The sequence below is a fragment of the Sporothrix brasiliensis genome (assembly GCF_000820605.1).
Source record: "Sporothrix brasiliensis 5110 chromosome Unknown Cont17, whole genome shotgun sequence".
In the NCBI taxonomy this organism is placed as follows: domain Eukaryota; kingdom Fungi; phylum Ascomycota; class Sordariomycetes; order Ophiostomatales; family Ophiostomataceae; genus Sporothrix; species Sporothrix brasiliensis.
Window position 1 is genome coordinate 3224367 of NW_024467136.1, and position 119911 is coordinate 3344277.

The 119911-nt window shown below is 53.6% G+C and overlaps 28 protein-coding genes and 1 non-coding gene across 29 annotated transcripts; 16 read left to right on the top strand and 13 right to left on the bottom strand.

Annotated features, from left to right (window-relative positions):
* Positions 1-5068: 5068 nt before the first annotated feature.
* On the top strand, positions 5069-6647 carry SPBR_02723 (aspartyl aminopeptidase; the record flags this gene model as incomplete). The annotated part of the gene is made up of 2 exons (XM_040761026.1): positions 5069-5126; positions 5236-6647. The coding sequence occupies 2 exons, from the start codon at positions 5069-5071 to the stop codon at positions 6645-6647; spliced, it is 1470 nt and encodes a 489-aa protein (XP_040620944.1).
* A 136-nt stretch (positions 6648-6783) lies between these two features.
* Positions 6784-10583, bottom strand: SPBR_02211 (uncharacterized protein; the record flags this gene model as incomplete). Its single annotated transcript, XM_040760514.1, has 2 exons — positions 6784-10164; positions 10212-10583. 2 exons carry the CDS (start codon positions 10581-10583, stop codon positions 6784-6786), a joined length of 3753 nt encoding a protein of 1250 aa, XP_040620945.1.
* Positions 10584-12127: 1544 nt separating this feature from the next.
* On the top strand, positions 12128-15109 carry SPBR_02295 (uncharacterized protein; the record flags this gene model as incomplete). The annotated part of the gene is made up of 5 exons (XM_040760598.1): positions 12128-12721; positions 12791-14005; positions 14069-14785; positions 14864-14974; positions 15044-15109. 5 exons carry the CDS (start codon positions 12128-12130, stop codon positions 15107-15109), a joined length of 2703 nt encoding a protein of 900 aa, XP_040620946.1.
* Positions 15110-16531: 1422 nt separating this feature from the next.
* On the top strand, positions 16532-20272 carry SPBR_02212 (uncharacterized protein; the record flags this gene model as incomplete). Its single annotated transcript, XM_040760515.1, has 2 exons — positions 16532-16681; positions 16913-20272. 2 exons carry the CDS (start codon positions 16532-16534, stop codon positions 20270-20272), a joined length of 3510 nt encoding a protein of 1169 aa, XP_040620947.1.
* A 950-nt stretch (positions 20273-21222) lies between these two features.
* SPBR_02289 (meiosis protein) lies at positions 21223-24248 on the bottom strand (the record flags this gene model as incomplete). The annotated part of the gene is made up of 8 exons (XM_040760592.1): positions 21223-21377; positions 21451-21565; positions 22013-22030; positions 22085-22115; positions 22182-22303; positions 22370-23056; positions 23147-23404; positions 23736-24248. 8 exons carry the CDS (start codon positions 24246-24248, stop codon positions 21223-21225), a joined length of 1899 nt encoding a protein of 632 aa, XP_040620948.1.
* Positions 24249-25744: 1496 nt separating this feature from the next.
* Positions 25745-25827, top strand: SPBR_09499. Its single transcript has one exon. It is a non-coding gene; the product is annotated as a tRNA-Trp (tRNA).
* A 468-nt stretch (positions 25828-26295) lies between these two features.
* SPBR_02386 (uncharacterized protein) lies at positions 26296-28769 on the top strand (the record flags this gene model as incomplete). The annotated part of the gene is made up of 3 exons (XM_040760689.1): positions 26296-26346; positions 26418-27914; positions 27987-28769. The coding sequence occupies 3 exons, from the start codon at positions 26296-26298 to the stop codon at positions 28767-28769; spliced, it is 2331 nt and encodes a 776-aa protein (XP_040620949.1).
* A 552-nt stretch (positions 28770-29321) lies between these two features.
* On the bottom strand, positions 29322-30618 carry SPBR_02861 (uncharacterized protein; the record flags this gene model as incomplete). The annotated part of the gene is made up of 4 exons (XM_040761164.1): positions 29322-29333; positions 29413-30117; positions 30189-30229; positions 30510-30618. 4 exons carry the CDS (start codon positions 30616-30618, stop codon positions 29322-29324), a joined length of 867 nt encoding a protein of 288 aa, XP_040620950.1.
* A 2338-nt stretch (positions 30619-32956) lies between these two features.
* SPBR_03128 (nucleolus protein required for cell) lies at positions 32957-33837 on the top strand (the record flags this gene model as incomplete). Its single annotated transcript, XM_040761431.1, has 2 exons — positions 32957-33205; positions 33466-33837. The coding sequence occupies 2 exons, from the start codon at positions 32957-32959 to the stop codon at positions 33835-33837; spliced, it is 621 nt and encodes a 206-aa protein (XP_040620951.1).
* A 670-nt stretch (positions 33838-34507) lies between these two features.
* Positions 34508-35641, top strand: SPBR_02952 (uncharacterized protein; the record flags this gene model as incomplete). Its single annotated transcript, XM_040761255.1, has 5 exons — positions 34508-34561; positions 34631-34695; positions 34779-34814; positions 34905-35341; positions 35430-35641. 5 exons carry the CDS (start codon positions 34508-34510, stop codon positions 35639-35641), a joined length of 804 nt encoding a protein of 267 aa, XP_040620952.1.
* Positions 35642-36069: 428 nt separating this feature from the next.
* Positions 36070-37386, top strand: SPBR_02849 (tryptophanyl-tRNA synthetase; the record flags this gene model as incomplete). Its single annotated transcript, XM_040761152.1, has 2 exons — positions 36070-36105; positions 36211-37386. 2 exons carry the CDS (start codon positions 36070-36072, stop codon positions 37384-37386), a joined length of 1212 nt encoding a protein of 403 aa, XP_040620953.1.
* Positions 37387-37854: 468 nt separating this feature from the next.
* Positions 37855-41341, bottom strand: SPBR_02231 (importin; the record flags this gene model as incomplete). Its single annotated transcript, XM_040760534.1, has 5 exons — positions 37855-38139; positions 38211-40238; positions 40303-40426; positions 40505-40806; positions 41294-41341. The coding sequence occupies 5 exons, from the start codon at positions 41339-41341 to the stop codon at positions 37855-37857; spliced, it is 2787 nt and encodes a 928-aa protein (XP_040620954.1).
* Positions 41342-43209: 1868 nt separating this feature from the next.
* Positions 43210-45257, top strand: SPBR_02492 (Xaa-Pro aminopeptidase; the record flags this gene model as incomplete). The annotated part of the gene is made up of 4 exons (XM_040760795.1): positions 43210-43285; positions 43366-44446; positions 44508-44769; positions 44832-45257. The coding sequence occupies 4 exons, from the start codon at positions 43210-43212 to the stop codon at positions 45255-45257; spliced, it is 1845 nt and encodes a 614-aa protein (XP_040620955.1).
* Positions 45258-45424: 167 nt separating this feature from the next.
* SPBR_03217 (uncharacterized protein) lies at positions 45425-46141 on the bottom strand (the record flags this gene model as incomplete). The annotated part of the gene is made up of 2 exons (XM_040761520.1): positions 45425-45657; positions 45739-46141. 2 exons carry the CDS (start codon positions 46139-46141, stop codon positions 45425-45427), a joined length of 636 nt encoding a protein of 211 aa, XP_040620956.1.
* Positions 46142-47260: 1119 nt separating this feature from the next.
* SPBR_02486 (uncharacterized protein) lies at positions 47261-49327 on the top strand (the record flags this gene model as incomplete). Its single annotated transcript, XM_040760789.1, has 1 exon — positions 47261-49327. The coding sequence occupies one exon, from the start codon at positions 47261-47263 to the stop codon at positions 49325-49327; it is 2067 nt and encodes a 688-aa protein (XP_040620957.1).
* A 6308-nt stretch (positions 49328-55635) lies between these two features.
* SPBR_02235 (insulysin) lies at positions 55636-59045 on the top strand (the record flags this gene model as incomplete). The annotated part of the gene is made up of 3 exons (XM_040760538.1): positions 55636-55869; positions 55927-58402; positions 58504-59045. 3 exons carry the CDS (start codon positions 55636-55638, stop codon positions 59043-59045), a joined length of 3252 nt encoding a protein of 1083 aa, XP_040620958.1.
* A 1511-nt stretch (positions 59046-60556) lies between these two features.
* On the top strand, positions 60557-66836 carry SPBR_02167 (ubiquitin carboxyl-terminal hydrolase 4/11/15; the record flags this gene model as incomplete). The annotated part of the gene is made up of 3 exons (XM_040760470.1): positions 60557-60574; positions 60918-65691; positions 65755-66836. The coding sequence occupies 3 exons, from the start codon at positions 60557-60559 to the stop codon at positions 66834-66836; spliced, it is 5874 nt and encodes a 1957-aa protein (XP_040620959.1).
* Positions 66837-75189: 8353 nt separating this feature from the next.
* On the top strand, positions 75190-76455 carry SPBR_02877 (uncharacterized protein; the record flags this gene model as incomplete). The annotated part of the gene is made up of 1 exon (XM_040761180.1): positions 75190-76455. One exon carries the CDS (start codon positions 75190-75192, stop codon positions 76453-76455), a length of 1266 nt encoding a protein of 421 aa, XP_040620960.1.
* A 993-nt stretch (positions 76456-77448) lies between these two features.
* SPBR_02627 (cathepsin A (carboxypeptidase C)) lies at positions 77449-79206 on the bottom strand (the record flags this gene model as incomplete). Its single annotated transcript, XM_040760930.1, has 2 exons — positions 77449-78638; positions 78720-79206. The coding sequence occupies 2 exons, from the start codon at positions 79204-79206 to the stop codon at positions 77449-77451; spliced, it is 1677 nt and encodes a 558-aa protein (XP_040620961.1).
* A 1059-nt stretch (positions 79207-80265) lies between these two features.
* On the top strand, positions 80266-81285 carry SPBR_03037 (ribosome maturation protein SDO1; the record flags this gene model as incomplete). The annotated part of the gene is made up of 1 exon (XM_040761340.1): positions 80266-81285. One exon carries the CDS (start codon positions 80266-80268, stop codon positions 81283-81285), a length of 1020 nt encoding a protein of 339 aa, XP_040620962.1.
* Positions 81286-81819: 534 nt separating this feature from the next.
* SPBR_02982 (small subunit ribosomal protein S18e) lies at positions 81820-82909 on the bottom strand (the record flags this gene model as incomplete). The annotated part of the gene is made up of 3 exons (XM_040761285.1): positions 81820-82120; positions 82292-82373; positions 82885-82909. 3 exons carry the CDS (start codon positions 82907-82909, stop codon positions 81820-81822), a joined length of 408 nt encoding a protein of 135 aa, XP_040620963.1.
* A 1284-nt stretch (positions 82910-84193) lies between these two features.
* SPBR_02791 (uncharacterized protein) lies at positions 84194-85625 on the bottom strand (the record flags this gene model as incomplete). Its single annotated transcript, XM_040761094.1, has 2 exons — positions 84194-85506; positions 85568-85625. The coding sequence occupies 2 exons, from the start codon at positions 85623-85625 to the stop codon at positions 84194-84196; spliced, it is 1371 nt and encodes a 456-aa protein (XP_040620964.1).
* A 2742-nt stretch (positions 85626-88367) lies between these two features.
* On the bottom strand, positions 88368-91484 carry SPBR_09107 (uncharacterized protein; the record flags this gene model as incomplete). Its single annotated transcript, XM_040767233.1, has 3 exons — positions 88368-89256; positions 90409-91249; positions 91325-91484. The coding sequence occupies 3 exons, from the start codon at positions 91482-91484 to the stop codon at positions 88368-88370; spliced, it is 1890 nt and encodes a 629-aa protein (XP_040620965.1).
* Positions 91485-92916: 1432 nt separating this feature from the next.
* Positions 92917-93972, bottom strand: SPBR_03008 (uncharacterized protein; the record flags this gene model as incomplete). Its single annotated transcript, XM_040761311.1, has 1 exon — positions 92917-93972. One exon carries the CDS (start codon positions 93970-93972, stop codon positions 92917-92919), a length of 1056 nt encoding a protein of 351 aa, XP_040620966.1.
* Positions 93973-95070: 1098 nt separating this feature from the next.
* On the bottom strand, positions 95071-98883 carry SPBR_02210 (structural maintenance of chromosome 3 (chondroitin sulfate proteoglycan 6); the record flags this gene model as incomplete). Its single annotated transcript, XM_040760513.1, has 3 exons — positions 95071-95835; positions 95923-98752; positions 98846-98883. The coding sequence occupies 3 exons, from the start codon at positions 98881-98883 to the stop codon at positions 95071-95073; spliced, it is 3633 nt and encodes a 1210-aa protein (XP_040620967.1).
* Positions 98884-101783: 2900 nt separating this feature from the next.
* On the top strand, positions 101784-107779 carry SPBR_02168 (TATA-binding protein-associated factor; the record flags this gene model as incomplete). The annotated part of the gene is made up of 3 exons (XM_040760471.1): positions 101784-101794; positions 101856-101873; positions 101989-107779. 3 exons carry the CDS (start codon positions 101784-101786, stop codon positions 107777-107779), a joined length of 5820 nt encoding a protein of 1939 aa, XP_040620968.1.
* Positions 107780-108374: 595 nt separating this feature from the next.
* SPBR_02664 (cell division cycle protein 37) lies at positions 108375-110069 on the top strand (the record flags this gene model as incomplete). The annotated part of the gene is made up of 3 exons (XM_040760967.1): positions 108375-108398; positions 108490-109845; positions 109902-110069. 3 exons carry the CDS (start codon positions 108375-108377, stop codon positions 110067-110069), a joined length of 1548 nt encoding a protein of 515 aa, XP_040620969.1.
* A 240-nt stretch (positions 110070-110309) lies between these two features.
* On the bottom strand, positions 110310-111262 carry SPBR_03082 (uncharacterized protein; the record flags this gene model as incomplete). The annotated part of the gene is made up of 2 exons (XM_040761385.1): positions 110310-111096; positions 111207-111262. 2 exons carry the CDS (start codon positions 111260-111262, stop codon positions 110310-110312), a joined length of 843 nt encoding a protein of 280 aa, XP_040620970.1.
* Positions 111263-111705: 443 nt separating this feature from the next.
* Positions 111706-115206, bottom strand: SPBR_02230 (uncharacterized protein; the record flags this gene model as incomplete). The annotated part of the gene is made up of 4 exons (XM_040760533.1): positions 111706-111809; positions 111879-112748; positions 112837-114903; positions 114972-115206. 4 exons carry the CDS (start codon positions 115204-115206, stop codon positions 111706-111708), a joined length of 3276 nt encoding a protein of 1091 aa, XP_040620971.1.
* Between the last annotated feature and the right edge of the window lie 4705 nt (positions 115207-119911).

Sequence of the window (119911 nt, forward strand, 5' to 3'; positions counted from 1 at the left end):
GGGTATGTCCACCCTTCTCCCACTCTATTTATTGAACCTACTTTCGCTTTTCTTCATCTCGCGTCTGTGGCCTGTTGTTCTCCTTCTCTGTCCCTCTAACCGTCATCAGTTACCTATGTCTACCATGCACTCCCCTTGCATAGCTTCGAGCATGCTAGAAAAAGGGCTCGCCTATCATTCAATATGTGTTTAACACAGTTACCATACGTTGCTTTTGAATACAAGGCCAAAGGTCTACGGTCTTGGCTGTCCCGCGAGTGATTTTCTTTGACTACAAAGCAAACAATGAGGGCACAATTAGCTACGACAGGAAAAGAAAATGGAAAGAGAAATGAAAAGAAAAAAGAAAAGAGACAAGAAAAGAAAGAAGAGAAAACTCACGAGGACGCTGAAAGAAAGAAATGAGGGCCAGGTGCAAAAGCGATCATGCCCAATTGGCCCAAACTTTGGCCTTGCCACGCAGCTCGGCCGGTCACACTCTGTTCTTCACCCACACCCGCCCTTGCCCCCATCCCATGGACGACAAGGTGTGGTGGACTTGGCCAGGTAAGGCAGGCCAGGGGGGCCAACCCTGCAGCGCAGCCCCTGGTCAATACAAATCATTTTCGTGGCGGTACAGCAAGTTGTCCCTAGCGTTCACTGGCAGGACAAGTACTTGATACAATGAAAATTCCAACAGAAAATCGGGATGATCGTCTGCCCCAGTAACAATGTCGGCCCTGCTTCACGCTCGACAGCGTATGATTCCGACAGCCAAAAAAGTATCGTTGTCTAACCCCGACTAAGCATTGCTGTGTGTTGTATTTCGTAGATGCTGTCGTTTTCTCAGTCGTACAGAATAGATTTGCCGAGGGATGCAGTGATTTCCTCGTCATCGTGCTGGGGACGCAAAACGCCCAAGCGATAGAGGAGACACTTGAGCCGGGCGTGATTTTGGAACATAGATGCGTGGATTCTGCGTAAGCAGGACAACGTGTGTGCAGCCGTGGCGATAACTCAAACAATGACAGTATCTTCCAACTCTTTTCTTCACATATTTTGACCACTTCGTGGCAGTTGCGACCAACATGCCGCAAAAACAAACGTTCTGCTTATCTTTTCCCCTTGTTGGATAGTCACATAAGCTCTGACACGTCTCTTGTATCTGGCTCGGCCCCTGTTCTACCTTTCTCTGGATCGTACTCCCTCGCCACCTGTCTTTTCTTTCGTCTCTCCTGCCCAATTTAGCCTGTCAGCAAACGACGAGAGACACGAAACGGGTCGTGTCTAATATATCAATATGGCAGAGCAATATAGGACCTCAGCGGGATAATCCAGCTTCACGCCGAAGGAGGGGAGGAAGAAGTGAAAGCAAAGCATCTCTAAGCAAAATACTGTAGTCGAAAGGGGGGGGATGCATTTGATGACGATCTTTTTATTCTCTGCATGTTTTTCTTTCTCTCCTTTGGCCTCACCCCTCTTGCAACAAATTAGTGTGGACCGATTCTCCGTTCACGCATACCTTTGTCCTCTTGTGCTCTGAATATGTTGCAGGTATCTTGCAGAGTATCTAGCTAGGTACTCCGAGTCTTGGATTTTCCCGGGCCGGCTACAGACCGGTTCCCAGAGTGTGTTTTCCCACGGCGCGTCCATTTTAGGCGGGCATTGCATCCTTTTTGGGGTGGGATGTGCAATCTACCTCCATACTGGGTCGAGGAAAGCATGTTCGTGTAAAAGCTCCGAAGACTCGTAAAAGCGACTGGTTCAGTCGGACGGTAGAGAGTTCAGATGGAAGAAACCATTTATCTGCGAGGAGCGAAAGCAATGGTCCACGGAAATGGGGAAGGCATACGCAAACGAAAGAATGGGTTAGTTCATCCAACGAACCCAGGAAACGGGCAGCTGTTATGTAGGCTTCTTGCAACAATTACAAAAATAATAGATTGCAATAACTGTCCTTTCGTGTCGTAAAAAAAAAACACCAAAAAACAAAACTAACCTACAATGCGGTTTCAATTTTAGCATTGTCTTTCTATGATTTAGAAATCATCAATTGAGTCTTCAACCCTCGACCTCGTAATGCCAGGTTTTGTCCCTATCGTTGCCTCGTCCAACCATTTTGGGGACCATCGAATGTCCCCAACTGCCACGTAAAATGTCTCATTGGCTCACGCACTGGGGGTACTTCCACTCAGTTGGCGCGACTTGCTCCATAATTTACATCAGGGAAGGCCTCCCGTTATTTTGTTGTCAACATCAATTCTTGGCCTGGATATTGCTTTTTGCTATGTTCTCCAAATTTGAACGCTCACACCTTTGTACGGAGTACATTGTACGTCGTAATCTTTTAGTTTCGAAATACTTAATCATAAATCGGCGAGGCCAATACGATAAGGTGGCGATCAGACACGGAGCGTTGTATCAAGAACACGCAAAGACAGGAAAGACGAGACGAATCGTTTCTTGGCAGAGATTTCGAGTGATAGATCACACTCAAGTCCCATAGAGTTCAAAAGACGACAGGCGTTGTAACGCAACTCCGGGCGATCTTGTGCGCAATTCAAGGGCAAGGATGAGGCGAGCCACGAAAGAGAATTTCTGGATGCAGGAAGATGGAAGGCGAAAAGAATGTTGGAGAAGCTGTAGGCGTTGGTGTTTATTTTATTGGACACATTTCTTTTGGTTTGTCTTTTGGTTTCTCATTTTTCCTCAAATTAAAAAAGGCATTTATGTTCACAATTCAAATCAATTCACATTTTTTGCTTATTCGGCAGAGGCAAAATGGAACGATGCGGAGAACAGCGTGTAGCTGACGCTTTCCTCCTTCTTCCCTGCCTGGTCCATAAAACGACCGGTAATGATTTTCTAGAATATTTATTTCTCGCAAAAGATCAACGGTCAAAGATCATCAGTCAATGAGCAACGAGCGCGTCCATACCTGAACTCATCTTGTTGTAATCTCGATTCAAGAACCGCCCGGGTTTGGTACCATGAGAAATTGCGGCTGGGGAGAGAAGAGACAATCCGTCTAGTGATTCGTTTCGCGTTTCATGCTTCACCTCACTTGATGTGGGAGAAAAGTTGGCAGACACGTAAAGCAACCAAACTTGAGGACTCGTAAAGCTTTAATGAAAGGGAAATGACCCAAATTGGCCACCTGCTCGTACGAAAATGCGTACGCCAACCCGTTTTGTAGTGCCTTTCCTCTGTTCCTAACTTGGTTATTATTGTAGTTTTTACATTATCGGCGAGGCGTTTTATTATGTGCATCGTTGCCATGATCGTTCACTACAGCGACCCGTCTGCGTCATTCTTTCCCTGATTTTCGGGGAACCGCGTACGCCGTATTCTATACCTTGCAGAATTTTAACGGAAGATTGAAGAAATCAAGCCGTTTTATGAACTCAGGGACGATCAGGCCTCCTTTTCCTTCCAGCTCTCACTACCAATGTCAGAAGAAAATCTGGCCTGGCCAACTGATCCATCCACGGGGGCGCACCAATGCCAGGCCATCCCCAATGAACGGCTCATTTTGTCTTTTGGCCTTCTCAAACGGTAACTAGCACTATCAGCGGCTCCACCTTAACTCGGCAGCCCTAAAGTTAGTTCCCACCCTCTTGTCTCTGCCTTTTTTTTTTTTTTTTGGATGGCGCCTCGGCGCCTGATGGGTGTTCGCTGTTGCAAAAAGGCGCAGCGAAGTTATTTCAAGTCATTTACGACAGAAAACGGAGATGTGAGCACCACATCAATAAACAAATCCACGAAAATGATACGAACCTCTTCGGCAAAAAGTCACGGTGTCTTCCAAAGAGGTCTCTATAATGGCGAGCCATCCGTGTGACCGTACTCTTTTTTTGGTCCCAACAACACATGGTGCATGAAGCCGTCAACAGCGCGAAGACGATATTCAGGTTGGAGGACAGGCGGATCCGGCCCCTCAAGTTATGTGCGTCGGTCAGTAGCTATGGCGCCTTATGAATATGCAATAACTCGATAAACTGGCGGTATACGAGGCGCCGGGAAATGCTTTGGCAGTTTATGACTATTTCTGCATGTTGCACGTATTTCTTGCCGCATGTCAGAAAACGAGGCTGGAGTCATCCTGTCACTCGGACTGCGCCTCACGCCTCACACCTGAAAAAGAATCAGTCAAGGGCAAGACCGGCCAAGGAATAGGACGAGGAGTACGAAATACTCCGTACCTCTGTAAGATCCAACGTCAGGAGGACTCGGCCTCAATACGTTTTCTGAAAGAAGGACACGAAGTACAGATTAGACAGTGGCAAAACGAGACAAAATGAACAAAATTGGCAGTCGATTTTAGATAATGCTGTGACATCTGCTCTGCCGTATTTCATATGTTGATTCTTTTTTGCTTGCTCGTCTGACGGCCAATATGTTTTATTCTCTTTCGGCTGCTTGAGAGGCATACCACCGCCTCCTCGCCGGTACGTTCGCTCGTGCAGCTCCGACAAGGCGGTCGGTTTGGGCCAATGCCATCCAATGTGTACTGCGTGTACTGCACTTCGTGTCTACACTACTCCACAATCCAACTTTGTATTGAAACCGTTATTTTGATCCAACCAGTATTCTGCAGAATTAACCTGCCTTCCATTGACAACTTCCTGAAAGGTCGTGGTATTTAGCTGGTGTCGTCCTACGCGCGTTGGGAACTGCACGTGACCAATTATAGCTGGCGGGGCCAATGACCAATGGAAATGGCAATGCGGAATTGCAGCTGCCAGAGACGGCAGGTGCTCGCTTGTTTGTGGGGGGCGGCAGTTCACAATCGCCGCTTTCGCAAACCGAAACTGCGTTTGGCGACCAACTTTGACTTCTACGTTTTCCTGCCTTTTCGTGGCTTCCTATTTTGTATACAAAGCGGCCTGGACCTCCTCCATTCCTCTGTCCATCCCTCTTTCCATAGATGCTGCAAAAGTCTGGCCGGGTGCTTTCCTCAGCAGCGGCCCTTGTTTCTTCGTATTCCCCGCTCATCGCAATCACAGCATCTCCGCCACTTGCAACATCATCTCGAGTGACCCCAAACCAGCACCTCCAGCACCGTCCGCTATCCTCCTCTTCTACCACCATGGCTCCTCCCAAGTCCGCTTACGAGTTTATTGACTTTGTCAATGAATCGCCCACCCGTACGTATTAGCAGCCTTCACCTGCGCGCCACCCCTCCTGACATCTTTGTAGCTTAGTGGATATGGATATCACGACGTTATAAATGTAAGCTGACTGCCTCCTTTTTAGCGTACCACGCCGTTGCCTCGGCTGTCGCCCGCCTCGAAAAGGCCGGCTTCCGCGCCGTGAAGGAGCGTCATGACTGGTCGTCCACGCTGAAGCCCGGCGGCAAGTACTATGTCACCCGCAACGGCTCGTCCATTGCCGCCTTTGCCATTGGCGGCAAGTGGCGGCCAGGTAACCCTGTGGCCATGATTGGCGCCCACACCGACTCGCCCTGCCTGCGTCTTAAGCCGATCAGCCGCAAGTCCAACGTCGGTTTCCTGCAGGTCGGCGTCGAGGCCTACGGTGGTGGTATCTGGCACAGCTGGTTCGACCGTGACCTGAGCGTCGCCGGCCGCATCCTTGTCCGTTCCTCCGACGGCAACATTGTCCAGAAGCTCATCAAGGTCGAACGTCCCATTCTGCGCATCCCGACGCTGGCCATCCACCTCGACCGCTCGCCCGAGTTCAACCCCAACAAGGAGACGGAGCTCTTCCCCATTGCGGGCCTTGTCTCGGCCGAACTCAACAAGCCGGCTGCGGACGCCGCCAGCTTCGTGACCGACTCGGATGACAGTGCCTCAACCACGGCGGCGGCAACGGCGCCCCTGCAGCCCATGACCGAGCGCCATCACCCGGTGCTTATCGACATTATTGCCAAGGAGGCCGGCGTCACAGCCGACGACGTCGCCGACTTCGAGCTCGTGCTGTACGACACGCAGAAATCGTGCCTCGGCGGCCTGCACGAGGAGTTTATCTTCTCGCCTCGCCTCGACAACCTTGGCATGACATACTGCAGTGTCATGGGCTTGATCGACTCCGTGGCGCCTGCTGGCAGCCTCGACGACGAGTCGGCCATCCGTCTCATCAGCTGCTTCGACCACGAGGAGGTTGGCTCTCAGTCCGCGCAGGGCGCCAACTCGGACATGTTGCCCGCCATTCTTCGCCGCTTGTCGGTCGTCCCGGCCGCGTCCTCTGCGTCGTCTCAGCCCGCGTCAGCGACCGCCTTTGAGCAGACCTGCTCCACCTCGTTCCTCGTGTCCGCCGACATGGCCCACTCCGTGCACCCCAACTATGCCGGCAAGTACGAGAGCAACCACCACCCGCTCATCAACAAGGGCACCGTCATCAAGATCAACGCAAACCAGCGCTACGTCACCAACTCGCCAGGCATTGTCCTACTGCAGGAGACCGCCCGTGCTGCGGGTGTGCCCCTCCAGCTGTTTGTCGTGCGCAACGACTCATCCTGCGGCAGCACCATTGGCCCCATGCTGTCCGCCAAGATGGGCGTCCGCACGCTGGACCTGGGTAACCCGCAGCTGAGCATGCACAGCATCCGGGAGACGGGCGGTGCCTACGACGTGGAGCATGGCATCAAGCTGTTCTCTACCTTCTTCGACCGCTACTCGGCCCTCGAGGGCAAGATTCTTGTTGATTAGCCTTTCGATATTGTATTGGAATTTTGCAACTTTTCTTCTGCCTATAACAGCTGTCCATTGTTACGATTTGACACAATCATTCCGTCAACATCCCCGTATGACTATTCGAATGGCTGGCTTGTCTGGTTGGCCATTCTCATTTCGAAAGGTTGTTTAATGCTTGGCTCACTCGATCCTGCGCCTCGACTAGATCGATATGCACACGTAACCCCTTGCCCACCACCGTTTGAAACACTGCCCGTAGGTCGCTCGGCAACATGCCGGCTTCAGACGACGTTGCCACCAACCCCGTGTTCGGCCCAAAGGCTTCCAGAAGCACATCCTTGGCACCCGGACAGGCCCGTACGGAGCGATAGTACACGTCCTTGGCCAGCGCCACCATCTTCTTGTCCACGCCACGCACCCGGACACCCCTGCCATCGCGGCGGGCCGCCACAGTCGCTGATGCCATGGCCTCCACAGCCGTCAGGTGGACAAATGCTTGCCAGAGCCGTGCGTTGCCATAGCATGTGAGGTTGTAATCGCTGCTGCCGTGTCTGCCGCCCAGCGCCCGCTCAAACGCTGCGCGAGCTGCGTGACCTTGGCCGTGGCCCGACTGCAGGGCATGTCGGATAACAAAGGCACGGCTGCTCGGACAATCGTTATCCTGCGTAAGTACGACCGTGTCCAAAATCATCTGGAGGGGGTTGTCTGGCCGCAGCTGCGACAAACCCGATGTCGATGCCGGATCGATCCAAGCAAATAGACGCAGGAAGATGCCGTTTTGAGGAAACAGAGTGACCATCTTCTGCAGGGGCGCCTGTAAATCGGTCGGGCGGTATGCCCCATGCGTGGCATGGAAGTAAATAATGCGGGCTACGCACTGGAGGAACTGTTCGTGAACGACGGTCGCTGCATAACCACGGGACTGCATTTCCTCCGAAAATGTGGTCGCAATAGCCATGGCAGCTAATATATTTCCTTGTTTCGACTGGTGTTTCTGTGGCAGTTCCTTCTCATGGTCCGTGGAAGACAGGTACTCAAAGAGCACAAAAGACTGAGCGAACAGAGCGGCCCGCCGAGCATATCCTGCTGAAATTCCAAACTCCATACCTGTACGAAGCGTGTGGCGAAGCCGTAGTGACTCTGCCGGTGATATGGGCTGGTTTACTTCCCTGGCCGTTACTGGCGTATGTAGGGTGTCTTCACGAGTGGCAGACTGCAAGGCAAGACGACGGACCGCATCGTTCTTTTGTCCACTCTCCAATTCGATCCAGGCCCAGGTTTGGCGCAAGGTCAATTCAGCCTCGACATTTGCTATACCCGTACCGGTAGTGGCAGATGCTAATACAGTGCGGGCAACATCAACGTTCCCGCGTGAAGCCTCGGCCTGTGCGTATGCCTCGTATAAAGCAGTGTTTGATATATCTTGCTTGATGAGTGTTCGGGCCGCCTTTTTGACGGCAGTCGGGTTGACCATAGCATCAACAGCAAGACTGTATAACGCCAGTTCGTTGAACCCGAACAGCCGAACAAGTTGGCGTAGTGTATTGGCCACCCATGAAGGTGGCACCGGTGCCTCTACAGCAGCTGGGTTTTGCTGGCGGAGCCAGTCGGGCAAATATCGGAACCAGCGAGGATGTGAGAAGAGCACGTCGGAGGTCCTGACAATGTGGCTGCCGTCGTAAAACAGTTCCGGCGGGCTCCGACCCGCGGTGTCGAGATCATCCACCGGGCCCTCCTGTGGGGCTTCAAGTTTTATACCGTTCACACCACCTTCTCCTGAGAGGACAACAATAGCAAGGAAAGGATCGTTGCGGGCGGTCTCAATCCAACTGCTCGTGGAAAATGCCGGCGCGAGTTGGCAGAAGAGCAGGAATGCGTCGACCAGGACCGGCTTTAATATGGGCAGTAGGGAGTCTGGGATGTGAAATAAAAGCGCACGGAGGTCCGAGAAGACGGCGACACGAAAGACGTCTTCGAACCCACCGTCGTCAATGTCGTCAATGACTCTCGCCGGAAGCTTGGCAAAATTTGCCCGTTGTCGTTCAGCAACCACCCATGCTTCAAAGAGAGGTTTGTACTCGTCCATGTCGCTGGCCTCCTCCCGGTACGCAGATTTTGCAAGCTTTGCAAAGTCCAGAGTTGGGAGGCTTTGGGTTTCTACATTGTAGTCCAACAGGGCCTCCTCGGCGTCTTCGCCAGCTTGTATTTTGGCCGCATAGCTTCGCCACCCTTGTGCCCCCTCTTCGCCAATGCGTTGGATTTCGCTGTCCCAGAACTGGCCAAGGCTGGCACCCTCAACTTCCGTAGACGGCCGTGCAAAGGATGACTCCAGAGTTGCTTGCCATGCCGCAGCTGCAAGATCTCTAAAGCCAGCATCGTACATGAATCGAGTTACACGCAGGAAGACGTAAATGATTTGGGAGTAGATTTCGGCCCCTTTTGCAGCGTCGTTCGTGAGAGCAGTCGCTTCGACTTCCAGTGCCCGCAAGCGCTCTACGCAAAAGAGCTTGATACCATCAACCGTCAACGTAGACAAGTTGGTCATCTCGAAGTCAAGGCGAGCTTTCCACAGCAGAAAGCTCAGGCCGCTCCCAGAAGCATTGTTTCGGGCCAGATCGGCCCATTGCTGTGCCAGACGCTTCGGTGTCCATACTTTGGCCCCCTCTCGCATCATCGCAAGCTCTAGTCGTTCGCGTGCAGATGGGGAGTGGACCTGCCGAAGGGCTGACTCGATAATTGACATCTTCACCGACGAAATACCAGAGATCTCTTCTTTAGTTTTAGCAGGTCCACCGCTGGTTCCTAAGATTTGATCGCCATGGTCGTTTCCAAGGAGAAGGCTTTGCTGATCTTGAAGGTCGACAAGATCTAGCCATGCGTCGACGTCTTGAGGGTCGTCCTTCACCCGCTGGTTTAGTTCGGCAAGCTTTCTTCTGGTTGTGCTGTGTGCGTCATCCCTCGCGGTGAAAAAGCCATCTTCTTCTGCATCCAAGCCGTCGTCTGACGAGGCGGAGGAGGATTCAGAATCATCTTCCTCATCGCTGTTGGTACTCTGACTAGAGTCGGCCTCGTCGTCATCGCTTTCAGATTCTGGTCCACGTCTCCGCTTCTTGGTAGTACGCAGAGAGACGAACTCGCTTTCCTTTGCCGCCTCATTGTCGTTTTTGAACATGACGGCTGGTTTTCGACGCCTTAGGGACACACCATGTTCGCGACTTGGTTCTGATTTGGTCGAGCTCTGTAGGACGCGGCGCAGCAGAGAGTTGTTCTTATCACTGAAGACAGATCCTTCAGCAGATTTCGATTCAGCACCGAATATCACCTTGGAGCCGTCTTGAACAAAGGTAAACCGTTCCCGCGCGCCTAAGATACTGCGGCCATGTCTGTAGCGATGGTAAGATGGCACGCGGCGTGCGTCGTTCGTCCCAAATTGCCAAATGAGACGATCACCGCGCGTATCGAGCGCAAACAGCGCGTCGTCACTGTCACCCACAGCCTCGCGGTATATGTCATTGTGGCTGTCCCGCCGACCCTGTTTGGCCGTTTGAGAGACAACCATTTGCGTGTCATGGTGGCCACGCTGTGTATCACGTTGCGATCTGTCATCACTCCGATGACAGTGGTCGCTGGCTTTCGAGACACATCTCTCTCTGCTGCGATGCCGAGACCGCTTTTCGTCATGAGATGCGCGTCCACCTCCGTGCCCCGGACGCTCTCGATGCTGCAGGTCTTCACGGTGGTTGTGACGGCTGTGGCGACTCGAGTACCTATCCCTATCTCTGTCGTCCGGCCCCCCTTTTGGCTGATCATGGCGAGACTTCTTGTCATGATGTCTGTCGCGGTCCCGGCCGTGATCTCCCCTTTCTCGCTCACGATGTTCGTGCCGGTGACGATCGTCGTCTTCTCGGTGGGAGCGGTGACTGTGATGGCTGCCACGACTGCGGTGCTCATAGTGACGGCTCCGGAAATCCTTGCCATCAACGCCATCTGCATTGGCTATGGACAGCCCTGTTCGGCCCTCCCGGCCATCGTGCCCTCGCGAAGCCATTTGCTTATCAGGACTGTCAGAGATGCATCAAAGCGGCGCCGCAGAATGCCTTTGTGAGAGATGGGCACTTGCGGTCAGCCACGCCGACAAAAATCAATGAAGATGGTGATGGCACCGCAAACACAGACGAAGTCCGTGCTGAGATACAGTGTGTTGGCGACTTTTCGCACGGCATCAAGGCGCTTGCTTTTGGGGCAGCACACCACCAAATTTCGAATGCGACAGCCTTGATCCAACGGAGGCGCGTGTGTGGCGGGTTTGGCGCAGCCTTGCGTGCGTGCCTTTGTTATGAACGAGCCTTTTAGCTCGTGGTGGCGTCCAGCCATTCCAAGCAACGCGAACGACACTGGGATCAAATGACGCGGCAGCCTGCTGTAGAGTCAGCTGGAACAAGCAGGCGCTTCTTTCCCCACAAATTATTGTGCATGATTAGCGCATTCCCCAGTGAAACACAGTGGAGTGGGCTGCCAAGTTGGTTCAGGATGACTGGCGCAGTGTGCTCCTTCGGCCGGTCGTTCTTTCTTGCCCTGAACCGTCAAGACCCTGGTTTTTCTCTGCCCCGTCGCACTTGCCCATGATGTCCCAAGTGATGTTTTTTAAAAATACAAAGAGCCCTTCACATCGTCCGCACCTTCCTGTCTCAACGTTCGTATCGCACGGGGAAACTCGAAGACAGATGTGATTAGCTGCCTGACGCCACCACGACGCCGTTTCCGGGCTCCACTACGACTGCTCTGGAACCTGGTTGTCCCCGTTGGCTCCTGCCCAACGCCCAAACGATCTCCAACTTTTCTGACTCCCCCTCTGCTCTTGTGTATTTGCACTTTGCATCTCCCTTCAAAACCCCAGCCACGTCTGCTGCAGCTGCGTCGTGCAAAATCCCGACCAACGAATTTTGACCAACGCATCTGAACTTGGGCTACCTGTATTCCTATCTGGCGTCGTGCTTGCCACTGCCTTGGCTCAAGGCGGGGGGATACGAGGTAATTTAACCCTCGGAATCTACGACCTTGTGATCGGCACTGTCGCTATATTCGTGGGTTTGCGTTTGTCCGGACTGAGACTCGCATATGTTGGTTTTTCACGTGGTCGAACTGTATTTCTTATTAAACGCGATTCACCCGGTACGGATCCAGCTACGACGCAAGCAAGCTCACCCCTCCCCTTTCGCTGACGAGTCGTCAATCCTTGTGACGTCTGCAGCTTCACATCGTCTACCTCAGCTAAGTGCCACTACATTCGCTTGAACTACCACACTCCATACGTGCATCTGCAGTGCACGAACCGTCCTCTGACGCCATCGGCAACGACGCCTTATGCCGACGTGCGATATTAGCCGCTTCCCACCACTTCCTTGTCTACCTTGTGGCTTTTCTCAACAGCGACGCTACCATCATAACTCCTCCCTGGTTACGCTTGCTCTTTTTCTTCTCAGTGCTTTGCTACCATGGCCGAAGCTTCTTCGGGCGTCCTGCCCGCCTACGGGAGTTCCAGCCATCTGTCGTCTGGGCCTCCGTCTCCCTCCCTATCTCGACACCACCGCTTGAGCCGACGAGGCTCCATCACAGCCGACGATCCACCAGACGAACGAACGGGTCTCTTGCAGAGCCAACGGTCGCGGACAGCACGACACCCGCATCTCAACCGGTCGCACAGCTATGCCGGAACCGCCACGCGGCACCACAGCCGGGCGGGGTCATGGGGCCAACGCCTGATCGGCGTCCTGTCTGACCGACAGGAATCCATGGCCGAGTCCAAGGCGTCCATCGCGCCCGACGAGCGGGTATGGTATGACCAGTTTACGTCGACTGACTGGGTACACGATAGCATACTAGACGCATATCGCGTCAAAGCGCTACGCAGCCGCAAAGACTTTTGGGGCCGAGTGTATGTCCTCTTTGACGGTGCGCAAGGCTGGGTGCTTTCGGCGCTAGTCGGATTTGTAGTTGCAGTTCTGGCCTATGCTATCGATGTGTCCGAGGCTGTGGCTTTTGACTACAAATATGGATATTGCACATTGGGGTGGTTTATGACCGAAAAGGTGAGCGTCTCAGATATGCGGAGGATCATACCACAGCCATGTACGAGACTGGTCAGCTAACATGTCTAGCAATGTTGTCCCAACGGGCTTTGTACCGACTGGCGTGAGTGGGCTGAAGTGCTTGGCGTTCAGGGCCTCGGTGAGATCTGGGTAGAATACGCGTTGTACATACTTGGTGTCATCGTGTTCGCTGCACTCGCCTGCCTTCTTACATTGACGACAGAGACAGTGGTGCCCTCGGCATTTCGGCTGTCCACGCTCGACGAAAACTTGGCTGCAGAGCCCGTCTCTTCTAGGCTCGAGGACGACGCTGCCGAGGATGGGGACAACGGCGTTGGCGGCAGCTCGGGTCGCATGCACTACGGTGGTGTTCACAATGCCGATGGTGGTGTCAGTTCCAGCAGCAGCCCTGCCCCTCCAGAGGACAAGCCGGCCCAGTCCCTACCCCCCATGGTGTACTTCTCTGCGGCCGGCAGTGGTGTTGCAGAAGTGCGGGTGATCCTGAGCGGTTTCGTGTTGCACGGATTCCTTGGTTTCAAGACACTTGTGATCAAGTCACTTGGTTTGGTGCTCAGTGTGGCGTCCGGTCTGAGTCTTGGCAAAGAAGGCCCCTATGTTCATATTGCAACCTGTGTCGGCAACATTGCGTGCCGCCTGTTCGCAAAGTATGACCGGAACGATGCGAAGCGACGAGAGGTGCTATCTGCGGCCGCAGCGGCCGGTGTGGCCGTCGCCTTCGGCGCTCCTCTCGGCGGTGTGTTGTTCTGTCTTGAAGAAGTGGCCTATTTCTTCCCTGCCAAAACGCTCTTCCGCACCTTCTTCTGCTGCATCACGGCGGCCTTGACCCTCAAATTTCTGAACCCGTACGGCACGAACAAGATTGTCATGTTCCAGGTGCAGTATCCCGTGGACTGGGAATACTTTGAGCTGGGAAGTTTCGTGGCTGTCGGTGTTCTGGGTGGCGTGGCTGGTGCCATGTTCATCAAGGCATCACGCCTGTGGGCCAAGTCTTTCCGAGGGGTTCCCCTGATCAAGAAGCACCCTCTCCTGGAGGTGGTGCTTGTTGCCCTTGTGACTGGCCTCATCGGCTACTGGAGCGATCTGACCAAGCTGCCTGTCGCTGAGCTTCTCTACAACCTGGCCGCGCCCTGCGACGTCACAGACAACAACCTCCAGGATCTTGGCATCTGCCCAACTGAGGTGACTGATATCCCGCCGATTTTGCTCAAACTTTTTGGCGCGTTCTTGATCAAGGGCGTCTTGACGATTGTGACCTTTGGCATCGTAAGTTTCTCCCAATTGTCCACTATTTCGGCATAGAATGACAGCTGCTGACCAGCCAACTAGAAATTGCCGGCTGGTATCTACGTGCCGTCCATGGTTGTCGGCGGTCTCATGGGTCGCATTGTAGGCCATGTCGTACAGTGGGTAGTTCTCAGCTTCCCGACATGGCCTGTTTGGGGTACGTGCCCTGCTATTGGCGAGGCATCATGCATTCAACCTGGCGTCTACGGACTGATTGCTGCCGGGGCTACGATGTGCGGTGTCACTCGGCTTTCCGTGACACTGGCCGTTATTCTGTTTGAGATTACAGGCAGCCTCGACTACGTTTTGCCGTTTTCGCTGGCCATTCTGGTCGCCAAGTGGACTGCCGATGCCATTGAGCCTCTGTCTATCTATGATCTTCTCACTGAGATGAACTCGTATCCCTTTCTGCACAACAAGCACAAGCCCGTCTTCACGTCGGATCTGGCTGATATCGTGCCACGTGTCCGCCGCAGCCGCATCATTGACATTTCATCGTCGCCGCTGGTCAAGGCCACCGTCCTGCGCCAGAAGTTGGAGATCCTTCACCGTGCAGGTGAGCTCGATGGTGGACTGCCCATTGTGCGGCATGACGTTCTCGTGGGACTGATCCCGGCCCCCGACCTTGAGTTTGCGCTCGATAGCCTGCGCGATGAGTCGTCGAGCCTGTGTCTCATGGCTTCCGTCCCGAGCATTGATGACTCAGACGATGATGACCGTGGAATCGACCCGACCGACTTCACCCCATACATTGACCCGGTACGAAACCCAGCCCTTGTCCTTGTGCACTGGTCGTGTTCGCTGTTGGCCTTTTGCTAATCATCATTGTCCTCTTAGGCCCCTGTCGCCCTTGACATCCGGTCCCCGATGGATCTCGTCCACGAATGTTTTGTCAAGCTAGGTCTTCGGTACATTTGCGTTCTTCGCGATGGTCGCTATGCTGGCATGGTATGTCCCCAATCTGCATCTACGGTGCCGTATTCAAAGATGCCATATCTGACCCGCTCCCCGTCATAGGCCCATAAAAAGACTTTTGTGAAGTACGTCCGGGACCTCGAGGAACACCAACATCACGCTTTGTAAATGGTGCTCGTACTCTCCATATTTTCTGCATCTACGCCTTTTCCATTTGTATTTTTGGGGCATTTCTGGAGTCACGGAACCTCATATGCCCGCCTTAGCAAGGGTATTGGACATACATTTCGTGGGAGCAAAGCATCCTGGGTTGCATTGTTTTTGCCGTTTATATTTCGTTTTGGACCCTTATTCTGTCCTTCTTTCTGTTCTTTTCGATCCAGGCTTTTTGTACTTGTTCCTGTGCCCTGTACTTAGGATATTGCATGGCTTTAATATAGCAACCAATTTGGACTTGTCACCAACAGGCCAACCGCATTTTTGTTACTGCGGTTCTTGGTTTGCTACAGTAGTTCTTTCTTTCTCCAATGGTGTGAATTTGAGGTTGCGGTCACCGGTTTCGTGCTCGTCCGTCTGATCGATGGCGATGCTGTATTTGTGCCAGCCAATGTGTCGTTTTCGCACCACGCCACCGATGACTCTACAACGTTTGTGTACGTCACGGGCGGTCCAAGCGGGCCGCACGGATCTAGGCCTTTTGTCCGCAGCAACGGCAGCCGTTAATGAGCGGTTGCTGAGGGTGCTGAGGATATACGATGTGGTCCAAGAAAGAAAACAAGTAAACAAAGATTGACCTTTAAAAAAAAAAAAAACAATTTCTGCTTTCCACGGCCGGGCGTGTAATTAAGCTAATGTAATTATGATCTCACTGAAGGCTTAATGTCCCACAGGAGTAGAAGATGATTTATGAAGTTACGTCGTATTTCGGGATCGTCGTGCAACTGTCCGCCACCGTTTGCGCACTACTATTTGCGTACCATCACATAAATTGCACACCTCTTGTGCACTGATGCAATAGTTTGTAAAGCGTGCCTTAATGCCTGCCTCTATCGCCTGCCTTCGAGAGCCCTCTTATGGCATCAAATTACGATGTTACGGAAGCTTGGAAGCTCACTCTTTTCGTTAGGTCTTCCTCTTTTTCATCCGTAAACGGCATGTCGACGCCCCTCTGGAAAAGATGACATGCATATCCGTCCTAAAACGGCAACGCTTAATTACGACTAAATTAGGGGGAAAAGCAACCGCCACTAAACCTACACTATCTCCACAGTTCTAGCCACATCCTCGTCCTCTGGGGCCAATCCTGGTCCCGTTTTTGACATCTTTCGTATCAACGACCGTAAGTTGCAACGACGACCACACACTGAACGTGACGACCCCCCCCCTCCCCCCCTTCATAATAAATTGACGCACTGGCAAGGAACATTGCACTGGAACGGCCACCTCTACGTCCACAATGCGAGACCACCTGGCCGCCTTTGCGCCGAGTCATGGATAGACAATAGACGACGACACCGACTTTCTTAACGAGACGGTAGCAACAAGACGCCATCCTATACCAGACCGACGGCAAGGACCACAACAGCGACCATGGCGAGGGGCTTTATGCTCTATGTGTCGGCCGCCGCCGTGGGTCTGCTCGGGTTCGGGCGGCCAGTTCCGGCTGAGGCGACCGACGCATCATCGACGGCGGCGATGACAACACCCATTCCCGATGCTGCTGCTATGGCGGAAGCGGTTGTGATTGCTTCGTCTGCAAATTCCCCTTCCTCCGAATCGACGGTCTTGATATCGTCCTCCACGTCCTCCACCGCCACCACCGTATCCGTCACCATATCGCAACCTTCCTCCGCTTCCTCCCACGCGACATCCTCCTCCCATATCTCGTCTTCCTCGTCGGTAGCAGGCTCATTCGACACCGAGACATGCCAATCAAAGACAATAAACTACATTACACATACACTTCCGCAGCAATGCCTACGGACAAGCTGGTCGAGCGCCAATGCGACGGCCACAACAACAGACACGAAGAACGGCGCGGGCTCGAGCGGGCACACCATGGCGGCACCATCTGAGACGGCATCAGCTGCAGAAACCGCTTACGGTAGGGAGGCCAAAGAGACCGACAAGGAGAAGGGGAAGGACGACGATGAAAACCAAGAAGACCTGGCCACTGAGTCATTCATGTCTTTTGAAGAATGGAAGGCTCTTCAGCTGAAAAAGGCCGGACAAGATCCGGCGGAACTGCAAGCCCGGCGCCGGCAGCACCAGAACCAGCACCAGCACCTGCACCAGCACCAGCACCATGCAGGACAGCATGCGCACGGTGCCGGCGGTGATATCAACATCGACAGCATCGGCGACGACGGCGAGATCGCGCTCGATTTTGACGTACTCAACGAAAAAGTGTCGGAGATGGCAGGCTCCGCGTCCGCTCGAACCCCCGACCAGTACCGCGGTGGAACCGGCGGAGGCCACCGGCAGGACGGTTCTGCTGCGGATGGCGGCAACGCGGCTTCCGGAAGCGGGGGTTCAGGCGCAGGCACGCAAGATGAAGCCGTGGTCTACGCGGACGGCGCGACCCAATACTATCGCAGTAAGGATGCGGGCAAGACAGGCAAAGAGCGCTTCTCGTTTGCGTCGTTTGACGCTGGCGCCACCGTCCTCAAGGCCAACAAGGGCGTCAAGAACGCCAAGGCCATTCTCGTTGAGAACAAGGATTCGTACATGCTGCTCGAATGCCGCACGCGTGACAAGCACGTCATTGTCGAGCTGAGCGACGACATCCTTGTCGACACCGTCGTCCTGGCCAACTTTGAGTTCTTCTCCAGCATGGTGCGCCGCTTTCGCGTTGGCGTCAGCGACCGCTATCCCGTCAAAGCCGACCGCTGGCGAACGCTGGGCGAGTTCGAGGCGCGCAACTCGCGCGACATCCAGCCCTTTCTGATCGAGCACCCGCAGATCTGGGCCAAATACATCCGCATCGATTTTTTGACGCACTACGGTAGCGAGTACTACTGCCCAATCTCTCTTTTGCGCGTGCACGGAACGCGGATGCTGGACTCCTGGAAAGACAGCGAGAACGGCCGCGATGGTGACGATGACGAGGAGCTTGAGAACCAGGAGCAATACGAGGGAAATGGGCAGCAGAACCAGAACCAAAACCAGTACAATCAGCAACTGGCCGAGGAAGACCGTAAACAGAAACAAGCGGACGAACACGCGCAGCATACACAGGCGGAGACCATTGCGGCATCGGAGGCATCACCAATCGTCGCCGACGGTGCTACGAAGTTTTCAGCGGACGCTGATGTATATGGCCCGGGCGGCTACACACCTTGGAACCCCGTTGCGGCGTACCTAGGCTTATTCAATGCAGATGCCGTCTGCTTATCATCAGCAACTCCCGACGGATCTTCAGACAGCTCAGTAGCAAATGCCGATGACTCTTCAGCCCCCGCGTCGTCACAAGAGCAACGACGCGCAATGCCAGTGGAGGCTCATGCGGAGATAAACAACCAGTCTTCTTCAGAGATCCCCGAGCCTGCGTCGGCCTCCTCTGTTCAACCCCCTGAGCATGCCTCAACTCCCACACATACTCAAACCGCTGCTAAACGTACGTCGGCGGAATCGGCCTCCAACCCTCCACAACCAGCTTCCACCTCGTCCATCGCATCCACCGCCTCCGATGCGTCTCAGCCCTCTCAATCATCCGAGCCAGTCGCAAGTCCCTCTCCTCCCGCGGCTAAGGCGCCAGAGCTGGATGTTTCAGCACAACCACAACCGGCAAAGCAGAAACCTGGCTCTGTTGGAAGCCAACAAACACCACCCACAACGACGACCGTACAGACGTCACATTCTAGGAACAGGGCGGCATCCGGTGGAGCGGGTGCAGCTGGTAGCTCGTCGCAGTCAGGTGGCAGCCCGTCTGGATCGACAGGCGGGTCGGGGTATACCCCAGGCGCCACGCCCGGCGGCGGTGGCCAGGGCTCTGCTTCTACTAGCTCGTCAGGCGGTAACAACAATGGTGCATCCACCGGCGGCGCCCAATCCCCACCGCCGCCGCCCATCGTGCAAGAGAGCTTCTTCAAATCCATCACAAAGCGGCTCCAGTTGCTGGAGTCCAACACGTCTCTGTCTCTGCAGTACATTGAAGACCAGTCGCGGTTTCTTCAAGAAGCTCTGCGCAAGATGGAGCGCAAACAGATCGCGCGTGTCGACTCCTTTTTAGACACCCTCAACAACACCGTTCTGTCCGAGTTACGCAACATGCGCCAGCAATACGACCAGATCTGGCAGTCGACGGTCATTGCACTCGAGACGCAGCGCGAGCAGAACCAGCGCGAGACGGTCGCCCTGAGCGACCGCCTCAACGTGCTTGCCGACGAAGTGGTCTTCCAGAAGCGCATGGCCATCCTCCAGTCTGTGCTGCTGCTCTGCTGTCTCGCCCTCGTCATCTTCTCACGGGGACTGCTGTCGAGCAGCTCGGCTTCCGTGCCGCTCGACGTCAACACCGCCACGGCTGCAGCCATGGCTGCGGCAGCTGGGTACATGCCGGCTGGCCCGGCCATGTCTCCGTCACCAGCGTCGCCTCCGTCGGCGTCGTCTTCGGTCGGTCTACGCTCGAACCTTCGGTCGCTGCGGAACAACCTACGCAATCCGTACGCGGCCTATTCCGTCTACGCCTCGGACTACCCGCTGTCGTCGTATGCGGCCGGGTCTCCACCTCCAAGCAATTTGCGAACACAGCCCATGCCTGTACGTGGCGGTGGTGCTACCAGTGCCGTCCCGGCTCCTATCAACAAGAACAAGGTCTTGCCACTAATACCGACCACGCCGACTTCGCCTTCCTCCCCAGGATCGCCTGTATCGCCGGAACCAATCCTCTCCAACGAAGGCCAGGACAGCATGTTGGACGTTGATGATCGGGCGACCCAAGTCATGCAAGAAAAGGGAAAAGGGCCCGTTCTTGTTGAACCCAAGTCTCTGACACCACCCGCCTCTCTTCGTCTGAGCGACATTGAAGAGGCTGCCGATCAACTCGAGGATGAAGAGGACAGCGGCGAAGACCATGACGAGACTGTGCTGTCGGAAGCCACGACCGTCCGCCCCGATGGAAACACTAGGACAATATTGGATTGCAGCGACAGCCTCGGCTTGTTCACACCGACTGCTGCAACACCTACAAAACTCAATGGCACGGCAGACGACTTGTCCTCGTCATCCATGACCACATCCTTTCTCCCAGGCACAGGCTCTTCAGAGGCCCCTCCAGGCCCCCCTTTGGGCCGCAAACGCCTAGCGTCACTCTCAGACGACCATAGTAATTGAGCAAAGGATGCAGGGTTGAACCCGTATCCATAACGAATGTACATAGCCTTGTATTCTATTCTTCAGCTTACGAACTGCGATGCAGTACATTAATGATAGTTAGCATAAGCGTTGTTTTGAGTAATGCTTTCATCGTGTTTAGCTTTTTGACTCTCTATGTCTAGTTTAACTTCGTTGCGAATGAGCAAATGGGCACATGACTTTTGTAAGGATTTACTTGATTTTGCTAAACTAGAGAGAACTGATTGAAAGCCTCCAAAAAGAAGCTGGGAAGTATGAAAGCGAAAAGATAACAGCAGATGGTACAAACGGCCGGTACCAGTTACCATGCATGACCCTGTCAATTTATAAAACAAAACACAGCAAACTTGGTTCAGAACGTGCTTCGACAAGACCACAATACCTGACTCCCATACACACTGGTATATGAAACATTATCCACTGCCGCCAGATTAATCAACCCTCAAGATTCCTTCCATCCTCGTTGACAAGACATGCCATTTCTTACCGATGCAATAACGTGCAGCGAAAGAAAACATAAAGAAAAAAAACCGGGAGCGATTTTTTGGTTTTCGTAGCTGACAAACAAAACAACAAACATGATAAATAGCAAACAGGTCCCCATTCACATATAAAGACAAACAGCCCGGATTCCAAACACATCTCGCTTGAGACACGTCGGGGCAACATCGCCGTGCTTCCACAGCCTCCAGGACAGGTTTGTAATATCAGTAGAGCCTTTGTATGGCATTTTCAAAGGTGACACAAATGAGAAAACAAAATAAAAAGAAATAATAGAAGGCAAACATTGCAAAAAGTGTAGCATGGAGGACAGTCATGGTCGCAAGATGATGATATACCGGTACCGTTTGCCGAGCATCGTCAGCAACGAGACCCATTGCTTGGCTTCAAGGTGCCAACGATGGCAGCGCCGAATGGCCCGTTGCTGTTTAGTTCGGCACGTACACACGCTGAAGACTTGCGTCGTAGTCAATCTCTTCAAGAGCCGCCATTCTAGTACCACGGTCGAACTGAGAGCGGCGGCGACGTTGTTCATCCCGGTAGTACTGGCTGAGATGGGGTGTGAAGAGACCTGTGCCAAATTCTATTAGTCAATGCGGGATGCATTATAAACTATGAAGGGATGGCCAAGCCAATGGTCATTTTGTGTCACTAACCAACGTGCTCAGCATTCTCGCAGCTCCGCTTCATCTTGGACGGATTGTCTGGTCCGGGGAACTCCTCTTCACGGCCAGCAAGCTCGGGGTTGGTCCCACCTATGGTGTAGTAAAGCTATACACAGAATGATTAGAAATTCTCTCTCATTCCATTGTAGTACTCGTTCCAGAAACCCTTACCTTAGGACGGTAGTGGGGTGATTCGAGCATCACGGAGCTGTTTCGAAACTTCTGCACAAGGCAATCTCTACCTTGGATGGCTATGGTCCGTTAGTTTGTTGATATTCATGCCAAGCAAACCCGTCATTCAACAACGTAAGTATCTTACTAGCATAAGAAATCTCAGCAATTTTGTCGCTCCGGAAACAGTTCCTACATGATCGTCAGCTGGTCGCCCGAGGAAGATGAAATAGAGAGCTGCTCTTGTTCTCACCAGCGTTGGTTGTCCCTCGCATTAGCAAACTATATAGTCTGATTAGCAAGAAAGACGTAAATGACAGGAGACGGAAAGATACCCGCTTGGGACGAGATATTCGTCTAGTAGATGCTGCCATTCACGTACATCGATGATATCTAGCGGCTGTTGTTTGTCAGTATAAGCTCAAAGCCTGTAGAGTTGATTGGGCCGACTTACATCTGCAAAATTGATGAACGCATATCCGACACTTGAGATTGGTTAGCATAATGAAACAGTAGTTTTGGCATACATGGACAAACACAGCACAACTTACTTGCAATCGTTTGCGAAATCAATTCGCAAGTACATAAAGTCGTACTTGCCCCAGCTCGATTCGTCGATGATTGCCTTCAACATCCGCTGGTCGACCTTATTGGGAATGTTTCGGAGCATAATCTAGAATTTGATCAGCCCATGTATTCAATAGGCGGCTCAATGTTCCCAGCGTTTATCGAGACTTACCGTCGTCCGCACATCAACACCATCGCGAATACGCTTGACATCCACTTGGTTATGATGGCCGTTGGGGCCAAACTGCATCGACCTATCCATGCGCATTACGCCGCGACGGTTGCCATAACGTACCATGGGACCACGTCTCTGTCCGCCGTCATATCCTTGATGAACAATGGTTGACATGGGCGTCCCGGGAGGAAAGACAATGGGGGCTCCGGCCATTGGTCCCATTCCGGCCATGCCTCCCGTAGTTCCCATTGAGCCCATTGGCCCCATTGGCCCCAAGGTGCTCATGCCTCCCATGCCTCCCATGCCTCCTATGCCTCCCATGCCTCCCATACCTCCCATTCCTGAGCTCGTACCATTGAATGGATCCAGGATAATTGGGCCAGTGGTGCCGTATGGGTTACGCACCACCATGTGGACGAGGGCAACCTGCTGCTGCGGCGGTCCGCCGATGCCTGACGTTGGAGGGGTTGGCTGATGTCTGGCTGGAACCATGGAGTTGGAACCATGTTGCATCGCCATCTTTTGGGGCTGCATGCCTTGTTGCCCTTGGAAACTCGCAGTGTTGTTGTCCGGCGGAGGGTAGCGGCCAGGAGTAGGCATCGGCGTCGTAACTCCGTCGTTCGGAGGCGCCGCTCGCCCAGTGTGTCCATCAGGCTGGTAAAAGCTCAGCCGGATGTGGAGGCCCTGTTTTGTGTAAAGTACTCATCAGCTTATCAATATCATTGAAAATGGGCTGGTTGTAATGTGCTCGCTGAGATGCTATCTCGCACTTACATCAACAATGACGCCATTCAATTTCGACGCCACATTCATGGCAACAGTACAGTCAGCGTATTCAATGATCGCTTTGACAGCACCCTCCTCCGACCGAGGATCCTTCTGGAAAGCGAAAAGATCTCCCTCGGCCTGAAGCAGCTTGAGCACATGGGGCTCGACCTGGGATAATTCCATAGGAGCATTGTGGAGAAGAACAGCAAGCATATCCAACTGGCCCTCATTCGCAGCAGCAAACATGTCACTGGGCATAGCAAGCTACAACACATATTAGAACGAGAAGTGTATGAGTGCGTTGTAAAAGGTGAAAGACATCAACTCACCTGCATGAAGTCAGGGGGGGTCATGAAAGTCGACGACCAGCCGGGGCCACACAAATGGACGTTTCTGTGGCAGGTGATCGCATCCCGAATGCTGTTATAATGAACGTACACCTTTGAGTTTCTGGAGCAAATGGTCTTGTGTGCACCCCCAGCTCTCGTGAGCGACGTAAGTCTCTATATTCAGGCGCTGATTAGTATCGGCTTGGTGAATAGATTGAAACTTTATGTGGGTATCAGCTGGGACCGATGAGGGATATAACACATACACCGATGAATTCATTAAGTTCAGCGGCCCCAAGTTGAGTCGAACATGAAAACTCGACACATCGCGACAAGAAGATTTCAGTGCTCAGACTATTGGAAATCTGGCCAGGAATTGACACTTGAAGGTCTTGCCCTTCGGCTGCTTGGGGATTACCCTCAACAGATCCGTTCGAAGACAAGCTATCATAGAACGGGCGGAAGCTAGACGCGGCAGCAGACAGCTGTTGGTTCGACTTCATCTTTGCCTTGGACGAAGGAGTGACAAAGGGGTCTTTGTCCGCAGACATGTTGGTGGCACGGAAGCCACCACCGCTACTATGAGTAGGCGAGAAGACCAAAGTGTCCTCGCGATCGGGTGTCTGGATGAGCTTGGACGTGGACTTCACCGAACTGGCGTTCGGTGAGAATGCGATGAGGCGAGAGGATGGAGTACCAGTAATATTTCCGGCGTCAGCACCGCCTCCGGAGACAGAACCCGGAGACGATTGCGAAAACTGGTCGCGGAACTGCGACATGGTCGAAGGACCCGCAGCCATCTGACGAAATATTTCACTATTAGCTACCAAAGACACACATAGTGTTCGACGTTGATAGTCTCCGAAAATGACAGTTGGAAATGGCTCAGATAAGACTTACCAGACGTCTTTAGGAAGAGTAGGTGATGATGTTCGAAAGGGACCGAAACACGCAGAGTCAAAAAGGAAGCACAACGAAGTTGAAACGGGAAATAAAGCCACAACACAACAGGCAAATGCAGCTGGCAAGTCAAAAAGAACCGCCAAATGCAAGATGATGTGAGTCAAAAACAAAAAGAGACGTGAAGCGAGGTCGATAGAGGTGGGAGAAGAAAGGAAAGGAGAGCCGGGAAAGCGGACCTGGTGAGTGGGAAAAACAAAAAAACAAGTCAGTCCTGGGGCATACAATTTTCTTGAAACAGGAAGGTGCGAACGCGTCTTAACAACAGAGAGAGAGGAAGTTGCGAGCATGTCCACAGCAGGAAGGAGCGACCTGGTTCTCTAAGTTTTGGGAAGGCACGCGCTGGTCGGTCGCGACAAGGTCCAGTCGAGGAAGGAGCGAAAGGTGGCATGGCCCTTGGAGAATGTCCCTCAGAAAGAAGCCTGGCTCTCGTCTTTTGCCAGTCAAAGGGACATCTCATATCATCAAGATATTCACGGGGCTTAACGGGGTGGTATTCGTGGCCTTTCAGACCGTTTACTTTGCGGTTCGACGGCATTGGAGCGTCACGACACATTCAGGAGCCTGAACCTTGCGTGCGATCTAGTTGACAAAATTTTACATCTCACTCACAAAACACTTTGACGGAGAATACGATAGAATATGTATTAGCAGTCGGGTGTTGCACGATAGGAGGGCGGCCTTTAAAGGTTGTCTCTGGCAATAGATACGTCATTTCCTTGTTTTTGTGATCTCAACATGATATGATGCGACTGGATGTGCATCACAGTACGCGGCTCATTTCCTGTAGTAAAAAGATAAACGACGGAGTAGGCCATAGCAAGCAGGAATAGGACAGGAGATACACCTATACTTACATTATTTATTGTTGGGGTTCTACGTTCTTTCAGGCAAAGAGGGAACTTGTTGTATACCATTCTCGGTTGGTATTCTAGCTCCTTTTCTTTCTACAAAAGAATATTGTCAGTTTTTACTTTATACAACAGGAATGGGGCCAGAGTATGTGAGTAGCTTCATTTAGATTTATTGAATGTGCCCCAGACCTTTACTTTCCATGAGCACGTAGTCATGAGTCTTTCATTGCCAGTCCCATAAATAAATAAAGAAAAGGTGTGTGTGTATTTTTTTTTTTTTTTAAAAAAAAGGAATAAACAGAATTGTGCTATTTAACTCAGAACTTTTGATTTTTCTCCTATGCAAAAACTATAGAAAAATCACATAGTGTACAGTATTATTTCCGTATGCGCGCATAATAATGACCCGGCCGGTGTTGCTGGCTCATAAGCCAAGATAGCGGAATCCATGCGTATGCAACGGACCAGTGGCGCAATGGTAACGCGTCGGATTCCAGTAAATGGTGCTTCCCGAAGATTGTCCGTTCAATTCGGGCCTGGTTCAAGTCAGTTATTTTTACCTCCAAAAGCGTGATTCTTATTTTTTTGCGTCTTTTTTTCACTGGCCTTTTCTTGGAGCCGTCTTCTCGACGGGGCACAACTCCATTTTAGCCTCCACATCAAACACTCCCGTAAGTGGAGGTTCCTGCCAGTTTGGTGGTGGGACCGTTGCATTTGAAGGTCACGTGCATTTCCCCGCCTGGTCCACATGAAAATGATAGAGAGCTTTGGAGCTGTTTTAGATTGGTGGCAGCCTAGCGGCTGCTGTCCCTGCCCTTGTATCGAACTTGACATGGAGCAGCTTCCTTTTTATGTGACGACGACACCGACTCCAACCACGACATCCGATTCAATCTACCACCTTCGTTCTTTGCCCACTACATCCTAGGATAGATGGTTCAATAGACGCTGCTGTCGAGCGTGGCCCAACACAGGCGCTAAAGTATTTCCTGCCGCACACATCCATGCGACCATGCCGCGGCGGCCGCAGGCATACGATGACTACGGCGTAGCCGTGCAAGATGTAAGTTTTCTACAAGCACCAAAGGACTTGCCTTGAAGACCGGATATTGACCTGCGTGATTTGCCGCCAAGATTATCTTGTCTTCCTCCGACACCGACTTCATCGACCAACTTATCCCAGTCTTACGTGATGCGACGACCAACGGCAGCCGGCCGGTCAACCTGACGCAAAGCCTGGCGCAATATGTCGACGACCGTGACGCCGAGATCGAGACAATCGGTCTCACGAAGCACGAAGAGTTTCTAGGCTCCGTCAACCAGCTGCAAAAGGTCCGCGAAGGCACCGTGGCATTGACGGCCGAGATCCTCGAGCTCAACCAGTCCATCCAAGCGAGTACTGAGAAGCTTGCAGAGCAAAAGCGCAATCTCGTCGACACCCGGGCGGTCCGACAGAACATCTCTGATGCAGCAGACGCTCTGCGCGAGTCGCTGCGGATCCTGCACGCCGTCAACCACGCGCATGAGCTAATCCGCAAGAAGAAGTACTATGGGGCACTGAAGTCTCTCGAAGATCTGCAGAATGAGCATCTGGTGCCCATCATCCAGAACAAGTACGCCACACAGCACCAGCTGGCCGACCTGATCCAGCGCTCGATCCCCGCGTCGCAAAAGACCATCTCCGAGGCGGTCATGACCGACCTCAACACATGGCTGTACCGCGTGCGCGAGACTTCGCAATTCCTGGGCGAGGTTGCCTTTTACCACACGGACATTCGCCGTACGCGAATGAAGGAGCGCGTCGAGCAGAATGGGTTCTTGAAGCACTTCAAGCTCAACTCGGCCATCGAGCTGGTCTTCGATGAGAGCGAGGAGTTTGACGTGCTCGACAACGACGAAGTGAACGTTGACTTTACACCGCTGTTCGAGGCCCTGCACATCCACGACGCCCTTGGCCAGAGCGACAGGTTCCGTGCCGACTACGCAGCAACACGGCGACAGCAAAAGGATCTGCTCATGCCAACGTCGGTAAAGTTGGAGGACGATGATGACGGCTCGTCACTTAGCAGTCTTCTTGAGGGTGTTGCAGGCTTTGCCATTATTGAAAAAGCCACCATGCGGAAGGCACCACAGCTGCGGTCGACGGTTGATGTGGACGAGCTATGGGACTCCATGTGCCAGACAGTCATCAATCTCATCACGAAGGCTCTCCGCGACGTTAACAACGCCGAGGTCCTCTTGAAGGTCAAGGGCGTCATTGCGTTGTTTATCCAAACCATGGAGGGTTGGGGTTACTCGGTCACGATGCTAGACAACTTCTTGCTCCGGTTGTTTGACAAGTACGCTGAGCTCCTGAAGCGGCGCTTCAGCGAAGACTTCCAGGAAATAGTGTCAACCGACGACTACATGCCCATGACGATCAACACCCTTGAGGAGTACGAGAAGGTTGTCAATGTCAGCTGGTTTACGCAGGAAAAACCGTTATCCGAGTTGACATTCCCCTATGTCCTGCCATTTTCTCAGATGTACCCACTCTGCTGCATTGACATCCGCAACTTTCTTAACCAATTCTACTTTTTCTCCGACGACCATTTCCAGCATGCTAGCGTCATCGACGAGACACTGCGCAAGGTAACCCCCCTCGCACAAGTTGAAGGAAATATAAGGAACCGCAAAGTCGTATGGTTGTTGCTAACGTTTTAGTCTCTGGATGAGCTTTTGAACGACAAGATCTGCAAGTCTCTTGTGGAACGGTTAAGCTCCCAATACCTTGGCCAGATTGTGCAAATTCTGATCAACCTGGAGCACTTTGAAACGGCTGGCCAAGAGCTAGAGCAGCTACTGATCCGGGCACGTTCGTCGACGTCGGCTGGTGGGCCTGTCAGTTTGACGGCCACAGAGCAATTCCGGAGCAACAAAAAGACGGCCGAGAAGCGCATCTTTGAGTTGGTCAACTCCAAGATTGACGATCTAGTGGATACGGCTGAGTACGACTGGATGGCCCCGACACCGCAATCGGAGCCGAGCAACTACATCCAGACACTCACCCGGTATCTGTCCAACATTATGAGCTCAACATTGCTCAGTCTGCCGCGAGAAATCAAGGAGCTCATCTACTACGACGCTCTGAACCACGCTGCAGACCGCATTCTGATGCTCCCCTTGGCTCCTGAAGTCAAGTACATCAACCCCAACGGTGTCGCCGACCTTGCGCGCGATGTCCAGTACCTCACCGAGTTTGTAGGCAGCCTCGACAACGCATTCATGTTGGAGCAGAACCTGGATGAGTTGCAGCAGTCTGTGGCTTTGATGCAGGCCGAGAACGCCGACGAGTTTTACGACATCACGACGCGGAACAAGAAGTTTGGCCGTGTCAATGCCCAAAACGGTGCGATCTTGCTAGAGAAGGTGACACACGCCGTGGAGGGACCGAACCGGGCGGCACAAGGCTTGGCCAACTTCTCGAGCAGATTTGGTTTACGGTGAGCGTTGCTGCTCTGCTGCGCCATGATATCAATGACCTGTCCTTGTACCCGGGAGTGTAAAGTTCGGAACAGCTTTTTGTATATACTGTTCTTATATAGCGTATTTGTTCTTCTATTTCGAATTGCTTCCTTGTCTTTGGAAAGTCAGATTATGCGTTGCAAGATAGTGGATGATTTTGACGTGCTCAAAAAATGAAGTATGCAAATGTGAAGAAATTGCTAACTCTTCTGAGTAGAGCAGTTGCAGATACACTATAATAGCCAAGACGAAGAACACCGATGTAGTATTGGAATAAACGGTCCAAGAACATATATTTTCCTCTTGCCCAATATCCATCTTAAAAAGAATACAAAAAATAACTTTAGGACAAGAAAGCAAAAGTGAAAGATGAAACATTGATATCGCGAGGGAATAGAAACCTAAAACGTGAAGGAAAATAGTGTAGAGGTTGAACGGGAAAACAAGGAACGTGAAAAAGGAAAAGGAACCGCTCGCCACTATTCCCAACAAGCACAAACGGACAATTCATGGCAGCCCTATGTTTCCGCCTTATTATGCGCCGCCCTGTATATGTTGGTCAGTTCATATACCAATTATAAATACATAAAGTACAAGGCGCCTAGAATAGTCTTGCATTACGTACCTGGGGAGGAGGCATGGAATACGTGTTGTACATGTTGGGGTCCATGTCCGCATACATTGGCGCCTGGCCCTGGCCATAGCCGGCTGGAGCACCTGTTTGGCCCTGCACAGGATACATACCAGGCTGCCGGTAGTCAGCCTCACCACCCAGAGGATGCGTGCCCATGGACGCGTACTCGGCGAGCGCGTGGTTGGCTCCTGGGATCTGTTGGCCGGCACCGGCGCCGCCAGCAACGCCCTGCTGGGCAGCCGCCGCTGCAGCCGCCGCCGCGGCCGCCGCAGCGGCAACGTTCGCTGATGCGGCGTTGGCACCAGCGGCCCCGCTTGGGTTAGAGCTGCCTCTCTTGGGGTGGCTCGTGGCCTCTTCGCGGGGAACAATGTCAATGAGGAAGTCAAACATATCGGACTTGGCGAGTGCGGACGCAATGTCGGAGCGCTGGAGGGTGCGGCGCTTGTTCTCTTCGGCGTGGATCCAGGCGCGCATGGTGAGCTCCGTGATGAAGATGTCGCAACCCTTGGCAAACAAGATAGGCGCCTCGGCAGAGATCATCTTGACTTCGGGGTCGGCCTTCATGACCTTCTTTATACGGGCGAGGGGCAACTGGTGCAACTTGTAGTCATGTGTATCGCTCTCGAGGTGGTTGATGGTCTGCTGCCAGTACGTCGTGAGGATGTCCTTGTACGGACCCGTGAGACCTTGGTGGACCTAGATCCGGACAATAAGCATTAGTTGTGAGCAACGGCAAATGCAAAAATTGGGATCGAGTTGGGACGCACGTTGGCCCATGGGCCTGTGTAAAGCTCCGAAGGCGCATAACCTTGTTGGGAGAGCTGGAAGGTATAGTTAGTATCGGCAGCGTCGAAAGGGACGATGGCGCATCCAATGTAACAGCTCGCAATGCTTGCGCAGTGAGAGGAGGGAGGAGTGGGACACGAACCGCAGCGCTGGCGCCTAGAGTACATGCGAAATCGAGGGTTAGCACATTGGTCGCATATGCAGATGAGAGGTCGGCTGGCACGGGACGGGAAGGGCAGAGCAAGGCCCATTGACCGCGATCCAGGGCGATCAAAGAAGAAAGTGTATGACAAACGACGTACCGTAATGGCCGCCATGGCTTGTATCGTACACGGCTTGCTGGGCGCGTCCGGCCTGGCCCTGGGCGTTGCCCGGGGTGGCGTTGGCAGCGGGTTGGTTGTTGGCGTCCATGGCCGACGAATTGGTGCGCGTGCGCGACGATGGTGATTTGGAGAGGCGATGCGCAAAGCAGAGGATGCAGCGATGATGGATGGGCGACGACGCCAATGGGTCGATGCGGTGTTGAAGACAACGAAGAAAGCTTGCAAGAAGCTCCGGGCCGGTTTTCGGTGGTCGTGGAGGATAATGTTTCTAGTAGTGGGGGTTTAGTTGGCTGGCGCGTGTGGCTGGGCTAGTGTGCCTGGAATGGACTGCAGCACGAGTGACGGGGCGACGAGGTGTGAGGCGCGAGGAATATTGCGCGGCAAAAAAGACGGCTGAACAAAGTCGGACTGCGACAGAGTCTATTCTGTAACGGATTTGTAAACGCAAAAATACAAAGAGCTTCCAATTTGTGTGATTTTTCTTCTCCCGGGTGAAAACAGAGATAGCAATTAGGCGACAGGCGGACCAAGCAGGCGGCAGAGAAAGGTTGCGCGAAGACTACTGAAAGAAAATAAATAAAACAAAGAACAAAGAACAAAAAGAAAGCAGAAGACGCAGAATATCACAGCTCTCAGAAAACGTCAGCGGTCATGTGAAGGCTGGTAACGTGCCCGCTTGCTGGGAGGGGAATAGGCTGGCTGCACAGTATGCAGGTGACAAGGCAGGTGCGGATGCGCGCCCAGTTTTGTTTACTTCGCGATCCGGCCTAGCGGGGTCGCCGTGCCTCGTTGTTCCTTCCTTGTTTGTCAAAGCTGCCAGGCAAGGCCAAGCAAGGCCCGGGAAGGCTCTCAGAGCTTGGACGAGGGGAAAAGGTGGGCGCCTCGCCGCTTGCTTCTCGTTGGTTCAGAAGTCGTGTCCTCCACCCCGTTTCGCCCGCCATCTTGGTCAGACTGGGGTCGACCAGGGCCGCTCGCTGGGACAAAAGACCAGACCAACGAACCCGTTTTTTCGTTTTTGACACCCCTTTGCTGGCTCTTGATTTGCTCCTTCCGCGGCGCGGCCTTGATTGGCGGAGTCGGGTGATTGGCCAGTGATGAAAGAGCTTCGCCGACAACAACGAGGATTGGACGAATCGCTGGTGGAGTCGTCGGTCGTCCTTGCCATTCGTCTTGCCGGATTTTACTTTCTTCAACAAACACAATGGGAAGGAAGATGTGCCAGACTACCGGCGCATTGTGAAAGGCAACGGCGCACTTGCCCGGTCTGGTTGGATGGAGCACGCGCACTCTCCTTCTCTCACTTGCGCCCCTCGGTGGCCCGGTCGTGCCTTCCTCGCGGGGGAGGAGTCGTGTATTTTGATTGCTCGACAAGGCAGGGCCCGTCCACAAATGGAGCCACTCAGCTCTTTCTGTTCAGTTTGCCCATTTCTCTCAGGTGAATAATACAAACTGGCCCCGAAATTCAATCAAGCCATTCGTTGGTCGCGACCGGACGAGCCAGTAGAAGAGACGGATAGCAGGACACCGTGCATGGTCGAGGCATTGGGGGATCGAAAAGTAGTGGGCAGAATAGAATGTGAAGCAAATTATGACGAAATGACGCACCTTATTTTTTGACTGGATGAGTTTATTCCAGAGTCCGTTTTGCGTGTATTTCTCAAAGATGGTCGACTGTTCTAGGAAGGAACGCAATCGGTGATGTATAAATAAAAAATAAAATAGCAAATAAAAGGAAGCACGGGCTCCTGTCTTCGCGCTTGTTTTCTGGATCTCTTTATCTTCCAAAGCTGTGAATGAGGCAGGATTCGACAGGTAACGAAAAATAGGGTCCGGAAATTCAAGAACAAGACATCCCAGTATATAACGTTTAAGATTTGCGGGTGGGGGAAAAGCTTGCAGCGGGCGCAGGCGTGTGGGAGGGCGAGGCGCAAAAGGATGTCTCTTACGTGTTTGGGTGTCTTTTTCTCTGCATTTCCTCGTTGCTTTTCCGCGCAAGACAACAAAAGCGGTCAGTGAAATGTGAATGGCTGGTTGGGCATCAGCCGCCGCATTGTGGGCCTCCAACGTAGTCGGACTGTGGTGGCCTCGCGCCTGTGCCCAACCCACCCCGCGGCGTGCCGGTGTGGATCGTGCTGTCGTGCCAGCACAGCAGCGACGGTGGGCATCTGACAGCCAGCAAGCATTACGTTGTACGTCGTTGTACTGGTGGCAGTGCGATGTCGTCGCCTTGTTTATCAGGCATGATTAGTCACTTTCAAACTGATTTTGGCGTACGCGCTAGTACCAAGATGACTAAGTTAAGGTCCCCACTTAATTTCTTCAGGGACAACGAAAAAATTGCTGCAATGAAGTGTCCGAGTTGCGTGTCTGCTCTTCCAGCTCTCTTTCCTCTCTTCTTTTTGCATGTTCCATCCACAAACACAACCATGGCGACAACAACTATAGAAGATCTGACCGAAAGTCAGATCGACGCCCTCTTTTTGGAGGCTGAAGAAAGGCTAGCTGAAAAGAACAACGCAGCCGTGTTGGCAGCTCACGGCCGGCCTTTCCAAGTCTCCGTTGCCAACGAGGCCAAGAAGGCGGCCGAAGAGGCTGCAGCCAGCAAAGAGGTCGCGGCCGGCAAGACGGACGGCGTGACAATCCGTGTCGCGCAGCTCGAGAAGAAGAAGAACAAGGTACGTTTACTTGATGGTTGTTGATTGTCCTTGCTTTGTTTCCGCTTTGCGCCTTCCAACGCACTGCATGAAAAGATGAAAACTATCCCAATAAAATTGAGGCATTGGGTGATCTCGTTATGGGTGACCCCTTGCAAACACATGATTTTATTCTTTATCATAGTTACTCTGATCTGTTTATTTTGTACTGTTTTTGCAGTTCTTTGTTGTTTTGACACGTTTCACCAACAAGACACTCGAAACTAACTGCTTGGTAAAAGGAACCTGACAATGCTGGCCCCGACTGGTTTGGCCTGCAGAAGACCGTCCTGACGCCCGAAGCTAAGCGCGAGTTCCAGATCCTGCGCATGCGTGGCATCCTTGACCCGAAGCAGCACTTCAAGAAAGACAACCGCAAGAACATGATTCCCAAATATTCCGTGTTTGGCACCATCCTGGAGGGCACGGCCAAGGGCGAGCGTGATCGCCTGACGCGCAAGCAGCGCAAAAACACCATGGTCGAAGAGGTTCTGGCGTCACAGGAGTACAACCAGCAGTTCAAGCGCCGGTACAACAAGATCCAGGAGAAGAATGCCAGCGGCAAGAAGGGCTTCTACAAGAAGCTTGTTGCTGGTCGTCGTCGCCGGCCTTGATATGGCCAACGACTGCTGCCTCGCTCGAATCGCTCTTGGCTTTTCTTGACCACTTGGAAAGGCCAGGACGTGCGGCGCGAGGCGTCACCCCAGATCATACAAATAAATTCTGCAGCGAAAGCCAGGGCAGTCCAACGTGCCGCGCCCTGGCAGGCCTTCGTCTAGCCACGTACCCGACTAGGTGTTTCCACACAGGGCCGTCGAAAGACGGAAATCATGCCGAACGAACACAACGGGCTTGCTAGAGAGCTCCAGAGAGCTTTCAACGAAGAGCTGAAATGCCAGCTGTGTTGTCCACGCATTGCAGCGCGGCAAATATGCCTCGCTCGAGCCGCCGTTAGACGGCGAAGGCTCTTGCAGCGGTTCTCAAATTCTTAGCACAGACAAATCAGTACATGTTTATTGCCGAGGAAATGAATAATCAACTGTAACTCAAGGCAATGTGTGAAGAGACTATAAGATTTAATGTTGGGGATTATTTCAATGCTCCTAAAAAACACAGTGTGCAATACAGTGCATTTTATATCGATTACGGTATGGTGCCGCTTCGGTGCTGGGCGAGAACTAGGAACGCGCCAAAAATCTGCAGACAGCATCAAATCTTTCTAGGCCAGCATCGAGCCGAGTCAGGAGGACATCCCTCGTCTCCCTCACGACACAGCGACGCAAAATGAATGCACCACCATTAATACGGTCACTTCGGCGGACCCTTCAGGTCCAGATGGTGCGTCCAAGCCGCAATGGTATCCGAAACCCAAAGCAATCACCGTGACTAATGGGGCTTCGTTCTTAGCCGACCGCAAGATGTGTATGGCAACAGGTCATGCGACCGGCACAGTACCGCTTTAACAGCTCCTTGTGAGTTCTCGTAGTGCGACGAAGGGAATGTCGATATACTTTGAGTGCCGATTCATCTAACAACAGCTCTGCCATGATCGCAGACGGTCGTCGACATCCTCACAGCAGGCCAATGAACTGTAGGTTATCCCATTGCACACCACGTCCGATTGCACCTCTCTTCGTGGCCCAGCGTCCAGAACTGACACGTTGTTCTTTCTCTCCCACAGACCAACGAAACCGACGACGACTGAAAGTGACCCCACTGACAACGCGCGTGTCCCCCGCTCCGTCCAGGCGCTGTATCTGGCACCCCTCCGTCGCGAGGCCGAGTATGGTGTGCCCTCGGCTGACCTGCAGCTGCGCTCGTACAGCAGGCGTGGTCTTATCCTCTTTTCCGACTTTGCCCTGCGCGCTGCCTACTACCTCGGCCTGCCGGCGTTCGGCCCCGTGCCGCTGCCGCGCATCACGGAGCGCTGGACGGTGCCCCGGTCGCATTTCATTCACAAGAAGTCGCAGGAGAACTTTGAGCGCATCACGTCGCGGCGGCTGATCCAGATCCGTGACGGCAATCCGGAAACGGTGCAGATCTGGCTGGCGTTTTTGCGGAAGCACGCATACCCGGGCATCGGCATGAAGGCCAACATGTGGGAGTTTGAGAAGCTGGGTACGCTATGTTCCTCCCCGTCCCCGTCCCCGTCCCCGTTCACTCGGTCCTTGAACAATGGCGTACTAACCATACTAACCCCCTCCAGGCGTTGGCAAGGCCATGGATGCTGCAGCGGGCGAGGCCAAGGGCCTGCTGGAACCCCAATGGGACCACGCGGGCGCGGGCAAGATTCCGAAGACGGTGGCCCAGGCCAAGGCCCTGGAAGAGCTGGCGAAGAAGGAGGGCTATGCCCAGACGGTCCAGCGGATCAAGGAGGAGCTCGTTACGTCGCGGCAAATGGTGGCTGGCGGCAGATAGGAGAGAGACGAAGGACGGTCATGATATGTCAAGTAGGAGAGCGTTTGAGTTGCACACTTTGTACTAGTAGAAAAAATCACGTTTTCCCAGTTGTACACAATCACATTTAACGACTGCCGTTAGGTCTTCATTAAAGGAAGATTGCCAAATACAGTATAATTATTCGATATGTTTTTATAGCATGACGAGGCCCTGAATGTGGTGTTGCTAACTGCCGCCTACTCGTTATCTGTGCGGGCTGTTTACAGTCTGGCCTAGAATAGTCACTAAAATTTTATGCCCGCCAAAAAATCACCAGATGCCTCTCCCGCCAATTCCACCAGCATTCTACGACGGCCACAACCGAGCCCGCCTCGTCTAGTCAATTCATAATTGTTTGCATCGCGTCTTATACTACCGATTTCTTGCATTCGCCCTCCACGGACACAATGCAGATTGCCCGGTCACTGCTCTCTGCAGCCCGGGTTTGCCGGTCTCGGAACGCCCAGTCAAAAAGCAGCTGTGCAGCCTCACTACCTCTCCTCTCTAGCCCATGCCGTCGTTGTCTCTCGGAAGGCCGCAGGCTACAGAGTCCACAAGAGCAAAAGAAGCCACCGTCTCCATCACCATCGCCACCACCCTCATCGCCCACAGATGCGCCAAGTGGCGCCATCATCTTCTCCGGCATCCAGCCGACCGGCGTGCCGCACCTGGGCAATTACCTTGGTGCACTGCTGCGCTGGGTCCAGCTGCAGGAGGGTGCCGCCGGCGACACGAGCACGCAGCTATACTACTCAGTCGTGGATCTGCATGCGCTGACGTCCGTACAGACGGCCAGCGACAACAGCGGCGCAGTCCTGCGCCAGCGGCGTCGCGAGACGTTGGCCGCGTTGTTGGCCATCGGCCTGGACCCAGACCGGTGCGTGCTCTTCTACCAGTCGGCTGCATCGGCACACTCGGAGCTCATGTGGCTCCTGAGCTGCACAGCGTCGGTCGGGTACCTGTCACGCATGACGCAGTGGAAGAGCAAACTGCACCTCAAAGACGACGCGTCGTTTGCCGACGACAAGGCTCGCGCGGCCCTCAAGCTCGGCCTCTTTTCGTACCCCGTGCTCATGGCCGCCGACGTGCTCGTCCACCGCGCCACGCACGTCCCCGTCGGCGAAGACCAGTGCCAGCACCTCGAGTTTGCCCGCGAATGCGCCTCGGCCTTCAACCACGTCCACGGCCAACCGCTGCTCGTGCCGCCTGCGACGCTGCTCTCGCCCGCGCGCCGCATCATGTCGCTGCAGCAGCCGGCGCAAAAGATGTCCAAGTCGAGCACGGACGCGCGCTCGCGCATCCTGCTCACCGACGACGCCAAGACGATCCATGACAAGATCATGGGTGCCCGGACCGACTCGACGAATGCCGTGTCCTATGACCGCGAAAACCGGCCGGCTGTGTCCAATCTGCTGGAACTCCTGGCCCTGATGGAAGGCGACGACAACAGTCCCTACAGCGCGGCCACGACGTCCAACGCCAGCGTGGAGGCCACCGCACAGGCTCTCGCCACGGAGATGGACGGCAAGTCACTGGGCCAGCTCAAGAGACGCGTGGCCGAAGCTGCTGTGCAGCGCCTATCCGGTATTCGTGAACGGTTCACTGACGTGCTGGAGCGTGATGGTGGCGCATATCTCGACCGTGTCGCCGAGCATGGTGCCAAGAAAGCAAAGGAAAACAGTGAAGAGACTATGGATGCCGTGAGAACGGCAATTGGCCTGTAATTGTAATGTGTCGTGCCAGGCAGTAGGACGTCGATGTCGACGTCAGTATCAATCTGCTGTATAAGAGTATCGAGTCACGCATCCGTGGCAGCTGAAGCCAGCTTTGAAAGGAAAAAGTTCAAATACCATTCCTCGTCTATCCTGTTGGCTATCTGATTTGTGAAATTGCCTTTTATTTTATCGTATCCGGTGCGTAGTATTGGGAGGCCAGGGGGCATTGAAAGAGACAGATGCAAATCGTCAAACAAAACTTAAAAAAGACAAAAGAAAACAAACAAATACACACTCCATTCTGCACTCGCTCCACCATCACGAAGCATATGCAAAGTTGGAGCCTCTGCAAGTCAACCAAAATTCACGAACGACGTTGTTCGTTTGCCGAGCCCCCCGAAGACTATGAGGGCAGAAGATGAGACACTCGTTAGAAACGATATCTGCAAGTGCTGTACGGGGAGGGTTGGAGTCGGCTTACCTGATGATCTTCTTGAGGAAAAATGCCCTGTCGCTGGCCGTCACCTTGTCACTCGGGAATGATGGGCTCATGAGAGCATGCTCGAGCCACGTATTCGCCCGCACGTGCTGCACCACCATCTTCTTCAGCGGCTCGCCCAGCTTGTCGAGCTCGCTCCGCGAGGCGTTGCCGCCAATGTTGTTGATCAGCGATTGCGCCAGCAGTGGCCCAAGGTGTTCCATTGCGTTGCTAACGATGGCCTTGAGAGACGGGTCGTCCAGCCTCAGCGTCAAGAATGTTGTCTACAAGGCTGGTATTAGCAGAGTGAGAACTGCCGGGAAAGGAGGAAAGGAAAGGATAAAATCGAACTCACCCAAAAGTCTGCCGAAGCTCCCTTTGGCAACGGCTCACGACCATCAAGCACTTTCAAAGTAAACATGAAAAAGAACTCCAGCTGGGACGACGGTTCGACCTGCAACAAAGCCGCCGCATTCTTTTGCATGACTCGGTCAATGAACTCAATGCCCCTTTGTGTGAGCTCCGTGTCGGCGTCCGGCTCCGGAAGCGCTTGTAGGAGGTCAAAAATCCACGGAACAAGCACCCCAAGGCTCTTGTTTGCCCCTTCTTTCGATGGATGCTTTGCTAGCGAGCTGGCGAACGAGTGCGCCGTGTTCACAATGGTGCCGATGTAAGGTGTCTGCAAGTTTTGATGCACAAACATCTCCGTCACCATCTCTGCGGGGAACACCAGGGGGCCAGGCTCCGTCTCAGAAAAGCCGGCCTTAAAGATACTGCAGATAACGTCAATCACCTCGTTGCTCCGTGGAAATGCAGCCTGCACGGAAAGTATCATGGCCATGATGTGGGACTGCAGGGCCTGGAGCTGCGTGTTGTTTTCAGCGGCAGCCAGTGTCGTCTTCGCGGCGCTTGTTCCGTTGCCGTTGTCGTCGCTGTCCAGGTCCACGTGGTGTTCCGTGGCCGACTGCAAGCCGCGGGCCATACCAAAGAGGCAGCGGAGCGGGATCAGCACGGCCTGCAGCAGCACTTCGCTCACCGACGGCGCAGGCTGGCTTTCTTGCAGCTGTTGCTGGCACTGCTTGATCGCCTTGCCCATGAGCGGCGTATTGCTGTCGAGGCCATTGGCATCGGTACTCAATCGCAAGCACAACTCCACGTCGCGCACGATATACGACAAGAGCTGTTCCGACAGCTGAAGACGTGCGTGCTCATCAGGCGTGGCCTGGATGATCGCCGCGATCGCGTTCACGACCCGTTCTTCCGCGAGCGAGTCCAGCTGCGGGTTGTCGTGGAGCAGTTGGTACTGGTGGAGAAAAGCGTTGGCTTCGGACGTCAGCAGCGACCGGCAAGAAGAACAAAGCGTCGCAATCGACTTGGATGCTTGTAGAGCGAGCGTCGGCGTTGCCACAGCCTCAAATAAGAGGTTTAAGGCCGCCGGAAGGTGATTCGGTTTGCGCTCAAAGTACTCGGAGTATCGCTCGATCAGAGACAGGGCCGTCTGGCGCAAACGCACCGGCAGCTGTTCCTCCCCGAGGGCGAGAAGACCGAAAAGTGAAGATGAGAAGATGCTGTCCAGAATGTCATCGTAGCTTTCGTCGTCGGACACACAATCGGAGAGCGACGCAAGGCAGAATGCTGTCGCTTCGATTTGCGCCCATGCCTTGTCCGAGATCGAATGAAGGAGCAGGTCCGTGAAGATGGCCATGAGGTCGCGGCCAGCGGCGGTAAAGACGGTTTGGAGCAGGTCGCCAACATCTTTCCGTGCATCGATGAATCCTGCGCGGTCCGATGAATCCCAGCTCATAAACTCCTTCACTGGCGGGTACTGAATCTTCTCCCAACAGTGGCCTACAACTTCCTTGACGAGAACCAACGCCGATTCGACCCACGGCTCGTATTTGTTTTCGCTGGAGTACATTGTGTCCAACATTGTCTCTATGTACGTCGCCCAAAACTCGAGGGCAGGCACAAAAATGAAATCCTCGGCCACTGGGTGGCCTTTGGCCGTCAGAAGAGAGGATAGTGACGCCAAGATCTTCCGCGACCGGTCGTCGGAGCTCTGCATGAGTGTCTCGACTCTTGCATCGCCAAACGCCAACAGCAAAAGACCGTATTGCAGCGGCTCAAAGTCGAAGTCACCTTTGAGAAGCTGCTGTAGGCTCTCGGCACCCCAAGAGCTCTCAAAGACACGAGCGATCGCAGCGTAGTGCTCTGCTGTAAAGAAGTTGGAATAGTTGGAGAGAATATCGATCAGCAGTTCGACGGATACCTCGTAGAGTTCTTTGTCCTGAAGACAAGCGATGGTGGGATTGACCAGGTTCCTAAGCGGGCCAACAAGGACATCGCCGCCGGCCGGTACCCTCTGGGCGTAGAGAATCCACGACTGTACAGTGTATCAGCAAGGAGCCTTTTGCATTATCAACGGGGCTACGTGAGAGTGCACTCACCTGGAGGGACTGGATGCTCTCTCTTCTAAGTGCGGCGTAGTCTTGCGCGGTCGACGTCAAACCAACATGAATGAGCTCGGAAACGTCCGACGCATTGTAGAGAAGTCGGTTATGCACGAGGGAGCTGCGGAGTAGAAATTATGGGATGTTAGCGAATAACCCGATCGAGATACAGCATTCCTTGTCTCCGCAAAGAACGCACAATTTTGGGATCCGCATGTCAGTCTTGCCGACATCCGTGACAAGGGTGTTTATAAATCCGAGAGCAACGCGTAGAAGCCGCCAGTCAAGACCGGCAACGATCTCGGTGACGCTTGGTGCGCGTTCGACATCCTCTTGCGTTACGCTATGGCCGGTCCGCAGGCAGACCAATAAACTCTTGACGCAGTTCGGCCACAGCATTGGGAAATGAATGAAGAAGGTAGCAAGGGCCTGCCACAACTTTTGGGTCGATAATCCGGCCGCAACGTCGCCGGCAGAGCTGGCCAGCCAGCGCAGGAGATTCTGAAGCAGTTCGGTAGCATCGTCGTCCGATAAAGATGAGCTGTGATTTTTTGTTAGTGGGACCGAGCACGTATTTCAAGATATTGTCTAATATATTTCATGAACAGAATGGATGGGAAGCATCAAACACCTTTCTGTGTTAAGTTTAATGATGATTGTCAGGGCTCCAAAGAACTTGACCTGGTCGGCCGCAGTGGAGGTAACTTGGCGATCCAACAGTGTCTGTGCCAGCATCCAACCTTCAGGTGATTTCTGCAGGCGCTGCAACGTTTCTTGTATCGTAACAATAATGCTGTGAGGAGTTCCCGGATTGTACAACGAGAAGATCAACTACACCGAGCGGTCAGACGAGAAGAGCGGGAAGAAAAAGGGGTCTGGTGCCCGCAGAACCGGACGTTTCTTGTCACCAAAGCTCCGCAACAACGTGTCCGCAATACAGATAGGAAACAGACGCAGCGACCGACATAGCAATAGAGGAAAGACTCACTGACTCCACCTCGTCAATAGACGTCGGCAACGAGGCGTGGTGTTCCATTGTGGACTCCAGGTCATGACTTTCGTTGAAAGCCACGGGAAAGTGATAAAGGTGAGTGTGAGAAAGGCGCTTTCCTGCGTGTCAGTGCTGGGCGTGACAGCAATCAGACTACCACAACTAGTTCAGACTTCTAGTGGTGAACAGGAATTAATTCAATCCGAGTGACGCAGTCCGAGACTTGTTCTCGGCGTGGAACTGAGAAGGAAAACAAGACTCGTCTGGTGAGAGATGGTGACTCTTCGTGCCAAGCGCCGGTGGGTTGTGCACGCAAAACAGAGGGTTTTGGATCCTCTTCTTCGGGGAGTAGAGGAAAGCGAGGAGGATGTAGTGTGCTCAAGAGAGTGTGCTAGGTCGGACAGTGACCGACCAGCGAGGCCAGGCAGACAGAGACCTTGAAAACGAAAGCAAAACACAGAAAAGGTGGCCTATTTCAGTTTCCGTTCAAAACTGCCCAAGACAGTTGTGTCTCCTCTGACGCTTCCCCCCTTTTAGTAACGTGATACCAGCATGGCCAGTGCTTTTGTCCGCTCGGGTGTATGTTGCAAGTGGCGATGCGTGAGATGCCTAGCCACTTGTAACCTCTTGTTTTTGGTTTTGAGTCGGCCCAGTCGATTTCGTTAGGCTGTGAAATCAATGCCCCACCAAGATGTCAATATTGCTGCGGGTCACATGATATCCAGTGTGTAAGACTGTCAACAAGGCTGCAGAGTCAGGATGAAGATTGCATGACTTCATAGTTGAAATGAAAGTAAATAAGAACTGCAACTCTTGTAATTTAACCAATCATTTCATGATGACTTTTTCGGATGGACTTTATTAGTACTCTAGTGGTAGTAACATCATAAATCTCCGTATCTAGGAAACCTTTTTAATTTTAAAACCCCTTCCCCCAGGAAACATAGACAAGAAGACAAAAAATGGCCCACAGAATAAATTCGGTTGAGCAGGTTACGAAAATGATAAAATAAAATATGTATTGTACGCCAATAATAAGTCATCTGCATATGTGGCTATGTCTCTATTTTCGAAGGCTGGTTGGATTTTCATAAATCTGTAACACAGAGCGCCGGCTTAGAGAAACTCTTCCGATTGCAACATGTTTATTCCCTTATCAACTCGGTCGTAGCCGCATATCGCCAGGATACACATAATAGGTTGTCTATTCCTGGACTTGCAGAGGAGGAGAAGAATACAACTGCGTGCTGTATTGAAACGAGATAACAGCTACACGTGACCATTTGTTTGATTCAATCTAGCGAACGTGCCCCATATTATTAGTAGTCCGTTTTGTGATCAATTCCAAAGAAAGCACTGTGTCTTGTGCACCTTCCTGACCTGGCCGCCGCAGCCCGCAGCTGCCCGCTCCTGCCCCGCTCCCTGTTTAAGTGATCAAAACCTCTCTTTGCTCCTTCCTACCAGAGTATCGTGTGGTGCCAGCCACGACTCGGCATTCTGTTTTGAGCTTTTCCCCTCTTCGGATTCATACAGGTGTTCGTTGGACAACGCGGACTGTTGTTAACGTACTGGGTCGTGTCCTCGTGTCCTCGTTCCCATCGGCTCTCATCCGTTGCTGCCCGTTGATTGCCGTGACATTAAAAGCACGCATGTGCCTCTTACCTGTTGCCAGGTCGCGGATTCTGTCGTCTCCCAGCATTTCCCGACTCGTGCCTCGTGCTTTCCTATTTACCGCTCCGCCCACCACCTTCCTCAACCGGCTCCAGACCACAACAGCGCGGTCGCTGACTCGCCTGCAAAAGCGCAACCTATCCCTCGCATCGGAGCACAGGCCCACTGTCCGTTATCCTCGAAAGCCACGAACTGCATATCAATACGGGAATATCCATAGCCAGTCTATTGTTGCCGACGAAATGGAGACGGTCAATACTGGCGCTCGCCTGGAGGCGCTGCGCAAGCTCATGGCGGACAACAAAGTTGACATCTATGGTATGGCACCTCTGCTGGCGAATAATGGGCACATTGTGGATGAGTTTTTGATCGCTGACGTTGGGGCATCTGTGATTTAGTTATTCCATCCGAAGACGCGCATTCGTCCGAGTACATTGCCTTGTGTGACGGCCGGCGAGAGTTTATCAGTGGCTTCAGCGGCTCGGCTGGTTGCGCTGTGGTCTCCTTCGACAAGGCTGTCCTGGCGACGGATGGCCGGTATTTCAACCAAGCTGCGAAGCAGCTGGACGAAAACTGGACGCTCTTAAAGCAGGGCATCCAGGATGTGCCGACCTGGCAGGAGTGGGCGGCCACCGAGTCGGCAGGTGGCAAGGTGGTGGGTGTTGATCCCACGTTGCTCTCTAGCTCGACGGTCAAGAAACTCGCCGAGAAGGTAAAGAAGAGCGGCGGCAAGGATGTCGTGGCCGTGCCGATCAACCTAGTCGACACTGTTTGGGCGGCTGAGCGGCCGGCGCACCCTTCTGAGCCGGTCGTTTTGCTGGACGGAAAGTTTGCGGGTAAGGACATCAAAAGCAAGCTAACTGAGCTGCGGAAAGAACTCGACAAGAAGAATGCCGCTGGTTTTGTCGTGTCTCTGCTCGATGAGGTTGCATGGCTGTTCAACCTGCGGGGCAACGACATCCCCTACAACCCCGTCTTTTTCTCGTATGCGATTGTCACACCCGATGAAGCCATCCTGTACGTTGACCAGTCGAAGCTCAGCGAGGCATGCCAGAAGTACCTCTCAGACAACAACGTTACGATCAAGCCGTATCATGCCATCTTCCCAGATGCAAAGCAGCTGGGTGAGCTTGCTTCCCAAAGCAAGACGGCCGCCGAGACCAAGAAGTTCTTGCTGTCCAACCGGACATCATGGGCCCTGGTCCTGGCACTGGGCGGCGAGGACTACGTCGAGGAGGTGCGGAGTCCTATCGGAGATGCAAAGGCCATCAAAAACGAAACGGAGCTGGAGGGTATGCGTCAATGCCACATCCGCGATGGTGTTGCCCTGACCAAGTACTTGGCCTGGCTCGAATACCAGCTTAAGAGCGGTGTCAAGCTGGATGAGGTGGTTGCTGCAGACAAGCTAGAAGCACTGCGCTCTGTCCAGGAACATTATGTTGGCCTCTCCTTCCCAACGATATCGTCGACTGGTCCAAAGTGAGTTTAATGCTGGCCCCTGTCTTGGTGTGATGCTATCCTGCTAACACCTCAACTCCAGTGCCGCTGTTATTCACTACCAGCCGGAGCGGGGAAGCTGCTCTGTAATCGATCCGGATGCCATCTACCTCTGCGACTCGGGTGCTCAATACCTTGACGGCACGACAGATACAACGCGCACAGCGCACTTTGGCAAGCCGACTGCTGCCGAGATCAAAGCGTATACCCTAGTACTAAAGGGAAACATGGCCTTGGATATGGCCATCTTTCCAAAAGGCACCACGGGCTTTGCTCTGGACGCATTTGCGCGCCAATTCTTATGGGTATGCACTGTCTCTTGCCATTCCATATTTTCATAAATTCTTGCTAATTGACAAACTTACAGCAAGAGGGTTTGGACTACCGCCACGGCACCGGTCACGGTGTGGGCTCCTACCTGAATGTTCACGAAGGCCCCATTGGCATTGGCACTAGGAAGCAGTACGCCGATGTTGCCCTGGCCGCCGGAAATGTCACATCCATAGAGCCGGGCTATTACGAAGATGGGGTGTACGGTATTCGAATCGAGAACATGGCCATTATCAAAGAGGTCAAGACGACACATTCCTTTGGCGATAAGCCGTACCTTGGATTTGAACACGTCACCCTGGTCCCCTATTGCAGAGCGCTAATCGACACGTCGCTGCTGACTGAGCGGGAGAAAAAGTGGCTTAACGACTACAACAATAAGGTTGTGGAAAAGACAAAGAGCCTGCTGGGTGATGATGAGATCGCACTAGCATGGTTGGAGAAGGAGACTCAGCCGTTTTAAAGAGTGACATCCGTGCATATTTCTTGCTTGGCTAGCCCAGGAGTTCTTCACCCGTTGCTGTTTGTTATACATTTTACAGAATCAATGAGCGGGGAGAAATCTCCGTTTATTTTGCGTATATATACACCTTCTCCGAGACCTCATCCGACGACTTAACGTCCAACAGTTCAGATGTACATAAAGGCAGACATGGCAAACGTGATGCCAAAGGCTAGCTTGAATGCGGTGTGCTCGGCCAATGAGGCAAGGATGCGGGAGGACTTGAAGCGCTCCTTCAGCTGGAGGTATTTTACAAGGTCGATGCCAGCCCGAGCTGCCAGACTCTGGAAGGTAATGCCAGCGCCGAGCAGCAACACAAGCGTCCTTGAAAATGTACTCACGAAGAGACCGATCAGGAAGCCTGACGACAAGAGAAAGGTGTTAGAGTATCTTCAACGTGTACACACTGTCGAGGATCAAGCAAGTAGGGCAAGCTCTGTACCTATAACGCTGCCTTTGGACACCTCGCTGACAACCTCGGCGTTTATCGGAAGACCATGTGCACCGTTTGAAGACGACCAGGATGACGCCGAGGTTGGCGCAGGGGAGTCAGATGCCACCGTAAAGGGCAGTGCAGCGGCGGCCAGGTACCAAATGCGGGACGACTGAGAAGAAGATGAGGCGTAGCCGTTATGGGAGCGGCCGTGGTCGTTGTTGGAACGAGTGTAGGGCGAGACGGTGGCCACGGACAGGCTGCGGGAGGGCAGGACGGGCCGAGAGCGGAGCAGCAGTGCAGACTGCAGGCCGACGCCGAGGCGTAGCGGAGATGCCAATCCCTTCTGGAAGGCCGAGCCAGCAAGCATGGCAGGGCGGCACCATGCAGCCGCGGATGTTGGGGAACGCATGTTTGCTGGTCAGAAGAACACAGGGCGGCAGCGTAGTTTACTGAGAGCTGTATGGTTGGCAGGATCTGGGTACGAAGCAGGGAAAGCTAGGCAAGCCGGTGAAGCTGGAAGAGTATTCAATTGGCAGGCTAAATGCTGGGGAGAGCTTCGAGCAAAGACATAAAAGAACACATGGCTGGCTCGACTGGGAAGGAGGGGGTGAAATGGAACAAGGTGCTGACACTAGGTTGTTCCTTACCCCAGAGCGGACTTGCCTTTTGTTGATTGTGGCACTAGCTGACTGACGTCATTGGCTGGAGCTCACTGAAAGAATGGGTATTTTCGGCGCACCGACCGAGTCAAACTCGCAACATGTGGCATGACAAAATCGTGATAATAGATGCACCGTCGCTCGATGACCAGCAAAACTGCCGCTATTGAACCTCGGTAGCATTTTAAAGCACAATCTTTACAACGCCTTTCTAAATGCTGAGAGAAAGTACTAATATCTTAGCGGTAACAGGTCTTAGAGAGAATTAGCAGCGAGATGGTTGCGTTTTTACCCAGCGAGACTGCTCGTATTCTAGCACTTTATTGCGTTTCCTGGTATCGTTTTGAAAGAACCAATTGCCAGCATATTTACTTCTCATTTGGGCAAGCAAAATAATAAATTGTGCGGTCAACGAGAGTCGAGTTACAATAGAGGCTCAAACGCTTCTTGCTTGACCAGCTAAGCCGCGGAGCACAGTAACACAGTGCGCGTTAAAACTGTGATAACTTCCTAACATGGAAAGACGCGCCTTGACGCGTCGCGGGCAAGGGCACGCACCAGGCGACCACCTGGGCGTGCCTCGTGTTGTTGTGAGTTTCCACTCATGCTCTTTCCTTGGTGGGAGGTAGTTTTCGCATGATTATTTTTATTTTAATTTTGCTACCCTGCTCATCTTCTTGTTTCTCGCCGTGGTGACAAGCACACTAAATCTCACACATCACTACGACATATTGCATCCCAGTTTCTTCGACAACAGCACTACTCATCGTACTCCTCCTCTCCATCGCTTCTTTGCATTCTCATCCTCAACTACACGTATACCCTCACTACAGAAACGACTCGCGAACCTTTCTCATTACTTCACCACAATGCCTCGTCCACCGAGGCGTACACGCGCCGTGTCGACGCGCGCTGCGGCCGTGGCGAATGCTTCACCAACAATGTCTGGCGAGCATGCACTCGACAAAGTCACCACGACCGGCGCGGAGAAGCAGACCCCGGCAACGTCTGAAAGTAGCAACGACGGCCGTCGCCGATCGCGTCGGAGCGGTGCCGCATCACAAGCACCCGACAGGACGAGCAGCGACGCCTCTGGGGCGAGCAACCGTGAGCTTAAGCGGCGCACGTCGTTCCGCCAGACGGCGACCACAACCTCAGCACATATGGCTGAGAAGACAGCGGCTATGGCCCCAAGGCAAACACGTGGGCCCGACGCTTCAGGCCTCGACATCATGGACGACACGTTTGCTGACATTGATACAAATTTTGGTGACCACGACTTGGGCGACCTGGACGACGATCTCGACGCGTTTGATGGCCTAGACGGTCTCCACTCCTCCCCAGTGGCCGCTGGAGAGACCGTAGCAAATGCCCCGCATGCAGCTGACAGTACATCTTCGACGTTCAACGTCGGCCTCTTCCGCCGTGGCCGGCCACGCCAGTCTAGCATCCACAGCCGTGATGATGCCCCCATCCGCCCAAGCAGCCGCAGCGGCGCTACCACGCCAAGCTTTGGATCGACTCTCAATCTCGGCACGTTCAAGCGCCGTGCTCGCGAGCCGAGTATCTTGGGCCGCCGGAGAGACACGTCTCGCCACAAAAGCCGGGATCATGACATCGACGCCTCGGGCAGTGAGATGGATACGGCACTATACACGTCGGATGCCGAGTCGTCATCAATGGCGACACGGCGTCGTGCCGGACGCACCTCGCGTGCGTCTGTAGCCTCTCGGGTGGCCCAAGTTGCTCAGTCCGCTCAACACGTCGCCGATTCGTCCATGTCCTCTGTGAGCAACACGACCTCGATGCTCGTGATGTCGAGGACCAGGACACGGGCAGCTGCGAAGCGCAAGTCGGAGGAAGGCCAACGCGAGGACAAACTGCCCAAGAGACGTGCGGTAGAAGAGGCTGCGGCGGCATCCCTACCTCCAAGTGAAACTGGCGTCCTGCAGTCGGTCGAGATGTCCTTGTCATCCCCGCTCTCGTCACCACCGCGCCAATCCTCGCCGCCCACGTCAGATGCAGACCGGCGCCGTCGCTACGCTACCCCTGGCGGCCCTGATGACGAGGTTATGGCGCCGCCCCTCAGCAGCGGGTCATCGTCAGCAAGCCCCACGATGTGGCCTTCCCTGAAGGGTCTGTCCAACGCCGGCCGCCGTGGCAGAGTCAATGATGCAGACGTGGTGCCAATGGTTCCCCTGTCGCGGCAGACTCCGGATCTTGTCGATGACGATGACGCATCCGATATTTCGTCACCACCTTCCCTGACGCACTCTCCCAATTACCGTACCGCCAGACCAAAAGCCAAGGGAAAAGCGGCCAACACACGCAATGCTACACATGCAAACAAGAGTATGGCACCCTTGACGACTGCTGCACTGGCTGCCCTCCTGCCACAGCGCCGCCGCCGTGGGCGGCGGGGAGGCAATAACGACGATGCTTCGGATGCTGACGACGGCGACAATGAGCTTGAACGGTCGGCTCTTTTGAGTGAGGACGATGACGAGCTTGCACATGGCCCACAGCGGAGTGTATTGCGCCGCGGCCGGAGCGCTGCACGTACACCGGCAACCATGCCCGCTCCTACAGCACTACGCAGCGCATCCAAGGCTGCAGCAGGTACCCGCGTGTCTGCCACCAAGGCATCCACAGGGAAATCGAAACGTACATACGGTTCGCGCAGCTTCTCTGACAAGGAGAACCAAGATAGCACAATCACGGACCTGGATGCCGACGACAGCACATTCAGCCCGCTTCCCGACGACGCCTTTGGCGATGAAACGACCACCGAGGTGCTTCCGACCACAGCTACGGGACAGGCGCGCTACTTTGGCGAAGAGCTAGAGAATGCCTCGAAGAAGTTCAAGGAGGTCGACCGGTGGGCGCTGGAGTTTGAGATTGTGTCTCGGGAGTCGTCCCCTATTGGTGCCCGTTAACGGTGCATGGTATGGTGAAGTTTACGAACGGGACAGGGATATTTATGGTTGCGAGGTTTCTCTTTCTTTTCTTTTCTTTGTACTTTCACTTTCATTTTGATTCCTCTCAAGTTAGCTGTTGCGTGTTATTGTCTGCTCGTCTATCACCCGTCTGATTACATCTTTTTAGCTTTCGTTTCTTTTGAGAGCAGGTGAGGGACAAAAAAGTATGCTCTCATTACGACTTATATCCGTTCTTTGGTTTTTGCGTAGTCTTTTTTTAGGCGAATGCATGTCAAATAACAAGCATGTCGGCTTTGCTTGCCATTGTTTTAGATTGTTTGGGACGGCTGTGGCATGAGCGACACGTAAAGTGTGGTCGTGGGCGGCCAACGTCCTGACAACCACTCCGTAAATAGCAGCGAGTGCACGGGCAGCTGTCTCTCAACGCGCCCATGTTTTCTGTTCCTTGTTTTCTTTTTCCGTGAAATTGTGGTCGCCTGAGCCGTGCGGCGCGCGCAGCGCGAAGTAGCAGATCCCCCAAACATCTCTCCAATACAACCAGAACGAGGAAACGACAAGGGCCTACATAATAGGCTGCCGTTCAGGAAAGAAATCCAGAGGGCCTCCAAAAGCGGTCGCAGCGGCAGAGCATCATGTGCACGGCGATATGCCCACAGACACGGCAGGTGTTACCATGGTGCGAGTGTTTCAACACGTGCAGAACCAACGCTCTTCGAGAAAAGGAGAAGGATCTCCAGCATCTTATATTCCTTTTTTTATTTTACTATATTCCTCCGTTTGCTTCTGTGCGGCATACGCCGCTTCAGTTCTACCTACAAGTTATGAGACGTCGACAGACCAGGCGACAAGCACTTATGAGCGGTCTATAATATTGTCATGGACTTGCCGACACGTAAATATTACCTGCTCTCAGAGTGATGTGCGTTGCGCTGTGCCCTAGATAATATGTGGTATGCCGTACAAAGCTGGCATCGGTTCATCTCAGCCTCTCCACAACTATATTGACCAGGGGCAGCAAAACAATGGACACACGTTGAAGAGGCTATGAGGGCAACACAGCGAGACCGCGTGGCTACACCATGCCGATTGTGGAATACCGGTCTGGAAAGACGACGGAAAGCGTAAACAATAAAATAAGGGCGCATCCAACGGTTACATTGGTATTTGGGCCCCCTTGTTCCGGAGGCTTTTTATCAGGAATCTGGGGGTTCTCAAGCTGTGAGTGACACTGGCACAATCAGCTCTTCAAAGATCTGGCATAAACATACAAGATGTGTCCCCCTTAAAAATTTGGGCCCTCTTCCTCACCGAGCGGATCATGGTAGCAGTGAGCTGCGAAACCCCGTCGGTCAAGAGAGAGGAAAGAACATTATCGTCGCCGTGGAGTTCACAAAAACAGTAATAATATGACATGCATGTCGTATATCGTACGGAGAACGGGGGATAAGCCCCCCCTTTCCCCTTTCGCCCAAAGTGGACAAGCCACAACATTGGCAGAAGCTACCTAGTGCCGGTTACGACGTAGGATTCAAGACCGAAAGCGTTGCTATTATCAACAGCATTTTGTTAAATATTTGCAGATGCGGGGGGGAGGGAATTGGCCGTTCGACAACATCTTGCTTGGCATGTATCTTACTTGGACAGATTCGTTCGGTGCTCGCGACCGTGGCCTTTTAAAATGAGCGTCGATGACGAGCATCACAAGCGCAACATCAGACTGCCATACTGCCTGCTCTCCCAATTTAGCCATTCCGATGTTTCACAAGACTCATCGCTACCCTCCGTGGAGTTGCACCTGATGCGATCCACAAATGACAACTGTGCGATCCGTACCACCAACTTGCCCCAACGGGGCGATGGAAGAGCGGGCAGAGGCATGGCAGCATCGTGTCTTCTTGGCAGACGACCGGCGTGACAGGCCGTACCATTCTTCACATACAGGCATCCGCTGCTTGGTAGCAATATTCACACGGCGTACATATGCGTTGTGAAGCACGTTTGTTCTTCGTTCTCACAATTCATATTGGATTCGACGCCGTGCATATTACATCGCATCACCAACCTTGCAGTAGCTTGGTTTTCATAAGCCTGAGAACCTGGCTTGCTTTGGTAAGTTGATAAACGACGTGTCATGTTTAATATAAGACGAGTCGCTCCTTTCTGCTTCGCGGAATGTAATGGCAACGAAGCCGTCGTAGGACCAATAACACTGATAGTTTGCGACTGCATGGAGAGTGGGGTGCTTTCTTTGCAAAGCAGAGCTCTATTTCTACTGGATGCACAATGTTTCGCCCGCACATTGTCCTGCTGTCGCCCAACAGCCCTGCAGGTTCAACGCCATGCAGCAGCGTAATCATGGCATCCTGTCATCTTGTGGCCGGTGGTAGCCTAGTTAAGCACATCTTAGAGTGGGTGGTCAAGCTATGTCATGCTCGTGCTCGTTAGAGACAGAGGTGACAGTGCATCGTCGTACGCCCGGCCGTCTCGGTCCACACCCTGCGCGTCGATGATTCCCGTTGGCTGTCGGCGGTCGTACTGTGTCCCTCCGCACCCATCTGTCATTGTCAGAATACGGTGAATGGCGGGGCCTTGGTCAACGCCACGACAACCACTTTTGTTGACTTCCACAGCTTGAAGAAGCATGCAGAAGACAGGACGTCCAGTGTGCCGCTGCGTGCAGTACACCCTCTCGTTGATTGACTTAAGTAACGCTTGGGCATTGTGTGCCACATGGGCGGCGGTGCTAACGAATACTGAGATTGGTGCTTGACTTGAAGTCCGCATGGCAGTCATGTCGACAGCCAGGCAGTCAATACGCGTCAACGGCAAGAGAGCACTAGCGCGGGACAGCAACAGCTCTTTCTTACGCTCATTGCCCTTTTATCCACAAGCACCTTCCTACACAGTGTCGTGCGTGCCTGTGTTCGGAGCGACGGACATGGCAGGGCAAGAGCGTCCGGCCTCAACTCGCCAGAGGGACCGAAAAATATCGCGAAGTTTGGCAACAGACACTTTTGTAACAGCAATGCAACCGGCCCAACCTTTCAGACCCAGACCGTAGCCGCCGCATTTATTTCGAACGGCCCCTTCTCCATGTATCAATAAGTCAAGTCGTCTGCACACATTTGCTCATGCCCCGCCACGGCCTTACTGTTGTGCGTTTGGTTGGGGCATTGGGGCAAGTGGGCCAGACCTGGTAGCCAACCAACAGCCGCGACCTGTTCTTTCCTCATGGGAGCGGGGCGGGTCCTGTTCAGGAAAGAGCAGCAGAAAAGCGGACTGTTTTACTCGCCGGCGTCTGCCTGGGCCCGCTGGCTGTTTCCTCATGTCTTTCGTCCCCTCTTCCCTCGCAAGGGAGAGATGGCGGCTGCTGCAGCTCCATTTTTTTTCCTGCCTCGCCTGTGTCCCGCGGCTTTCGCTCGCTCCCCGTCAGAATCTGCCAGAACCCCTCGTCTAAATGTGAAGCTAGGCCCGCCCTGGCCGTTACCTCACCATTGCACCTTCTTCGGAGTACTCCGCACAATTGGCAGAACAAGAGCAGTGTGCAATGGTCCACACGTATGGAGGAAAGTGCCTTTGTTTTTGACGACCGCGCTTTCCTTTGCATGCAGCTGTGCGGATGGTGCAAAAGGCTAGACAAGAGCCGCCCCCGATCAATTGCAACCGTAGTCTACGAAACTAAAAGCAAACTTACCATCTGACAACATCGCAAGCTCTTTTCCTGCCTACCCACGCCTTTCCCACGTCGACAACCGAGCAACGCCCGGCAAGCAGCAAGCAGCACGCCGCACGCACACGGCTCGCTGTCGTTAACCTCCGCATTTGTGCTTGGCCGGATGCCATCGACGGCTTGCAGTTCATTGTTCATTGCACACCTCGTGGATCATCAGCCTCTAGTCCTTGTGAGGCGATCACTCAAGAGCCTTTACAACGGCCATTGCGACTGCATCCACTGCTTTGTCACATATCCATCCTGCACAGCTTCATTCGTACGTATATCCTCTTCTATCCGTCTCCAACACAGCCCCAGAGGCCTACCTGGCTTCTTCCACCGCCTCCGATCTCGAGCTCGAGCCACCTCCCTTCCTATCCGCCTTCCATATTGCCTGCCCTCTTGCCCTCTGTCGAGCATCTGGCAAATCGTTCTTTTCATCCTTACCGGGCCTGCTCGCCTAGCCTGGCCGCTCGGCTTTCTTTCGTTGCCATCTCTACCTCCTTCGGGCCTATTCTGCCAGTTGATCCCGTTGATTTCCTTGATTTTGCTTTTGTTGGTATTGCAGCCTGCTGCGCCATCACATGCTTTCCTCAACGCGTCACGACATGTTCCGTGGCTGGATATATCGAAACGGTCCAGTATATCCAAGCACATATCGCTGATCTCGCGTGGCCCCGCCCTTCATTCTCCGTCGCCCCTACATTCACAATTGATTTTGGCCTCAACCCCAGAGCAGACCAGCATGGGTCAGATTTGCTTTGCCGCGTCTTCTGGAAGCACTGCCGCCATTCCTTCATTCTGCCCGTTCCCCGACCAATGTCTTCTTCTTTGATTGTCTGGGGATAAGACTCCTTCCCCTTGCCCGAGCAAAACAAACGGGCCAGCGCTCAAAAGAGACAAGTGATACAAGTTGTAGACATGATGTAGGCATTGATAGTACCATGCCATACCGTCCCAACCTTTTTTTTACCCTGTCATTTTTTGCCCAATTACAATCTTCCCCTCCGCCAGCTCCATTGTTGTCGTCGCACCATCTTCTCGTGATGCATAAGTCACATCGAGTTTGTGCTTTGCTGGGAGCAAATTTTGTTATTGTTATTTAAACTGCTTTTTCTTGCCCTGCCAGACATCAGTACCTTAATGGCCAAGTTTGGTAGGCCCCTCTTTTGAACCCCTGCCCCAATTTTTCCCTTTTCTGGCACCTCTTCATTCAACCCCAGGCAAGGCAACCTTCAGTTATTCACTGGACAAATCCGATTTAAGTCGTATTTTGTTGCCTTATTTTGTTCGTTATGTACTGCCCAGCTGCCTCTCCAATCACTGTTTTGACTTGCCAAGATTGGTTTCACTCGGAGTTTTTGAATTCGATGATATCACAACAGGCACGAGGTGCCATCCGAAAGATAATTTTATTTTAGGCCCCATCTTTCCTACCCTCCCCGTATCAACGTACACCCATCAGCGTTCCCGTCACTTGGCTTCCCCAATACTGGCTACCCAGAACCGTGGTTCAATACAGTGTATTCCCTGAGCCTCGCCCGGTGCCTATGTGTGAGATGGACCTAACACAGGCCACAACAAATCCAGTCTTTTCTCCGAAATTATCCCCTTATTGATTTTCATCCCTTTTATTGTTATTTTGAAGTGCCTATTTCACCCTTATTTTTTGCATTCTATTTCTTTCCCGGCGGATATTGCCAGGCAAAAGTTCGTCTGTTTGCCTACAAGTACGTCTGCAGCAGGATTTTGCACGTTCTGATGCGCCTTTGAACCGAGCCGTTGCCACGGGTCGTGCTGGCAGAATGAGAGACTTTTCTGGAAACACCATCCCTATCCAAAGACGCGACGGTGTACGGAGTATTGGTTTACTAACATTCTTAAGGTGTGGCACTTTAGTACGATCCACCTTATTGTGTCTCAGGAATTGTTCATCAACAGCTGTACAGATCCGTTGCCGGGCTAGTCCGAATTAAAGAAATATAAAGGCTGGCGAGCCCAATCGATGCCACGCATCCAAGCAACCCGCCAAAGACACATGCGACGACAGTCTATCACCCTGATTCGATCTGCCTTGGTTCCTACTAAAAGTCTCAGCCCAAAAAGCCCTCTCTGTTCTTTTCACGCTAGTCGGCCAACATCCGGATCACATCTTCCCTGTTCTCATCCCTTTTCAAACGCAGCAATCTCCGTCGCACGTTTGTATTCCGGTCTGGAAGCCATTGACCATCTGCCAAACGCCAAAACATTACGCCAACAAGCACACGAGCTCTGTGTTGCTTCCACAACTGCATCTTTGCAAAGTACAGCCTCTTTTGCATCGAGCACTGAATTACGTGGCTCAAACTTTGTTAGATCCTTCAGCACCGTCTTTACTGCACCACATATTAGTTTTGGGCAGGCCAGCACATTCAGTACCAGCCCAAACCGGACACAAGGGGGTTTCGCTGCCACTGCGGTCCCAAACGGTACTCGCTTTTCTCACCAGTCCCATCCGTTCCCACATAACTCCTCATCCTTTCCTCCTTCAGTTCGCACGTGGAAGAACACCGTGGGCATTTTTTTCTCAGGCGGGAAGGCAACATTATCAACAATGCCACACGTCACCGACAAGCCGACAGCACCAGCTGTGAAATTGGTCACTGAAGCCCTCGATAAGCCGTCTCTTGACAATCGACAGTACAGAGTTATCGAGCTAGAAAATGGCCTTGAGGCGTTGCTGGTGCATGACGCCGAGACCGACAAGGCCAGCGCGTCGCTAGACGTTGGAGTTGGCAATTTTAGTGATGATAATGACATGCCCGGCACGGCCCACGCTGTCGAGCATGTGAGTATTATAGCTCCATCATTTATTTATAATTGGTTTACTAACTGGTCTGCTTAGCTATTGTTCATGGGTACGAAAAAGTTCCCGGAGGAGAACAATTACAACCAATACCTATCGTCAAACTCGGGCAGCTCCAATGCATACACGTCATCGACGTCTACAAACTACTTCTTCGACGTATCTGCGAAGCCGCATGCCGACGAAACTGTGTCTCCTCTATACGGCGCTTTGGACCGATTTGCGCAGTTCTTCATCGAGCCTCTCTTTCTCGAGTCCACTGTGGATCGGGAGCTTCGCGCCGTGGATTCGGAAAACAAGAAGAACTTGCAAAATGACCAATGGCGAATTCACCAGCTAGAAAAGTCACTGACGAACCCGAAACACCCGTTTTGTCATTTCAGCACTGGCAATCTGGATGTTCTCAAAATCGAACCCGAGGCCCGAGGCATCAATGTACGCCAGAAGTTCATGGAGTTCCATGACAAGTTCTACTCTGCAAATCAGATGAAGCTAGTTATCTTGGGTCGTGAACCCCTTGATACTCTAGAGACGTGGACCGCAGAGCTGTTTTCTGCCATCCCCAACAAGCATCTTGCGCCCAATGAGTGGACCGATGTGGTTCCATACAGTCCAGAGCATCTTGGTCTCCAAACGTTTGTCAAGCCAGTCATGGACTCCAGAGACTTAACCCTCCGCTTCCCGTGTCCAGACGAGACACTTTTGTTCGACTCGCAGCCAAGCCGATATGTCAGCCATTTGATCGGGCACGAAGGCCCTGGCAGCATCATGTCCTATATCAAATCGAAAGGCTGGGCGAACGGCCTTGGAGCTGGCATGTATCCCGTCTGTGCAGGCACGCCCGGTATTTTCGAGGTGACAATTCGCCTGACCGAAGAGGGCCTGAAAGAATACAAGGAGGTGATCAAGGTGTTCTTCCAATACGTCTCGCTTCTACGTGAGGGCCCTCCTCAGGAGTGGATCTTTGACGAGACGAAGGGCATGGCGGACGTGGATTTCAAGTTTAAGCAACAAACCCCTGCAAGCAGGTTCACAAGCAAGACTAGTGCCCTCATGCAACGCCCTCTACCTCGTGAACGTCTTTTGAGCGGCATGAATTGTCTCCGCAAATTCGAACCCAGCCTCATCCAGCGTACGATCGATTGTTTGCGGCCGGACAACCTTCGAATCACAGTGACATCGCGCACGTTCCCCGGCGACTGGGACAAGAAAGAGAAGTGGTATGGAACCGAGTATAAGGAAGAGAAAATTCCTGCTGATCTTCTTGCGGCTATTGAAGAGGCCTTTTCGATCACAAAGGCCAACCGCATCGCCAACCTCTTTCTGCCACATAAGAACCTGTTCGTCCCAACGAAGTTAGAGGTCGAAAAGAAGGAGGTCAAGGAGCCTGCGCCCGCGCCCCGTATTATTCGCAACGATGCTCTGGCGCGGACATGGTTCAAGAAAGACGACACGTTCTGGGTGCCAAAGGGAACGCTCACAGTCAGCATGAAGAACCCCATCATCTTCTCCGTTGCTGAGAACTACATCAAGACCAACCTCTTCACCGAGCTAGTGCGTGACGCCCTTGAAGAGTACTCGTATGATGCCGACCTGGCAGGTCTTTTGTACAATGTCTCGCTGGAGCATCGCGCCTTGGTTATAGAAGTTTCCGGATACAACGACAAGCTGCCGGTGCTGTTGGAACAAGTGTTGATCACGATGCGCGATCTGGATATCAAAGACGACCGCTTTGCTATCATCAAAGAACGGGCCACCAGGGCGCTACGTAACTACGGCTTCCAACAGCCATACTACCTGTTGTCCAACTATTTGTCGTGGCTGACATCGCCATTTGCCTACACAGTCGAGGAACTTGCCCAAGAACTGCCGGGCGTTACGGCTGAGTCGATGCGCCGCTTCTCCAAGGAGCTGCTTGGACAGCTTCACATGGAGGTTCATGTCCACGGCAACCTGTACAAGGAAGACGCCTTGAAGCTGACGGACATGATCGAGTCGACGCTCCGGCCGCGGGCCCTGCCTCGTGCGCAGTGGCCCATCTGGCGCGAGGTTGTCCTTCCCCGGGGAAGCAACTATGTCTTTGAAAAGAAGCTGGAAGACAAGGAGAACGTCAATCATGCTCTCGAATATGTGTTGCATATTGGTGATAGGGGTGACCGCACGACGCGTGCACGCACACTGCTCTTGGACCAGCTCACGCAAGAGCGGGCGTGGGATCAGTTGCGGACAAAGGAGCAGCTCGGCTATGTTGTGTTCAGCGGTGCTCGCTCCGGCACCAACACCATGGGCTTCCGGTTCTTGGTGCAGAGCGAGAAGATTCCCCAGTATCTTGAGGAGCGTGTCGATTCGTTCCTGACGGAGTACGCGGAGACTCTGGAGAAGATGTCGGACTCGGATTTCGAAGGGCACAAGCGCAGCCTTATCGCCAAGCGTCTCGAAAAGCCGAAGAATCTCTACCAAGAGACATCGAAGCACTGGGTGCAAATTAACAATGAGTTCTACGACTTTGAATATGGTCCGTAAACAGCCCATTCCTAGCCATTTTCGTTATCCCTTGTTCTCTTTTCTTTTTTGTTTGGAATTGGTTGGGTGTTGCTAACGCGTCTCAAAACACAGCCAAAAGAGACGCCGAAGAAATCAAGCTTGTCACCAAGGCTGACATGATCGAATTCTTCAACTATTACATTCACCCAGAGTCGAAGACGCGTGCTAAGCTCGCGGTGCACTTAGTGGCACAGGCGACGAGCGATGTGACGACGAAGCAGATCTCGGACCTGGTTAAGGACCTCGGCCTTGGCGAGAAGGCTGCCACTCAGGCGACTACGGATCTGCAGGCGCGTTTGAGCGCTGCGAAGTATGACGAAGCCAAGGAGGAGGAGAGCTTCAAAGACTACCTCACAAACACCTTGAGCGTTGCCGCAGACAAGATCGAGGCGGCTGTGGACGCGTGGAAGCAGCTGTCCAAGTACCACAAGGCGATCAGAGGCGCAGAGAAGACCGAGGAAAAGCACAAGAGCGGACCCAAGAAGGCCATCAACGGTACAACACCCGTTCAAATCAAAAACATCCGCGAGTTCCGCATGGGCGTAGCCCTTACGGGTGGTCCTCGCGCGATAACAGATATCAGCGAGTTCCTAGATGTTGACGCGAAGCTCTAGGGCAGGGACGTAATAGAGCTTGAAAGGGCTGACTTTAGCACAGCCCGGAGGGCCAGGCAGGGGACAAGAAGTCCGTGTGCTTGGGGATTGGATGTTAGTTAAAATGTTATTGGAATTTGCTAGATCAATTCATGCCTTCGTTTGTCACATCTTGGCGTCGATAGAGTCAACGTGAAGGCCAAAGCCAGCCGCGTCGAGGCAGACTGTCAGATACGTGCAGTCAGAATAGAGCGCTTTAGCCTGGTACAATCCCTGCAAAGGCGGTCACGCGCAGGGCTAGCCGGCGCTGTCGCAGGCACAAAACGGGCCCAGCAAATCACTCCGCTAAGCCGCACCCTCTCTCAGCTCAAGCATTCTGGGTGAGCTGCGTCGAGGCAAACCGATTGTGTACGAGCTGTGATCCTGGGACCTGTATGCCAGTCTGCAGTCCGCCTTATAGTTCTGGGAATTTTCTTCAGCCGTAGCCAGGCTACTACCTACTTCATGGATGCGATGGACTGGCTTTTTACCTTTGCGTATTCGATTGTTCTCTTCTTCGCTACTTTTTGGTCAACCACCCCGCCCTTCCATTGAATAGGCCTTTCAAGGCCCACAACAGCCCACAATAGCCCACTAGCACCCCACCATTACGCCACTTCTCTAAAAAGTTTCCTCGCCCGTACATTCATATGTATCAAGTCATTGTTATTCTCGCACCGTTCAGTGTCAATAAGAACATTTCCTTGCATCTTTTTTGAAGAGTTTACCTAGGAGCCAGGGCATAGCACCGAATTGTATGCCAAGCTGTAAAAGCTTGTAGGAAAAAGCGACATTGTAGTTTTCGGTCCTCTATGGCCAGTGCCTGCTCACAATGTATCGCATTAGGATTAGCACGGAAGGCACGAATCACATATGTCCTAAGTGGTGTCTGTTGGCTTGTCGTGCCTTCCTTCTCACACCGCCCGTATATCGGCTTCAAATTGTCATCGACCTCCCTTTCCTGACTTCATTGACTCTATTAACTTGTTGTTCATTATTGCATCTGCTGCCGTCTCTCTTTGGTGGTCCTCTTGAACATGAGCACCTTGCCGCCGAGAGCACCAAATTACAGGGATCGACCAGTATTAATACAGTACGATTTACAGAATATCTTACCAGGGAGAAAACGCCAGGCACCAGAGCCCACGAAACATAAGAGCACTTTGGCAGCAACACTACAGCGGAGGGGAAGGCACTGTTCAGCAAAACAATGTAAGAAATTCCGCACAACTACAAAGGGAAAGAGCGAGGGAACTCGAGACAAAAAGTTGTATGTAATCTGACGACGTTGGAACGAAACAAGAGGAACAGCTATACCAAGGAACAAAAACAACCGCCACCAAAGTGAAAAGGCATTCTCGCATTGTCAAGAAAATTCGGAGGGCTAAAAACTAGCCTGGCCACCGACCAAGAAAGCGCGGGACTGACCAGGGAATGAAAGGCATAAAAAACAGCACTAAGAGAGGGAAAACGCCCAGTCCGTTCTTTTTCCCATGGTAAAGACACTGCTCGTGTTCCATCACCGCCACGACTACCTCGAAATCTCTTCCTTCTCGTCTCCTTCCTTCCCCTGTTCCTTCATTCGCCCCTTCCGCGCCAGCGTCTCTTTCCGCTTCGACTTGTCCTATTTGCCGATTTCAGACAGTCTGCCTCGAGCTGCCCGGGCAGCTCACATTCATCACGTCTTCCCTAAAGAAACGCAAGGTTTCACGCCCGTCGAGAAGAGGCGACGACAATACTCTCCTTTCCCGCCCACAGTCCCATCAACGCCCCGGGGAGCCGCAGGACGAACAACCCCCGCTACACCAACTCTCTTTTCCCGTCGCCTCTCACCGTCCCGTCGACATCCGGCAGACCCGACAACAGCACCGACGGCCTGGCGATTTACACAACGGCAGCCGGGATCAGCAGTTGCAGGCCATCCTCCCGTCTACAGAGAGGGAGGACGTCGACCCCGACAAGCGCGAGGGCAAGGATAGGACCCACCACACTGGGGACGACAGCAGTGACGAGCACGACAGTGACAACGAAGACGAAAACGACGACGGCAACAGTAGTGACCTAAACCCCACGTTTTCATTTTCTGCCGCCTCCAACGCCGCCTCGTCGGGGCCGACCACTCCCACATACAGCCGAGCCGGCTCTGTGTCCCTGCCGCCCACACGGACGGCTGCGCTTGGCTACGTCAACGACGATCACGACGACAGCGAGACAACCACCCCTGACGCAGAGGCCGACGATTTCGACGCCGCGTCCAACACCTCAAGCCCGCCGTCGCCTCCTAGTGTCGCCACCGGTAATAACACTGCCGCCAGTGCCACGCTGCTGACCAAGAACAGCGCTGCCAACATCCACAAGACCAGGTCCAGTCGTCCAGCTACGCGCCGCGTAGCCGCCACCTCTGCCTTGCCAACGGATGCTGACACCATTGGCCATCGTCGGAAGATCCAGAAGCACAAAACGAACGCTTCGTCCGCCTCACCCCTTCATCTTTCGCTACCTTCCATTCACTCGCGCCGACCCGCGCAGCAGCAACGGTCCTACGAGCGCAGCCAGTCGCCGCTTGTCCCCATCTCTCACCGCGCCATAATTATGAGCGGCGCCAGCGACGAAACTTTTCACCGATCGAGCTCGCCCTTGAAGCGCACGGCATCCAACATGGAGGAGTCATTCGACAACATCGAATCAGCCTCTGAATTCCAAGCCAACTCATCCCCACCACAGCCCAGCTCCTCGTCACCGCTGCGGACGAACACCAAAGAAGACGATGTTGAAATGGCGACCGCAGCACCCAGCAACGAGGCAGACGCTGCAGATACGGAAGCAGCCCAAGTCGAGGCGGACGTACCCCCGATCGAAGAACAGATACGCACCATCGAAAATCTTGTCAAGGACTTTAATACGGGAGAGTTGGAAGAGGGCACCGCCGCGTACCTTGTATCGCGCAGGTGGCTTGCCCGGGCACAGGCGCTCGGCAGCGGCGATGCGGCCAAGGCCGCCAAAGAGGTGCCCCAGGGCTCACTTGGTCCAGTCGACAACTCTGACATTGCAGGCGGTGTCGTTGATGACATTGATGGCGGCAAGACTGTCCGGTTAAAGGCTGGAACCAGCCAGGAGGACTTTGAATACTTCTCCAAGGAAGCGTGGGATCTCCTCGTCTCGTGGCACGGCCTGGCCAAAGGCCAACTACCCATTATTCGCGTTGCACACAACACAGCGCCGAACTCGATGATCCCGAACGTCCAGTACGAGTTACACCCTCCCGTCTTCACTCTGCACCGCCTATGGTCCGCCGTGAGCACCATCTCCCATACCAAGGAGGTGCCGGATGCTGCCCAAGCGGCACCCGTCATCATGTGCACGAGTAACTATAATATCCAAGGATTCCTTCGCAAAGCCAAGACGCTCCTGCATATCCCAATGGAGCGCCATGTGCGTATGTGGAGCGTACCACGGAAGTTAGCAGCCAGCAACACCCCGTCCACCCCCGCCCCCACTGCGGCGACTACCGGTCTTGGTCCATCGTTGTCAACTCCACCCGACTCCCCGAGACTGACGGGCAAGGGCGGTGACGCCAGTGCAGTGTCCAACCCGCAGGACTCGTGGTCTAAGCTGCTCCTGGAAGTGACTGACTTTATGATGCTCCAGCCCAATGTGGAGCGTGAACAGCTCTCCCAGGTGAAGGACCTCACCCACGACAAAAAGTACAACGGCCGCCAGACCCTTGCCTTCATCTCCATCACCGTCGACCAGACAATCGTCCTCGACGAAAACGTCGAACGCAACCTCTGGGTGTCCACGTACAACCCCAAGACGGGCGGCAAGGACAAGGGGAAGGCCAACACGGCCTCCTCCACATTGCCTGCCGTCGGCAACCTTGCCAACACATCCGCCTCCCGAACGGGTGGCGCAAACAGCACGGCAGCGAGCAGCGGCCGCAGCAGTCCCAGCCATGTGGGACCTGTGACCCGGGGCCGAACGAAGCAGAAGTCCGGGCGCACTATGGGTTGCGTTGGTCTTGGCAACCTCGGCAACACATGCTACATGAACGCCGCCTTGCAGTGCCTCCGCAGCGTGGAGGAGCTCACCAAGTACTTCCTTGTCCACGAAAACGAGGCCGAGACCAACCATTCGAACCCGCTCGGCCATGGTGGCAACGTTGCCAATGCATACGCATTTTTGCTGGAAGAGATCTTTAGAGATAATGTCCCCATGTCTATCGCACCGCGGCAATTCAAGTCCACCATTGGCCGGTATGCTCCCGCCTTTGCTGGCTATGGCCAACAAGATTCGCAAGAGTTCCTCGGCTTCTTATTAGATGGTCTCCAGGAGGACCTGAGCCGTGTCAAGAAAAAGCCCTACATAGAGAAGCCCGACTCGACCGACGAGATGATTAACAACCCTGTCGCGATCCGGGAGATGGCCGAAAAGGTCTGGGATATCACGAAGCGCCGTGACGATTCCATCATTGCCGATCTCTTCACCGGAATGTACAAGTCGACCCTGATCTGCCCCGTCTGTCAAAAGGTCAGCATTACCTTTGATCCTTTCACGAACTTGACACTGCCTCTGCCGATCCAAAATGTGTGGTCCAAGACCATTCGGTTCATCCCGCTCAACGACCGCCCTGTCTACCTAAATATCGAGCTGGATAAGACCAGCAGCGTGCGCTCCTTCAAGGAGTTTATCAGTGTGCGTGTCGGAGTACCAGCGGACCGTCTCGTGGCCGCAGAAGAACTTCGCGATAACATCATCCGCGTCTACGACGACTTTGAGTGCGTCTCGGAAGAGATGGCAGCCAACGACTCTGTGCTGGTCTACGAGGTGGAGCGCACACCCACCAATAACAGCGGCAGCAAGATGCCCCGGAAAAAGCCACGGTCCATGCTCTTGATTGACGACATTGAACCGGAGGTTCCGTCCTGGGACAGCCCCATGGCTAAGAGCCTTCTTGTTCCCATCATCCATCGCTTTGACCCCAACCACAGGCGCCGTTACACAAAGTCTAGTGGACTCGCCTGCCCGCCACATTTCATTGTTGTCACACCCGAGGAAGCAAGAAACGAGGATGTCATTCGCCGCAAAATCTTGGAGAAGGTGGCGTCGTACTCTACCTGGGCGGAGTTTTCCAAGGCAGAGAATCCGGCCCATTCCCCGAGCACAGCCACCAGCACAACCACCACCCCAGACGGCAGTAGTGATGGGAGTCGCGGGGACGATGCCACGGATGCAACGGATAACGACATTGTTGTCACCAGTGGTTCGGATGTTGAGTCAGCGAGCGACAGCAAGGTCATTGCCAAATCCATCGAAGGCGAAGATGATATGATTGACATCACCATGAAGGATGCCTCGGCCGTGGAGGCAGTCACTGCCGACCAGGAAGAGCCGGGCTCTGCGTCGTCCAAAATTCTGTACAAGTTCAACCGCCACCGTCCACGGTGGGTTACTGAACCCAGCCTGTTCTTGGCTGGCGAGCTCCAGAACCTCTTCCAGATGGGCTATTACGATGACACAAGCAATCTGATTCCCATCAAGTGGTCTGGCTCGTCTGATGAGAAGCTGTATCCGAGCCTCCGCTCTCGCATACCCGCAGCGGCCAAACGGTCGTCTGTTGACCGGGATATGGACAGCCCTGGACCCTGGGAGAGTGCAGCCGGAACGGACAACGAGGAGAGCAGCCAGGGCGGCGATGCGTCGCCAAACGATGAGGACAGTGCGCGCTCAGCCGAATTGACGCGGATGGCCGAGGAGTCGGACGATGAAGACTCGGCCGTGCCGCCTCCGATTGGCATGCGTAGCCACCCGGTCGACCTTCCCAAGAGCGGACCCGCCCGCCGGAGGGCCCTGAAGCAGTACAAGGCGCGTGGCCCTAAAGGCGCCAAGCGCCGTCAGCGTCATCCGCAGGCGTCTGCCAACCGCCCGCCGCGTTTGGAATCCGTGGAGGGTGAACTTGAGAGCGATCGCGCCAAGAATGATGACCATGACAAGGACAACGTGGCAATGCTCCCGGTTTCGTCCTCTACCTCTAACGGTTCTGCCGTGGTCGTGTCCTCCAATAGCGCGCCGCTCATCCGCCTCGGCGAGGGCATCATGGTCGACTGGAGTGCAGAAGGTTGGGATGCCGTGTTTGGCAAAGAGGGCCCGGATGATAAGATGCGGGGCGAGCCGACGTACGAGGATCCGATCCCCGTGGTCGACGACCCGGAGCTGCAGGAGAAGAAGCGTAACCGCATCAGCCGTAAGAAGCGCGGCCTGACTCTCGATGAGTGCCTCGACGAGTTTGAGCGCGAGGAGATATTGTCAGAAAATGACATGTGGTACTGCCCTCGCTGCAAGGAGCACCGTCGTGCCAGCAAGAAATTCGATCTGTGGAAGACGCCGGATATCCTGGTTGTTCATTTGAAGCGGTTCAGTTCTAGTGGATGGCGCCGCGACAAGCTGGATATGCGGGTCGATTTCCCAGTCGAAGGCCTGGACATCACCAAGCGGGTGCTGGATCGCCAAACCGGCAAAGAGGAGATTTACGACCTGATCGGTGTCGACGACCATTGGGGCGGCCTTGGTGGCGGCCATTACACGGCCTTTGCCAAGAATTTTATCGACCACCAGTGGTACGAATACAACGGTATGTTAACAACACACACATGTGTCCTCGCAAGCTTCTGATGGCAAATACTAACAAAATAAGACTCGTCCGTTTCCAGGGTTAACGACTCGAGCCGCGTCGTCTCCGCTGCCGCGTATCTGTTGTTCTACCGCCGCCGGTCCAATGTGCCCCTGGGCGGCCCTCGGTTCATCAAGATTGACGAAAAGTTTGCGCAAGAAATGGCCACCTCCGACGATGACGCGTCTGAGTCGGGGGAAGGTCGGCGTCTCGGCACCGGCTCCTCCTTAATTGGGTCGTCGAGCGCCTCGAAAGGAGCCGCAGCGGATCGCCGGCATCGCGCAAGCCCTGGTTTGGCTAGCAGTGGAACCAGCTCTCTCACGCTAGACGCTAATGGCGGCGGTGTCCGTCTCAGCAGCCCGACGACGGTCGACGACTATGACGACGATGCCGACAGTGACTATCTTCCTCCGTTTAGTTCAGCGTCTCGCGGCAAGGCCCGGGGTGCAGCAAGTGGCCTTCGTGTCAAGGCGGTCGCTGTCGATTCTGGTGACGAACAAGACGACGCATATGGCGCGGCCAGCTCGGGCACCGGTCTTCTCAACTTTGGTGAATCCTCCAATAGGTCTAGGGGACGCTTCGATGATGACATCCGCAAGTCCGTGGAGATGGACGACCTGTACCCCGGCAGCAGCCACCATGAGAGCGGGTCATGGACGCAGCAGTCTTGGAGCTTCGGACCGTCTGTGGGTGGAGGCAACCACAACTCGCCTGGCTCGGATGGTGCCGATGTGGACGAGCTGGAACTGGGCGACACTGCCACTGCCACAGGCTCGGACGCGCGCGACGCCGACCTGATGAGCCTCGGCACGGCCGACCACCAAGACGTCGACATGTCGTTCCTCTCGACTGCCGTGCCCGTGACTGGCCTCGACGCTTTGAGACAGGACGATCCAGACTCCCCGACGCCGCCGCCGCCAGATATACTGACGCAGGCCAACATGGAGGACATCCAGCAACAAGTTTGGGCGCGCAAGCTGGACGCGCAATCCGCCGGTGACCGGATTCATACCATAACCATGTCAGACAACGGAGCGGATGCGGCTTCTGAGAACGCCGTTGACATTCACATTAGCGAGGACGAGGAAGGCAAGATGGATGAGTAAATGGAGAAGCAGTTGGTCAAAATCTACTCAAGGTGGCAGCATGGGATAGGAAAGCAGGGTTGAACTGCATGCACAGGAGTTTATCTCTTTTTTTTCCTTTTTGTTTACTCTTTCATTGCTCTCTTTGTTACGTACGACATTGACGTTATGCCGTCATGACGCGTGGAAACACGGCGTAGGTGGTTCCGATGCCAAAATTCATTGCATATTTCTTTTGCTTTCTGTCCTTGGTGATTCCACTATTTATATGGTATGTCAATGTGCGCAAGTCGACTATGTCCTCTCCGGCCACTGGATGTGGTGAAAGGTGGTTATATTGTTTCTTTTTTTTTTTCTTTCTTTCTTTCTTTTTTTTTTTTGAAAAAGTGGGACAGTACATAATATCTTGGACATAAAATCAAACCAAAACAGTTCGCTGTGGACAGTATTCTCTTATTTATGTATTTATGTATTGTGTCGCTGAGAGAAAACATAACCAAATGTGGAATGCCAGGCTGAGAAATGCAACATCTAATGCCGGTTCTGCAAGCTATACCACTAAGTGTCCTCGAAAAATAGAGACGCACATAAAGGGCCCAAGAGCGTCTTAATCTTCAAATATTGCAACATCTCACCGAGTACGGAGTACGGGGTGCAGGTGCAGAAACGTGTCGTTATCGACTAGAACAATGCAGAATACCCCAAACCACGCAGCACCGACAAAGAAGAGAGACACAGTGCAACGGCAGCAGGGTTTTGTGGAGAGCGTACCAAGGAACTGAAAAGAGACGTGTAAAAATACGACAGCCATTTGTTCCCCATTGTCTTTGACCATTTTCTCTCTCCCCTTGTCAGCTGTCTCTACCGACCGCGCACGGATCCGCACAGACGCGATCTCTTGGGCCAAGGGGAGGAGGTCTTTGCACATTTTGTTTTCTCGTTGGTTTGAGAATTGACACGTTTTTGAAAATTGTAGATACACACGGCACGAAATATGAGAACAAGTAAGGAAGAGATGCAAAGGACGGAGTGAAAGCCAATACGCGATTCACTACCGCTGCCATCATTTCTTTCAAAATATAAGGAACTGAAGGCATCGGCTATGACCGCCATTGCGTTGTAGCGTCGCTTCTCGCATGGCCCTGGCTGGGGAAACTTGGGCTGGTAGACCCGTGCTCCGTGCGTGTTTCAAAAGGAATTGAAAATCACGACGAAAACAGGGAAGCCAGTACCATGATGCAAAAGTATTATGCGAGAGGCAAGGCGATGAGAAGCGAGCCTTGGCGAGGCTGTTAAGTTGCAGGTAATAAAAGATAACGCAATACGATGAGAGAGAGTGCAAGGACAAGAAAATGTGCATCCCACATCGCTGTATGTTATAACATCGTGCTCAATCTGCGCTACTGAACGTTGCGGCGGATAGCGATGATGTCACAATGCACATGTTCTTGGGTTTGTCTCTCGTATATTGCCGCAGCAGATATTGGACACAGCCGGGGGTTGGTGAATGCCAACAAGTTCGCTTTGATCCGAACACTTGGGATCCAGCTGTTGGTACGTCACCGTGTCCGATCCTGCCAAGCTTCCGGGAGGTCGGCGGTGCAGCGGGTGGACGAGAGGGAAGCCATTATGCTTATTTCTGGGACAGCCTCAAGCCTCATAGCGAGAATAGAAAGGACGTTGAAGTTGTTGAGCCGGGATCCCTGTGGCCATGAGGCGGCCCTGGCTGCATTTCGACAACTTCTTTGTGCGTCCCTCGAACGGGCGTGTCGAGATGGTTTTAAATATTGCGTGTGAATACTCATGCTCCGTCATTTCAGTCGATATGCAGAGCCATACTTTGTCTATAAAGTCACAGTCGTGCCTGGGAAATGCCCAGCTCCCATGTTTTCTTTACCATTGGCAAAGAAGCGACCGGATAGGACCTCATCGCTGTAGTTAATAAAAAAAAAGTACGCTTCGAAAGCTTTCGACAGTTTTGTACGTGTGGATATCGTCCTCGGCAGGCCTTTTGGGGCTGAAATGCATTTCGTACTTGCGCCAAATATGCTCTTCTGTAAACATAGGAGTCGAGGACAATGGAAAATGTACACAGCTCTTGTGCCCCCGCCTTGACCTGCCTCCTCTCTTCCTTATCGATGAGGTGTGTCACATCCTGCATTTCAATGACTTTCGTCCAAAGGTAATGTTGATTGGGCAGCTGCCCCCCACCTGTACTACGACGTGGAGGTGTAGTGCGAAACTGTGTGGTTGGAGTAGTTGTGTTTCGAAAGACAAAGAAGGATCCCGCGCAAACATTGTTGATACGCGTGGCATTGCGATATCTGGATCCAGCGCAACGAGATACATTCTTTCTCTTATCTCGGATCTCCATCCTTTTGATCAAAGCCTTGGCAGGGGGACGGCTGAGAAACGGTCGACTGTTTGTCGTAGAACCAAGCCATTGGGATGGATGGTGTGACTAAATGCTCGCACTCATGGCACCGACGTACAAAATATCGGCGGTGGGCAGACAGACAAGAGAGCTACCCACTTATCAGCCTATCCAAGGCTATCTGTCGCAACGACGTGCCACAAAGAACATCAAAGTCGTCGGCGTCACCGCCGGCAAGAATAATCGCAATTGTTTTATCGATAGGGACCCTTGTTGGACGAGATTCCGAGACGTTCTCATGGCCAGTGTTGTAGTGTCGTGCGTGTGGAGGGAGCACCGTCCAAATTGCTTGCATTCGCCAGGTATCTTACGCTGTACTTCACGCTCTCTCCATTGTCAACCGCCGTCCTGTTTGTCTCCTGCCGTCTTGAGAAACGCCCGCTGCGAGATGCACGCAATGACCGCTGCACCCCCCCGGAAGCCATCCCGAGAACGTTCAAGATCATCCACGACAGTGCCCCTTTTGTGGCACTTTCCCCTTCCTGGCCTTTTCTCGTCACCTTGGATGCGGGATCCGGAGACCGAGGAGCTTCTTATTTGTGCAGACGAGGACGACACGCGAAACGCCTCTCTCGCATGGGTGTTGGTGTCTGGGACGGCGGTCAGCAATTGGGCGACGACATGTCTGGTGGGTAGCACGCTGATCTGCGTTGTAGATACGGAAGGAATAGGGCGGCCGAACAGGTCAAGAGATATGAATGGTGCATCTCTCCTCACTCTTCGACCCCCCAGTTGCGCATCCCCCAAGCGTAAAAAAAGAATAAGCCTTTTAACCTTGATGAGGAAGGTCGGGTTTCCTCCAGCCCATAACTATTCCGCAAGGGGCATAGCGACCTGCGGTCGATTTATTAGACATGTTTTGAGGGCATTGCCGGTGGAGTCTAGAAGGGTGCAAGTGGGTGCTGTTGTGTGTGCTATTGGGGCTGGGTGCCGTCCTCTTTGGCTGACCTGGCGTCTGTTCCCTGTCGATTCCCGGTGAGAAAATTTCTCACGATTGACTGGCCTTGTGGGGGTGTTTTCTTATTTCCACGCTGTTGAACGTGTCTTCTCGTTTTCTTTCTGGCCTGTACTTTTGCCACTCGATCCCCGAAGTGCGGCGAACCAAGAGCGCGTACGAGTTTGCGACAAAACTTGAAGCCTTCGAAACTTCGATAACCTTGAGACTTCTTTAAGACTTGCACAAAGAACGGCAGAGCCAAGGCGCGGGAGCGGGAGGCTGTTAGCATTCTGGTTACTAGCAACGGCGTTGCCCTTTGCACCTCGGATCGAAGACTAGGGCTTGGACGGGTGGTGGATGGGCTGGCGCGCAACTCGAAGGGCGAGCGCATTCCCTGTTTCTTTCTGATGCAATATTGTGGCTGCTATGGTCCCCCAATGTTGCATATAAAGACACGATAGAAGGAGTGGTATTGTTGGAAATCCGGCCGGTAAAATTGAATAGTCGGACGTGGATGAAAGGCTGAAGAGGAGGGTAATTAAAACGACAAAACAGACGAAGGACGGCGGACGAATGATAAAGAAGGGCGAAGAGGGTGTGTGGTGGGGGGGGGGGGGGAGGTGTCTTGACAACGGCACTCGTTGACGGCCTTTCGCCTCGGCGTTGGTAAGAAACTCGACAAACACGGCGTACGGAGTATCGTAACGAGACGGCGAAGAGAGGGAGAGGCACCAGACGTTGCTCCTTCCTTTCGTGCTGCACAGGACGACAGGGCGATCCAGTCGCCCCCTCGCAGCTTCCGCCATTTCGCCGATCGATCTTGCCTCATGGTATGACCGCCACCCTGTGCCGGAACACCGCGTCTACACGTACTTGCAGGCCCTGTAATGTAGCACTTTAATTGCGTCGTAGGATGATGCATCGTCTTGAGCGTGAGATGCGGCTTGTTTGGTTTTCTGCTGTTTCATTCGCGTGCGCCCTATCTCCGTGTCTTGTGGTCTTGGCTCGCGCTCCTCCTGCGCTGCTGCCCTTTCGTTGGCTGACCCACATTTACACTAACGCAAGCGGGGCGCAAAGAACTTTCGGCACAGGCTTCCACAGACCTTCTCGAAGCCTGTTCTCGTCGCCTCGTCGCTTCTCTGTCTGGCCTGAGCCACCACTCCCCCATCTCCCCTTATGCTCCACTTTCAAAGGAACGGGAAGGAACCCATGCGCCAGAGCTGTTCAACACTTTCCTCCTGGCCTCCTTGCCTGCAGCAGTTCTTGCCTTGCGCAGTTTGCTTTTGCTCTTTCCTGTACTTTCATTTCCCCCTGCGTCTTTACATACAGAGTGCGCGTGCACATTCTGTATATATTCTGTGTCTTGGTATCTTTGTACGGCGTATCTTGTCTTGCTCTTTCACAGTCTGCCACAGCTCCGTAAAGATGCCCCAGAGTCGACGTAGAGCACGCGCGCCAGCATTGCTGTGGCAAGCTACAGTGCATTCGCGCGAGTAATTAATCGTCCCTTCCCTGGTCGGGAAAAAGGATGGAAAGAAGGACACAGCAGAACGTGGCAATCACGCACCTTCTTTCATCCCGTTGTTCCTTCCCCTTCTCGAAGCACTGTTGCCCCAGAAGAAGCCGCTCTCCCAACCCCCGTCCCTTGTAATTCTTACCCACCTTCTGCCGCCTCGTACGCTCTCCCTTCTCGCCTTTCCCACAGCAGGAGCCACCCACAAACAATCACGCAACCCCCCCTTTCTTCTCCTCTTTCTTGCGAAAAAGGAACCTTGTCGTCTCTTTCTCTTTTCCCTCCATTGCTCTTTCCCATTGATCCCTCACACATTTGGCCCAATCCCTCCTGCTATTGTTGCCATTCAGCGTGTTGTGTATCAAGTCTCGCCTTTCCCTTCCTCTCGCAGTTCACCTTTTCTCCTCTTCTACCCTGTTCCTTTGCGACCTTTCTACGAATCACCGTTTTCTTGGGTTCCTGTCTCTCTTTTGTCTCTCTTTTTGATTCTCCGCAGCATCCAAGGTCTTGTTTCCCCTTCCATTTTCCCTTTCTCTCAACTCTGGATAGAGAGCCCCGCTGTCGCTGTCGCGCGATCGGCCGTTCACCTTCTCGTCCCTTCTATTCTTCTTTTCCCCTTCAAATTTCCACCAACCTGCCTTACTCGACTCCATCTTCGTTGTTTCCTGTGACGATTTAACGAACACATCATTTTATTTTCCCCCTCTCGTCGCCTTTTCTGTCTCGTACGAGCGCTTTGCGACTTCTTCCTCGTCGCTTTCTCGAACGGTAAGCTTTTGCACTGTTGTTATTTCACCCTAACGTACATACATCTTTACCTTCTGTCTCCTGCGACCTGTCTGGCCACTTGAACCACTCCCGCGCTTGCGTCTCGTGCCGTCAAAGTTTGTCGTCCGGTTTCGATTTCGCCCTTCAACTGCAAAGAACACGCTACAACCCTGAGCGAAAGAGTGCGCCTATCTACTCGATTCCAGCAAGCCAGCTACCCAGACACAGTCGCATGCGCAGATGCATTCGAGTCGCAGCCACAGGTTCTGACCGACAAACAAAGTCCTGCGACTGAAGCCGACCAGTCTCTTGTCATTTCCCCGCCCGCCCATCCAGCTCCATTGCCTTTCGCTACTACTCCATGCCGACGAGATTCGCGTATTCGACCGCCTGGCAATGCATACGTGCAAAACCCGCCTGTAGAAGAGTACGCAGTATGCTGATAGCTCGCTTGTTTCTTTGCAGGTTCATTTTGTTTCTCGTGTGATTCCGTTACCACACGGGGCTTTCTAAAGCTGTACGACGACGGTCCAAATCTCGGCGCGGTCTGCTTTCGCCAATATCCAACCACACCACAACCGACCTTTTTGCCCCGTCCAGGCACTTCGTCCAATACTTTCTTCTGCTGCTTTTGCTTTTCAATCGATTTTCCTACTCGTGGGCCAAATTTAGCAAGTGGATTTCGGTCCTCTCGAAGCCACTGGATCGTCGTCCTGAACTGTCTCGGATTTTCTAGAGGACTCCGTTACCACCGAGCTGCGCCATCAACGTCAAAGTCGACTGTCTCTCTCCTCCCGAAGTCGAATATTCTAATATTTTCTGGGAAATAACTTAATCCCTTTTCGACCCCTCGAAGCACAACATATCTGCGAAAAGATTTCAATTGGGTTTTTCTTTTCTTTTCTGTGGGGGTTGTGGCCGTCGTACAAGGTGTATCCGTTCGGGACCTTGTGCCTGTTATCGCTGCACCGTCCGACGTTTCGGGTTGGCGAATCCCCCCTATCCTGGCGAATTGAAAAGTCTGGTGCTGTATCTTGACTTTTGATCTACGATACTGGACACTCCTGCTTCCTTTTGTCGCCTTCATTCTTTTTTCTTTCACCCCCACTCCATTTGCGGCAAAGACCAGTCGTCAAGACTCGGTCGCCCCACGCCCGCCGCAATGGACACAACACTTTGCAATGTCATCTACGTTGATGATAGCATTCGAGATGACCGCGTATTTCACGCTCGGTCCGCGAATGGTGTCCAAAGACAACAACCAACAGAACAACCTGAGACTCAGGCCCCAGCCACGGCATGGGAGTCCAAAACACTCGAAGATAACATCTGCTTATTAGCTGACGTCTTTGGTGATGGTAAGTCTATCTTCTTTCGTCATGCTTCAAAATTGGCATCAATCTAGTGCATGAGCTGACGGATTTCTTCTTCTCTCGGATGTGTAGTTCACCTCTGTGGAACCGGAAGCGCATGCATGGCAAAGCTATTTGACCTCCAGGACGAATCGACGATGGGCCTCAAGCCGACTATCGTTTTGATTGGCACACCTCACGACGAACGCATTCCATTAGACGAACAGTCACGATCCCCATCACCACACTCCGCATCGCAAAACGAGGCTGGCTCCGTCCCAAACACCCCGCCAACCGACGAAGTCTACGGCTTGCGTCTCCTTCGCCGCATCGTGTCTGAAGCGCACTTGCGAAATTTGTCCAAGCTCATCGTGCCGGTCTCCGTTATTAAGCTCTCTGAATCTGAAGATGCGGCAGCCCTACTTTCTCAGAGTTCCGGCAGCAATGCGGAGACCAGTCCAGCTCAAGCATTCAAAATAAATCGAGCGCTCAACCGTTCCTTACTCAAAAGCTGCCTGAAACTGGGTGCTGTGGACGTACTTTTCAGCCCAATAGAGCCACAAAGTATCACGAGTCTCGAAGTACGCGCCTACTGGGCACATAAGAGTGCTGCTCGTGATCGACAGGCACTACTCGAGCTACGCCGGGGCCGGAAGCGTTCTTGGGTTGGTATTTCGGACAACCGCCCGTTTGCATATTTACGCGAGAATATGGTGACATCTCTTATGCGGAGAATTTGCCAGATGGAGGAGGGCGACGAACTCCCCGTTGACGCTGTTCGTATCAGCGTGACACCCCGCAGAAAGCAGGTTGTTGCTTCCGCGATCGGCAACTGGCATTTCTCGGCCCATGACTTCAATGACGATGAGTTGATCGAAGCATCGGCCCTCATGTTCAAGCATGCCCTGTCCATGTCTGAGTTGGCGGAGTGGCGGTTACCAACGGATCAACTAATCTGCTTTCTCATTGCTTGCCGAGCAGCATACAACTCGTTCGTGCCTTACCACAATTTCAGACACGTTGTCGATGTCTTGCAAGGGACCTTTAATTTCCTCGTCAATATCGGGGCGCTCCCTCCTTACCCATTATTACACTCTTCATCCGCAACGTCTTCGACCAACATGCCTTTGCATTGCAAACAAAAATCTCCCATGGCGTCACTAATTCGCCCATTTGAAGCTCTTACCCTACTCATTACAGCCATTGGACACGACGTCGGTCACCCGGGTGTGAACAATGGTTTCTTGGTCGTGCTGAACACCCCTCTCGCGCAGCTCTACAACGACCGCTCCGTCCTCGAGTCGTTCCATTGCGCAGCCTACTCCCAGATTTTGCGGCGGTATTGGCCCGCCGCTTTTAACGACAGCAAAATGAGGAATCTCATGACCAGCTCCATCCTTGCCACTGACATGGGACTTCATTTTGACTACATGAAGAAGCTCGGGAATACCCAGGACAAGCTTGCTGATAGTAACACCACTGACGGCTGGAACGGCCGTATGGTCGAAGATCAAACTGCACTGGCTTGTGCTCTGCTCATCAAATGTGCAGATATCAGCAACGTGGCGAGACGACACGATGCCGCATTGCAATGGATGCACATTCTGTCAGACGAATTTTCTCGGCAGGCTTTAATGGAGAACCAGCTCGCAATCAAGTCGTCTCTAGTAGCTCCGCCGAAGAAAGACAATGTGTCTCTTTTCCGTGCTCAGCTCGGCTTTATGAACATGTTCGCCATCCCTCTTTTCCAAGGCATTGCCAGCATAATGCCCGCTATGCAATACTGCGTGGACGAGCTCGAAATCAACAAGGCTATTTTTGAGAGGAGCGTCGCCGAAGAGACCGCAAAAGCAGCGGCTGAAGAAGAGCAGTCTCGTAGCCTTGATGGCACCTTTTCTCCACGCTCAATGAGCGTAGCCATTCCGAATGACGTGTCCGGGACTCAGCCGAAACATCAGCAACAGCAGGCATCTTGCACCTCCACAAGTGGTGCTGTAATTGATACGGAAACGCGCTTGGATGAGCACGCGAATAACGGAAGCGCAATCTCTCCAAAGCAAATGCCTTCATTTGGTGACCTGTACAAGGACCAGAACGGAGGCAGTCCGCGGTACGACGCGGTTGCGGAGTTCGCAGCGAGTGACCCCTTTGGTATGAGCGATAGCCGGCCATTGGCCTCATCCAAGCAACGAGTGAGCGAGGCAACGGACGGCAGCACATCTCTACCTGGTGGCGGGGATTGGGCCTCCCAGGCGACCAGTGCAACGACAGGGAAAATGCCACTCTCTCCTAGTACGCAAGGCACCAGCATCATTAGCCGCGACTCTATGGATCGTCCAGCGAGCTTGCCCGCTTCCACTGCCATCACTTCGACCCCGAACGATATCACCAAATGCCACTCTGAAGCGCTGATTAGCGCACAGATTTCCCGCGAGGATGGCTCGTCTCTATCGTCTGGTGGAATCAGCGGTGACAATGGCACGCGGAAGCCACATCAAGAAGAGCACTTCCTAAAGAAGAAGTCAAGTCGGTTTAGGATGAACGCCTTCACGTTCTTCCGCCGCCACCTCAGTCCGGGCCCTCCTCTACCCGCATCCAATAACGACCAGTCGCCGGCTCAAGATGGCTGTCGATAAAGCGTGGCCGGTTTTCTACGCCCAAGGAGGCACACAACCGTATCGCGTGGCTATCCAAGGATTAACTTTTTGTTTTGATGGTTTAACGACTGTTTTTTCACTGTATTCTATCTAGTATTTTATGTCTTTTTACAATGCAAAGGGGTGTAAGTTGGCGTGTTGGGCACGCCTTACGTTTCCAATATTTAGTCCTCTTGGTTCGCATTTTCTTTTGTTCTCGGTCATTAGCGAAGCGCAACGCATGGAAAGTTGGCTGCAGGTGCAGACAGCGGACAATGGGCGCATTGTGCTCGCCTATGGCCGTTGCAGATCAGCTGATGGTGGCGCGGCCATTTCCGCCCGATCAAAATCATTCCTATTTCATCTCATTTGGTGTTATTCTACTTGTTTTCAGGACACGGGGCAAAGGCGAATCGTTACTGCGTTTACAGTTGGCCTCTCAAATATGGGTTAGTAATCCCTGGCTTGGGACGTTAAAGGAGGCTGGTCAGTAAAAATCTCTGGTGGATGTAGAGATGCATATTGCCAAGGAAAATATTTCAATCTTAAATATAATGACAGTTGACTTAAATTATGTGTGGCCTATACGAAACACCGCGTTTGGTAACAATTTGTTAATATAAAGTTGTATTTCAGTAACTTGGTGCGTCTTTCCTCCGTGGATAATAAACGGAGTCTCGCCAGTAATAACAGAATCCTCCCAACAAAAGAAAAATAAAACAAAACTCGCCTGTACAACACTTGAAGATATCAGTCAAGCAACGCCATAACGAAGGAAGCAGAAAACAAAAGGTGCCGGTGACCGTTGACGGCACGCAAATACATAAGGGCGTTGAGCCCACAGAAGGATGCCCGTTTCAAGCCGGCCAGCTCTTTATTAATTCATTCAAGAGCGAGAACAAGAAAATGAAGACCTTGTCAATTTAAATATGCTAAATCATTGGGGGACTATGTGCTCCTTGGACATGTGCGTGATTGCGGAACCGAGCGAATTTACTGCTCGAACCACTCACCGCCCAGCCAGCGGTTGAGGAAGTCGAGAGAAGCCTCGGGCTGGTCGTACGGCACCATGTGGCCCGCTTCGTAGATGCGCATGAACGTGAAGTTGCCAGCAGCCTTGACTGTGCCGTAGCCCTCCTTCTTGAAAAAGGCATCGACCAAGGACTTGCTGCCAGAGAGCTTCAAGGCCTTCGTCGGGGCCTTGTTGAAGGCGGCCTTGCCATCCCACTCGAGGGCCTCAGCCCAGGCCTGGTTACCGAGCCAGTTACAAATGAAGTCAGCGTCGCCGGCGTAGATGAGAACGGGGATCTCAGCCAGGATGTCCGGCACAAGGCGGTGGAAAGGCTGCATCCAGTCGCCCTGGAAGAGGAAGTTGCGGTTGATATCAAAGTTGCAGCTGTCGTAGCTATCAACTTCAGCACCCACGGCCTTCTTCACCTCATCGCGGTTCAGATACTCGGCGATCCAGCCCATCTGGGGGTAGCACAGGTTGCTGCTGTCCTTGCAAGGGCCGCGAATGTCGTAGACATTGCGACCAGTTTGCTGGTACGGGCCGAGCATGGCGTTGTTGCAGTAGATCGCGGCAGGAACGCAGCTCCAGACACTCTCCGACTTGTAGCAGCCCTCAATCAGGGACTGGCAGCGGGGCAACGAGTTATCCATGGAACGGCACTGGGACTCGTCCAGGACAGCAGGCCAGCCACCATCGCCGCAGGCCATGGGGCGGTACTGCTCGTACTGGGTGTAGGGGTCGGTCAGACCGTTGCCAATCAGGACAGACTTGAGATTGATATTGCGGTCCTTGTGGGACAGAATCTCGTTGGCAAAGACGGGGATGTAATGGCCGGCATAGGACTCGCCAGCAATGTGGAAGTCCTGCTTGGCGTACTGGGGGAACTGCTTGAAGAACAGGGTCAAGAGGGCGTAAACATCCTTGCCGGCAGCAACAGTGTTGCTGACGGACTGGCCGGAGTACGAGTAGCCAACGTTGACGGGCTGGTCAAGGAAAATCACGGATGCGTTGGCGTTCCACGACAGGGGGTTGTTGACGATCTTGATGTTCTCATCGACAGCTGAGGGGCCGAGCTCGAAGAAGAGACCGGTCAGCGACGAGCAACCAGGACCACCGTTCAGCCACAGGACAACAGGGTCGTTCTTGGGGTCGTTGCGAGACTCGAAGAACCCTGTACTCGGTTAGTAAACAAACAAAAAAAGGTGTGAGCAGGAAGGTAGGAGCAACAGTAGGAAAAGCAGCAAAAACGTACAGTAGAACAGGTGCTTGTCGTTCTCGTCGTCGTCGAGGTAGCCACTGTACTGCTTGACCTTGTCAATGCCAAGACCAGAAGGATCCACAGCCTTGACGCGGAGGTTGTAGGCCTCCAAGGTGTCGTGGGATTTGGAAGCGCCGGCAGTCGTGACAAATGCAGACGGAATGTCGGCGCCCTTGACGATGTGGTCCCAGTGGCTATCCGGCCGGCGGGTGTGCTTCTTGGGGCTCGAGAAAAAAGTCGACTTTTCAAAAGCGTCAGGGAAATGGAGCTTGACCTCTGCCCACAGCGCCTCGGCATCGGCGGTCATGCCCTTCACAGCCTCCTTGAAGGAAGCAAAAGGGCCACTGGCAGCAGCGGCATCGTCGCCAGACATCACCGGCTTCTTGGCGGCATCACCGAGCACATGCTGTTGGCCACCCAACGGCGACAAGATCGACGCTGAAGCCGCTCCAACGAGGACGGCTGTCGCAGCAATGCGCATGATGGGCAGTATAGGTGTCTGGACAAAGCGGAGAAAAAGGAACTAGGATGGGGTGCGATAGGTGGAATTGGGCAAATTGACGATGGAGAGATGTGAAAGCACACAGGAAGTGATGAGAAGATGATGTAAAACGAGAGATGCAGGAAACAAAAAGAGAGCGAGGAGAGAAGACGTAAGGCAAGAACCGAGACAAAGAGGTATCCAAGCTGATAGCGCCGCCGGAAGGTCAGTCCGCGGCCAGGTCCCCAACAAGGCAGCTGCAATCAGACGTTGTCGGTGCTAGCACCACTTCGCACCTGCTGAAACAAGGACGGGCGATGACTGCACCTTCCTTGACCAGGCAACGTACGGAGTGGGGACAGTAACAGGGCGATATGACTGGCCAAGCTCGTGCTATGATGCTATCTTTCTCTCTTGCCGTGAGCAAGTTAAACACACACTGTGCAGTTAACACTGTATGCACGTGCGACACTTTGTGTTCTCCATAAAAAGCGGCATCTGATGGTATCATCCCAGCTTTCGAGTTCAAACGGGGTGGTCCTTTTCACTTGAAGTCTGTGTTCGTTTCTCTTCGTATTGTCCGGGTGGCTATGCCCCATTGTTGAGATTGGGCTTTCAGTGTGCGAAATAGATTTGCCCAAATCGCACTACTCAGGCCGTCGTATACTGCCATGTTACTCATTATGATGAATTTTAGGCTTGAGAGAGAGCCTATGGCGGGGTATTTTGAGTCACCCACCATCATATCCACTGTCCTGGAATCCCCTTAGTAATTGGGTTAACACAGCGCAAAGTAACGACACCCAAATTTTGTATGCAAAGCCATCACTGTGCTTTGTTTACAACGGCAAACACCTGAATGCAGGTTGAGCTTTATATTAGAACGGCTGTTTCATAATATAATAGGCTCAGCTAGTCGCTCCTCGTCTGCCGGAAACTCACGGCCCTTCATTGGCGGCAAACCACGACAGCAGTCAAATGAACGCACTTTGAAGTGTATTTCTCCCCCCGCCCAGCCTCAAAAGCCCAACCTCAGGACCAAACGCGCAAACTCGCACAATGTCGCGCCAGATCAACCAACCATCAAACCAGATCAAGCTGACCAACGTGTCTCTTGTGCGTCTCAAGAAGGGCAAGAAGCGCTTCGAAATCGCCTGCTACAAGAACAAAGTTCTCGAGTGGCGCTCAGGCATCGAAACCGATCTCGACAACGTCCTCCAGATCCCCAACGTCTTTATCAATGTGTCCAAGGGCCAGACGGCACCGGCAGCGGAGCTGACCAAGGCCTTTGGCAGCAAGGCGACGACCGAGTCTGTTGTGCTTGAGATTTTGAAAAAGGGCGAACTGCAAGTCGGCGACAAAGAACGAGCGGCGCAGCTTGACCGGGTGCACCACGAGGTCATTGACATTGTGGCGGGCAAGCTGGTGGACCCACGAACACGACGAGTCTACACGACCGGCATGATTGAGAAGGCACTGGACATGCTGAGCGCGCAGGCCCACCAGCAACAAGAGCAACGACACAAGGAACAGAAGGAGCAAAAACAGCTAGAGCAAAAACAGAAGCAGGAGGCAGAAGACGACCAGGAGGATAGCGAGGGCAAAAAGCCGGTGTCTGACGAAGAGGAAGTCGCTGGCGGTAAGGATGGCGCGGCTGCTGGTCCTGCAAAGGTTCCCATGTGGACCGGCGTCACGGCTACCAAGAGCGCCAAATCGCAGGCGCTTGACGCCATGAAGGCCCTGATTGCGCTGCAGCCGATCCCCGTGATGCGTGCGCGCATGCGCCTGCGTGTGACGTGCACAACGAGTGTTCTGAAGCAGGCGGTCAAGACTTCCGCCCCCGCAACCTCGGCGTCTGGCGAAGAGGGCGGTCAGAAGAAGGCACCCGGCACCGTCAAGGACAAGATCCTCAGTTACGTGGAACAAGTTGAGAGCCAGGACGTTGTGGGCTCCAGCTGGGAGGTGACCGGGTTCGTTGAGCCGGGTGCTTTCAAGGCCCTGTCTGACTTTGTCGACAACGAGACTCGTGGCCAGGGACGTGTCGAAGTTCTGGACGTTACGGTGACAAAAGAGGACTAAGATGCCGGCCGGGGGGAGGGGAGGAACGCTGGTAAGAAAGGGTTACGTTTTTGCATATTTGATTGTGTCTTGGCATTTACATACCATTGTTTTGTTTGTCACGAATGATGTTCTAGCTTTTGTTTCGGCGTCAAGGAAAAGTACTCTCAACGAAGTGCAATAGATTCAAACGATAACACATCCAGACAAATGGCTACAGGTGCCAGCATATGATGTCGTAGTTAACAATGAAATGCACAGTGGCATTCGTAGTTATGTCCAAGGTATGTTTTGATAATTTTTATTTTGTTTTGATTTTTCTGACTCCGTCTCTCTGTATGAGAGCCTGTAAAAGACGAACAAGCAGAACAGTAGTAACAAAAATGGAAAGAGATACACCGAACCATGTTTCCCTGGTACCAAACCGTTTGCTCCCATCTCCCACTCGTTGTTGTTTTCTCTTCTCCGCCCCAGCTCTCCTTCCCCCACGACGCTGCCGTCCTTGGCAGCGAGCAAGGAAAGAGAGCAACACAAGAACCTTTTCCGATTTCTTGTTTAACCACCCTTCTTCTTGGACACACCGACAGTCCGGCCGCGACGTCCGGTCGTCTTGGTGTGCTGACCGCGAACGCGGAGGCCCCAGTAGTGGCGGAGACCACGGTGGGAGCGGATCTTCTTGAGGCGCTCGAGATCCTCACGGAGCTTGGAGTCGACACCGTTGGCCAGGATCTGGCTGTCCTTGCCGTCGACGATATCGCGCTGACGGTTAAGGAACCAGGAGGGAATCTTGTACTGGGTGGGAGCCTGCAGGATGCTGACTATCCGCTCCAGCTGCTCAGCGGAGAGCTCACCGGCGCTACAAAGTGAGTTAAGTTAGTATCTCGGTTCGGTTGTCTTTCTTCGATGAGTCGCCCCGGCCAGAAAGAGACGTAAGACGTAGTATGAGTACGAGCCCAAAGCTGCCTCTTGCCTCTTCTTCATGCCCGCTTCGCAGTTCGATCGGTCGTTGGGTGATGACAAAACATACCGCATGTTCAGGTCGATATCGGCCTTCTTGGCGACGATGTTGGCATAGCGGCGACCGCAACCCTTGACCTTGGTCAGGGCGTCTAGAATTTGTATGTCAGCCACAGATCCCCTTGCACTCCGTTTTACCATCCTTCGTCGGGAAACTCTTTTCTGTCCACTTCTCGGGGTGCGGGTGGTACTAACAGACGACCTTCTGCTTGCCATCAATGTTGGTGTTCAGCAGACGGATGATCTATTCCTCCTGTTAGCGTCCTGTGTTCCTTCTGTCGTCGGATGGCGTGTCGTCTCAGAGTCGAGTGCCGCAGCGCTGGATGCGTATCGAATGCAGAGCCAAAGGTACGGGAGCGCGACAAAATTCGAAGTCGAGATTATTGGGCGGGTTGGAAGTGTCAACGTACGAACTGAAAGTTAGCTGCACGGATAAGTGTTAGCAAATCTGGCCGCACTTGTTCTATCCATCATTGTCGCCGTTCCGGACGCCGTCGACGTTCACGATAGCCGTCTCATCGGTTCCGGTTCGAAAAAGTGCGGTGAGGCCGGTTCTGTGGCGTTGCTTTCGATGATAGAATGGGAAAAGGGTATTGAACTCACTCTTTTCACCTCCGACGAGAGACATGGTGGGCAACTTCTTCGTCTGTCCGACGTGGATGCTGCTACCTGAATTGTTGATGGGTGGTGGTTGAAGGTGAAAGGAAAGGGAGGAGAGGGAATCGCAGACCATCGACAAAAGCCTCCAAACTCTTCCTGCGAAAATTTCCCTGTCAGTGTGGAGCCCGCAAGCCCTCTTCGAGGCGTCCGCTTCCAATAAGCGAGGGCCAACTTTGGTGCGAAATTTTATGACTTGGTGTGGAAATCCGGAAAAATATAATTGCAGCACGATAGGGTTGACCTGAAAAACTGAGTAATCAAGTCACATGACTTTCCCGAAACTGACACGTGACTGTCTTGATCTTCCTAAGTCCGATGGTTCGTAATGCACCGTGCTTGTACTGTATCTCATCTACCTTAAGACACGACTGTTTGAATTCACAGACTGACAATATCACAACCAGATTCATAGTTTTGCCGTATCTTTTCGACTCATCGTCATTTCATCACATAATGAGCCTATGCATTTGTGATTTCTATGAACTGGACATAGGCGCCTTCTCGAAGTCTTGAGGCCCAGCTGTGAAACTGCGTGGATGTGCTCATGAGGCTGGCAGAACCCCCCCACCCACAGGTAAACACCCCCCAGGTTCCTGGACTGGCTTACACAAGGTGTTTGAAACGCAAGATGTGCATCGATCAAACGTCACAGAAAATGCGGTAGCGCCGTAGCTATATCAGAGTCTGCTATTGATGTATTTTGATGCCCGCCACTTTTCTTTTCTTTTTTCATATGCATGAGCCGTGCAATCTTCTTATTTGCACACCCTCATCCTCTTATTTGTGTTGCCCGATGCGCCGGGGACGGCGAGGATCTGTTTTGTAAATCTTGGCAATCTTGGCATATCGAAGGGCGCAGTTTCATACGTGCGTTCTTTTGATCTTTTGTGATGAAAATGAAGTCGCGGCAAGTTCTGCTGGGGATGGATTGTACTTCGTCAAAACAAACATATAGTGGACGAGCGTAGAAAGTCATAAAAGTGGTATCTCAAGATCGATTTTCATACACTAACTTTCCCAGCGTTAGGAGCCTCCAGGGGACCACATATCCTATAAACATAAACGGTACATAAACTAAGGAGAAAAAGGGGGGAACAAAAACTATAGAACAGAAAGGGGAAACGTAGCGTCGGTTTTATATACGAGATAGGAAAAAAGGCGGACAAGGCGGACCTCTCTACAGAAAAAAAACGTTCTTGTCGTCAAGACAAGCAGTGCACGGCCGGTCATTCTCAGAAGGGATGTTACGGGTTTATGCAGGCGCCGCGATTGGGACGATTTGCACGCCGACACCGCCCGCCGCCGCCGGGGTAGCAGGGGCTGCAGGAGCCACAGGCGAGACAACAGCGGCACCGGCAACCACGGCTGCGGCAGCTGCTGTGGATGCGGCAGCCGGAGCGGCAGCGGCCACGCTGGAGGTGGCCACGGCAGCGGTAGCAGCAGCAGCGGTCGAAGTCGAGGCAGCAGTTGTCGTGGTCGAGGTAGAGATGCTGGAAGAGCCAACATTGGCTGCAAAGCCACCAGCACCGCTAAGAAGAGCAGCGGCAGCCGCGTTGAGGCTCGACGATGAGCCCAGCGACAGGCTGCTGGCCTCGAGGGCGGCAACGGCCTCGGCCGCGATGATGGACGACTGCAGGTTGAAGAGAGACAAGCTGTTGGCGCTGTAGAGGGCGCAGTCCTGGCTGAACTGGTTAATGTTCTCGACGAGCAAGCCCGCCTGGTTGGGCAGGATAATGTTGGCAGGGTCGACGACGATCTGGGCACCGTTGGGCAGACTGGGGGCCTTGGAGCCATAGGGCAGGATGACGGTCTGGCCGATCTGGCCGAACGGGTTGTTGGGGTCATAGGCGACGATGTTGCCGCTGAGACCGGAAATACCAGCGAGACCAGACGACGAGGCGTTGACGTTGCTCACGACGGAGGCGCCGCTGGCGGATGCGGCCGCTGCGGTAGTGGCGACCGACGCCGAAGCGGCAGAGGCGGCCGAGGCCACGACGCCCGAGGGCAGGACAGTCGCATTAGCGCCCAGCAAACCAGCAAGGTCGAGCGTGGGCTGGGCAGCATTGATGGTCACGGGATTGGCGGCAGTCATCATCACGACAACTGTGCTTCCAGGCTTGTTGTTGTCAGCGAGCAGCTGGTTGACCATGTAACGCGAGTTGCGGCTACCGGCGCCGCCGCGGAGATCGACCAGCTCGGTGACGGACACAATGACGGTGTTGACCTGGGAGAAGCGGGCCGCGAAGTGGTTGACGCGGATGTTGTTCTTGATGGTTTCGACCTCGTTCACGAGGGCGAGCTGGGACTGCACAAGGGCAGAGAACTCCTGCTCGGCCACAACGGCCAGCTGGTTGACAAGGTCCAGGTTCTCTTGGACAACGGTGATCTGCGGCTGGAGAATCGTCTGCTCGACGACGACGTGGGTGCTGCCAACAACTGCTGCAGGCGAGATACCGACAATGGTAGCACCATTGTTGTTGCCGTTGTTGTTGTTCTTACTGTTTTTCTTGTTGCCGTTGTTGTTGTTGGTGCGAGCAGCAACGGCATGGATCTCGTGAGCGGGCGCTGTTTTATTAGTCAAAGATTCTGAAGAATGAAAAAGAGCTACTCGTATACAAGATCGTACCTGCGGATGCCAAGGAGCCAAAGCCGGCCAAGACTGCCAGGGCTGTAGAGTAATGCATCGTGAAAATTTGTGGGCTGTGAGAGGATGGGACAAAAAAAAATAGACGAGAAAAACGTCGAGGTGCAAAGAAAAGAATGAATGACCAAAGCACTCGATGTATAAAGGCCCTGTCAAAGGGAGGTGGTTTTGATTTGGTAAGAGTGTGCGAAGAAAGAAACGAGAGGTATAAAAAAGCCAGTGTCAGTCAATGACAGAAATGCAGCCTCTTGGGCGCGGGAAGAGCAGAAAGATGAAGAAAAAAAGAAGAATAAAAAGAAAGTAACTAGGTTTGAAAAAAGGAATGTCGTAGCGAGGTACGGAATAGAAAAGGAAAGAGAAAGAGAAAGGGAGAGAGGCAACAGAAAAGAAAAAGAGGAGAAAGAGAAACAAAATAGGAAGATCATTGATGTGCAGCCAGGCCACCGTCCAGATATATATATGACGGGCTCATCATCATGCATTACGAGGCGTGGGAGATACAAGAGGTGAGAGGTGAGAGGCGAGAGGGCGTGCATGACGATTCACAGCCATGGCCGTGCCTCGCGATCGACGGATTGTCCCCTCTCCCTCTCTCTGTTCAGCCGTGACGTCGTAACAGCATCACATCGCAAACTCTGCACCCCTCCTTACTTCCTTACACTATGCTACAGAGCCTGAGACTTCTTGGCAAAACCAACGACCAGCGAGGTAGTTCTAGGGCTTCGAGAGGCTCAGCAGTTGAGCTGTAACATCGCGTTATTGTGTGCCCTTTTGTTGTGAACAATCTTATCTTTCAGGCTAACATCTGGTCTTGTGTTTTGTGTGAAGCACTAATACAAGACGTTTAACCGCAGTCCGAATGCTTCCATCTATGGAACCAGACCATACAAAGAGTTTCCAGGGTCCAATCCAGGTCGCCCATAAGGGGGCGAGATGCGGGATGGAATAGCGTTACGCTGTTCCAGGTTGAGAGAGACAAAGACAGGGAAAGAAAAGACGAGGTAACAACGGCAGACACACACAGGACTCACGAAGACAGACAGATTAGACGGCCTATCTCTCTTGTCATCTCGATTTTGTGCAGCGTATACCAACATACTTTCGACAGTGTCGCTGCTTTCGACATGGCACCAATCTCTTTTTGCAAGGGTTGAAGGAGGACAGGAGGCTCTGTTTTCAACGGCAAAGCTGCCATCCGAGAAACCTGCGAATGCACAGCCTACCTTCCATACCTTTTCTCCGAACGCTATGCAGTGCGTCAGATGGGGAAAAGTTTCTGTTGGGCAACACGGGGAGATGCAAGAAGGAGAAAGCTTCATGGTGAAGGTGAGTTTATTTGGCGGAGGTGGGACGTGACGGAGGCCACTAGCTTTAGTGACAGGGGGCAGGTTCAAAATAAGTTTAGGGCACGAGCCGCGTGCTGGATAAGCCGGTAGTATAGTGGGCGGCGGGTCCGGGGTTGCTTCCAGGACTTGAGTTGTATTGCTAGTGTATTTTGCCCTGTTTTTAGAGTTTAGCTTTAGCTTCTGTCAGCTCTCCATTTGCAATCTATTTTCTTCGGCACCTGGCGCCGCACAGAGCCTCTCCCTCAACGACCCCTGGTCCAGGTTTCCCAGACGTGTTTTGTTTTGCATCGAAAACCCAACACCATCAATGCGTGGAGATTTCAGACGGGGCACTGTGAGTGTGATTGCAAATAGAAAGAAACGGATTTTATTAATTTTATTTTTTTAAAGGAGAAACGCCAAACATAAACTTCAGACCAGGACAAGGCACCAACGTTCGCTCATCATCTGGACGATGTCCGTTCTTTGTGCACATATTTCCTTGGAGAGAGAAAATCAGATCTACAAAGAGCACACCTTCGCTGTCTGCGTCACATCTGGGCATCTGGGTGCTGACCGAGTAGCAAATCATATGGAACATTCTGCCGCCCAAACTCCAGCATGTTCTTTGCAGACAACTTTTCTTTCATATATATTCGACGCTATCTTCAAACATGGGTCCTCGCCAAGCAGCCCGTCATCGACACTCTTTTGTACCAAAGGCCAAGACTTATTCGATTACAAGAACTCATAAAAGGGTGAAGTGAAATCTTGTAGTAAAACCCACAAGCAAAGTATTGCCATAGTAGACTTGCCAGGCGTATGAAGCATAATATAAAAATACAAATCGTTGCAAAAATGTAACGGCAGCCTCAAACGTTTTGACAAATAGTTACAACTTTTAGTACTGGCCGGGAAGAGGCATGTTGTCCGTACTCTGCTGCACCGTAGAGAATCTGTAGTCAAAGTGTGTTTTAAGATCTTGAGTAAATTCCTGTCGCCGAACTGGAATCTGTATAATAAGTTGCTCGAGAACAATGCCTTTCGGAGAAAAGTAGATAAAGGACACAAAAGCGGCATGACGATGGAGGCGCAGTTAGACTTGTATTGAAAACAAAATAAAGCTTCCAGACGGTAGTATGAAACAGACGTCGAGAGGCCGTAGGTCGTTTTGTAACGGAGTCACGGCGCTAAGTCGAGCCAAACTGGCTGTTTCGCAAGAAGAATTATATGAAATAAGAATAAAGTAAATGGCAAGAAAGTAAATGGCAAGAAAGCAAAAATAAAGTATCATTATCTCTCCTTATTTGTTATATTTTGTGGGTAAACTAAATTCAAAGATCCGAAACTGCCACTCAAATTCAATTTTGTGGTCCCTACCGCAACACCATTGAACCATCGAGTCATAATTTAAAAGAAATTGACAAGAGGGTATCATCCAAGTAAAACCACCCCAATCATAGATAGAACTTGTTGAAGCCCCATAGCAAAAGTAGTACACTCGCTGCCCGGATTTGAACACCCAAGTTTGTTGGACTCAGGTGTATGGCCGGCGGCTCCTTGGCGGCCGTCAAAGAGTCATCATCGCCATACTCTGGGAGCTCATAGTGTCCAGAATCAAAAGCGGCTAAACTGGCGTCGATACCGATGACGGGGCCTCTTATGCTTGCAGGTAAGGGCGAATGTCCCCCATACTCCGCAACACGGTCTCCGAACAGTAGTAGACTTAGAAAGCGGGTAGACTTGTATGTGTGTCGAGCGACAAGTAAGAAAACAACGGTGATGCTAACAATCTCGAGGCAATGTACGGTCGCAATCTTGGCTCTGGAGACGTTCTCCAGGAAAGAAGCGCCTTCTTCAACGGCGGATGGATACAGGGACAGGAGTCGGAGGTGGCCGGTCCCATTTCCAGACAGGAGGATGTGGTTGTGCAAGACAAATAGTTCAAGAGCCATGGTGCCCAACGCTGCTGGCAACATCATGTATCTTGCACGCAGCTGGCTGTGGCAGTTCCGCACAACGGCGAAACAGGCAACCGCAACACTCGTTATGTAGGGATGCGATGTGTCGTCTTCAACAAGCGGCGACATGGATGTAGCGCTGGCAAACCCGAAAAAGAAGACGGAGCTGAATATGACAATCATAGTCTGGATAGGAGCAGTAAATTCATCCCGGTACAGAACGGCAATCAAGACCCGGTCCAACCACCCCGCGTCCTGGCTAACAGAGTTTCGGACACGTACATCGTCTGGCAACGAGGTACCGAAGTTGGGGTTGGTGCTGTTCGTCGAGTTGGCTCGGGCTCGACCATCGAAGAGTCTGACTCCGTTGATGCTCGGCCCAGTACTGGTATGTGGACGTACGTTTGATTCGGAGAATTTTCCAGAAAGAAACATTCGTTCTTGTTCCTGCTGGCGCTGTATTCGATCGCAGACAATGGCGGCTCGCTGTGCGACCACGGCGACCACCATACCCACATACGGCGCACACCAGTTTGTATAGACAGCCACGCTCATGTCTTCGACAGCCCATGTCGTTCGTTCGTCAAACAAATAAGTACCCGCCTTGTTTATGGTCTCAAAAAGACCGAAGGGCCCGGGATGCAAGCCAATATATACGAGAACAGTGGCGGATACACAAATTCGGAGCAATAGCAAATGAGGTCGGCTCCGATTTGTGTGAGAACCGATTCGTAGCGTGATATAGACGATGAGAAACCAAAAGGATATAAGGCGGGGGAAGTAGTAAAGACGAGACACGCTGTTTGCAGTCGCCGTATCGGGGCCGTCTAGCATAAGAGCCAGCAAGCACGGTAGGATATTAAGGCGAAAAAGAACTGACGCTACTCGGTGGAACGAGAAGTCGTTTACTCGCAGAAAATAGGACGCATGACCGAAAGCAGACAGGAAAAGATACGATGCAGTGAAAAAGCCAGACCATCTGACAACGATGGACGTTTGGGTGGTGTCCTGGTATGCGAGGAGTAAAAAGGCAACCTGCATAAGGCCCTTCCACTCATTCGAAATGTGTCGAGGTAGAAAGTCTACCTCTGACAAAGATGCCCGATGCGGCGATGTTGGTGGCGGACCTCTCAATTTCCAGACGTATCTTTTTTGGTAAACAAGGAACACAATCACCGACAAGACCGAAACAAAACATAGCCAGCCCACATTGTAATGCTTCTCTGACTTGGCGAAGGCATGTGAGCGATCGGCTATATAGCAATAGAGGGCGGCAAGGCCAACAAATGTGCATGATAAATGGGATGCCAACAAGGCAGCTCGGCCTTTGAAAACAAATATGAGGGTGGGAACAAAAATGGCAGCGCAAAGGATGTACCAGAGCAGCCTCTGTGCGCGGGCAGGTGTTGGATAGGCGGCACAGCACGTCGTCGTATGGACGAGGCTTGGCACTGGCTGATCGGCAGCAGGACGCCCGAGAAGTAGTCCATTGCAGCGTGCGTTTAGCGGGATATCGATCCACCGCTCCGCAACGGACGCAGTGACATGCAAGCCCGTGTCCTCATAGGCTTCGGGAATGTGGTTGGTCATATCGTTGTAAGAGGTCAGAATGTGGGACTGTACGGCGGGTGACACATTTGCGAGGTAGTTGTTCATGCGCTTGATCCGATCCGGCGAAATCGCTTCGGCACGTCCAGGCAGAAGCATCTCGTACCGGGGGATCGTGACCGGCGCGAGAAAGACGTAATTTGCAGAGTGTTGTCCGTCAAAAGGACGCACCTCGTCACCCATGACACGGGTCACTCGATCGGTTGCTGTGCAAAAGGTGTCGAAATATTTGTCGTCCGCTGCATTACGTGCAGCCCAGAGTCCGACCGATCCTATGATGACCAAATCTGGCTTCAATTCCGTGCCAGCGTGCTTGTCGCCGCCGGGCTCCATCATACGGATCTCGTCGTCAAGCGCCGTCGAGTTCAGCCACGGGTCCCAAATAAAATGCAGGTGGACCGTTTCCGAGTCAATGGCCAGGTCATGTCGGGGGTTGCTCTCGGTGAACGTCGTTCGCAGAAGCCATTCGGCCACCTCGTGCTCGAGCCGGGTCAATGCGGCAAAGAAGAGCACACGCATGGTCGTGTCGCCGACAAAGAGCACGCGCTTGCCACCCAAACACTCACGGATGTCTTCTCGCGAATACTCGTGCATGCGGCAGCCGGCCGGCTCCCACTTGTCAAACGGCCGTGCCGGAGGCGGCTCGCGGCCCTCACGCTGGAGTGTCTCGAGCTGCTCATAGTCTGCGGCGGCATTGACCTTTGGAGGTGCGTATGGTGGCCAGGAGCCGTGCCGTATGAGAGCCCGGCACCTGTACGGATCGGCGGCGTCTGCAAAACTGTTAGCTTGTGTCTTTTCATAAGCCCATTCCACCATTGTTTCGTTTTCATATGCTGGCCACGTACTTGATAAGGCCTGCAGAACAAGTCCCAAACAAAACAGCGTCAGTGACAGGCGCACGATGACATTGGCGATACCATGGCCTACGTCGAGCAGGCCACAAATAGTGCGGCCGAGCAATATCACGGACCGCGTCCCAACTCGCAGCGGCGCTCTCCACACCATCTCCGAATCACCATGCACAGGAAGCGATGGGGGGAGAGTGGGAAAAAGGCACGCGATCACTATTTCCTTGGCTCATGGCATTTGAGGACCTTGTTAGGAAGATATGGGGATAGGCAGACTGAAAGGATGACGTAACAGTTCTTGAAGAATGGGAGGCTAAGTACAACATAGAAGAAGGATGACAAAAATAGGACGCAAAGGAGAAAGGCACCGCAGTATGAAGGAGAAGCGCTAGGATCGTGCCTTCTCTGTGACCGATAGCTTGATGGGGAAGGAGCTGTGGGAGAGAGTCGGGAAGGAAGGAAGCGTCTTTTCTTTGGCTGTGTCCACCACAAGCGCAATCGTTTCATCAAGCTAATATAGCTCGCACGAAACACTGAATTGCTTCCTCTCCCAGCAGTATTATTACGCCAAAGTTATCCGAGTGTGTGGTATGCATACGTATGCTCGTTTTGTTCCTCGGATAGCCGCAATTGGATCCACCCACAATTGCACATTACGAAGTACAAGTAAAAGCCAAGAGCTTTGCCAAGCCAGACTGAATGGGAAAGAGCGCACGCGTTTCCGCACTTTCCAAACAGACACTGTTACAGTTAGGTCTGATAGTGTTGAGTGAGGAAGGCACGTCTGACAGATCACTGCCTCGTCTACTCACTATGAGGAGACAGTAGCTATGATGTGAGTTTTTAGCGCATGTACGTTGTTGAGGCACATACGACATACGGATTATGAAATTGCGTATATTTTGTTTGGCCTTTGCATCCCTCTCGGACAATTGGTGTAAGTCGACCCACTGTCGCGTGAGGTTTAGAACCAGGCGGGTCGAGACTGCTAAAGGAAATCCTTGTTCCCGGTGAAGATAGGGTGAATGTTGGGTGCTTATCAACACGTGATATAGCTACCATAATATCGTGCACCACAATTTCATTTTCTCACTTCAAATTTTCTCCCAGTGCACCACTGACCACAACAACACACCATTCTCCATGTACTCCGTATGCTGATACGCCATGGGACGTCGTGCACGACGGCGTTTCGATACAGTATGGCAATGATATATGTCGCTATTACTGATATACATACAAGCCGTCTCTGCAGCGACCAGGTTTGCTTCGTAGGTCTCGCTTCCGAGACAGCACCTTTCTCTCTTTTTTTGCTTTTTTTTTCTCCATCTCTTCACTGTCTCATGCCAATCTCGACCATCTGACCCTTTTTCATATCCTACGGCTGGTCTTGAGTTAGGATGCGGGTGACGCTTGTGTTCTCCATTCGGGGCGACATCGGTGGCAAGCCGTACTAGACAAGAGCAACATCCAACACTCTTTGAGTGCGGGCCCTTCTTTCTGTGCATCTATGGAGGTTTCCTGCAATTAAGTTGTTGTAACATCTAATACAACCCCGATTCCCGGCGATTGAATCGACCGATCCATCCCTACAATGCCTGGGATGCGCCCACCACGAATACCAACGCCATCGTCCTCCAGAAAACAGCCTTTTGGACAGCCAAGGCCACGCCGGTGCTCCGACTGGCCGCGCCCTGCTGCATCTCTTGCGTGATTGTCCGGCCCACCGTCGTCGCCGCCGTGAGACCGTTGAGGTTGTCGGCCGTGGTGATGGCCGGTCCGCGGTTGAAAAAGTCGACGAGCAGAAACGCAGGCTTCGTGCCGCCCCATTGCGTTGTGCACCGATTGGCTTGCGCACCCAGCGTGCCCGAGATGCCGTCACCGCCGTTGCTGCCGCCGCCGGTCCCCGTCGTATCCGGGCTGTTGGTGACGTCAATGTCGCTGACGTCCGGGATCTGGATGGTGCTGCTGACCTTGGCGTAGGCAAAGTGGTTGAGCAGTGGCAGCATGCCGCGCCTCAAGGCCGCCGCAGCCGATCCTGCTGAGGGCGGACGGTCCAGCGAGCAGTTGCTGAACTGGACGAGGTTCGTAACCATGTAGGGCGTCTCAAAGACGTGGTCAAACTCGTTGAGCAGGTACGGGTAGCTTGCGTCGGCCGCAATCGAGGCAATAAACGTGACGAGACGTGTGTTGGCGGCAATCATGGCTTGCAGCGTCGGCCAGCCCGCGGCGCCTTGTTGGCTGGCCGAGCGCGCATAGCCGTACTTGGACAGGCCGGCTTGCTGGAAAATGCGGCCAAACACCGCCGCCGCCTGGTTGTCGCTGTTGACGAGGAGCAGCGTCACGACATCGTGCGGATTGGTGTCCATCCATCGGGCGACGAGGCCCAGCCATGTTTCCAGGAGGCCGGCGTTGAGCAAACCACAGCTTGTGTGGCAGAGAAAGAGGGTGCCGTTCAAAAAGTGCACCTGGGCCTGGAGCAGACGGACGCCAGCCGAAAGTGCCAGTGTTGCATTGAAGAACTGGTCGCCGGCGATGGCGCTGAGCTCGTGTGAGTCGCGAAGAAAAGCGCTGTCGTGGGCGCCGAGGTGAGTGACGCTGCTGTAGCTACGGCCGCACAATAACGGCGAGTTGTTGCAGGCCATTCCTGTTGATGACGACGATGACGACACGGGTGATGAATGTGATTGGGATGGCGATGGGGTGCGTCCACCAAGGCCCGCTGCCGTCCCTGATGCGCTCGGACAGCCATCACGGCCCGCTTCATCTGCATCTGCATCGGGTCTGATAAATGGCTCGTTAGAAAGCGGCTTGCTCTGGATGTCAAGGGTGCTGCCGTCGGCCGGGATGGCCGATGCCCTTAGTACAGGCAATGCCTGTAAGAGAAGGAAGAGCTGCAAGGGAGGTTTCATTGCGTGCTATGTCAGTACTATGTGAGAGCATATAATTGATTTTGGATACGATTTTTGTATCTGGAGATGGCAAAAATGGCTGAATATCATGTGTTTGTGATGTGGAAAACTAGGGAACATGAAACGAGATGGCTTAGATATGGCATCATTACTTGTGGTGCGCCAGCTAAGACGAACAAAAGGACCTGATTGTTTGGTAAACAGACGGCTTGCCAAGTATAAACACAGAAATCTTTGGCGAGCCTGGAGGACGACGATATTAACCGGCGTGTGGAGGGCGCGAAGGAAAAAAGACGTGGTAAACAAAGGGCGTCCTTGGGCATCATTGGTTAGGCTGAACTTGACCATTTTCTTCAACCATATAAGTGCTGCCCATGTTATAAGGCTGCCCTTAATATGTGGCACAGGACACGACACCATGCAATACGCTTTACACTCGGGTTTGTTGGATATTCGTCCGCAGGACACACAGGCACAAACGGCAATGAAGCCCAGAGAGGCCACATCTGTACATTATGATACTCGCCAGTGGAGACACGAAACACACCTAAGTAAAAAGAAAGGACCTGCACAGCCCGCCGCCAGGCACGACGCAGGAGATGGAAGTCGGACATGAGTGCATGGAAATTGGAAACGAAATAAGAGGCAGGCAAAGAAAATTAAAACAAACAAAAAAAATACAAAGGGGACATGAGTGGAGGGAGAAAAATAAAGACCTCCTCCCATCCCGTCCTTTCCGACCAGCACGCCTTTCATAAAACACAGAACAACAAAAGAAGCCCACGACAAACCCAGACCGACGAAATAGCCTTTGCAGCGTTTCCTTCTCTCTTACTGCTTCTGACCGTCCACAAAGTTCAGCGCCTCCTCTGTAGCCACGCACCCAATCGAGCTCGTCTTATTGGTAAACGTCACACCGTAGCACTTGTCGGCCACCTGCACAATCTCCGGTCGGAAGGTCGTGCAGATGAACTGCGTGCCTGCATCCTTGGAAATGGAGGACAGCAAGCTCGCCACGGCCGTGCGGTACTGCGCGTCCAGGTTTGCGTCGACCTCGTCAAAGACCACCATGGGGCTGGGATCTGTCTGCTGGATCGCAAACACCAGGCACAGCGCGCACAGACTCTTCTGGCCGCCACTCAGCTGCTGCACCTTTTGCTGCTCGTCCATGTGCTTCGAGTTGAACGACACGCTGATGCCCACGCCCGTGTAGCTTTCGACGCTGCGGCGCTGCCTCCGCAGCGCCGACGACCCGCCGGCCGCTTCGTCGTCCTCATCGTCGCCGTTCTCCTCCTGTTGCCGGCCGTCTCGCCGCTGGATCACCAAACGGCCGTGACCGGCCGGCACCAGCCGCTCAAAGATGGTGGCAAACTCCTTGGAGATCTGCTTGAATGTCCGCTCAATAGACTCGTCCTTGACGCGGTCAAGATGTGCCACGAGCTCCTCAATGGAGGCCTGCGACGCATCAAGCTCTTCACGCCGCTTGAGCAGCTGCTCCTGCTGGTTGGTGAAGCTGTTGTACTGCTCAAACGCCTTCTTGTTGACGTGCCGGTATTTCTTGAGCGCTTCGAGGACGGTCTTGAGGCGTTTCGAGATCTGGGTCGGTGTTAGTTATGGAAAAATCACATACGGGGACAAGCTCCATAAGGAGTGCAGAGGGGTGACGAAGGGGGCTAAATATACCTTGGACGGGTCCATCCGCTCGTACTTCTCAAACGCCTCCTCGGGAAGCACACCGAGCTCGCGAATGTTCTTGGCGGCCTCGGCCAGCTGCTGCGTCAGAAGTGCCCGCCGCTGCAGGCTCTTCTCCATCCGCTTCTGGCTCTTCTCCAGGGTGGTCGCAATCTCCTGCTGCTTCCGCTCCAGTTCGACCTTGTTCGCCTGTAGATCGCTAATCTCCGCCTGCTGCTCGTCCATCTCGTTGAGTGTCTCGCGCAGCCGCGTCTCCTTCTCGTCGAGCCGTTTCTGCAGCTTCTTGAGCTCCTTTTGCGCCTCGGCGTAGTTGCCGTCGCCGCCCACCGACGTCATGGTCTCAAACACCTGGCTTGTGAGCTGGTCCTCCTTCATGCGAAGGTTCTGACGGAGGTCAACGTCCAGAATCTGCTTCTGGCCCTCAATCTCGCGGCGCCGGCTGGTCGCCTCGTTCACCTGCCGCTGCAGCGCCTGGACCTCGTTGTTAAGGTGGTCGAGCTGCTGCTCTTCGGCCGCCGAAAGGGCCTTTTTGAACTCGGATTTGCGCTCGGCCTCGTGCGACTCGAGCGACGTCGCGTACTCTTCCATGCTCTTGTTGATGTTTTCGTAGCGGTTGCTCAGCGTATCCTGGCGCGCTCGCTCCCGCTCGAGCTGCGCTCTCTTGGCGCTGAGCTCCGCACGACTAGGCCCGAAGCCTTCCTCGAGCTGCCGCATCTGGTGAAGAATCTTTTGCTCTTCGCCGCGGGCGCTGGTAACCTCCTGCTCCTTCCGGTCCATCTGCCGCTTCACGTCGTCGGCTTGCGCCACGAGGCTGTCGTGTTCGCCGCGCCACTTGTTCATGGAACGGATAGCTTCGAGACGCGACCGAGATGGGTCCACGTAGCCGCCGGTCATCGTACCCGTGCGCTTCGTCGTGTCACCCTCAGGCGTGATGCCGTCCACACCGTGGCTGCGGCCGTACTGGGCGGCCACTGACACCGTCGGACAGACAACGGTACTGCCAAACACGTGCTGGAAGGCCTTTTCAAACTTCTTGTCAAACTGAATCTTGTCGACCAGGGGGAGAGCATCCTTGGCGCCCTGCGGGAAGTTGGCCTGCCGTGGGCGCAGCTGCTCAAGAGGAATAAATGTGATGCGGCCACCCTGCTGACGGTACAGGGCATTGGACAGGAGGGTACTCGTCTCCTCGTTGTCGACAACATAATGGAACAGGCTGTTGCCAGCAATGACCTCTGCGGGGATACGGTACGCCTCGTTGACCTCCATCAGGTCTGCCAGCATACCATAGGCACCTGGAATGTCCTTCTCGCGCTTCATGCGCTCAATGGTGGCCAGGCCCCTTGCTGTTGCGTTGTCCATCATGTTGCTGAGTGTGCGGCTGGCCTTGTCTCTCTCCTGCCGGGCGTTTGATATATGTGTGTTGAGCTTGTCGTCTTCGCGACGCAAGGCCCTCCGTTCGTCGTCGAGTTTCTGCACTTTGTCCTGTGCCTTGGATAGCTTGTCGGCAAGCGCGGTGCGGTCGGAACCGAAGCTCTCAATGCCCTTCCACAGATCCTCGATCTCGGCTTCGAGCGACTGAATCAGGCGCTTCGCCTCCTCCGTCTCTTCGGCAGCTGACACACGGTTGGCCCGCAGGGCGGCCAGGGTGCTGTTCAGCTCCGTAAGCTGGCTATCAATCCACCGATCACGCTCCGACTTGTTCTTGAAGCGATCACCTTGCGACTGCTTGTTCAGGAGGCGCTGGCGGCGGGCGTCCAGGGACTGGAGCGCCTGGCGACCCTCGGCCTCGGCGGCTCTGCGCTTCTCGAGATCCGGGAGAATGCGAGCCAGCTGGCTCTCCTTGGCGGCAATCTCGGCGCGCACAGCCTTGAGCTCGGCGTCGTGCTGCTGCCTCGCGCGGTCGACAGCGTTCTGGCTGTCGGCAAGGCTCTTCACCTTGAGCTCCGCCTTGGCTTTGCTGCGAGAAATGTCTCTGCATTCCGATTCAAACTCTTGGCGATCCATGTTGAGGATGTCCACGGACCGCTGCAGCTCTTGGAGCTCACTGTCGATCCGCAGAATGGCGTTTTCGCCGTCGAGGAACAGCTTCTGGCTCGCGCCGGAGTTGTCGGCGCCGTCCTGGCGCGAACGGTCAATCTCCTCTAGCGCTTCTGTCAAAGCGACCTGGTGGTGGTGGTGGAACGCGTACTCCAGGCACCGCCGTTCACGATCCTTCTCCTGAAAACCGCGCAGCTCTTCCTTCTCTTCCTCGAGCTCGCTCATCCGCGACCGGATATACTCCAAAAGCTCGTCGATCTTGGCTCTCTTGTTCTCCGTCTCACCCATAATCTTGAGCGACTCGGCACGCCGGGCCTCGTAACTCTCGGTACCGGCGACCTCCTTGAGCAACTTGAGGCGATCGGACTCCTTCATGTTGGTCAGGGCCGTGACACGGCCCTGGGGGACAATGTAGTACGAGTTCTTCAGCGAGAAACCAGCCGTGTCGAGCATGCTCATGACCTCGCTCCGCGTCGACACCTTTTTGTCCACGGCATACTCGTCTTTCCGCAGGCTGATGGTCCGGCGGAGCGACACCTCTCTATTGTTCGTCTGGAAACGGTTGTCGCTGTTGTCGAAGATGATCTCCACGTAGGCGGAGAGGACGGCAGAGCCCGAACCCTCGTGCAAGAGGGCCTGGCGCTCCTCGCGGCTCAACTGTGTGTAGGCGTCACCGAGAACAAAACGAATGGCGGCAAAGAAGTTGCTCTTGCCCGAACCGTTGCGACCGACAATGACATTGGTGCCGGGCGAGAAGGGTTCCATGACCGTCTGGTCCTTGTAGCTAGAGGGAGACGCGACATGTTAGAACAACAGGGCGGGCGGCCACGGCAGAATACATCCCGCGATGTCGCGGTTGACGCGGACAAGGACATACCTCTTGAAGCCCTGGATAATGAGCTGCTTGATATACATGTTGGCGGTGGGTGCTGCCAACGGGCAGCGACGTCGCGCGTTAGATAGGGGGAGGACAGTCGGATGTCGAGCTTGCGCAGAGCGATGGGCAGCGGCACGGACGACAAAGGCGACGTCAGCGGTGACCGGAGGGGTGATACTGCGCGTCCGTGAATTGAGTCGGCTCCGTTCGTTGTCGCGATTGTGGATTCTGCAGGCGTCGGTGGCTACAGCACGCACGCAGTGATGTGCTAAATGGGGAGTCGACGCGTCGCGGGCGCAAAGGGAATAACTGATGCGACTAAACGCACGGGCCACGGACACGAGCGGCGCGGGGCATAACAGGCGTTTACTTGTGTTTCAGTGCCGGTGTCACAGCAGATGGTGTATTTGCAAACGCGACCATTTCAACTAAATCACGTGATGTCTTTCGTCTGACGAGTTGTCGTAAGATCCAGGGGATGCAGGGGCATGGCTGAAGCGTGTTGCAAAAGCCACTGTATTACGACGTATTTGTATGTTGTAGTGCCCAAACAGAAGGCACGTAAAACAAATGAGACCTAAAGAGTGAAAGGAAAGAGCGGTCGAGCAAAATGCGAATTGGAGAGTGCGAAAGTTCACGTAAACGCTTCGAGAAGGAGCCCACACACTGCGTTGAAAAATGCACAAAGGTTTCACGTACGGATACAGCAAAAAAGACCTCGAGTTGTGGAGGATCAGCGACAACAGTGCGAATCGGAGCAAATTGTGATGGGCGGGGACTTCTGGGCTGTCCGGGGACGCAGCTCGTTGCAAGGGGTATTTTTTATTTTATTTTCGGGAGCCGTCCCTTGATGTGCTGTTTCGCACGGTCTGGCCAGGCCGAAGCGCTGCAAATCGACGCCGTATTCGTGCCTGGGGCTGGCTCAAGATCGGATCGGTCGGGTTTGCCCTTGAGGCTGTGAGGCACAGGCGGCATGGCTTGATGCAGACGGGCAGTTTTAACGAGTCCTTGCAGGTGACCACGGCCGAGCCTAGGCGCAAAGATACTTGTCTGGCATGCAGCGGTTGTAAACGTCGTACGGAACAACACCTTATATTTTTATTAATACGTTGTACTTCATACGTTGTATCTTACCATAGCATCAATCCATTTCAAATAGTCGTTAACTCGACATGACAGCTGCGTCTCTCATGTCGACTGCAGTATTACGCCTTTCTCGAGATCAGCAGCGTATCAGATAGAAACGTTTGGAATGTGAGTAAGACGCCAAGTACTTCGGTTCTCTCCATCATCGCAGAAACTATCAAACCGAAGCGCTCGTTTGGCCAGGCACGTTTTGGCGCGCCCAGTACGTTGCTACGAGGCTGTGGCCTGGCCGTTGCTCTTCTCTCGGTTGTCCGTGATGGGATGTTCTATACGCCAGCCACGAGCCATAGTGTGGCATCATGTTCTCGGCGCTTGCTCAGGCAGCAGCAACGACAAGCAGGCACCGATCATATTGGGCTATGCGAACCCGCCGAATTATGACTGCGACGGACCATGTGGTCTTCAGACGCTGCAGTGTCAAGATGCATCTAGCGGCAAATGATTGACCGCGCACAAAATGCCACAAAACAGAAAGTGGTGCACAAGAAAAAGAAAAACAATCGAAAGGCGCAGGCCCAGTTAACCCCGGACGGACAAAGTAACCTTAGTACAGGTTGAAGATGAAAAGAGCACGAAGCGAAGAGTGCCATGATGTTTGTGAGCTGCCAATATTTTATGCTTGGTAGTGGAGAGTGGTCTTGTATTGTTCAGGCCAAGTGTCGGAGAAGAGGGAAAAGACACTTCAAAAGGGCAATGGCGAGCAAATTGATACGAATAAAAGACGAGCGAAACGAACCAGCCAAGTCAGAGCTTTGGGTGGAGAGGCAACTGACGCTAAGACCGTGCGCGGCCTACCCGGCTCCTGCTGGCTTAGAGCCGGTAGGGGGCGGAAGGGAAAGTTGAAAACGTGTATAAAAATACTGCATTGTCATATAGACCGCCGCCCGCCCACTCTTTTTTTTTGTCTGCTGCTGTGTTGACTCGCGCCTTCCCTGCCAAGTTTTGCTGACTGCGTAGCACAACACCGCAACGCGTAGGAGCCACACACCAACTCGCACCACCCATCACTCGCCACGCGCTAGTCCTCCGCGCATGCTCTTTCCCAGCCAGCGGCACGGCAGCAAATAAAAGTACAACATAACCACTGGGCGCCGCCACTGCTGCAGCTACAGCAAGCTCTTTATTTTCCTATTTCTTTTTGCAGCGCATCGTCCCACGATTGATTCGCGCCCTGGCGGATCTCGATTTTATGTGAGTCTTCCTATCGCTGATTGATATTCATCTCATGCCGCCCTATTCTGCATCTCGTTCATATCCCAATCACTTGGGTGACGAGGTTGCATGCATTATGCGCGTCTTTCGTCACCAAGTCCTCCGCTACTGCCTTTTCACGATGATCCGCTGCACTGGCGTGGTGTGCGATCATATTATCACGTGATGGCACAGCCTTGGACGATTCGCCCTTCACCTCAAGTTCATCCCATCATGACGTTCATCTCAACAGGCGCAATCAATCATGTTTTCACACATTTGTTGCCACCGCGCTACCTACCTCATATGTACCTCACATGCCTCTTTGTTTCCGCTCCCCTTTCACTTCCCTTTTTCATCATTCATCCCTTACGGCCATTTCACAATCGCATGAGGTCGGCTAGGGCCGCTTTTCTATTTATATTTACGTGCCCCTGCCGCCGTTTTCTATTTTATCCATCTTCCCCCTGTTACAAACGTCACTTCGATCATGTTTTAACCCATCCAGAAACTAATACCAGCGACAGGCCGCAAAAGTCGATGCGGCACAGCGCTTGTTTGGCTCTTGCCTAATTCATAATCTCGACATGAAAACAGCAACATGGCGTCAAGGTTGGTCACGTGTATCACCCTCTTGCGCTTAAGGGTAATCTGCTAACCTTTGTCAACTTAGGCTTGATCGACTTGTCACGTAAGTATCATTGATGTCGTCACGCTGCCTCGCTGTCGTTCCTACCGAATCGCCATGACCAACAAAAACCAGGTCAACCCTTCCTCCGACTTGCTCTGCTAACACATGTCCACAGCATCCTTGAGACGGGCAGCACCCGCCTAATTCGGGACACAGCCGTCAACCAATTGGCCGACTGGCAAAAACAGCACCCGGAAGAGCTGTTCAATCTCATCGGCCGCGTTGTTCCCTACCTCCGCCACAAGGACTGGGAGACAAGAAGCACAGCAGCCAAAGCGCTCGGCAAGATTATCGAGCACTCTGATGCCTTTGATCCGAATGCTGGCGGACCCGAAGAGAGCGCCCCCGCAGAATCCAAGAAGGAGGAGGGTGGCGCGGGTGTGAAGTCAGAGGGTTCACTGGACGGAGTGGCCAAAGACGGTGTCGTGGATGTAAAAAGAGAAGAATTCAAAGACTTTTCTTTTGAGCAAGACGAGCTCTATGATCTGCGGACGCTCAACGTCAACGCCGTTCTCAAGTATGGGCGGGAACTGCTTCGGGGCGGCAATGTCGACCTGGCACTGGCCGCACTAGACCCGCAAGAACGTCTAATACACCAAAAAAAGACTCTCAACGGCCGCTTAGGCTTGCTCGGTCGCGTGTTTGATGATGATGAGATCCCGGTCCCGTTGGAAACGTTAAGTGCTGCAAAAAGCGCCGTGAGCGACGAGAACGGGCCCCCGACACCCCGGCACCAAGCCGGTTCCAATGGCTCGACGCATCGCGAAGGCAGCGAGGCCAACGGCGCATCAGCCAATGGCAACGGTGCTGGCCATCAGCAGTCCGATGAACCTGGCCTCAGTTCACGGCAGCTCAACGTTTTAAAACGCAAGCGGAAGCGCGAGCTGCAAAAGGCCGCCCAGGGCAAGAGCGGATTTGGCGACTTGTCTATCCGCCGGAGTGCCACGAACGGATCCGAAGGTTTTGGCGACGAAACTCCCTTTGGCGACGGCGACGTCAAAAAAGGCGACAAGGTCAACGACTACTTCAACCTCGAGCGCCCGTCGGATGTCGACGAGGATTCCAAGGTCGTCTCCGAGTTCAAGGGCCCCGTCGTCCCCATCAGGTCGGAGATTGAGATGGACGAAACGCTGGAAGGCCTGGAATGGCCCTACGAGCGGCTGTGCGATTTCCTCAAGGTGGATCTCTTCGATCCCCACTGGGAGACGCGCCACGGCGCGGCCATGGGTCTGCGGGAAGTCATACGTGTGCACGGCAGCGGCGCTGGCCGCGAAAAGGGCAAGACCCGCAGCGAAAACAACAACAACAACCGCAAATGGCTCGACGATCTGGCCTGTCGCCTTTGCTGTGTCCTGATGCTCGACCGCTTCACCGATTTCAGCTCCGACACCTCGGTGGCACCGATCCGCGAAACTGTCGGCCAAACTCTCGGTGCCGTCCTCTTTCACGTGCCGCCCGAGTCCATACAAGCGATATACCGCATTCTCTATCGTCTTGTCATCCAAGAGGACCTAGAGCTCGAGCGCAATGTTTGGGCCGTCTGCCATGGTGGCATGGTCGGCTTGCGTTATGTCGTCGCCGTGCGGAAGGACCTCCTCCTCCAGGATGGCGAGATGGTTGACGGCGTCATTCGCGCTGTTATGAAAGGCCTTGCTGATCACGACGACGACGTCCGCTCAGTCAGCGCGGCCACCTTGATACCTATGGCGAAGGAGTTCGTTAACCTGCGGCCCGGCTCTCTTGACTCATTAATAAATATTGTGTGGGAGAGTCTGTCCAGTCTTGGCGACGATCTGAGCGCCTCCACCGGCAAGATCATGGATCTTCTCGCAATTTTGTGCGGCTTCCCTCAAGTTTTGGACGCCATGAAGGCGTCAGCTGCGCAGGACGAAGAACGGTCCTTTACACTGCTTGTGCCGCGCCTCTACCCTTTCCTCAGACACACCATCACGTCTGTGCGCCTGGCTGTTCTCAAAGCCCTGATAACCTTCGTCCAGATCAGTGACGATGACACAAAGCACGGCTGGCTGAATGGCCGCATTCTGCGCCTGGTGTTCCAGAACATCATCGTGGAGCGGGACAAGGAGACTCTAGCGATGACACTGGACCTTTGGTCTGCCCTCGTGCGCTGCCTAGCCGCGACGAATCCGGCTGTCTTGGCTAGCGAATTTAAGCCACACGTCGATGCCATGATGCAACTCACACTGCACCCGATCGGGATCTCTCGCAATCCCATTCCAATGCGGCCCGAGCTGTTTATGAAGCCCTCGGGTAGCATGTATGCAGCCCCCAGCAGCTGGGTCGCATCTACCTCTACAGCTCGCAAGTCGTCCCCTCCAGAAGCTGGCGAGCGAACGGCCAAGCGTCGCCGTAAGTCGACGCGCGTGGACGATGTGCCGGTGACATCGAGCTCCCATGATGTGGACGGCGCCATAGTGCAAGGTGACGTTGACGTCGTTGGCATCGAAACTATGGTGCGCACACGCATCGCGGCTGCCACCGCGATGGGTTTGATCATGTCCCTTGTGCCGGCCAGCGAAGTCGATATGTACGATGCCAGCGTGCTACCCGCACTAACGTCGGCTCACTCGACGACCCAGCTGATTGCCTGTACTGTGATCGAAGAGTACGCAAAGGATTGCAAGGAGCCTGCTGACAGCAAACGCCTTGTCGAGCCCCTGCAAAAGATTGTGGAGACTGAGCGTCCGGCACACTACAACGACCTCGTCAGCTTCATCCAGCGTGTCCGTTCGCAGTGCTCGCAGCTTATCCACATGTTTCGCGATCATGGAAAGGTATCAGAAACGCGCTTGCCTCGTCTTGCACCGTTGTGCCAAGGCGAGCCTGCTGCTGGACCTGAGGCTTTCTCTATTGTTCACGCTGAAAAGGTGATCGGCGACGATTTTGACAAACTCAAGAGAATCATGGCACCTGGCCAACGACTGATTGCCAGCCAACACCTGGCTGAAGCCCGTGAGAGCGCGTCTGCTGCCATTGCGGATGCAAAAGCTGCCAAAGAAGCTCGGGATATCCGCATCCGAGCTGCCGCTGCCTGTGGCCTTGTTGCTATGAAGGTCTTGCCGAAGAAGCCGAGCCCCCTCATCAAAGCCGTCATGGACAGTATCAAGACCGAGGAGAACCACGACCTGCAGAGCCGCTCGGCCGACACGATCGCCCACCTCGTGCAGCTCTTTACTGAATTAGGCCGGCGAGGCCCAGCCGACAAAGTCGTCTCGAATCTAGTCAAGTTTTCCTGTGTCGAAGTGGCCGAAACGCCCGAGTTCCCCGTCCACGCTACCAAGCTCAACACGATTCTCTCTATGCACAAGGAGGAAGACCGTGTTGACCACGCCGATGCCGCCAAATGGGCCAAAGAGGCCAAGGCTGCTCGCGTGACACGCCGTGGTGCCAAGGAGGCGCTGGAGATCCTGTCAAAGATTTTCGGGCCAAACATACTCGAAAAGGTTCCCAGCCTGCGGACCTTCATGGAAGAGCCCCTGCGGCGGGCGTTCACCGGCGAGCTGCCAGCAGAAGCCCGCGATCCCGAGCAGACCTTTGGCCAGGAGATTGTAGACGCAATGTCGGTCATCCGCACCATGACGCCGACGTTTGATCCTGCCATCCGTCCCTTTGTCATGGAGATGGTGCCCCTCGTCATCAAAGCTCTGCATTCGGAACTGTCCGTCTTCCGATACATGGCCGCAAAGTGCATGGCGACTGTCTGCAGCGTCTTCACTGTCGAGGGTATGACGGCCCTGGTTCAAAACGTCTTGCCTTCGATCAACAACCCCGTCGACTTGCACTTCCGGCAAGGCGCCATCGAGGCGATCTACCACCTCATCGCCGTTATGGGCGATGGCATCCTACCATACGTTATCTTTTTAATTGTACCTGTTCTAGGCCGCATGAGCGACTCTGACAATGAGATCCGGCTCATTTCTACGACATCATTCGCCACCCTTGTCAAACTGGTGCCCCTCGAAGCTGGTATTCCTGACCCTCCAGGTCTCTCCAAGGAACTGTTGGCCGGTCGTGATCGTGAGCGGACATTCATCTCCCAGCTCCTGGATCCGAAGAAGGTCGAGTCGTTCACCATTCCTGTGGCCATCAAGGCCGAATTGCGGTCGTACCAACAGGAGGGCGTCAACTGGCTGCACTTCTTGAATAAGTACCATCTACATGGCATTTTGTGTGACGACATGGGCCTTGGCAAGACGTTGCAGACCATCTGCATCGTAGCGAGTGACCACCACCAGCGTGCCGAAGAATTTGAGAAGACCGGTGCGCCTGATGTCCGGCGCATGCCGTCATTGGTGGTGTGCCCGCCCACGCTTTCGGGCCATTGGGCGCAGGAAATTAGAACTTATGCGCCGTTCCTCTCTGTTGCCGCGTATATTGGCTCGCCCGTCGAACGCAAGGCCCTCAAGGACAGCCTTGGCAAGACCGATATCGTGATTACCTCGTACGATGTTTGCCGCAACGATATCGAGGTGCTGGAGAATCACAGTTGGAACTACGTCATCCTCGATGAGGGCCATTTGATCAAGAACCCACGCACCAAAATCAGTATGGCCGTCAAGAAGCTTGCCAGCAACCATCGCCTGATTCTCACTGGCACGCCCATCCAGAATAACGTCTTGGAGCTGTGGTCTCTGTTCGACTTCCTCATGCCCGGATTCTTGGGTGCCGAGAAGGTGTTCATGGACCGCTTCGCCAAGCCCATTGCCGCGAGTCGGTTCAGCAAAGCCTCTTCAAAAGAGCAGGAAGCTGGTGCGCTGGCCATTGAAGCCCTGCACAAGCAAGTACTTCCCTTCTTGTTGCGGCGACTCAAGGAGGAGGTTCTCGAGGACCTGCCACCCAAGATCCTGCAAAACTACTACTGCGATCTCAGCGAGCTGCAAAAGAAGCTCTTTGACGACTTCACCAAACGCGAAGCCAAGAAGATCACAGAAGAAGCAGGCCGCGACGACAAGGAGTCCAAGCAGCATATCTTCCAAGCTCTCCAGTACATGCGCAAGCTCTGCAACTCGCCGGCGCTCGTCATGCGGCCCGGCCACCGGATGTACGACGAAACACAGCGGCTGCTGGAGCGCCAGGGTTCGAGCGTCGAGGATCCCAACCACGCACCCAAGCTCACGGCGCTCCGCGATCTGCTTGTCGACTGTGGTATTGGTGTTGAGGGCGATGGCGACAACAACGACCCGCTGTACCAGCCAATCAAGCCACATCGTGCTCTCGTCTTCTGCCAGATGAAGGAGATGCTCGATATGGTGCAAAACACCGTGCTAAAGAACATGCTACCATCTGTGTCGTACCTGCGCCTGGACGGTTCCGTTGAGGCCAACAAGCGGCAGGATATTGTCAACCGTTTCAACAGCGACCCATCCTACGATGTGCTGCTCCTGACGACAAGCGTCGGCGGACTGGGTCTTAACCTGACGGGTGCGGACACGGTCATCTTTGTCGAGCACGACTGGAACCCGCAGCGCGATCTGCAGGCCATGGACCGCGCGCATCGCATCGGCCAGAAGAAGGTTGTCAATGTGTACCGGCTCATCACGCGCGGCACGCTCGAAGAGAAGATTCTGAGTCTGCAGCGGTTCAAGATCGACGTCGCGTCCACGGTTGTCAACCAGCAGAATGCAGGCTTAGCCAGCATGGACACCAATGAAATCCTCGACTTGTTCAATCTAGACGAATCCGGACCCAACCTCTTGACGGATAAATCTGCCGCCGGTGCCACCGGTGCTTCGGGTCGGGAAGAGGACATGGTGGACATTGAGACGGGCGACGTGCGGCAGCCCGGCAAGAAGGCAGCGTGGCTGGAGGAACTCGACGAGCTGTGGGACAACCGGCAGTACGAGGAAAGCTTCGACCTGGACGGATTCTTAAAGACGATGAATTAAGGACCACTCGAGGGGAACAGGCGAAGCGGTTGTACAACACGAAGCGAGCTCGTCCTTTGAAATAGACCATTGGCAAGCAAGGGTAGTGCACGAACGCGTTCCTACGTCATGCCTTGCCTGCGGGAATGGAGGGAAAGTAAGATGTACGATACAACTATATATTATTACTAGCGAAATTCACGAATGAATAATTTTTTGTTGCAAAAGAACTGCAGAGTATTATTAGGAAGGAGCATACTCGACTTCACTACGGATTATGTCGTAAGTGCACAAGTATTATGCACTGGACAGGGACAGGCAGGTGCGAAACAGCTATTATCGATAAGCTTGCAGGTGCGTCTTAATTTGGTAGTGGTGTGCCATCATCTATTCTGTACTACCCCACCTTCTAGCACTTTCCACCTTCTGAACTGTCCACCACTTTGCGCTGTTCAGAACGGAACTTCAAGGAATCCTCACAAGAAACCTCAAATCAATTATTGAAGTCCGCACCCACCAACTTCCACCCTTCGTCAACCCTACAGGAACCCTTCGATCCCTTTGACGAGCGCAACAACCGATTTCATAACCCGTATCCTCACACTTAAGGCCCATCATGCCTGTCGATTATAGCAAATGGGTATGTATTCTACCCAAGACAAGCATTTGGTTGCCAACAAACAGAACAAACAGACCCTCCCTGCATTATACTGAGCTCTTTTCTTCTGCAGGACAACCTCGAGCTCAGCGATGACTCTGACATCGAGGTCCATCCCAACGTCGACAAGAAGTCTTTTATCCGCGCCAAACAGAGCCAGATCCACCAGGAACGCCAGCAACGGCGACACCAGATCGAGACGCTCAAGTACGAACGGCAGGTCAACGACGGCCTCACGAAGCGCATCGGCAGCCTCTTGAAGGCACTCAAGGCGCATGGTGACGAGGCCAAGGCGGCAGGGTCCTCGCCGACCGCAAAGTCGGCGGGCGAGGTTGCGTTCCGTGCCGTCATGTCCGACGCCGCCGCACTCAAGCCCGAAGACGACAAACCGCCACAGCCGCCGGCCGACGTGCACTCCAACGTGGACCAGACCACCACGTACACGCAAATGATGGCGGCGCTGCTGGACCAGGTCAACAAGGCGCTGGAAGAGAAGAAGGTCGAGGGCGCAGCGCGGTACGATGCCATGGTGGCGGAGATTGAGGAGCACCAGAACAAGGTGGCCGACCTGCAGCGCCAGCTGCTTGAAAAGCTCGGCGAGCTGGAGAAGGAGGAGTCGCGCAAGATTACGAGTGATACCTTCCACACGGGCTTTGATAGCTCGCACGTGAACAAGTCGGCTCCGAGCGAAGGCGCCAACACGAGCGGTGGCGGCAGTGGGAAGCCCGAGCTTCTGAATCCTGGCTACAAGAGCGCAGACACTACGGAAGCTTCCTCGTCATCTGCTTCCAAGCCGGGTAATGATGACGGTGATAACGACGACCCGAGCGAGCCGACTGCCCTAGCACGCAAGTTTGCGGGCATTGCGCCCAACAACCACCTCGAGAGCAGGTCCTTTATCGCCGCCAATCCGGAGGTCCTGGCCGAGAAGCACGAGGAGGGTATCCTGATGCTGGCCTTTGATGCAGAGATGGAGGGTAAGCAGGACACAGCACGGCGCTGTGTGCACCAGGCTAAGCTGCTCGAGTACTGCCGCACCCTCGGCCGTGACGGCGTGGTGCTCTTCTTCAAGCGCATCGAGACGCGCGACCACAAGGCGCACGACCTGTTCTATGGCGACGTGCAGGACACGTACGTCAAGATCATGACGCGCGTCAAGGAGATCAAAGCGCAACAGGCCGCCGGCACATCAACCGAGGGTATAGAGCAGATCCAGCTGCACGCGGTGGAGCCGGGCACGGTCATCAACATCCGTGTCCCGCCAGCTGACTCGGACGATCCCGAGGTGGCCAAGGCGCGGCAGATCTTTGACGGCTTTGCACCGGACATGCGCAAGGCCCTCGAGTCGGGTAGCCTCGACAAGGTCAATGAGGTGCTGGGGCGCATGAAGGTGGATGAAGCCGAGGCCCTTGTCGGTGACTTTGGCGAGGTATGACTTGTCCCAACCGCAATCTTTTTTTTTGTCGATTGCTAACACTCGTATAGGCTGGTATTCTAAGTCTTGAGGACGAAATCATCGACGCCACGACCGAAGAGGGGCGAGCACAGCTCAAGGACATGGGCCGAGACGACTTTGTAGATGAAAAGGGCGTTGCAGTGGATGCACCACCGACAGTAGCAGCAGAGAAGGAGGAGTACGGTGACCCAGAATAATTTGGCCAGTGTCATTGGTGTGTTGTTCCGTACGTGACGCTACCTTTTGTTTGATTGTTTTTTTTTGTTTTTTTTTGTTTTTTTGAAGGACGCGGCAATGGAGGGGGTTCATAGCCTTTTAAGAAATTATATCATGTTTTTTCTTGTTACTATTGGGATCCAAAAAGTGATATGTGATGTGTATCATTGGAGTCATTATGTAATCTACACCCTGCTCGCCCAGTCTTCCAATCTGTCGTCTCAAGACACTGGTGCAACACGCTTCTCAAAGCATACCGTGCATACCGTCTGACCCTGCACGCCTCCAAACTGGAAGCTCGGGTACGCCACGCGGCCTGCCTTGACCAGCCATGCGCCGCCGTTCTGTGCGGCCCGCTCGCGCTCTTCCTCGTCCTCCATCCATGCACAGAGCTCCGTTTCGGTCCAGTTGCAGCTCGTAATCAGAAACCGGCCACCCGGCCGCAGGAGGTTCAGTACCTGGGCGCGGTACTGGACCTCAACACTGGGACTCCCGTCGGCGCCGCCGTCGTCATTGTCCCGAGTTGTGTTCCCGAGGCTGATGGCGTCAAAGGTGCCCTTGTCCAAGACCAGGTCCCAACAGGCCGCGGCCTGGCCGTCTTGGACGAGCTCAGAGGCCGATCCCTGCAGCATGTCCCAGACGGCGAACGAGATGGGCAAACCGTCCGCACCCGCACCCGCACCCGCCTCTGCATCGGCTACCTCGCCAACCACAGATCGTGCCAACGACACGCTGGCTTCACTGTAGTCTACACCGAGCAGCTTTACTTCGGTGTCCCCGTCTGGCACTCCATCGGCAAAAATCTCGTCACGGACCGCACGCAACAGAGATCCGTTGCCGCAACCCAGATCCAGAATGGTCCGGGCGTTCAGGTTGCCTTCGTCGTCCAGCTCGGCCAAGAACTGGACCATTTTGGCCTCGGCGTCTGCGTCATCGAACCAAACCGTGCCCGTGTCTTTGGGGTTGCTCTCATGGTTGGCCAGCTCAGTAGCATACAACTTGTCCCAGCTGGTAACAAGGGGGGATGTTGTCAATTGCCTTTTGTTCGTATGCATTTACAGGGCCACTCACGTATATATAAAAGGCGAGTAAGGTGACTGGCATATAGGAAGACTCACTATTCCTTTGTTCCTAGCTCGGAAGGCTCCAAGTGAGCAGGTCTTGGGGCCGGCATAATTGATGGGAGTTATAAGCTTGGATAAAATATATTTCGTATAAAGTCACATTCGACACAAATATTGGTTTTCGTGACTACGAAATTTTGTCACTGGTTGATACGGGCTTATGAGCGCTGTAACAAGCCGCGTAGTTAAAAAAAATCGGCAGAATGGCTCACAACGCCACTAAAGGCGGTGAGCTGACAAGCATCATATACTCATTGTTCCAAGACGCTACCAAAAGCTTGTCTTGCGACTGCTCGTAAACACATTACAGTAGCAAAATGAATTCACAATTTCGCATGGTACAGTCAACCCGCCAAAGCAAACCACCAAAATTTTGTTAAATAGGATGTAAATGCCGAAAGATCGCCGAATACATCGAGAAGTTAAAAGAAGTACATGGTATCATTCAACCCTGTTGGGTTACCGTTCTCCGACCTTTGTTGTAAGTGTTCCTCTACAATGTCCACACAGAGGCCTTTGCTAGCACCTGGCGACCGCGGACTTCGACGGCAACAAAGCCTGCAAAGCGCACCTTTGGCATATCGTTGGAAGGGTGTGCTGTTTCGTGTTAGTACAGGTGGGGTACAATGGGCACTGGTTCTGTTTTATCAGGTCATAAATGCTTACCACTTCGCGATGCCCCAACGTGCTCATCGTCGTTTCCAGCAGCACCGTCGTCTGTTGCTGCATCGTCCTCGTCCTGTTCAGCATCGCCGTCCGCGCCTGTGTTGAGCGGTGGCAGGCCTGCTTTCTCAACATCCATCCACTGTGGCGAAACGTAGTCGAGCGGCATCGGCAACGAGACTACTACATCGCGACTCTCCATAGGCAGGTTGGATGCAATACCCACCGCCAGCTCCACAATCATGCTCGCACTGCCGTCGACGCCAGGGGGAGGGGTTTCCGACATGTACTGGTATAGGTACGAAGTCAGGTCGGCAACTGCTTGTTGAGTAAACTTGACCCGGTTTTCGTTGCTCTCCGGTCTTGACAGTGTGTCCTGTAGACCCTCGAGGGTGGCCATCCGCCAGCTGATAATCTTGTACGTCAGGGCATCGAACTCCTCCTGGCTGCCAAACTTCTTCGAAGAACCACGGATGTTTCGTTCAATTTCCTTCAGCTGGTGGCTCAGTTCAGGGTCGAGACCAGGGTGGAAGCACCGGTTGAAAACGCATTCAACAACCCATCGGCAAATGATAGCACGGCCAACAGCCGTCATTTCCTGCTTCCCCGTCTTCAGCGCGTCAGGGCTGGCATAGGGCTCGATCCATTTCGGCAGTCCCTCCCAGTCCTTGCGGATGTTGAATGACAGGTTGGTGATAGCACCATTGAGGCGGTTGAAGCGTGTAGCATACTCGCTGTCATCCAGAGCAGTACGCGACTGAGACATACGCTGATTGGCAATAGCATTCTGCAGGTGCTCAATCTGTCCCGTGAGCTGGTCAATTTGGCTCTTGCCCTCAAAGTACAGGCGCTTCACATTCTTGTACTTCAACGCTGTACGAGAGAACATATTGTGTTAGGACCGCAGCATACAAAATTGGTCTCGCAACCAGTGTCAATATACCAGTGTAGAGAAACTTACCAAGTTCCTTGAGAGCCTTTTCGGAGTCAGCAACGGGCGCGTCGCGGTCCCCGGTAGAAGGCTGTGGGCTGGTACGGCCATCAGTAGAAGCACCTTCGTACTGCCGTTGATCGCCAGCACCCCGGTAGCCTTGAGTCGGGCCACCAGAAGTACCGCTGGACCCCGCTGGCAAAGGAGGCAGAGGGCTCAGGCTTCCTGGTGGGCCTGAGGTCGACAGTGCACCTTGGTTGTGGCGGTACGGCGGCGGCTGACCGCCTGATGGTTGAGCGGACCGATCATTGGTATCTTGCGACCGACGGTTGGGCGGTGGGCCACCAGGTGGAGGTGGCATGGTGTCCTGTTCCTGAAGCAGTTCCTGGCCGGATGCCGGGTTTTGCAGTGCCTGGCCTTGTTGTTGCGCTGCCTGAGCGGCTTGAAGCTGGGCCGGTGGCTGCTGTTGGTGCTGGGCAGGTGGGGGCGGGGTTGGCGCTAGGTCTTGAAGTGCGGCTGTCTGGCCCAGTGGAATCTGACGGTGCGGATCCTGAGACGAATAGGTGTTACCAGCAGATGACGATGTTTGAGCGGCCAGCTGGTCGGCTTCAGCAACGGGTGATTCGTGTGACACTTGAGAGATTGTCTCTGGGTTGGGTGTGTGCTGTTGCAGAAGAGAGTGCTGCTGCTGCGGAAGACCAGTTGTGCTTAAGTGACCAATGAAACCCTGGTGGGGGGTGTTGGTGGAGATCGCCTGTGGCTGTTGGTACTGAAGGGCGGGGTATGGGTGTTGTTGTTGCTGTGGGTCAAATTGGCCCTGTCCGAAGGCGGTGTTTCCACCCTGTTGTTGCAAAACGACCTGTTCTGACGGCGACACTCCAGGAGCCAGTTGCTGGATATATCTGCCTTGTGCGAGCTGCGCAGCGTGGCTGTTGCTTTGCCGGCCAATATCGTCCGGACCGTAAGGGGACGTTTCCTGCTGGTCAAGGTCGCCAGTATGCACGCGGCGGATCGACGGCGGTGGCGGCTGATCGTTGTCCGAAACTGGATAGCCTCCTCCCTGGTTGTCACCAGCAAATTCTCCGATCCCCTGGAGCGGTGACGGCTGCGTGTTGCCTGGGTTTCCAGCCGGATCCGCCCCGATAAAATGCTGCTGCTGCTGCTGCTGCTGCTGCTGCTGCTGCCCTTGGAGTGGCCAACCCTGCTGAGACGGGTCGAGAGACAGCTGCGAAGGTCCAGTACGCAAAGAAGGCGGCTGCTGGCTCAGTCTCTTGGACGGTCTTCGAGCAAGACCTGCTGAGTTGTTGTGGACGTTTTGTGCAGCAGGCGGCGGTCCAGGCTGAGGCAACGACGGTGGCGGTGGCTGTTGTTGGAGCTGCGAGCGCCCGTTTGAATCCGGGCCTGAACCACGATTGGAGCCTGAGCCACCTCCAAGGAAATTCTTAAATAACTTGCGAGTGGTCCGGCGTGTTTCTTGCGCGGGTGGCGGCGGCTGTGGCGGGCTCTGGACTCGTTGCTGCTGCTGCTGCTGAACCTGCTGCTGGTGCTGGTACTGGTCCTTCAGTGGAAACTGCGGAGGCTGTCCAGCAAGCGGCGAAGAGATGGGAAGCGTTCTGCTCAAGTCATCAACCGACGCAGCGCCGAGAGACGAGGACGAGTAATGTTGATGTGTCTGCAAGGGTCCCACCTGCGTTGGGTAGCGCTGCGACTGTGACCGTGACACCTGCTCGAGGTATTCCAGATTTGTCTGTTTCGTAAGGAGCGGTGTATGCGGTTGTTGTCCGTCAAACCCAGCCGTCGACGTGTTGCCGGCAGGAGAGGCCACGCTGGAAGGAAGCTTGGTGCTACTGGACTTTGTCAATCCAGGAGCCAATGGTGGCGGGTACTGTTGCTGGTTTTGCTGGTGCTGCAGCTGCTGCTGTGCCTGTTGCATGCGTTGCTGTTGCTGCGACGAAAACTGCTGCTGCTGTTGCTCGTCCAAGAGCTGCGACTGGCGTCTCCCGAGCGTTTTTTGCAAAGAGTCAAATGCAGGCAGGTCAGTGTTTGAGAAGGATGCGGCTATACAGTGCGCGTCAGCTTCATGGCCCGAGAGTGTGGCTGGGTGCTAGAGGAGGAGAAAGAGCGTCATCCTGCTCGGAGAAGAGAAGAAAAAAAGACGTAATTACCTGTAGCAGGCCCAGGGTCTTCGCCGGGGCCACGACCGGGTCCAGGTCCAGATCCGGGCGTATCACCAAAAGGATGCTGCTGTTGCTGCTGTTGCTGCTGTTGCTGCTGTCGCTGGAGCAGGGCAGGCGGAGGTGTCTCTTGTTGTTGCTGCTGCTGCTGCTGCTGCTGCTGCTGCTGTTGATGTTGATGTTGCTGAGAACGGCTGCTTTGTCTGCCAGAGAGAAAGGAAGGCATTATTATGTAGTCCGGGAGCGGATTAGGGACGAAAAAGAGGGGTGTGGCTGATTTGGGTAGGGAGGGGGTGGGTTAACGCCCGCGTCAGAAACAACGAGACACAAGTCGACAAGAGGACAATGGCCAGGACAAGCGCGTGGGTAATAAGCCGTCCCAGAAAGATCAACTGTGCAGAGAAAAGGGACGGGGTATTGGACCAAAATCTGTCCCAGGGAACAAGGGAAGGAGAGAGAGAGAGAGAGCTTCGTTTGAGAAAGGCAAAAAAGTAAGAAACGAAACGATTTGGGGATACGAAACGAAGCTCGCAAAGATGAACAAGAATAAGTAATACAACGGCGCAAGAGGCTTAGGGGGGGCAGATGGGACGGGGGCCGGAGAGCAAGGCGCAAAAACGGGAGCGAAGATTCAGAAGCTCCCCCCGAGAAAAGACCACGGGACAAAAGCCAAAGTGGCGCGACGGACAGGAGGTCGATCGGACGACAGCAGCGAGCTGACGGTGAGAGTACCTGGCAGACTGAGTCCACGCTGGCTAGCCACTGTGTCTGGCGCTGGAGCTGCGCAAAACAATGCCAGAGCGAGAACGAGAGACTCCAACAGGCTGCGAAAGATGGCGGACTGCGCGCGCAACAGTCGAAACGCAGACGGGAAACGAAACAAGCGCAAGATGGCGATGGGGGCGGGAGATTGCGCTGTAGTCGTTGCGGATGTGTCGAGCGGGAAGACGGGAGAGTGAAGCCAAGAAACACTCGATGCTCGATTGTCGACGGTGGACGGGGCGCGCAGGGCTGTGTTTGTCGAGCGATGCGGGTTCGGTCCTGACTGGTTTGGTGCTTTTCCTGCAACGTCGCTCTGTTCTCGTCTCGCGGCCGCGTCCAAAGGCTGGCTGTTTGCCTGAACTTGCCCAGTTTCCGGTCTGATTTCGGCCAGCTAGCTACCTTTGCGGCTTAGAAGCTGTTCCCCGCTGCAAGAAGGATGCAACAGCAACCGGGGGCTCAGAGGCATGCGCGACGGCGAGGAATAGATTGAAGCCTTGCCTCTGCGAGTAATATGTGACCTAAGCTTCGCATAGTCAGATTGGTGAGGGTTTTATTTTGGCTCTGTCGTATCTTGTGGGGCGCTTCACCAGGCTCATCAGATGCTCTGGGCGTCATTTCAAGTGCGTCCCACTCCCTGTTCTTCACTCCTTCCCTCGCACTCTTACATGGCAAGCGAGGCAAGTCTGTCCGCCAGCGACGCAGGGGACCCCGCCAGAGGGGGCTGTGCTGCTGATTTCTCCAACACTCCTTTTTTCGACCGTTTTGTTTGGTTGACAGTCGTGTTTCCTGCCAATAGTGGCGGTAGCTCTTTCCCGGTGCGGTAGCGCTCGGCATGCAAGCCCAGGGGTGCTTCCCCCAATCAGGGAAGGATAGAGCAGCCAGGTGAGCTTTCAGACGTGCGTTAGAAGAGCAGGTACTCCGTACGACGCTTTTCAAGCGGAGTACTTTTGCAGAGCGACCGAGGGAAGGCGTGAAGGGGATTCCAAAGTTCGTTCTTTCTCCATCAGCACACGTAAGACATCAGCAAACAAAACGAAACAAAACGAAACAAAACGTTCTGCAAGGAAACAGCGACTCTCGACACCATCGGCTGGCAAACGTGTGCCGTGAGCGACAGGGGCATTGGCATTGACACATCCAGCAATTTAGTTCTTCAGCAAGTAACCCGTTGCTTCTTTGCAACAAAGAGGCACAAAAGGAGGAGAAAATGCCAGAATGCCTGGCCGTCCGCCGTTGGCGACTAGCGTGTGCTGCCAATCTGTCAGTCATCACGGAGTATTTTCGTTATCACTTCTGCAAAATCTCCATTCAGTGAGCTCAGCAAGTCAAAGCCGCATCTGAAGACCGTCTGTTGTGTGAGAGCCTTGCTTGGCAGGTGAGATTGTGGTTTTGGCCGTCGATTCATATCCATCAAATACGATATTTACGGTGCGATACTCCACACTCCGTACAAAAAATCCCGGACAGCTGAAATGGTATCTTAAACAAGGAAAGAGCAACTGGCAAGATGCAGACAACTTGCCCTGTTTGGGATTCCTTCCTCTGAACTAAGACGAGCCATCGCGCCCAAATCGCCGCATCCCTTTCCTAATTCCCTCCGATGTTTTCCCCCCCTTTTTTACGAAATACGGAGTGCGCAAGTTCGTCCCAATTTCCGACTTTGTCACTTTCAAGGTGTTTCGTACAGCCTTTCTTTCTTTCAGCATCTGGCCGTTGGCGTTTCCTTTGTCTAGGGTGAGCCCGCGTTTCTTTGCCACAGCCGTCGCTAATAATAGCAACAGCAGCAGCGTCCACGCACGTTGCCACACTGCCAGCAAGTCGCACGAAAAGGGGGCTGAAGTGGACTGGCCTAGGCTAGTTGGTTCGTCTGTACGACATATGGTACGGTCCATTTCAACCTGTGGGCAGCCCAGGCCGTCAAACATTGAATGACATCTTTGGAGCAATACCGCGCCAACTACAAGCAACAGCCTCAATGCACCCATTCCTTGCCTTGATTTCCATTTCCCAATGCGGTCATCGCGATGGGAGCTACAATGAATCTAGTTCGTCGCATGTGGGATGAACAGCCTCCCTCACAGAACATGGTGCCAACCAAAAAGCGGAGACGCTCGACAAAGGAAGTTAAGACTAAGAATTCAACCCCGAAAATCAAGGTTCCTGGAGACGACCACTCAACCTTTTAACATTGTCAGTGCATCGCGACATTTTCTTAAAGGCTGCTCGGCCTTTGCCATGCCGAGCCCTTCTGTGTCGTCTCCGGGTCACAAAGGCTCGGTCGGTATTCCTGCAGCTCCAGCTGAGCCGATAAGGCATTTTTTCGCCCTAGATTTCAGCTCAGCCTCTTCCCTTCCATTCGTTCCCCAGCATGATGGCACGCGGCTGACAAGTCTGTAGCCTGCTAATTATCTCGGCCAGATACGGGAATCAACAGCGTTGTGTTTTTTCGTACCCCAGAGAAAAGTAAAAAGAAAAGGAATCTTGCAAGTCCGACTTCCAATTCGGCCTTTCTCAAGTCGTTGTGTAGAACACCGTTCTCAGCCGCAACGTGCTTTACATCACATGGCCGAGATGGCCTATTTTCGCTAACATTCCGGGCAGTCGGTAAAGAACAAAAGCCGGAGGCTTAGTTTTTTTTTTTTTCATCCCGTGCAAGTGCGTGGTTGAATGGCTTGCTCATATTGTTCGGATGGTGGCAATAAACGGCCAAGCGGCCATACCGTTTGACAGGGCGGCCCCGAGGGTGCCAGCTGACATTGATCTCCAGTGTCCTGCCGCCTTTCGGTCACTTTGAAAGTGCAGAAAGTCTCAATACGGGGCCAAGTCGGCCCGTCGACTCCACAACCCGCCCCCGAGCCATTCTTCCGCCACCTTTGTAGCTGAAAGGGCACGCACAGAAAGAGAAAAAGAGCACCTTCTGGCACGGTCGCCGAGGCCGAAACGGGCTTGATCCGGAACGGGCACTGGCAAAGAAATCCAATACGAAAGTCGAGGTTTTGAGCCCCTCCGAGACCATCCCACTAGAACGTTTTTTTGCCATATTCTTGCATTCTTGCTTGGGTACAGGGGCATGAGAGCATGCAGCCTTTTACCTCTCAATCTGGGCTTCTCGACAGCTTGGTTTCTTACGGTCAAGTTTCCAGGCTCGCAAGCTCTCCATTGCTCAATCGAACATAACCCCATCGGCGTTGGATGGCAATCCTCAGACAAATCTGAATAAAATCTCGTCTGGCAGGCAAGGAGAGATGGCAAAAGATTGTCACACGGCAATGCACGGCAATATCGACTAATCTTAGAGCAGATCTGGGGAGCAAGACCTTCCGTGGTGCTATATTCAAAACAAAGACTAGTACTTCGCCGCATCTCTCAGTGCCGACAGTATGCTCTCCTGACATTATAAACGATATGCAAGTACTATTCCACACTCCTTCCCGTGGTATCAGAACACGTGGGCGACAGGGAGAGATACGCCCAGGCAGCAGGGCAGTCATTTACCCTTGCACGGGATAAGTGATAAGAATGGACTGCAGTCGCCGTGGTTGCACCATACACTTCCGTCCTACCACCTCTATACCGATATGCGTAGCACAATCGATCATCTCTTTCGTGATGGGTTACTCAAAACGGCAACATTGCACCCGCTCTCCAACATGTCAACTTGCCAACGTACCAACGTACCAACGTACCCGCATTCCATGGGAACAAGAGGACTGCCAAAAGTGTTCAACCGGACGAGGATCACGGCGTACCAGGCATCCTAGCTTCGCCGTCGCTTTGATTGCAGATTCGTACCCATGCCCAGCGAGTATTAATATTTCGGCAAGGTCGACGGGCGTGTGTATTAGTGGAGGCGCGCTCATGATGCACAGCGTCTCGGTTGCCATGCATTAACACTGCAGGCATGTTTGACCCCCACTGGACGTGCAACATTCTAAGTGAACACACTGGATCTGTCTACGGGACACAGACACGGGCGGCTTTATCTTTCATATCCGTCAGTGCCGTGAGTGCTCAGAAATCTGTATCTTCCTCAGTAGCGCATGTATCAATGAAACTCAATACGTCTATACTGAGGTGTTCGATTGTATTTTTTCTTGGATTGGGACATCTTCCTCACGGATTTTTATGGTTTTGCCTTGCGTGTAATCCTGTGCTGTATGGTGTTTTGT